General features: G+C 44.3%; 1 long non-coding RNA gene across 1 annotated transcript; it reads left to right on the top strand.

Moving 5' to 3' along the window:
- Positions 1-24,683: 24,683 nt before the first annotated feature.
- Positions 24,684-96,028, top strand: LOC146797876 (uncharacterized). Its single transcript, XR_014969067.1, has 3 exons — positions 24,684-24,769; positions 78,745-78,834; positions 95,524-96,028. It is a non-coding gene; the product is annotated as an uncharacterized LOC146797876 (long non-coding RNA).
- Positions 96,029-144,179: the final 48,151 nt, after the last annotated feature.

Genomic DNA, 144,179 nt, shown 5'->3' with positions numbered 1-144,179 from the left:
AGATCCCCTTCAAGGGAATCTATCCACTCCCATGTCTCTAATAGCTCCAATGCCTCTTCTCACAGGGGAATGACTTCTCCACAGAGAAAAGAGCATCAGGCCAGAATGAGGGAAGTCAATCTGAGGATTGAAAGGGAAGAACTTGCCCTTGCCAAAGAGAAGCTTGCTCTAGCCAGAGAGCAGAAGTTAAGTGGGTTAGATCCCACTGGTGGCAGCAATATCCCTAAGGATAGAGACAGGACCTATGACAATAGAACCCTGTGCAAGATTGTCCCTCCCTACAAGTGTGGGGATGACATCCACAAATGGATAACTGCTTTGGAGAGAGCCTGCAAAGTACAGCAGGTACCCCAAAGTCAGTGGGCAGCTATCTTGTGGCTCTCCTTCTCTGAGAAAGGTAGAGGCAAGCTCCTCACAGTTAGTGATGAGGATGCTGACAATTACACTGTCCTGAAGTGTGCTCTGATTGATGGGTTTGGCCTAACCACTGAACAGTACAGGTTGTTGTTCAGGGATACCCAGAAGACACAGACTCAGGACTGGACTGACTTTGTAGATTGTGCCACTAAGGCTTTGGAAGGCTGGTTATTGGGTAGTAAGGTTAAGGACTATACAGGATGGTATAATTTGATCATGAGAGAACAAATCCTTAATAACTGTCAAAACCAGCTGCTGCATCAACACTTGATTGACTCTGACCTAACTTCTCACCAGGAATTGGGAAAGAAGGCAGATAGGTGGGTCAGGACTAGAGTTAAGCAGAAAAACCAGAACCAGGGCGGTGATCAGAAAAAGGCAGACCAGAAGGGTAATGATCAGAAACAAAAAGACCAGAAGTCTTCACCAGGCCCCCAAAAGGCTCAAGGGGAGGGTGGTCCTAAAAAGGATAAAAAGAAAGATGGCCAAAAGAAACCCTGGTGCAACTATTGTAAGTCAAACTCACATTGGTTTAGTGAGTGCACCAAAAAGGATAAGCCCCCAGCCACCATTGCCCCTAAGGCAACTGTACCCCCTAGTCCAGCTGTAAGTGGTGGTTCCCAGCAAAAGGGTGTAGTAGGGTTAACCCTGGGAACTGAGGAGGATTCTGGCCTAGTCAGGATACCAACTCAGGCAGTTCTGATCTGTGATGGGGACATAGCTTTGTCCTCTACTGTGGGCCCCAGTAACCTGGGCAAGTACAGACAGACTCCTTTTATCAATCATAGAATGGCTCAGGCCTACAGGGACACTGGGGCCAGTGTCACCATGGTGACACCTGCCTTTGTGGACCCTGGATAGATCATGCTAGGTGAGAATTACCTAGTGACCAACGCTAGCAATGCCACTACTTCCCATAGTGTGGCAATTGTTAACTTCTCCTGGGGAGGGGCAACTGGCCTCAAGAAAGTTGTGGTAAGTTCAGACCTTCCTGTAGAGTGTCTGTTGGGAAATGACCTTGAAACTTCAGTTTGGTCTGAAGTGGAGTATAGGACCCATGCAGAAATGCTGGGGATAGATGCACATGTCCTTGCTGTGACCAGGTCACAGGCCAAAAAGTGTAACACTGAACAAGTGCTGGATCCTGGGACAATGGACCAGACACAACCCAAGAGAAAGAGCAGTAGGGTAAAGGCTGTGCCTTCCCCCCTGCCTCAAGTGGTGGATCAGCCCTCACAGGAGGATGATTCTGAGAGCCCTGAAGGAACTGTCCTAGAAGAACTGGAACCTGATCAGGTTGAGTTTCTTGGGACAAGGGGACCTTCAAGGGCAGATCTGAGGCAGGCACAATTAAACTGTCCTTCTCTTGAACCCCTCAGACAGCAAGCTGCTGCTGAGGCTGCAGAGAATGCTCAAGGTACCCATAGAGTGTATTGGGATGAAGGGCTACTGTACTCAGAGGCTAGAGACTCCAAGCCTGGTGCATCCAGGAGGTTGGTCATACTATTGAGTTTCAGAGTCTTCCTTCTTACCTTGGCCCATGATATTCCCCTTGCAGGACACTTAGGCCAGAATAAGACCTGGGACAGACTTGTCCCTCACTTTCACTGGCCTCACATGTCAGAAGATACCAAGGAGTTTTGTCGCTCCTGTGTCACCTGCCAAGCCAGTGGCAAATCAGGTGGCACCACAAAGGCCCCCCTCATACCACTACCTGTGGTGCGGGGTCCCTTTGAGAGAGTGGGGATAGACATTGTAGGACCAATGGACCCCCAAACAGCATCTGGGCACAGATTCATACTGGTGATAGTGGACCATGCCACCAGGTATCCAGAAGCTATACCCCTAAGGACCACAACAGCTCCTGTTGTGGCAAGAGCCTTACTTGGAGTATTCTCCAGAGTGGGCTTTCCAAAGGAGGTTATTTCTGACAGAGGTGCCAACTTCATGTCAGGATATTTGACTGCAATGTGGAAGGAGTGTGGTGTTAACTACAAATTCACTACACCCTATCACCCACAGTGCAATGGACTTGTGGAAAGATTCAACAAGACCCTAAAAGGGATGACAAAAGGTTTACCAGACAAGCTTAGGCGAAGATGGGACATCCTTTTACCCTGCCTTCTGTTTGCTTACAGAGAGGTCCCACAAAAGGGGCTTGGCTACAGCCCTTTTGAGCTTTTGTTTGGGCATCCTGTAAGGGGACCCCTGTGTCTAGTAAGGGAAGGATGGGAGAGACCTCTCAGACAACCCAAACTGGACATAGTGGATTATGTACTTGGCCTCCGCTCCAGGATGGCAGAGTATATGAAGAAGGCTTCTAAAATCTTGAGGCAAGCCAAGAACTTCAAAAAGCTTTGCATGACCAAAAGGCTGTGCTGACTGTGTACCAGCCAGGGCAGAAAGTGTGGGTGTTGGAGCCAGTGGCCCCAGCAGCACTCCAAGACAAATGGTCTGGACCCCACACTATTGTTGAGAAAAAGGGAGAAGTCACCTACTTGGGGGACCTTGGGACTCCCAGAAGCCCCCACAGGGTGCTTCATGTCAACAGATTGAAGGCATATGTTGACAGGGCAGACATGGGCTTACTCATGGCTACAGATGAGGGGCAGGAGAAAGAGAGTGACCCTCTCCCAGACCTGTTGACTCAGAACCTTGATGATGGCTCAGTTGATGGTGTGGTCTTTTCTGACAGCCTCACTGATCATCAGCAACAGGACTGCAGACAAGTTCGGCAGTCCTACAGAGATATGTTCTCTCTGACCCCAAGTCAGACAAACTGGTGCACCCATGAGGTGGACACTGGTGACAGTCTGCCTGTGAAGAGTAAAATCTACAGGCAACCTGACCATGTCAGGGACTGCATGAAAGTTGAGGTACAAAAGATGTTGGAGCTGGGAGTCATTGAACCTTCAGAGAGCCCTTGGGCTAGTCCTGTAGTCCTTGTGCCAAAACCTCACACCCAAGATGGTAAGAGAGAGATGAGGTTTTGCGTGGATTACAGAGGTCTCAATGCTGTCACTAGGACAGATGCCCACCCAATACCTAGGGCAGATGAGCTCATTGACAGATTGACAGCTGCCAAGTTTTTGAGTACATTTGACCTGAGAGCAGGCTACTGGCAAATCAGACTAGCTGAGAATGCAAAGGCCAAAACTGCTTTCTCGACCCCAGGAGGACATTATCAATGCACCTGCCACTTTCCAAAGGTTGGTGAATCAAGTCCTTACAGGTCTGGATGACTACTGTGCAGCTTATCTTGATGATATAGCTGTCTTTAGCTCCACCTGGGAGGATCACCTGGTCCACCTGAGGAATGTTTTAGAGGCCCTGCAAAAGGCAGGCCTCACTATCAAGGCCACTAAGTGCCAGATAGGGCAGAGCAAGGTTGTATACCTGGGCCACCTAGTTGGTGGGGGTCAGGTTCAACCACTGGAGAGCAAGATCAAGACCATAAATGACTGGACTCCTCCAACTACCCAGACTCAGGTCAGAGCTTTCTTGGGCCTGACTGGGTACTACAGAAAGTTTGTTAAGAACTATGGGTCCATTGTGACACCACTTAATGACCTGACCTCTAAGAAGATGCCAAAGAAAGTTCAGTGGACAGTAAGCTGTCAAAAAGCATTTGATGACCTGAAGCAGGCCATGTGCAGTGCACCTATTCTGAAAAGTCCAGACTACTCCAAAGAGTTCATAGTCCAGACAGATGCTTCTGAGTTGGGTGTGGGAGCTGTTCTTTCACAACTGAAGGTAGATGGTCAAGACCAGCCCATTGCTTTTTTTAGTAGAAGGCTGAACCCCAGAGAGAAACGTTGGTCAGCTATTGAGAGGGAGGCCTTTGCTGTGGTATGGGCCCTGAAGAAGCTGAGGCCATACTTGTTTGGCACTCACTTCAAGATTCAGACAGACCATAAGCCCCTCTTGTGGCTAAATCAGATGACGGGTGAAAATCCCAAACTTCTTAGGTGGTCCATTTCCCCACAGGGGATGGACTTCACAGTGGAACATAGACCTGGGACTGACCATGCCAATGCAGATGGACTCTCCAGATATTTACACTTAGAACATGAAGACTCAACTGGTCAAGGTTAGTTTAATGTCCCTAAGTTTTGGGGGGGGGGGGGGTTGTGTAGGAGAGTAGGGTCTGCTTTCTATGTTCACACCCACTTTTTGCTTTTGCTTCACTGGTTTTCGACTTAGATGTGGCTGTGGGCCTGCCAATAAGACCCACAGCCCAGCTGTTCTCTCTCTCAATTCATACTTTGTACTTTAGGTGCATAACCCAATTGGTAAGGATCACCTTATTGGCCCCTGTATAGTGTACCTTAGGTACCCAGGGCATAGGTGTACCCTAGGCCTGCCCGGGGCTGCAGCATGTATTATGCCACCCCTGGTCTGGCCTTCCATTATGACATAACTGGCTGATCACTCAGCTGGGGCAAGGTCGTGTAATCACCCCTTGCTTAGGTGTAGTATTCCTATACCTACCTTATATATAGACACATGTGTACCTATCAGCCACTCCTATGGCAGGCCTTAACAATCCTGGAGGCAGAGTGCTTGGTAACATGTGAGATGGTGCTCTAACATGAGCTGGGCCTGTCTGCAGCTTTCGGAACCATGTCCTTATAGCTGTTCTATGATATAGCCAAGTATAACAAGATTAGGGAGTGTAGAGGTAAGCGCTAAGGTGGATACATCCTCCACTTAGGTATCAGTTTATAAACAAAAGGATCCACCTTATAAAAGGAGGTACTCAAAAGACCAGATAACAGGGGTAATGGTGAATGAGTGTCCCAAAACGTGGTTGGGCACACCCAATGTTGTTTAAATACCCCTCACACACCAAGAATGGCCCATGGTGTCATGCTTCATCATTGGGGTCTTCCCGCCCCGCTGCGGGACGGGGCGTGCTACGACCTACGACTACGTGGGAGCACTTTCGATGAAGTACTATGTGTGATGTAAAGGGAGGGTCTATTGTAGTTGTGAGAATGTGTATGTTAAAAAGCAACTGGCCCAGGGAGACAGAAAAAACTTTAATTTGTCCCAAGAGGGCTGGTGCTAGTAAAAACAAAAGTGCGGAGTTTGCCTACGTAATGTGTGGTTACTCCTTGTGGTTCAACATGTTTCGATGCTGGGCATCTTCATCAGGACAGAGAAAAGATCCCTCCCAACTTAGAAGCATGTGCTTAGTAAATACGTAAAAGTGAAAAAAATGCAGTAAATAATGCACGTGTATACAATACCTAATAGTATGTATGAAGATTTATATGTATATGAGGAAAATGCCTCATGAACCTAGAACGGGTAGGATCGTAATGGAGCTTTAGTTGTGCCCTGGCTGACAATCTCAGCTACGAGTCTGTCTCTTTCACTTTTACGTATTTACTAAGCACATGCTTCTAAGTTGGGAGGGATCTTTTCTCTGTCCTGATGAAGATGCCCAGCATCGAAACATGTTGACCCAAAAGGAGTAACCACACATTACGTAGGCAAACTCCGCACTTTTGTTTTTACTAGCACCAGCCCTCTTGGGACAAATTAAAGTTTTTTCTGTCTCCCTGGGCCAGTTGCTTTTTAACATACACATTCTCACAACTACAATAGACCCTCCCTTTACATCACACATAGTACTTCATCGAAAGTGCTCCCACGTAGTCGTAGGTCGTAGCACGCCCCGTCCCGCAGCGGGGCGGGAAGACCCCAATGATGAAGCATGACACCATGGGCCATTCTTGGTGTGTGAGGGGTATTTAAACAACATTGGGTGTGCCCAACCACGTTTTGGGACACTCATTCACCATTACCCCTGTTATCTGGTCTTTTGAGTACCTCCTTTTATAAGGTGGATCCTTTTGTTTATAAACTGTTCTATGATATAGCCTACCATATACTCTTAAAGTACCTTATAATCTTAAACGGTTATGGTAACTATGGTTTGGCTTTATCAAAATATGTCGTGTAAGGTGTCTAACACTTTGGAATAATACCCCCATACCATGAAACCTACTTACCCGGTTAAAGTTAACCAGAGCCCCAGCATCACAAAATGGATGCTGCTGCCACAGACACAAGTCTGACCTCCTGCTCCTGGGAGTCCTTCCAGCGAGGGAGGCTTGGACAATAGGTTTCCTGCCTTGGGAGGTGCGAGCACCACCCCAGACAGGACCTAGTGTATTGGGGCAGGGAGGGATGAAAGAAACTAGACACTGCCTGGGGCACACAAGGTGTCCCATGCATAGTCCAGTTCCAACCGGCGCTGGGGCACTGCAGCCCCAGCTCTGGCGCGAAACTGGACAAAGGAAAGGGGGTGTAACCACTCCCCTTCCTAGTCCCACCCATAGGAGGGACCTTGCAGGTAGCCCAGCCCACTAGCCCAGTATATCAGTAGGTAGCTGAGCCCTGCAGACATAGATTATCCTGAATCTGCAACTTGAACAGAAACTCTGGACCTTCGACATTCGACCTCAGGAAGAAGACTGAAGAATCTCTCTTGTGGCCAAGGAGTGACCACCCTGGGCAACCAGGCACCATCCAGCAACCGCTGCTTGCTTTGCGACTGATCCTACGAGGGACAACTGCAGAGACTGACCAGCGCCAAGACTTCCAGACACCTCTGAACCAGAACCACCTCTACAGCAAAGCAGAGACCCGTGGAGGCGACGAGGGACGTGAGACCGGCGACTTGGGAAAAGTGGCTAGTAACTGACTAGCCCAACTTCTGAGGCTTCCTCGAGGCTGTGCTTGGGGAATTGAGAAGCCCCCATCCCGAGCACCATCTGCAAAGAAGATCAGCTCCCCACACTTCACGTGTTCTGCGTGGGGCCCTTCTGCACCTGAGTTGCTCGACGTGTTGTCCGGTTGCTGGCCCGTTGGCTAGTGACCTCTGCGACGATGAACCTTTGATTTCACCTTGCTGGTCTGGCTCCTTCAGACTGGCACTCGCTCCTCTGTGAAAGAGAAGCACCCCAGACCTTCCTGGCCTGCACCAGAAGCAAGTCCTCCATTCTGCGTGGGTTCCGCTTGCCAAGGCTTGTTGGGTCCTAACTCGACCACGACGCCGCCGACAGCAATAGCCTTCGTGGGACAGCTCGCCTCCTGGTCCTGGTCGTCCTCGACATCTCCTGGTACCCGTGGCTGCTGCGACAAGCTTCACCTCTTCACCTGCATCTGCACGACATCGCCTGGTTCCTTCCTGGTTCCTTCCCGGCTCCTGGCTGGTGACCTTGACTCTGTCCCTTCCGCTTGCAGGTATCCTTCCTTCTTTATTCCATCCTTGGGATCCACCGGACACTCTTCACTGACTGCCTGTCAGCAACTTTCCTTCAGGCATCCATAGGAGTCAACGACAAAACCCGACGCAAGTTCACACCTGTGCACCCGCAGCCCGTGGGCTAGGTAACTTGAGTACTTCGGTGCTCACAAGGGTATTGACTATCCTAGGGTCTAGTTTCCAAGTCTCGAACTCCTAGCTATTCCAGAAGTGTCCTAAAACTGTTATTTTCTAATAACTACTATTTCTATTGACTTTTACGCATTACGCGTGAGTGTTTCCACTCTGCACCTAACCTTTGGTAGTATAGTGTAGCCCCAGCGATTCCCTAGGCCTAGGCCTATCCTGTGTTCGTGACAGTGGTTCTTATACCACTTACTTAGTATATGGTTTGCGTGGCCCCTAGGGCCTAACTCAAATCTCATAAAGAGTGCTGAGGGTATTTTGACTAGAATAAATACATTCTATTTTTATATATATCTGTTGTGGTGTCCTTTCATTTGGTATTCAAGGGATTACAAATGGTATAACAGCTGGCTTCACATGCCATACAGAGTTTAGCCTAAGACTGCTCTTGTCCATGCTACCACTAGGATAGCTGGTCTATAAGGTTGACTTTACAACCAATCACCATAAGGGTTGTTTGGACTGATACAGGGTGTACACTAGAATTAGTGACATCATATATCAGGCCAACTTCTCACAATATTGACTTTGCCTATGTCTTTAAGCTGTGCTGTACAGAAGTCTCCAGCATGCTGGAAAAGTTATGATAAAGAAGTGTCAGAAGCATTTTTGTTACCTTATATATGACCAAGAAAGCATTATGTACAACTGAACGACCATGCAGTGGTTCGGTTTAAAGAGAGATTATGTTTTACAAGCTCGGAATAGCTTACACTTTGAGCTTGTAAGCTACTTAGTTTGGCACTCTGTCAATGACTGAATCAGATTCAAATTAGTATACTGAATATTTAAACTCCAACACTGAGTAAAAGCAGAGGGTATTGCCTTGCACACCTGGTCATGCCCTACGTACATAAACAAAAGGATCCACCCACAGGTACAGTAAATCAAGAGTCTCCCGTTTATACAATATGTATCCCACGGTCGTGGAGAATACACATCAGTTGTTAAAATACCCCTCACACACCAAAAGGGCCCTTGGTGTCATGCTTCATCATAGGGGTCTTCCCGCCCCTCTACGGGACGGGGCGTGCTACAACCTACGTATGCGTGGGAGCACTGTTCTTAATGAGACTACTATGTGTAGTGCAGGGGTGTGCAAGGAAGGGTCAGGAGTGGATGGAGAGTGATTTAAAAAATACCTGGCTCTCTGGTCTAGGAAAATTTATTCTGCCGTCTAAGCTGGTATTAGTAAAAAGGTGGGGGGAGGAGGGTGTATGCCTCAATGAGCTAGGCCTCCTACTGGTGTCGACATGTTTCGGAGCTTCCCCAAGCTTCTTCGTCAGGACCTTAAAGATCCCTTCCAACGACGTACTGTGATGTGTTAAAAATCAAAATAGTGAGTGAAAAAAATCAGAGTGGAAGTAAATAGCCTCCAAAAGTCGGTAATGCCCCAATGGGTCTTAGATACTCCTATTAACCTAAAAGGAAAAAAGGTATAAAAGAGAGATACACAAGACATTTAATCACGTTGGTAGAAGTTCATTCCGTCGTGTTAGAACAGTGATATGAAAAAGGAGGTGAACGATGGTCGTCTCTTAACGCTATCCATAACATTATCACGTGATCTGTGATGAAAATACTGTGTGACACACTACATAAAGACATAACACAACAGAAAACACACACTCTACTCAGAAAGGAACAAAGTTCCTGCAAGGCAGATATATCAGTGGTTATTTACATGCCAAGCCCAACAAAGCAATAGTAAAACATACTTGCTGCAAAAAGAACAGTTTCCTCATGAGCTCAAATACCGAGTGGTAGGAGTGCCAAATAGGCTGCCTGAATGAAGGGAGAGAGGAGACTGTAGTCCAATCATCAATAATAAAAACTAACAGGATACATCCTCGACCTGCCGGCTATGCCATACTTACGCCTCCAAGGATCATTGTCCTGCACAAATAACCACCCCGGTCGGCTCCGTCGATGGAGCTAGACTGGAGGAATCGGAGTTTAAATACCTGCACCAATCAGGGATTACGCGCCAGTGAGCCACGCCTGAAAGGCCAATGGAAAGAGACCCGCTGGCATTCCTTACCGGGACCCGCCGGCACTGCTTAACGGGACCCGGAACCGGAAGGTGGAACGGTCGGGTCACCGTGGTTGAATGGCGAAGGACCCCCAGAGAAAAAGAGGTGTCTATGTTAGATGCCTGTATTGAAATATGACGAAGTTAAAAATGAAAAATGAAAGACTGGTAGGTGGTATGTCCGAACCTGCGTGACAGACAGGTTTACTAAAGGGTAGGCACAGTCACCTGGATTGAGGGGGGGGGGGTGTATGATAAAAACCAGCTAGGAAAGGACTCCTCAACCTGATACAATACAAATACACCGGCAGGGCAATGTCTCTAAGTACATGATGACAACCAGCTGGTACACGGCTTAACCAACCAAGAATACATACACACCAGATAGGCAATGCCTACACGAATGAAAAAGCCACTAAAAGGGGGGTCCTCTGCTGTGGTCTAGGTAGGGTATTCCTAGGTGCATGAAAGAGTAAGAAGGAGAAATAACCACACAATTGTAACGGGGTGTTGCTACACTGGTTCAGGACAGGTCCTGGGGGCATATAAAGTAGAAGGAATCACCTCACTAGGTTGGATGCCCATGGCAAAAAGACAGATAGCTGAACAATACTCAGTCAGGTATTATGTTATCAAACATGGAACTGATTCCATGGTATATCCTCGTTTAATCCATGGATATGAGTCTTTAGACGGAAAACCCATCGTTGTTCTTTTTCGAGGAGGCCATGTTCGTTACCCAATTGTTCTATCACTGTCCATTGTAAATCGTCTATGCCATGTCTATTGGAGATATAGTGATTGGACATTTTGGTAGTGCTCCTACCGCATCTGACATTGCTGCGATGTTCGCCAATACGTACCTTGATTGGTCTGGATCTCATCCCCACATACTCAAGGCCGCAAGGACAGGTGATTAAATAGACAACATTTTTGCTATTACAGTTGGTGAAACCCCTCTGGTCCCACTCATCGCCATTCCGGAATGTAATGTGTTTACTTTTTTTCGTCAGATGACAGGTGCTACAGTTACCACAGGGGTGATGCCCCTGTACTGGGGGTAGTAAACCAACGGGTCTGGGTCGGGACGTGTTCTTGGGTCTCGTATGAACAAGCATGTCTCTCAGGTTACGACCCCTCTTGTGAGCAAACATAGGTTTAGTTATATTCAAGCCACAGCAATTAAGAAGACGCCAGTGTTTATTCACTATCTTAGTGATCTGGTTAGAATGTGTATTGTAAGTGGTTACACAAATAGGTCTCTCATCGATCTGGTTAACCACTTTATCTTCCAAAAGGGCCTCTCTGTTATTATTTCTCGCTCTCTTCAGGGCCTTATCAACGACTTTCTCAGGATAATTCAGTTTGATCAGTTTAGTACGTAGTTCAGACGCTTGTTGTTTAAAATCACTTAATTCAGTGCAGTTTCTTCGGAGACGGAGGAACTGACCGTACGGTAAGTTTTCCCTCAGGTGACGGGGGTGGAAACTGTCAAACAAAAGTAAACAATTCTTTGCTGTTGCCTTAAAGTGTGTGGTGGTTTTGAGTTTCCCCTGTTCAGGGTAGATATTAAGGTCCAAGAATACCAGGTTTTATGCTGATACACTATGTGTAAATTTCAGAAATGCGTTCTGTTGATTGAGCCACAGCATGAAAGCCTCAGTTGATTCGATGTCGCCTTCCCATACGACCAGGACATCGTCAATATACCTTTTCCAAACTTTGATGTGGGCAAGGTATGGGTTCATCGTATGTAGGATCCTGTTAGGTTCCAGATGGTGTACATACAAACCTGCTAGACTAGGAGCGAAGGTACTCCCCATGCTGGTACCGTGACGTTGCTCATATATATCTTCAGCATACATGAAGAAATTATGGGTGAGTGCCAGTGAAACACATTCCATCACTAGATTACGAGGTGTCTGATATTCCCAGGGGGTAGAGAACAATACCTCCTCAATGATTAACAATGTTTCGTCGTGGGGGAGACTGGTATAAAGCCTCTCCACATCTAGTCCCATGAGCAGGTTTTTAGTGGGGTCAAAATCAATACCCTGCAGAATTTGCAGGACGTTCTTGGTATCACGCAAGTAAGTGCTAGTACTTTGAACCAATGGTCGAAGGAACGCATCCGCGAACCTAGACAGAGGTTCCAAAATAGAGTTCACACCAGAGACGATGGGTCTGCCTGGGGGGGAAGCCAAGTTCTTGTGGATTTTTGGTATGGTGTAGAAATAGGGGATCCTGGGACTGGTATTAACCAGAAATTCAGCCTCCTTCTTGGAGATCCAGTCGTTTGCTAAGGCTTCCTCTACCATTGTAACAATACTGACCCTGATCGACTCAGTAGGATCTACCTGTAGGATGCCATAGTTTCTGCGATCATCCAGAAGTTTTCTACATTCAATGTCATAGTTTACAGAGGTTTGCAAAACAATGGCTCCCCCTTATCTGCAGGTTTGATGGTAATGTCCTGGTTCATAGATAATTCGTGTATAGCCTCCTTTTCCTCCCTTGATGTATTGTGAAAGGTGTTACCAATTACTGTCGGGATACCTTGTATTTCCCCCATCACAGCTTTTTCAAATGCAAGGATCTCCACCGGTAGTGTGGAATTGGGGGGTACAAAAGTGGATTTGTTGCGGAGGCCTGTATCCTGTCTCACCATCTCAGTGGTAGATGGGTTGTTGTTAAAAAACACTTTCAATTTCAATTTCCGGATGAACTCAGTGATCTCAGTGAGGATCTTAAATTTATCCAACCGATTGGTGGGTACAAAGCCCAGTCCTCTCTCAAGGACCCTGCTTTGTGTCGGTGTGAGGACCACATCGGTGAGATTGACCACCAGGTTTACTTCCGGCTCGTTGATGGTTGGGGAGGTATGTTGTTGGTCATACTCCTGGTTGACATTCGAGGGGTCTCGGTCTCTGGTACAGACCAATGGACGTTGTACCCTCCTCTGTTTCGGGCCCTCCGTGGGCCCTGGCGTGCCCCTAAAAAAGGTTGTGGGGTATAGTTGTATTCATATTCTTGAGGGGGAGGTATCCACTGTGGAAAGGGTCCCATCATGGGTGGACCATAAGCATATGGGGAATACATTGGGGGTCCTTGATAGCCATCCCATCTCCCACCCCTCTGATACGAAGGGCGCTGGTTGTAATTACCTCTACCTCTATAGAAACATTTGCCACTGCCCCTGCTGGAATTCGAATTATCTGAACCAGTGTCAGAGGAGTCTCCCTCATCACTCTGGTCTTGATTCTTAGGGACATAGTCATCTCGTGTATAGGGGTACACTCGTTCATGACTGAACCGTGTAGTGTCCTTCTTGAGTTTGTTATATTTACTTTGTTTTAATGTCATTTCAAACTCGGTCATTTCCTGATTGAGTTCCTCCAAACGTTTCTTGAGGACACTGGGGGATATGTAGGCCTTCAAACGGACTTCTAGATTAACAATCTCGACTTTAAGTTCTTGTGTAAGCCTGGTGGCTGTTTTTATAATCAGGACCAGCCAGTCCCGAGTGCAATGCCACGAGATCAGTGACCAGTCACGTTTGAAAGTCTTATCTTGTTGAAAGATAAAGGGTTCATTACGGACGATCAAACCTTGGGGGGCTGCATTTGCCCGTAGGTATTCTGTCATCAATAGACCATGTAGAGCAGTTCTGATCTGATTTCTCCTCAGATTAGCTAGCTCATCCCAGTCAGCATTATTGGGACCTGGATCGGTATTGCTTAATCCTTCAAAGGGGTTAATAGCCGCCAGGATCCTTTCCACTTCGTCGTCTGCGAAGGTCAATCCCATGTTGTCCGCCATCTTGATATTACGGAGATGTATGTGTAGTAATACTGAATAGAGAAGGTGTGTCAGTCTAGGAATGTCATGTATCTAATGTTAGTGATATAGTAGTCTACAAAAAACGTATGTGTAACAGAGTTAAATAGCCTCTGGTCTCAAATAAAGGAAGGTCGCAGTGCTATCATTTACAGCACCGGTACCAGAACACCTAGAATTAGGAGAAACAAAACTCCCACAGCTGTACGCTGTCTATCATAGAAAGAAAAACAAAGAGGGGAGTAGAGAGGTACCACTCAACGAGTGGTGGAGGTGGATACTTCCTCCCAGTAAAGCGTACATAAACAAAAGGATCCACCCACAGGTACAGTAAATCAAGAGTCTCCCGTTTATACAATATGTATCCCACGGTCGTGGAGAATACACATCAGTTGTTAAAATACCCCTCACACACCAAAAGGGCCCTTGGTGTCATGCTTCATCATAGGGGTCTTCCCGCCCCTCTACGGGACGGGGCGTGCTACAACCTACATATGCGTGGGAGCACTGTTCTTAATGAGACTACTATGTGTAGTGCAGGGGTGTGCAAGGAAGGGTCAGGAGTGGATGGAGAGTGATTTAAAAAATACCTGGCTCTCTGGTCTAGGAAAATTTATTCTGCCGTCTAAGCTGGTATTAGTAAAAAGGTGGGGGGGGGGAGGGTGTATGCCTCAATGAGCTAGGCCTCCTACTGGTGTCGACATGTTTCGAAGCTTCCCCATGCTTCTTCGTCAGGACCTTAAAGATCCCTTCCAACGACACACTGTGATGTGTTAAAAATCAAAATAGTGAGTGAAAAAAATCAGAGTGGAAGTAAATAGCCTCCAAAAGTCGGTAATGCCCCAATGGGTCTTAGATACTCCTATTAACCTAAAAGGAAAAAAGGTATAAAAGAGAGATACACAAGACATTTAATCACGTTGGTAGAAGTTCATTCCGTCGTGTTAGAACAGTGATCTGAAAAAGGAGGTGAACGATGGTCGTCTCTTAACGCTATCCATAACGTTATCACGTGATCTGTGATGAAAATACTGTGTGACACACTACATAAAGACATAACACAACAGAAAACACACACTCTACTTAGAAAGGAACAAAGTTCCTGCAAGGCAGATATATCAGTGGTTATTTACATGCCAAGCCCAACAAAGCAATAGTAAAACATACTTGCTGCAAAAAGAACAGTATCCTCATGAGCTCAAATACCGAGTGGTAGGAGTGCCAAATAGGCTGCCTGAATGAAGGGAGAGAGGAGACTGTAGTCCAATCATCAATAATAAAAACTAACAGGATACATCCTCGACCTGCCGGCTATGCCGTACTTACGCCTCCAAGGATCATTGTCCTGCACAAATAACCACCCCGGTCGGCTCCGTCGATGGAGCTAGACTGGAGGAATCGGAGTTTAAATACCTGCACCAATCAGGGATTACGCGCCAGTGAGCCACGCCTGATAGGCCAATGGAAAGAGACCCGCTGGCATTCCTTACCGGGACCCGCCGGCACTGCTTAACGGGACCCGGAACCGTTAGGTGGAACGGTCGGGTCACCGTGGTTGAATGGCGAAGGACCCCCAGAGAAAAAGAGGTGTCTATGTTAGATGCCTGTATTGAAATATGACGAAGTTAAAAATGAAAGACTGGTAGGTGGTATGTCCGAACCTGCGTGACAGACAGGTTTACTAAAGGGTAGGCACAGTCACCTGGATTGAGGGGGGGGGGGTGTATGATAAAAACCAGCTAGGAAAGGACTCCTCAACCTGATACAATACAAATACACCGGCAGGGCAATGTCTCTAAGTACATGATGACAACCAACTGGTACACGGCTTAACCAACCAAGAATACATACACACCAGATAGGCAATGCCTACACGAATGAAAAAGCCACTAAAAGGGGGGTCCTCTGCTGTGGTCTAGGTAGGGTATTCCTAGGTGCATGAAAGAGTAAGAAGGAGAAATAACCACACAATTGTAACGGGGTGTTGCTACACTGGTTCAGGACAGGATAGTATGTTTTACTATTTCTTTGTTGGGCTTGGCATGTAAATAACCACTGATATATCTGCCTTGCAGGAACTTTGTTCCTTTCTGAGTAGAGTGTGTGTTTTCTGTTGTTTTATGTCTTTATGTAGTGTGTCACACAGTATTTTCATCACAGATCACGTGATAACGTTATGGATAGCGTTAAGAGACGACCATCGTTCACCTCCTTTTTCAGATCACTGTTCTAACACGACGGAATGAACTTCTACCAACGTGATTAAATGTCTTGTGTATCTCTCTTTTATACCTTTTTTCCTTTTAGGTTAATAGGAGTATCTAAGACCCATTGGGGCATTACCGACTTTAGGAGGCTATTTACTTCCACTCTGATTTTTTTCACTCACTATTTTGATTTTTAACACATCACAGTGCGTCGTTGGAAGGGATCTTTAAGGTCCTGACGAAGAAGCATGGGGAAGCTTCGAAACATGTCGACACCAGTAGGAGGCCTAGCTCATTGAGGCATACACCCTCCTCCCCCCCACCTTTTTACTAATACCAGCTTAGACGGCAGAATAAATTTTCCTAGACCAGAGAGCCAGGTATTTTTTAAATCACTCTCCATCCACTCCTGACCCTTCCTTGCACACCCCTGCACTACACATAGTAGTCTCATTAAGAACAGTGCTCCCACGCATACGTAGGTTGTAGCACGCCCCGTCCCGTAGAGGGGCGGGAAGACCCCTATGATGAAGCATGACACCAAGGGCCCTTTTGGTGTGTGAGGGGTATTTTAACAACTGATGTGTATTCTCCACGACCGTGGGATACATATTGTATAAACGGGAGACTCTTGATTTACTGTACCTGTGGGTGGATCCTTTTGTTTATGTACTCTTTACTGGGAGGAAGTATCCACCTCCACCACTCGTTGAGTGGTACCTCTCTACTCCCCTCTTTGTTTTTCTTTCCATGCCCTACGTAGTCATGATTTAGCCGTTTATGCCTAGGTTTAAGTTTGAATACTCAGACAGAAAGATTTTTGTCACATGCCCCGTTTTATTAAATACCCTTCCTCTAAAATGTAGCCTTTTACCTTTGTTCACCAGGTTCTATTCAGACATAAAAAACTATTTTCTATGCTCTTGCGTAAGCACCAAGAGACTTTTTATAAGGTAGACTGAGCCCAATAGGTTATTCCTTCACTTGCTCAAAAAGCACATGCCTACTGATGCAAAGTGGAAACGGGACTGTCAAATGTTGGAGGGTGCATGTTTAGATGTGGCATAAAGGGGTCTGGACAAGGCGGCAGAAGTGCTTAAAGCCCAGTGCCTCACCTGAATATAAATCTAGACTTTGGATTAACATCTCTCTTAATAGAGACTTGCTACTAATGCTAGCCGAGAACACAATGTGGTACACTGTTAGCAGAGACCTCGCCGGAGCATCGGCAACACTGCACGTTGTAAATCGGATAATTTTGAACATTATAATAATGTATAATAAAGTCCATAATGTAAAATGTGCCGTATCAAACAAGATTCTGTTGAAGAAATATACCCGGACCACAAGCCAAGAGTAAAATGATGGGAAACTACCGGCCCAAGAAAACTACGAATTTAAATTAAGTCAACAGGTTTAAAAATGTTGTGTCCCCCTACCGAATTAGCTAATACCACTTGCATTTGTACCACTTATGTGAAGAAATGGGCACATGAAATGTGTTGATTTTATTTTTTTTCTCGTATCCTTCTACTGCTAATGTATGAAACTTCACCAGATTGGGTGCGGGAAGGGGGGAGGGGAGGGGAGGAGGTTGGGGAGCGGAGCCACGAGGTGAGACTACAAGAGTGATTAGACAATTCTGCCAATGCACCTATTGCCGCATATGCATGGTAAACAAAGTACTACTCACTTTCCAGTGTAGTAAATATTTGGTGTGAAAAGATCAACTGAGGGGGACGACGTTATAAAATGTATTTTAAACATAAAAGTAATAATCGCAACAAAATAAGACTCACTAAATAATGTCGGCTAATGAAAACAAAAAAGTGAAAGAATTGGGTAGCGTTTCTAAAACGGTAATCAATTGCATTTTAACACAATGGTCCCTGTGTGTCCGTGTGAGGTATAGAAAGACTCCAGGGTGTAACATATCTGCAGAATATCTCTACCACACGTTATGCCTCACCAACTGCACTGAGCATAACAGAATAAACAATGGCGAGAGCACAGCAACCAAACAAATACATTAAACAAGCATGGCCGTGAAACTGAAAGTGACTGCGCTGTTTTTAATTAGTAACATGAGCCACAATAAGGGAGGAATGCAGCTGTCACCGTGCGTGCCACTGCTCGCTCCCGAGACCCCTAGGCCATGGGAGTGAAAGTTTAGAGGAAAGGCGGGACATGCACCCATCCTTTCATTATTGAAAGCCACATGCAAAGGCCAATGGAATGTGTAGGAGGAGGCCGACCCACACGGAGAAGTCTCTTTCAAGTCTGGAGTGATTCCAACAGGCCCTCTCGCTGCACTAGGTTCGACCTAAAAATGGCAAAATAATGAAGTAATACTATCACATAATGTGCCACATAGTGCCACATAATTTGACTTTTCTTGACAAATAATTTACTCAACTCTGCTGCACATTTTGACCCTTCCCTGCCACATAATTCAGTGGCCTTGATTATATCGATCAACACCTTAATATCAACTACCAAGATATTGTCAAGGTTATTGTATGTGAAATTAAGAAAATCAAATCGATACTTCTTTGTATATGCTTACTGTGACAGTATGTGAGTAGCTGATACTGTGGAGTTAATATAATTTGTGTAGGTTGAAATTCTAGCCCTCAATACGGTATTATTTAACGATGAAAGAGCAGCTCAACCCCATGCATTGTCTTGGGCAGCAAAAAGGGAAAGGGGTTGAAACAAGCATTATTTTTAAGTAGAAAGTTAACAAAAAACACAACTCAGGCTAAAAGCATGTAACTTTTTTTGTTCTGTGGTTATTCAAACAGTTCTTGAGATCTGTCAGGCAAAATATTTTGAGGGAAAACCAGATGTGATGCAGGGCATTTTGTGCAAAATGAGAAAAACCTGTACATGATTGTAAGGTCAACACACAATCATTGGTGTATAACGATCTACTATAGACTTTTAGAAAGCTGAGTGAGAGGCAACGACTCCCCTAATCTTCCGGCAAAGCATCCTGAAGACCTCATCTTCTAATAGAATATTGTTATAGAAATTAGATTACTCCCAAGCATGCTGAAATTATATTTTCCTTCATGCCACAGTATTGTTTTAGTAAAGTATACAGAGCATTGGATAAACGAAGAACAAGTAAGCAAGCTAAAGGACATACAATTCTTCTCTGTCTTTGAGGTATGGCAAGTGGTCAGGTTATCACTGGGGCCATGTAGTGAAGGGCTATAGTGTACGGTGCAGTGTGAGACCTCTGGGCCAGGGATTCTAGGAATTGCCTCAAATAGTAGCATAATCAAATTCTTTGGTGTGCTTAGGCAGCCCCTGGTGTGTGTGGCCCCTCACCACAGTTCAATCTAGAGGGTAAAGAAAGAGTGGGGGGTGCTAGCATTTTTTAAGAAAAACATTTTGTTGCTTAACGTCAAAATGTTACAAACATTCATAATAATCCACAATAATTCTGTAGTGGCAAAAGATGATGAATGGGCTGTAGGTTCATGGTTGTGTTCTTATATTTCGATCTTGTGTTTGCAGTACATAGAGGTCACAGCTAATATGTGTTTCGCCCCTTGTGGTGCACAGGCCTGGGGTTTTTCAGGGCTTTCACAATGGGTGGAGGTTTGGTAATTGTGTCTATTGCAGGAGTATTGTGTTTGTGCTTAAGTCACTGCATTTCACAAAGGAATATGTATGGCTTCAATGCCAGGTCACGAGTCGTATCTTGGAGGAGCCAAGGGACAAAAAGGGCTTCTCGTTTCAAATGTTTTCCTTACCCTCTATGTAGTGGAGGGCTGATTGTATCTTTTTCATGAACGTTTGTGCCTCAAAGAGCTTCTAAATGTACAACTTTGTACAATAAAGTTTACAAACTCTCTTGGTGAATGACTGCCCAAATCTCTTGCTGAACAAGTGCCTCTAGTTCCCCTGTGAAGGTTACAAAGACATGTCATATTTTGGCAGGTAAGCATTTGCACTGTTGGTTAGTTCTGAGTGTGGCATTGGGAGATTTTATCACCTAGGTAAATACCACTCTTGTCCTTGCTCCAGAGCTCACCTGCAATAGCTGTGCATATCCCCTGCTCCTGCTGCTCTTATGTTCCGAAGCTCCAAGATGTTCCATAACTGAATTCCAAAGCTCTCAAGTGGTCGCCAGACAAAGACCGTGCTTTCTCCCTCTCTTCTCCATTACCCCCTTCTTTCGAATTAGGGTAACCTCATAGTCCTTGTTGGACTTTGCCCTCTCTGCAAAGTCTTCTCTTTTTCCCTTAATGGCTCCTGTTTTCTGAACCCATTTTTGTTGGATTTTAGGGCTCCATACAATTTACCACTGGTAACTAGTGCAAAGTGTTTGTGCTCACTCCTTAAACCATGGTAAAATTGGCCTACACTTGATTGGCACATTTAGTTTACTTATGTGTCCCTACTTAAGTGGTACTAAATGTACCCGGGGCCTGTAAATTGAATGTTACTAGTGAGTCTGCAGTACTTATTGTGCCACCCACTTCAGTAGCCATTTAAAACCTGTCTCAAGCCTGCCATGGCAGCCTGAGTGCAGTATTAAAAACTAACAGTTCCACCAGGAAAAATAAACCTTGCGCCATGTCTTTTTAAAACATATGCATCCCTAAGGTAAGCCCTAAACAGCCCATAGGACAGGGTGCATTTTGTTTGAAAGGTAGAACATTTGTTTTTAAGTTTTACATGTCTGGTAGTGAAAAACTCCCAAATTTGTTTGTCACAACTGTGAGGTCTTCCTCTCCCATAACATAAGGTTGCCTTATTACATTGTCTTACCGGAGGAGCCGTCACTGGGTGTTACCTTATCTGGAGAGAGTGGGATGACAGTCCATTGCTACTCCTACCCTAGAGTTCGTTTTTATTTCCCGGCAATGGTTGTTTTGCCTCACGGCCAATGTTAAGTGCACACATAAGCACCCCATTTCTTTCTCTAGAGAATTAGAGTGACCATTGGTGTTTGGGCATCTAGGACTTGATTGAGAGGTTGGCAGATGGGAACTCCATCACAAACGTGTCGAATACTCTGTCCGCCTTATTACAAGTGCTATATGATATAATGCACTTGTAATAAGATGTAATAATATCCATCACGTTAGTAATGGAGTAGTCTTTCTGTCAAACTCTAAATCAGACCCTTACACTTGCTCATGAGGTTTGTGTGTGGTTGAGTAAGCTACCTCTGATAACTGTGGGGGAAGTCATATTCAACATTGTGGTGGGTACAAGTATCATGATAAAGGGCGATAGCAAGATTTCTTACTGTGGGGATGTGGGTTGCTCCTCTTGGACCAGGCGATCATCAATCTCTGGTGCATCCTATTCCCACAGGTGTCTGACAGTACATTCGCCTGTGTGGCTTGGAGTCTTGATTTTTGGCCATAGTTCCGAATTCCTGCTCACCTGCTATGCTCTTTCTCACTGGAAGGGTCTGCTGCCCATTAGTGCTTCCTTAGCCAAACAATTTGACAATTGTGTTTATGAGTGAAATTTAGAACTTCGCTGTTCGTTTCTGTATGGCCCATAGGTTTTTTTGTTGTTGCAGTTTTATATAACTTGACTCGAAGGTATCAAAGCGCTTTTAATGAGCACCAGTAGCATTACAGACACATACATTTTTAGGCACAGGGAGATTAAGTGATTTGCCCAGAATCACAGGATGCTTGAGACTCCTGCAAGACTCGAACCTGGTTCCCCAGCTTCAAAGTCGCCGCTCTAGCCGTTAAGCCACATCCTCCCCAACTTTCGCCCTCGGGGAAGAGGGAAACTAGTCATCAGACTGGGCAGGGTAGTTAGAAAATTACTGGCACTTTGGGTTGAGGGAGTTTAGAGTCTGACATAGATTTCTTTGATGTCTACTTCTTGTATTTTCCACTGCCTAATTTGTTTTGGGTTTTTTGTAAAACAGAAAGGTTGGATTTTTTAGGCTACCCTGAACACCCCACCCCTGAAAACTACCTGAACCCCCCCCACCCTTTAAAACTACCCCAAAACCCCACCATCCCTTAAACCTAACCTGAACCCCCACCACCCAATAAAACTATCTTCAACCCCCACCTCCCCATAAAACTATCTCAAACACCCACCACCCCACAAACCCCCTCAGACCCGTCCCCAGCCCCACTTATCTGTCCGTGTCTGCTTCCCGATGCTCCTCTTTTCCCGCCATTCTGAACACTAGACCGTATTTGCCTTAACCACGCATGTGCGCGGTTAAGATTAAGTTGTTGTTCGGGCAAGCGTGGTTATGCTTGCGGACTTCCGGAACTCGTGGGTCTGGCATCGTTGTTCCGGATGTTTTCCCTCGGGCCCCGCCCAACACGCATGTCAGCCAGTCACAGAAAAATTAAATGATATTGTCTTATTATCATTTTATTTTTCTGTGACTGACTCTGACGAGTGTGGCAACTCTCCTCCGCCATTACAGAGGAGCTGCCCCTGAGCAGTTAGTTTTGTAAGCTTGCTGGTGCAGCTTTTTTTGCTGGGTGGCAACACATTACATTGGACTGTCTTACATAACTGTGTTCCCACCCACTTTTGCCACCCCTTTTTTATGGCGATTTATTATTAACTAAACCAGAGCAAGATGGGCATATAACATTGGGAAACAGGCCAGTGTGGTTATGTTTTGGATGGGGGTACTCATAGCTCTCAAGTAGCCCACTTCTGAGTGGATGGATTCAGTTGTCCATGCAACCACGGGGGAGAAGGCCTAAGGGATCACGCCCTAGTCTGATGCACTGCAGCAATGAGCTACCCATTCAAAGAAGTGGCAACTTCATCCAGCACTTCAGTGAGATACAAGGAGGAAATTACCTGCTGGAGTAGAGATTGACCCCATTTTAGTTACCCTAGTTCACAAGCCAGCAGTTTGTACCTGGTAAGTGTACCGCAAAGGGGGCCATGATCTTAGCAGTCGAGATTCTCATGAGACTTGAGTAAGGAAGAGAGAACATTCAAAACGTGCTTTGTGACAAATATTTTGAGTCTCTAATGAATGATCTGCCAAGAGACACAGGGGCATATTTACAAGGCCTTAACGCCACAGGAACGTCAGTTTTTGTAACATTCCTGTTGCTTTAAATCCTTCGCCTTATTTACAAGGCGGCATTAAGCCACGAGACGTGGCTTTACGCCACCTTATAAATCAGGCCCCCTTTCACGCTACACTTAGCATGAAAGGGGTGGGCAATGGGTGCTGCGGTGGGCGTTTCACTGCAACACCCATTGATTTTGATGCTGCCCCCTATTTACAAGGATGGCGTAAATAGGAGGAAGCGCCAAAATTAAGATCAGGGAAAACCTGGTCTTAACATGGCGAAACAAGAAATTATGAATTTCTCCTTGTTTTTGCTGTTTCTATGTGTGCTGTATTTTGCAGCACACATAGAAACAGCAAAACGCCATGAATGATTGTGTGTGTGCAGGAAGGTGTCCCTTCCAGAACATAAACAATCATTAAAAAAATTATGATTTACAACTTCCATGCAGCACACATAGGAGTTACAAATCACCATTAGTGATTGTTTGTGTGCAGGGAGGCACACCTTCCTGCACACAAACATTCATTTTCTCAATGCAAGCACCCTTGCACTATGGGGTGTCTGCGTTGGCGCTAGACAGCTGAGTTTAGCACCAGCGTTAGGGAAAAAGCATGGACGCACTGTATTGTTGTAAATACGGCTCATCTCTGCTTTTTCAGAATGGCGGAGCGTGGCGTTAGCAATTTTTGCTTAACGCCGTGCTTCGCCATTCCCTTGTACATATGCCCCCAAGTTCCACTCACCCATTGACAACAGATAAAATTGTACTACATATCAGAAAGGACACCGCTGCATCAAAGCAGTAGTTGACTCCTACGTTTTCTGAATGAGAAATACATAAAAATGGAATCCAACAATGTTTCTCATCAGCCTACTAAGAGCAACAAAGGATGTACGTCGTTCTAGATCTCTAAGGGATCTATTTTATACTCATACGAATTCCTTTTGCCCATCCTTCCTAACAAGTTGCCCTTAATGCTGGAGTTGGAAGAAGGTCTTGTTTCAAATGCAAAGTAAAGGGAGCCCGTCCCCAGGGGCACGTGGCCACTGGTTCCCATGGTCTGCCTGCCGGCCTCGCGCCACCCATGCTGTGCAGTCGATGCCACGCGCTTGTGCCGTTCACGCTTCAAATCCTGCTGGAAATATGGCTCCTCCATGGCAGCATGAGCACAGCTAAATCAATAGCTGGAAGCCGTATATCATCTCCCTGTAGGACCCAGGTCACAGAACGCCACGGTCCACTCTGTTTTTTCAAATCCTACAATAATCCCAAATGACCCGTAACATAACCAGGGATCATTAGTGTGACGCGCCCATCACACCATGTCTCTGTGGTCGAACACAACCGTCCTGGGAACATTGGAGAAAGATTAATGAAATGATCCCCAAGAGGGGTGGCGGCGGCTGGCATCCGAGTGGGTGCAGTCAGGGTAGGGACCAGACGATTCCAAACCGGAGAAGTGAGGGGGGGAGGCAGGGTATGCATGGGATATCCGAATCGGGGGAAATTCTGCTATTTGTTTGCAGGACAACTAGAGCTGACATTTGTTTCATATGGGAATTGGACCCAAGAGGGCTCGTCAGTAGCATAGCATGGATGAGGAACTGTGTCATCACACATGCATGTATTACCCTTGATGGGAGGGATGTGGAACGGGCCCCTTGAACGACCTTGCCCATCTGTGGGAGTGCAATGTGCACTGCGCCCCCTGCGAGTATGATAGGAGGCTTCCCCCTGTGTCTCGGATCCCCGCTCTCTGAGGTAGGGAGACTGATAGGTGGTGTGGGAGATGTGTTTGCCTTCTGGATGCTGCAGTATCTGGCGACATGCTTGGGTGGGTGGTTGGGAGGGGGGGGACGATGTTGGTGGTGTTTTGGGTACGGGGGAGGGAGGGAATCAGGAGTTCTTCTAGCTGCTTCGCCTCATTGGACTGGGTCAAACATGCTGATGGACTGAGCTGCATCACGTGTACTGGGTAGGGGCTGAGCATGACTTTGTGCCCTGCTTGTCATGTTAGCTATAGTACTGTATGTTGATTTGCTCACTTGTGCACCCTGAAGACCACAGATTTGACTGTATGTTTACTAAACCTCAATAAAAATCTGTTTAAAAAAAAATCACACATGCATGTCTAATTGTCACTTGAAACGATACCCTTGAGACGTTTTTTGCTACAGATTATCGCCCTAGTCTCTTTAGGGTTTATGGGCTACCTCCTGTAGTCTGTTACTGCAGGACAACTAGAGCTGACATTTGTTTCATATGGGAATTGGACCGAAGAGGGCTCGTCAGTAGCATAGCATGGATGCCACGGGACCCAGTGCAAGCAAGGAAAATGGCCAGTTTGAATGCTGTTGGGGTAGTAAAGTCCAGTATTGCCAGAGTTCAATAGGTCTCACAGGCCTCTGGGCCCGGTGGCTCTGCACCTGCTGCACCAATGGAAGCTACACTCTTGGGGCACAGACACATTCCCTCTGAATTCACGCTCGATCGTAAGGGGAACAACATAAGATCAGTGTGAAAAACTGGTTTATTATTTTTTTATTTGTTGTAGTTTTTACATGAGCACCAGTTGCGTTACAGAGGGACACATTCATTTTTGTTACGCACGGGGCGTTTAAGTGATTTGCCCAGAATCACAGGATGTTGAGCGTCCTTGCCGAGAGTCGAACCTGGTGCCCCAGCTTCGAGGTCGACCACCCTAACTGTTAGGCATTTCTTTCTTTCTTTCTTTCTTTCTTTCTTTCTTTCTTTCTTTCTTTCTTTCTTTCTTTCTTTCTTTCTTTCTTTCTTTCTTTCTTTCTTTCTTTCTTTCTTTCTTTCTTTCTCTTCCGTTATTTATGACTTTTAAAGTGTACTACATGTTATCTTTCAGTTACTTCAGAAACAGATGGAGATAGTTGTAGGAGAGTAGGATCTGCTTCTTATAGTTACCCCCACTTTTTGCTGATGTTTCACTGTTTTTCGACTTTAGTCTGGCTGGGACCCTGCTATATCCAGCCTAGCTGCTTCCTCTCTCAATTGATTGCATGTACTTTAGGGGCACTCCAGATTGGATTCTGGGGTACCCATATGAGTCCCTAGTATATGGTATACTATGTACCCAGGGAATAGGTACCACAGAGGCCTACCAGGGGCTGCAGCATGTATTCTACCACCCCTGGGAAGCCTTTTAAAATGACACAACAGGTCTGCTACAGCACCCTGTGTAAGGTGGTGTATGCACCCCTTACTGAGATATAGGTTCCCTATATCTCTCCATATCACTGCACATATAAATCTATCAGTCACCCCTATGGCAGGCCTTAACAATCCTGAATGCAGGGTGCTGGGTTTTGTGTGAGAGGGTGCAGCTGCATGAGCAGAGACCCTCTGCAGCCTTCGGAACCTTTATTCCGGGGTTGTTTGTGATGCAGCCAACCATATACTCTTAAGTGCATTATAAATGCTAACTTTAAAACGGCATACCAGAACCCTGGCATCACAAAATAGATGCTGCCAGCCACAGACACGAGTCTGCCTTCCTGCTGCTGGCCGAAACTCCGGCAGGGGAAGGTTTGACAATAGGTTTCCTGTCACAGGGAGGTGTGACCACCTCCCAGACAGGCTTTAGTGTATTGGAGCTGGTTGGGCGCACTCCAAGAGTGCTTTGAAGTCTGCACTGGGGGCACATTTGGTGTCCCTGTGCATAGTCCAGCTCTAACCAGTTGCAGGGACTGCCAGCCCCTGCTCTGGCGCGAAACTGGACAAAGGATATAGGTTTAGCCACCCCTCTGTCCTGACCCTCCCATAGGTGGGTCCCCAGAGTTTGTCCCACCCCTTCCTTGGGTATAAAGTAGGAACCCCTGACTACAGGACTTTAGATTTACCTGGACGAAACTCTGCTGCAGAATCCCAGAACTTCTACTGTCTATACGACATTGGATGACCGAAGAATCTCCCTTGGAGTAAAGGAGTTACTCCCCTGCTTGGCAGGCATCAAAGACGCAGCTCCTGAGGACTCCGAAGAATATTGCAACACAGGAGGTGGGTTCCTGTGCGCTCAGCAACTCTGAGGCCTGCATCCCTCGTGGAGACCGTGCAACCTGAACCCCTGGACACCGCAGCCATTTGCAGAAGCATCAGCTTTGAGGCGTTCTCTGAGGCTGAGCTTTTGGTTACTTGTAGCCCTGACCCCGAGCAGCAATTCCACTAAAGATTGCTGGCCTACACTCCACGAGTATTCCGTGAGCTGGCCCTTTGTGTTTTCTCTCGAGGTCCCTTTGCGATCACTTGTCCGTCGACTTGTGGGTCCATGAGAAGGGTACTGTTACTTTCAGTGGGCTTACCTGGTTGCTCCAGACGTGCCCTGACTCTCCATCGCTTGGGGAGTCCACAGGACCTTGCTGGTCCACACCGAATCCTTTTTACTCTTACTGCTTGGGTTGCCGTTGCCAAGGCTTGTTGGTCTCCAATCCAGACACTGACCCCCCCAGCACTCAACATCCTTTGTGGGACAGCTCGCCTGTGGACTGTGGTTGTCGTCGACACCTCCTGGTCCCTGTGGCAGTGGAGTCAAGCTTCACCTCATCGCACTTGAAACACCTGACATCGGTGGGTATTTGTCTATCGTGCCCCTGGTCACTGGCAAGTGACCCAGACTCTGTCCCCTCTGCTTTCAGGTTCTTCACATCTTTGATCCAGGCTTGGATCACAATGGACACTTCTCCTCTTCCTGGCAGCAGCACTTTGCAGCACATCGCAATTGAAAACGATGACGATTCCTGACACCATTTGACACCTTTGCACCCGGCTCCCCTGGGTGAGGTAACACGAGTACTCGGGTGCTCCCGTGGGTGCTGGCCCTAGAACCCTCTAAGCCTGAAAGGGTTTGCTCAAAATCCTCTCCTAAGTGTCCTTAATATTTAAAATTCCAATCGTGACTTTCCCATAGAATCATACGGAGCTTGCGGCTGTGTTCTCACACTGCACACGTCCCCCGTGAGTCCCCTGTGCCACTACCTTGGTTGGTTCCTAGGGGTTCCAACGATTCTACGTGCTCTAGGCACTGTGTCTAGTCAAGTCGTAGTTCTTATACCACTTGTTTAATATATGGTTTGGTCTCCCCCTGGGGCCCTTTGTATAGTGTGCTATTTATTGTTGTTTTAGAACTGTAATATTGTGTGCCTTGCTCTCTAATCTCACAAAGAGGTTAGTAGAGAGTGTTTAGTATTAAATACATATATTTTATATATATATACCTGTGTGGTTCTCCTTTCATTTTGTCATTCAAGAGGTTATAATCTGGTAAACCAAGCTGCTTTACATTCCTTCGAGACTTAGTCTGAAGGCTGCTCGCCATAGCTACCACTAGGATAGCTTTCAATAAAGGTTGTCTTAAACCTAATCATACATAAGGGTTGTTTGGACTGGTGTAAGGTGCCCACTAGAACTAGTGGACAGCATATACCAGGCCAACTTCTCACATTGGTGGCAGCGGTGGGATTCAAGCTTGCTATTGCTCTACCAGATAATCTCATTTGAGTGACTAACTGAACACCACTATAGGTACATAGGTACATATAAATCAAGTCTAGAATACAGTAAGTCTACTGAACTTACAGTTGTGTGTCAAGGGCTTAGCAAACCATTTCTACAACTCAAGAGAGTTTAGTAGCTCCTACTAGAGTAGGTAGGTGCACACACCACACCACTCTAGTATGTCTTCAAGGGCAGAAGCCAGTGGGCCTCTCCCAACTAGATATGACTATCTCTCATTCCAAGAATTGAGAAACATGTGTACCTCTAGGAAGGTGAAGACAGGGAGAAACCCAGACACTCAACGCCTCATAGAGGCTTTGCTTTTAGATGACCTCAGATAGAACCCAGGGTCTGATGAGGTGGGCAAGTTGGGTGGAGCAGCAGAGGAGGAAAGGCCAGGTAGTGAACACTACTATGACCCAGACTCTGATGCTCGTCAAGAGGATCAAAATGATTCTAACCTGGACAATGCAGCTTTTCCTCAAGGTGAGGGAGAAGGCCTCAGTGGCCCTCTCTTTACCCCACCTGGAAGAGTTGACAGAGTGCCAAGAAGATCAAGATTTCCATCACTGGAATCTAACCATTCTGGTACATCTGTAGGGACCTCTATCTCTTATAGAAGATCTACTTCCCAAAAAAGGAAGTCCTATTATAAGAGAAAATGCAGACTGCTTAGGATCAAGAGAGAGCAGTTGGCATTAGATATGGAATCCCTGGAGCCGCAGAGAGCTTCCAAAAGAATGGGGCTAGAGCCCCATGGTGGCAGCAACAGTGTCCCTAGAGGTAGAGAACATACTCATGACCATAGGAACCTGAACACGGTTGTCCCTCCCTACCAGAGTGGGGATGACATCCACAAAAGGATACCTATACTTGAGAGGGCCTGTAAGGAACAGAGGGTCCCTCAGGAGCAGTGGGCAGCAATCTTGTGGCTCTCCTTTGCAGACAAAGGTAGAGACAAGCTCCTCACTGTTAGAGAAGAGGATGCCGACAATTACAAAGTCTTGAAGAGTGCTCTGCTTGATGGATTTGGCTTAAACACTGAGCAGTACAGGTTAAAGTTCAGAGATACCAAAAAGGCACAGACTCAAGACTGGGTTGACTTTGTAGATTCTACCACTAAGGCTCTGAAGGGCTGGTTACTTGGCAGTAAGGTGTGTGATTTTAAAGGATTGTACAACTTAATTATGAGGGAGCAGATCCGTAATAATTGTCAAAATCAGCTGTTGCATCAGTACCTGGTGGACTCTGATCTGACCTCTCCCCAAGAATTGGGTCATAAGGCAGTCAAATGGGTCAGAACCAAGGTGGTGACTCCAATAAGCAGGATTCCAAAAACTCTGATAAGGGTGGGGACAAGGGTAAAGACCAGAAGTATTCTCAAGGGCCCTAAAAATCTGCATCTGGTGGGGAGTCCCAATCCAACAAGGGAAAAGGCCAACAGAAACCATGGTGTACAATCTGTAAACAGAAGACCCGTTGGACCATGATTGTACCAAGTCCAAGGACTCAACTCCAGCCACCATTGCCCCTAAGGCAACTGTTCCCCCTAGTTCAGCTCCAAGTGGTGGTACTCAGAATAAGGGTATAGTAGGGTTAGCCCTGGGTTCTGAGGTGGACTCTAGCCTAGTCAGAGTTCCAACTCAGGCTGTACTGATCTGTGATGGAGGCATGGACATGTCCTCATTTATCAGTCCCAGTAATCTGGGCAAATACAGACAACAGCCTTTGATAAATGGAAAAGAGGCCTTGGCATTCAGGGACACAGTGGTGACAAAAGATCTTGTGGCTCCTGAGCAAATCATACTTGGTGAGATGTACCAAGTGACCAATGCTAGCAATGTCAGGACAGACCATTTCTTGGCAGTTGTTAATTTCACCTGGGGAGGAGTAACTGGCCCTAAGAAGGTTGTGGTAAGTGCACACCTCCCTATTGAATGCTTGCTTGGCAATGATTTAGAAACTTCAGCTTGGGCTGAAGTGGAGCTCAGGACACATGCAGAAATGTTGGGAATCCCTGCAGATGTGTTTGCTATGACCAGGTCACAAGCAAAAATGTCTAACACTGAACAGGCCCTGGATCCTGGAAGGATGGACCAGGCGCCTTCCAAGAAAAGGAACAGAAGGGGTAAGGCAGTGTCTTCCTAATGCAGCGGAGTTTACCAGCTCTACACATTCATACACACAACACTCATTTGGGCCCACATACATTCATACACACAATGAGCTGGCAAATATCCACTGGTCAGCAATTTTTTATTTACCCTAGAAAACCTTTACACCAGTATTCTTACCATTCCTGTCTCCTGAGTAAATGAACATTCACTAAGATCTAGTAGTAGATTAGAATAGGGAGGAAAGACAATAATGCATTTAACTTTAATTTAAAGAACCAAAGTCTCAGGGAAAGTTTTAAATGTTTATCTGAATTAATGATTTTTGTGAGTCAAATCAATATACACATGAATAAACCAGAAATCTCCATCAGGAAAATAGTACAGTTAGCTTATAATCAGTTTGCATTAATAACTCTTTGCAATGACAGCACCTGAGGAGAGAAAGGACAGAAAGCAAGTACGGAGCATTTACCCTACAATTATATTTACCTAGAATGGTGTGAGGACCTCGATATCAGAGTGTCAGAGTTTCGGGACAGGAAAGTGACCTCCTCTAATGTAACGCCAGCGTTACACCCCTCTCTGGTGCTACTCTGTCCGGATCAGGCGCGTCCGGACCCTTCCCTGGATGTGCCTCCTCGGTTGTTCCGCTACTTTCCCTAGTGTAGGATTCTTCAGTCAGGTTGCAGCAAAATCGGGCAGCATCTCAGCACAGCATCAGCATCTCCGCATCAAGTGGTGGCTAACTAACTAGAACTTACCTCTGTTATACAAAATTCAAGTGTATGATCCACCCCCAAATGTTTCAATTCCATGTTCCCCCGCAATTTGATTGGGCCAAGTAGTGGGGTGAGGACGTCACACCACGTGATGTGGTAGACGCATGCGCAGAAGATTTCCCGCGTTTAAGCAGCCATTTTAATGCACTCGGGTTATTCATTAAGAGAAGCACATAGGAAAGCATCCCCTAGATACATTAATATTGAATCTGATGCGATTTTAGTACTCACGGACAGGTTGGTAATAGTATTACAAGTTATTTGAGAGGATTGCATACGAGCAAGTTTCTTTAGATGTGAAACCTTGCTCCATCAATCCCCTCTCTGATGGCATTTTATGCCATCACTAAATTCTATTTAAATCAGATGCCAACTTTAGCATTCTACCATTTCAATGTCTTCAAGTCTTTTATTCTTTCCCTTATCTTTCTTAAATTGTGATCCTTTCATTCTTTTGTAGACATTTCCCATCAATTCTTCAAGTCTTATTTCTTCTAACTTTCTTTTCCTACCCTTCTCATTCACTTCGTACTTCTTTCTTTTCCCACTGCATTTGCGACAACACATTATCATCAGAACTAGCAATATTATGCCCATGATTGGCAATAATATTTGATCTAAAATACTTTTACCTATATTAGCAAACCAACTACTTATAGTGGAAAAACTATTTGTTATTTTCTTCCATACACTGTCAACCTCCACTGGTTTCAGTTCTTCTTCCAAATGTGTAATATTTTTTTTTTTTAAACGAAACCTTTATTGGACTTCAAGGGGTTACAAACATGGCCCTACAACCCTTTGGGCCGGCCGCTAAGTAGCATGAGACGTATCATTCACTGTTATACAGATTGGTCAGTCCGGGGAGCCCGTCAGTCCAGCATCGCACCCAATGAAGGCATAAGCAACAGTTGAGTGACAATATTAGATACGGTTTCGATTTTCAATTTAAAATTAAGAAGCATTACACACAAACAAGGCAATAGACATTGTGAATAGCAGGACATGTCCCCCGGTGTAGAGAACCAATGATCAGCGGCAGAGAAGGGATAGGGGCACGGGAGCAGAGGAAAAAGCAAACTGTAACACACTCGTAACTCAACAGACGAAGAATGCTCGGCTAGGGGGACGAAGAGGCATCCAGTACAACAGCCAGGGGAGGGGCACAAATGTCACCGCGATAAGCGTTCCACGGACCCCACACCCCAGTCCATTTCCGCGGCTTGCCTCTCGCTACATACACCGTCTTTTCTCTAAACATGCACCAATCCATATTTTCCTTCCACACCGAGACCGTGGGCGGCCTCTGGGAACCCCATAACTGAGCAATGTTACGTTTGGCCACCATATTTCCCAAGGTCGCCCACCGCGTCTGTGCCACGTTATAATCGTTTGGCTCCCACACGTTCAGCAGGCATCTCCTAGCCTCTGGAAGCAGCGCAACGTGAGTGACTTCCTCCATTACCGCATGCACCCGACGCCAAAAGAGCGCCACCTCAGGGCATTCCCACAGTACGTGAAGGAAAGTACCCAGCGAACCACAGCCACGCTTACACATCCCATCCATGGAGAGACCCATGCGCATCAGGCGGGGACCCCAAATGTGTAATATTTTTAATATATCTTCCAATTTCTACACTTTTGTCAGGTATATATGTGCAACAATGTTGTGCTGTCAACATTTTACAGACTTTTGCTAATAAGATATCAAGGGCAAGTCGATTTTGCAAAACCATAGAACTCACCACAACTAATTCTGTATTGATCAGTAGAAATCCTCCAGCAGTGTCAGTAGATAACCGATCTACTACTGTTGACAAATGACAAATTTTATGAGAATTTAACAGAACTCCCACTGAAGGTATCAATGCACCAAATATATCACCTACTATTTCAGAAAAACTAGCTCTTTTATATCTTGTTAGTCCCCTTTTGTCGTTATTGCTTCCAGTGATTCTTTTGACATGATAAATTTTAGGGAATACTATTCCGAAATAGCAACTCCCATACCAATGATCAGGCAACCTAAAATAGTCTTTGTTTCCACAAATATAATAAATTCCAGGAAATACTGGATCAGTTCCTCCTTTTAGTCCCCAACCCCCAACTACTAAGACTGGTGTTCACATTCACTGGAACCAATAAATACGTTGTTACATTCTGTTTTAAGTCTATGGAGACAGATTTTCCCTTTCTTTTCAAAGTCCAGAGACATAGCAGCACAAGTCTTGCTAGGTACTAAAAGGTCTTCCCTTTCAGCCCATTTAGGTATCTGGGGTTTCGGTTCAGAGGCTCTTCTTTGGAAATCCTGTCTCCTGTTTTCTACTAAATTCAAAAATATCTTTTCTTCTTCGTGCAATTTACAGGTTAAGTTGTGTTTATGTGCATCAGCTATATCTATTGCCTTCATTGTTAGGAAATATTCACCCATAAATTGTGAGTCTCTAGTACTAAGAACAGGGTTCATGCTATTTCACCTGGGAATGTCTGAAAATATTACATCTACATTTGAATCATAATACTGCAGCTTTCCAGTTCTATTGACTAAACTAGCTAGTACACTACATGAAATACCATAGGTCAATGGTAAATGATGATAAGTTACTCCTTCAGCTACTGAGCTTGGCAATTTCATGCAAACATAGCAATCACTAACTTCCATAGTTTCTACATAATGTACTGAGAGATTTGCAAAATACATTTAAATCAGTTTCGTTCTTATCTACAGTGTGGTGTAAATCTAGCTCATCTGGTGTTTCTAAATCTACTCTATCGCCTTTAATGTTTGCAACTTCTGTATGTGTGTTAGTACTATTCTGTTTGTCAGTAACCATCAGATAGGGAATAGCTATTGCTAATATCACCCATATTATGAGGACTAATATTAAACTACATATACAGATCCTGCAACACTTCTTTATACAGCTTTGTTTTGGTTTTCCGGCAACATTATTCTCAGACATCTTTGGCAAGAAGATTATATCTTCTTTAATTCAGAAACTGGTAAGAGATAACACCTTAAGCGTCTGCTCCCTTTCAAGTTGGTCTCACTTCTTCCTCGATTTGCTCAACATTCAGCTCTTCATCACTTTCTTAATTTAAATCAAGGTTTTCAAAGTCTTCAAGAATGACATATGTCCATTCAGGTCCCTTGAACTTGTTATTCAATGTCTTCAATCTTTGACTCCTCCTCTTTGGTATTACTTTGGAAGGTCCTGTTTGACTAGTTACTTCATTTACTTGATCAGGTTCTTCATTGATTGTCTTAAGTCGATATCTCAGTCTCTTGATAATTCTTGGCCAATTATCACCTTTTCGACTTTTCTTAAACTTCACTGCACTGCCAGGTTCTTCAAGACTCCTCTTATTTTCTTTAGACTTTGGCACAACTTGATCAGCTTCGTCTTTTGATTTCCTTTCTATCTTACCTTGTCCAGGGCTTATTATTTGGATGGGTTCATCTACCTCAATCTAACCCTGTTCAGGATTAGTGATGTCTGGTTTTTCTTCTGTATCCTGAACTTGCGTTTCTATGCCTATCTGGCCCTGTTCAGGTCTTTTTACCTCTTTACCTTCTTCTGCCTGAACGGTTTCTCTAATTCCTGACTGTCCCTCCTCAGACTCTGGAACAGTGCTTCGGGTTTCTTCTGTCTGAGTATATTGTTCTCTCCTTATCTGTTCCTGCTAAGGCTACCCTAACAATTGAATCCCTACTTTCCTGAGCGACTTCTTCTATACCTGTCTGGTCCTTACTCTTTTCCTGCCTATCTAACTGTGTTTGACTTCTAGCTCTTATAAGTACTTCAGGTATGTCCACCACTGGGATCCAGTCGTCCTGATAAGTGCTCGGTTGATCTTGGGCAGCTACCTCAGGATCTTCTATTGGAAGTTCTTCAGCTGCATAACCTTCAGCACCACCGATTTCTTTTTTCAATTGTATTTCTTCTTCAGGAGCTGGCACCCTTTTGGTATGGCTTGCATGAATCCAATTAGGCAACCCTGCACACTTTACAGCTGTTGAGGTAGTCAGAATAACTTGATGCGGTCTATCCCACCTTGGTGCTAGGCACGATTCTCAAGTGTGATTCTTCACATCTACCCAATCACCGGGATTCACATCATGTGAGTGGCTCAGCTGTCTGTTGAAAGCGTCTTTCCCAACCTGATGAGAAATAGAACACACTCTGTCAGCCAACTCTTCGCAATACTCCAAAACCAAATCATCAGTTATATTCAACAGCTTGTGTCCTGGTACACATGCTTGTCTCATTGCTCTTCCAATGAGTATTTCATGGAGACTCAGTCCAGTGTTTCTGTCTGGAATACTTCTGAGTCCCATCAGAACAAGAGGTAAAGCATCAGGCCATTCCAGTGGGGTGGATGCACACACCTTTCCGAGTCTTGACTTCATTGTGCCATTCAATTGTTCTACCACTCCAGAAGCCTCTGGACGGTAAGTGCAGTGCAATTTCTGTTCGACTTTGAATGCTTCACAGATTATTCGAATTATTTCATTATTAAAATGAGACCCTTTATCTGATTCAATCGTTACTGGAAAACCAAATCTTGGGATGAGTTCTCTTGCTAAAAGTTTGGCCACTGTCAAACTGTCATTTCTTTGGGTCGGGTATGCCTCCACCCACTTTGAAAATAAACAAACTATGACAAGCACACATTTCAGCCCTCTACAAGCAGGCAATTGAATGAAATCTAACTGTATTCTCACAAAAGGACCTTCCGCCTTTCCAATCTTTCCCATGCAGACCACAGTTTTCCTACCAGGGTTCATTTGTTGACTTTTGAATAGTCCCACAGTTGGGATGACTCTTTCGTTGATGCCACACAAAGCACAAAATGCGAAATATTTGCGTTTTAGTTTCCGTGCATAACAAAACAGTGCACCAGAATGGACTAAAAAGTCAAAACCATTCTTCATTAACTCTGAAGATTGTAAAGATGCTTTCAGCATACCATTGAACAAGTGACAAGGATCTCTTACAGGGAAGCACTTCAGCTCAGGGATCGATTTTGAGAGGTCATCATACAACCTTTTCATATACGTAGCTGAATCACTGCAAATACAAACAAAATCACTCCAATCTTTGTTGAACTTGGTAAGAACGTTTTGCAGCAACATTCCAAGTGACACTGTGTTCCATGTTTTCCAGAATTCTGGTGTCATGTTTTCACCAGTATCCCAGATGCTTTGTGACTGCACTCTTTTCACATATGCCTGTCACTATTCCTTGCATTGAATGTTTAAAGCCTGGGGTGTTTGGCGATTCACTTACTATCAATACTGATTCACTAGAAAAGGAGGCTGATGTATCAAGGGTGTTTACCCATTCTCTGTGGGTAAATGTGATGGTACATATTGGGAAAGATAGCCAAAACATCAAATATGATTTTGATTTTTCCTGATTCTCTACAGTTTATAAAATAAATAAACAACACTTAAAACATGCTTCTAACCCCTGTATCTTTAGACTAAAGACCACGAAGCTGAAAAAAGGAAGAAGAAACAATATTTTAGTGACGTCCCTAAACAACAAAACTCAAGCAGAATAATGTTAGCCCACTCTTTCCTACGTCTACCTTATATAACAAAGTTACATTGTATTGGCCCCTTCAGGAAGAAATAAAAATGACTCTTTCACTCTCCTTTTCCTTTCTTTTAATGGCATTTAGTTTGTGGTTGTGCAGGGTTTTTTCCAGTGTTTATAAGTTTACGATGATGAGGGCTATTTCCCTTCCAGTGGGGTTTTATCAGTTATTATAGGTTTAAACCTAAAACCGGACAGCCTAAATATAATTCATTAACTTCTGTTCCCTGTTTAGCTAACATGAACTTGTAAACTCCATCTCCATCTGGGGTTTGTATTGCAACACCATCCGGTGTGCAAAATATAGTGCAATTCATTTTGCACAACAGGTCCCTTCCAAGCAAGTTTACAGGGCTTGAATCGCAGACTACGAACTTATGCATTTCTTTAAATTTGCCAATGCGCACCTCCATGGGTTCTGTGATTGGAGTGCTAATCCGTTTGTTTGAAACACCTACTACTTGAATTTCTTAGGAATGTCTGCTGTTCTCACAGTGGACCTGGTAGCGCCAGTATCTAACAAGAAGGTAATATCACTTCCCTTTACTTAACCCTCTATGTAAGGCCCTGACTGATCTACTGGTAGGGATGCGCCAAGTATGCACTCCCCTTCCTCCCCCCTTGGGCACCGTCATTCTTGATCATAATCAATCAGTGGGTTCTGCAAAAGAAACGGAGATGTTACACAAAATTTCTTACCACTTCCTTCTGGAAACCCGGCGTCCACACTGGACTTGGCTTGACTCACAAAATTTGATTTAGGGGCAGGTGGCAATTTATTCTGGAGATCTATACCCTGTTGCTGATGACTCATTAACACCTCATTCTGCGTCTGTGGATTTAAATTTTGATTCGTGGCGTTATTAACTTGTATGGCTTTACACTCATTCTTCCAATGCTCCAACTTCCCGCACCCGTGACAAGGGAACTTTTTCTTTGCCTCTTCCCTATTTAATCTCCCCCATGGCTTTCCCCCATTATTATCATTTTGACCTTGTGCTCCTACCTGATTTTCTGATTGTTTACTTAATTGGAGCTCTTGCTGTTAGGCTAATTTTACTTGAGCCCACATTACTTTTTCTTCTAATGCTTTTCGTTTGCTATCAATTTCATCCCCACAATATTTTGCATATTTTAAAATTTCATCAATGGGCTTTGACTGCCAGCACAGCATGTGCTGCTTAATCATTTGAGATATATCCAATCTCAGCTCAGACACAAACCGATACACAAAATGAGTCATGTTTTTATTTTCTAAACTTTCAAACCCACTATACTGTTTGAACACCTGTAAAAGACGTTCATAGTAGGCATGTACAGACTCATCCTTTTCTTGAGTTGTTCTGTCAATCTTTACCCAATCAGTTTCTTTGGGGGGAATTTTACTTTTCAGAAAAGTGATTACCTGATGATATTTTTTCATTACATCTTCTGATGGGGCTCCTGTTTTAGCATTGTCACGTGCCCACAGACCAGACGAGGCAGAGGTTTGCTGTGTACAAGTATTTATTGGGGTTTATGGACTAGGGATGGTGGGTACAGTGAGCAAAGGACTGTCTTTGGACCGAAGTTCCGGCTGAGGTCTGGTCTTGTCGGCTAGGGTAGTCTCCGCCGCTTTCTTCTCCCTCTGGCTGTCCGGCCGGTCGTCCCCTCGGTTTAATAAAAGACAGGAGACGGTCAGTGCCCTGTTCCCCTTTCTCAATGAACTGTCCTGCGCGTGTGTATTTTCACTATGATTCCCCCTTTCCCACTGGAGGTAGGTTTGGGTTTTTCTGTCTTTTTGTTTTCACCCGACATTCCTGTCCCTTTAAACGTATCTCCTACTCCTTGCGCAGCGCTCCCTTACAGGTCAGAAAAGCTTGAATACGTGTGCCACCACCCCACCAAGGTGCGCCCGGTCTTCCCTACAACTTGCCTGAAGCTGGGACCCGATGACAGGGTCACGGCCGTCTCGTCCGGAGCGCCTTCCTCTGGGCACGTCCCGGCTTCCCTCTGTGTCCTCCCGTCTTCGTCTCGGATTCCTCGTGGGTCCGTCTCCTCAATCCCGCCTTCCGTGGATCTCCCGTCCTCCTCGGTTCATGGTCCTCCGCTCTGCTCCTTGCTTCCTCGGCCTTCCACACAGTCAGTGTGTGCTTTCAGTCCTGCCAAGTGCCGCCCTTCCGCTGCCGTTAGAGTCAGCACAAGTCGCTCCGGCTCAGTGCCCCCGGGGTACTCCTGTTGGTCGTCCTGGGGTGTCCCGTCACAAGCATCTCTTGGATATTCCTCACTAGGCCAATCCACAGTAATTTTACATTCTGTCCACAAATCTGCAGGTACTACTATGTCAAACAAACCATCCAGATCCTTTTAATCAAACTTTCGATACTTTCACAAACCTCTCAACTTGACTGTACCATTCCACTGGTTTCTCTCTTAATTTTGGAAAATAATTCCTAAAAGACAAAATATCCTGTCTAGTCCATGGCACATGTACGTAACCCCCTCCGGTTACCTCTCTCATAGGATACAACCTCTCAGATTTTTCTGTTTCTCTCATGACATAATCAGATGTCGTTCGATTTACATGTGCTTCTTCCTTTTTCTTTGCCCATCTAATTCTCCATTTTTCAAGATCTCCCCATTTTTGTAACAAAAATAACAACTCTCTAACCTGCAACTTTCTTCCCGACACATTCATGTTTTCCAAATCCTTATCAGAGAATTCTGCTCTATATCGTTTTTGCAACACCTTTGATTTCCCTATGTCAATTCCCATTTCCGATGCCAAATTTGTCAGCTTTTCATGGAATGCCTTTGTATTTTGTGTGATACTTCTACAAATAAACAGTAATTCTGCTTCATTATATGTGTTTCGCCTATCCAGACCCACATTTCCAGCAACCATTTCTTCCAATTCTACTCTCAATTTAAATATATCCAATATTTTGGGCTGTGACTTTTGCTTCTCTATTTCTTGAGACCATCTCTCTATATCTCCTGGGGTTACTATTGTGGCACTTCTAGTTCCTGATGATGTTTCTAATCTAACTACCTTTGAACAATTGGGCAAATTCCTTTTCGGGGTTTCCATTATTGGCTCTCTTATAGGCAAATCCATCAATGATATTACTGATTCATATTCACTGGCTTGATCATCTATTATTACCTTTTCTTTTCTAGGTTCTATGCTTGGAGTAGGCATTACAGGAACTTTAGGACAGTTTGATTTTTCTCCATATAATGTAACTACCGGACCTATAGTCACAGGTATGGTCAAGGCATCAGGATGTATATTCATCTGAGTTATTTTCTGTATCAGTTCATCTTTATTTTTTTTTATTGCTTCCCTTTCCTTTTCTTGAAGCACCCTGTCTGCGGTGTCATGTACTATCTGTGGAACCAAAGGTGTTCCTAACATCGGGGCACTAGCGGTCATTCTATTAAATCCTTCATTATAAGGTTGGGGACTTTTCATCAATACATCCTCTAAACACCCTTCTTCTGTTTCTCCACTATCTATCATCGTTCAATGCTTGGTCTTCTCTGTACATTTACTTCCCATCTGCCCTTCTGATGTTAACACAGGATATAAACCTTCTGCCACCATCGCCTGTCTCCATTGTTTCATTTGACTATCTCTAGTCTCTCGGGGAAATTTCGGGTATTATTTGCTTAAATGGCTGTTACTTCGGGGCTTGTCACGTTCAAATGCTTCCATTTCCCATTCTTCTAGAGCCTCATATTGAGTCAATCTAGGTCTTAGTCAGGGTTAAATTGTATAGTATTCTTCCATTAAAGCTTCCGTACTCAGGAAATGCTAGTATTCCATCATCTTTTGTATATTCTATCCAATTTTCTAACCACACACAAGTATGATAGCCTCTTTCCACCATCATGTATGATGCAGGCGTATTTGGAGGAGGAATGAGAATCCCCTCTCTACTCTTAATGGGTTTGTCCTTTTTTGAAATAATTCTTCACCCTTTGCATGAAAGTAATTTTTCTCTTTTCTCTGTACTTTGCGTGCTTGTGCTGGTTAAGTTACTGCTCGTAAGCAAACCCTACAAATCTTCTATCTGGTCGAGTCCCTGTTAAGGTTGGATCATACATGCAATCTCCACTGTCGATTATTATTCTCGAGATATCTATTTTGATTGTCCAACTAAACGCTTCCTTCGACTCCGATAATTCTTCAATACTAACCCGTTTTCTATTCTGAGGACCAATCAACCTTTACTCTGCTCGCTCGCTCAGCCAATGCTTGCACGGCTTTTCTGTGACGTCAGTATCGCTCCTTACAACTGACCCCTCCTTTACAATTTTCGCATCAACAATACGCCCGCTGTTTCAACCAATCCCAGCGCGGCACTCAGTAACGTCAGTGCAGCACCCGCAACTGACCCCTCCTTCACAAGGTAATGCGAAACTTATTTTCTCACAAACCTTTCACCCAATTTTTCGTTAATTAACAACGTATAAACATTCGCTATTGTGTCTGACCCACTCATTCAAAGAATAGTAAGATTTCTTTCACTGCGAGTAAAACCCTTCCGCTTACTCTTCACACACTACGAGTCAAACCTTTCTGCTTACTCTTCACACAAGCATCAGAGAACCTGCTACTTCTTCGGTATTACCCTTTCTAGGTGATATAATACCAAGATTTCACCAGCGAACTCCTCGCTACCAATTATTCTCCCTAACACACAAGAAATGTTCCCTAACTTAGTGCTTCCAGTCCTGCGTAACTTTCAGCACTTTCTCGATCCAGACCAATAACCTCCCTGCAGTGTGGCTTCCATTCACCACCCGCTATTAAATATTCCTGGGAATTTCCAGACAACATGAAACAATACATAACGGGTTTTGGTTAAAACATAAAACAATAATTCAAATTTTAAACACAATCCTCACCTAACTAACTATACTAACCATGCCTCTGCTACCAAGTAAAACTGATGCAGCTGAGTTTACCGGCTCTACACATTCATACACACAACACTCATTTGGGCCCACATACATTCATACACACAATGAGCTGGCAAATATCCACTGGTCAGCAATTTTTTATTTACCCTAGGAAACCTTTACACCAGTATTCTTACCATTCCTGTCTCCTGAGTAAATGAACATTCACTAAGATCTAGTAGTAGATTAGAATAGGGAGGAAAGACAATAATGCATTTAACTTTAATTTAAAGAACCACAGACTCAGGGAAAGTTTTAAATGTTTATCTGAATTAATAATTTTTGTGAGTCAAATCAATATACACATGAATAAACCAGAAATTTCCATCAGGAAAATAGCACAGTTAGCTTATAATCAGTTTGCATTAATAACTCTTTGCAATGACAGCAGCTGAGGAGAGAAAGAACCGAAAACAAGTACGGAGCATTTACCCTACAATTATATTTACCTAGAATGGTGTGAGGACCTCGACATTAGAGTATCAGAGTTTCGGGACAGGAAAGTGACCTCCTCTAATATAACGCCAGTGTTACACCCCTCTCTGGTGCAACTCTGTCCGGTTCAGGTGCGTCCGTACCCTTCCCTGGATGCGCCTCCTCGGTTGTTCAGAGCTTTCCCTAGTGTAGGATTCTTCAGTCAGGTTGCAGCAAAATCGGGCAGCATCTCAGCACAGCATCAGCATCTCTGCATCAAGTGGTGGCTAACTAACTAGAACTTACCTCTGTTATACCAAATTCAAGGGTATGATCCACCCCCAAATGTTTCAATTCCATGTTCGCCCGCAATTTGATTGGGCCAAGTAGTGGGGTGAGGACATCACACCATACCAGGTGTAATAATTTCCTTAAGTCTATTGTCTAATTCCCCGCCCTTTAATTTTAATACCCACAAGCTTTATTCCCACAAGCATTTCGTATTATGATCGATAATTTTAAGGTACAATGTTGCTGGGCCTTCCTCTTGTAGGGTCAGGAGTTTACTTTCTCATGTCCTTGCTGGGCTTGGGTTTTGGCAGTCCGTCAAATAACTTAATTGACTTGAGAGCAGAGACGTAGGGCGCATGCGTGGTTGCCACAAAGGATGAGGACATCAGTCACCCTCCAAGGCCCAAATGTGATCTATTAATAAAGTCAAAGAAGAACATGTTAGAATACAAAATTAAATGAATTCACTGTATACCACTTACTTCTACTCTAACCCTATTTACTTAATAAATCTTTTGCATTAATAGCTTAGTAGAACTTGCAGAGGTTAGTTTTAGCTCGGCATGCGCATTAGTATGTTACTTTGAAGTGGCCATATTAGAAGTTATTGCGCAGCTGCAAAGTTTCCCCCCAAGCGACAGAAGAACGTCACACCACGTGAGCATGCGCAGAAGATTTCCCACGTTTAAGCGACCTTTATAATGCACTCGGGTTATTCATTAAGAGAAGCACATAGGAAAGCGTCCCCTAGATACAATAACATTGAATGTGATGCGATTTTAGTACTCACGGACAGGTTGGTTATAGTATTTCAGGTTATTCGAGAAGATTGCATACAAGCAAGTTTCTTTAGATATGAGACCTTGCTCCATCATTCCCCCCTGACTCAGAATGCAGATCAGTCTCTTGAGGGAGCTGATCTTAGTCCTGAAGAAGGAACTGTCCCAAATGAGCTTAAACCTGATCAGGTTGAGTTCTTGGGGACAGGGGGCCCTTCCAGGGCAGATCTGAGCCAGGAGCAGCTGAGCTGCACTTCTCTTGAACCCCTCAGACAGCAAGCTGCTGCTGAGGATGCTGGGAATGCTAGTGGAACCCATAGGATCTATTGGGATGATGGACTCCTATACTCTGAGTGTAGAGACCCCAAGCCTGGAGCTACCAGGAGGTTTGTTATACCTCTGAAGTTTAGGGGCTTCCTATTAACACTAGCCCATGATATTCCCTTAGCAGGTCACCTAGGTCAAAACAAGACTTGGGACAGAATTGTCCTTCACTTTCATTGGCCTCATATGTCTGAAGACACCAGGTAGTTTTGTCGCTCCTGTGTCACCTGTCAAGCCAGTGGTAAGGCAGGTGGTACTACAAAGGCCCCCCTGATACCACTACTTGTGGTGGGGGTTTTCTTTGAGAGGGTTGGGATTGATATAGTTGGTCCCATGAATCCTCAGACAACATCTGGGCACAGATTTATCCTGGTGGTGGTGGACCATGCCACTAGGTACCCATAAGCAATTCCCCTTAGGACCACCACACCACCTGTGGTGGCAAGGGCCCTCCTAGGAATCTTTACAGGGTGGGTGTTCCTAAGGGGGTGGTATTAGACAGGGATGCAAACTTTATGTCTAGTTACTTGACTGCTATGTGGAAGGAGTGTGGAGTAAATTACAAATGTACCACCCCTTATCACTCACAAGGCAATGGGTTAGTTGAAAGGTTCAATAAAACCCTCAAGGGCATGATCAAAGGTCTCCCAGAAAAGCTTAGGCGCAGATGGGACATACGTTTGCCCTGCCTTCTCTTTGCCTAAAGAGAGGTTCCATAGAAGGGTGTTGGTTACAGCCCATTTGAGCTTCCGTTTGGACATCCAGTTAGGGGTCCATTGTGTCTAGTGGAGGAGGGATGGGGGTTACCTCTCAAACCCCATAACCAGGATATTGTGGACTATGTACTTGGTCTCCGCTCCAGGACGGCTGAATACATGAAGAAGGCAACTAAAAACCTTGAGGCTAGCCAGGAATTACAAAAGGCCTGGCATGACCAAAAGGCTGTGCTGACTGTTTACCAACCAGGGCAGAAAGTATGGGTGTTGGAGCCTGTGGCCCCAGCAGCCCTCCAAGGCAAGTGGAGTTGCCCCCATACCATAATTGAGCAGAAGGGAGAGGTCACCTACCTGGTGGACCTTGGAACTCCCAGGAGCCCCCATAGGGTGCTCCATGTCAACCGGCTCAAACCATATGTTGACAGGGCAGACATGGACTTGCTCATGGCTACTGATGAGGGACAGGAGGAAGAGAGTGATCCACTCCCTGACCTGCTCTCACGGAACGCTGATGATGGTTCAGTAGATGGTGTAGCCTTGGCAGGCAGCCTCACAGTCCAGCAGCAAGCTGATTGCAGACACAGTCTCAATAAGTTTAGGCATATGTTTTCACTGACTCCAAGCCAGACTACCTGGTGCACTCATGAAGTGAACACTGGGGACAGTCTGCCTGTTAAAAATAAGATTTACAGGCAACCTGACCATGTCAGGGACTGCATCAGGGCTGAAGTCCAGAAGATGTTGGAATTGGGAGTTATTGAACCCTCAGATAGCCCTTTGGCTAGTTCAGTAGTCTTAGTGCCTAAACCTCACGCCAAAGATGGCAAGAGAGAGATGAGGTTTTGTGTAGACTACAGAGGTCTCAATGCAGTCACTAGGACTGATGCCCATCCAATCCCTAGGGCAGATGAGCTTATAGACACTTTGGCCTCAGCCACGTTTCTGAGCACATTTGACCTAGCGGCTGGCTACCTGCAGATCAGACTAGCTGATGATGCAAAGCCAAAGACAGCATTTTCTACTACTAGTGGGCACTACCAAATTTGTGGTGATGCCCTTTGGTTTGAAGAATGCACCTGCCACTTTTCAAAGTTTGGTGAATAAAGTCCTTACAGGCCTGGAAGCCTATAGTGCAGCATATCTAGATGACCTTGCTGTCTTTAGCTGCACCTGGGAGGATCACCTGGTCCACCTGAGAAATGTTTTGGAGGCCCTGCAGAAAGCAGGCCTAACTATCAAGGCCACCAAGTGCCAGATAGGGCAGAGTCAGGTTGTGTACCTGGGCCACCTTGTGGGTGGAGGCCAGGTTCAACCATTGCAGAGCAAAATCCAGACCATCATGGACTGGGTTGCTCCAACCACCCAGACTCAGGTCAGAGCTTTCTTGGGCCTGACTGGGTACTATAGAAGATTTGTAAAAGGTTATGGATCCATAGTGACCCCTTTGAATGACTTGACTTCTAAGAAAATGCCCAAGAAAGTTCAGTGGACAGTCAGCTGTCAAAAGGCATTTGATGACCTGAAGCAGGCCAGGTGCACTGCTCCCATTCTGCAGAGTCCTGACTACTCCAAACTATTCATTGTCTGAACTGATTTATCTGAGTTGGGGGTAGGGGCTGTGTTATCACAATTGAATGATGAGGGTCAGGATCAACCAGTAGCTTTTATTAGCAGAAGGCTGACCCAAAGAGAGAAACGTTGGTCAGCTATTGAGAGGGAGGCCTTTGCTGTGGTTTGGGTTCTGAAGAAGCTGAGGCCATACTTGTTTGGCACTCACTTCATTGTTCAGACAGACCACAAACCCCTCTTATGGCTAAAACAGATGAAGGGTGAAAACCCCAAACCTTTGAGGTGGACCATACAGTGGAACATAGACCTAGGAGTAACCATGCCAATGCAGATGGACTCTCCAGATATTTCCACTTAGAACATGAAGACTCAACTGGTCAAGGTTAGTTTAATGTCCCTGCGTTTGGGGGAGGGGGTTGTGTAGGAGAGTAGGATCTGCTTCTTATAGTTACCCCCACTTTTTGCTGATGTTTCACTGTTTTTCGACTTTAGTCTGGCTGGGACCCTGCTATCCAGGGCCCCAGCCTAGCTGCTTCCACTCTATATTGATGGCATGTACTTTAGGTACACTCCAGATTGGATTCTGGGGTACCCTTATGAGTCCCTAGTATATGGTATACTATGTACCCCCGGGCATAGGTACCCCAGAGGCCTACCATGGGTTGCAGCATATATTGTGCCACCCCTGGGAAGCCTTTTAAAATTACACAACAGGTCTGCTACAGCAGCATGTGTAAGGTGGTGTATGCACCCCTTACTGAGATATAGGTTCCCAATATCTCTCCATATCACTGCACATATAAACCTATCAGTCACCCCTATGGCAGGCCTTAACAATCCTGAAGGCAGGGTGCTGGGTTTTGTGTGAGAGGGTGCAACTGCATGAGCAGAGCCCCTCTGCAGCCTTCGGAACCTTTATTCCGGGGTTGTTTGTGATGCATCCAACCATATACTCTTAAGTGCATTATAACCTTGCGGGTAAATGTTAAATTTAAAACGGCTGCATGGAAACATGTCAGGTTTGGTGTCAAACACCTTCGAATCATACCTCCACACCAGTAACACGAGCGGTCGTAATTTTCAATAATTTTATGTCACGAAAATAACACAAAATGACTCCAATTACTCTGGTGTATTTAAAATTTCGCTCAGGCATAGAAAAGATATGCTGGGGCATAGTTACAAGAAAGTGACACAGTGCAGCACCGCGCTGCATCACTTTCAAAGCACAGGGATGCGTCATATTTACAACAATATGTTGCATCCCTGTGCTTCCTCTGTGCTGACGCACAGTTGCCTGCCATGCACTAATGCAGGCACCCTTGCGCCATGGTGTCTGCGTTTTAGGGGAGATTGTTCTTGTGCAGGAAAGGACACTTTCCTGCACAAAAACAATCACGTGGGGTGTTTTCCTCTTTCTATGTGTGCTGCAGAATGCAGCACGCATAGAAAAAGGAAAAAATAAAGAGAAATATAAGTTTTTCTAATCGTTGCCCCTCCTTATGCCTCCACCGGGGAGATGCAGGATTCTCACGCATTACCAGGTTTACGAAATGCTGTAAATCTGGGAATACGGCAGAATCCATGGGTGTCACGTGCAAGAACCATGGCATGCCCCTTTCATTCAAAGTGCTGCGTGAAAAGGGGCTGCATTTACAAGGCCACAAAAAGCCATGCAGGGTGGCTTTACATGACCTTGTAAATATGGAGCAGCACACTGCGCCGCTGGCGCGTCAAAAAAAGTGACGCACCGGTGGTGCAAGGGGCTTGTAAATATGCCCGCCTGTTTTTAAACTACACCCATGTGGCTTTAGAAGATTTGCCTCTGAGCTCTTTTCATAGTAGCTATAGGTTCTCTCCAAACAGCTTTACAGAGATGAACATTTTATACATCTTTTATATCTACAGTAGTGGGAAATCCTATAACTGTTTCATTTGTATCTAAACTGTTTTGAAATTACTCTCCCAAATAAATCTACCCAAAAAGTCCCCACTTCAGTCACAATTCTGAACTTTCAGAGTCTCCAAAGAGAGTGAAATTGAGTGGTTTTGGAGGGTGAGTCTATTGGACACAATGGACATTAAATTGGCCGGTGAGGAAGGTTTTGTGGGCAGGTGATCAATTAAAGTTGATGGGAGGTGTTTTGCTTGCTAAGAGAGTGAAGCTAGCTGAGTCCAAGGGAGACTTCACCATCAAAATGAGGGTGAGTTGAGAGATATGCTTAGGTGACCAAAATACTTGCTTAAAAAGTGGGATTTCACATTGACTATTCAAGCACAAATTATCCTTTCAAATCCAAATGTGCTGTCTCTTCTCGGCTGTCGAATATGGTCTTACACTGTTTTTATGTTTTTTGCAGAGTTAGTTATGGTTCAAACCGAGAATACAGCAGTATGATTTTGGACATAATTTAGGTCCAGCACTGGGCCAAGTTATTCCACTCATAAATCCGTAATATTTGCCATAGGGCGCTCCTTTGTTGACTGTAGTATTTTATAGTAGGTTTTAGGCAGTCCTGTGTTCCATCTCCATCTCGACTGTAGAGCGCTCTTTGTTTATACTTAGAGGATTAGTAATGGGAAAAAATTGAATTCCTTGAAATTGGAAAAAATAACACATCTGACAGAGATGTGTGGTTACGATAATGAGTAAACTGTGCTCACTATAGGGAGTATCTCACAACGGCGAACACACTTAGGTTTATAAAGTCTGAAGCGGTCACTTTGATTGAAATAAATGCGTTAATTGATATGAACATGCAGTATTTTAACCAACTGCAGTGTCCAATTGTAATTAAAGCCCCCTTTTCGCTTTCTTTATAATTTTCCTTCCCTTATTTGTCATAACCTTGAATGTGCATGAGAAATATACCAAATTCTAACAAAGAGACTGTATTCCATCATTTTTTTGTGGATAATATTTCTTATGATTTCATCTATGGGGATATTGTTGAGGTGGTCCCTGCCTAAAGCACTGAATTGGGAATTTGAAGACGTGAATGGTTCATTCCTTTTTCGTTCTAGCCTACTAGACAGGGCAGCTGTCTGGTTGTGACAGGCATATTGTTCGCTTACCTAAAACAAAGTGCGGCTTGCAGCTCGCCCACTGCTTGCCATTGGTTCGCTTAACTGTCACTCTCATTTTCTTGCTTCTTATTCATTGGCTTGCCTTGTTCATCTTCTACCTGTTCCTCCTCTGGAATGTTCCAATTTGTGTGTCCCCCAATTTACGTGTGTTTTTCCAGTACTCACTTTTACGGCACTACTTTTTTCTTTTGACTTAAGAACACCACAAGAGTGCATGGTTTTCCAGTTGTCTTCCTTATGTGCTTCCCTCCACCGTTCATACTCTGTGTTGCTCTCTTGCACCCATGTGCTTCTCCTTGCCACCTTCCGTGATGCGTTTGCCTTCAAGTGCTTCTCCACCCCACAACGCTTTTTTGTCCATATGCTGCTCACCCCCAGCTACATGTTTCTCTCTCGAGCCTGTTTGCTTTTCTCCTTGCATGTTGCTCTGTCTCTGTCTCTCACCCATTTTCTCCTCCCCCCACTCATGCCCTCTGTGTTGCTTCCCCCACACATGCCCTCAGTGTGGCTTTCCCCACCCATGTCCTCCCAAGTTGCTTTTACCACCCCATCCCTTGGGTTGCATCGGTCCCCCATTGCTTCACATGTGTAGCATCCTACCCCAGCCCTGGTACAGGCATAGGATCACACCACACCAGGAGCTTGGTGTTACATGTCTTTATTCACCAGCATGTAACCGTTAACTGAACATTCTACTTTAAGATTCTATCACCCACGTTTCCCTTCATCTCTAAGTCACAAGACACTAATCCCCCCCTTTGTTAAATAAAAAGTAGCAATCATAGATACATACTTTACAGCTCTTCAGTAATTCATTTTGGTGCTGGAATCAATCGCCCAGATCTGGTCATGTGAGGTTGCAGAGTTACAGGAGAAGTGTCCGTGACTGGCACTGGGAACAGAGACACTGGTACAGTCATTGGGCTTTCCAGACACTCATGTGGACAAATCTCACTTTTGACATCGGGAGCTGGTGAAGGTCGAGGCAGGTGCTTGAAATGCGAAGAATCTTGCATAATGGACTTTCTAGGATGGTGAGCAGCCACCATGTCCCTTAGTTGTCACAACCCTCAGTGGCTCAGCATCAAAAGGAGCATAAGACCGGCATTTCCATTTCAGCATGAAGAAAACTTGGTCTCCTCTGTTGAACACAGTTGTCCAAGCACTGCGGTGGCAGGGCTTTCACCTGTGGTAGAATGCAGAGTTGACCTGTATGCCTGAAGCGTAGGCTGAAGAACTGATTTGAGTTCAAGCTTTTCCAGCGCAGCCGCTGAACTGTCTTCTTGAGGGTGCTCATAAATCTCTCGATTACACCATTCGTCTGTGTTCAGAGAAGTGTGCTTTTCTGATGTTTGATATTTAGATGAGTGAGAACATCATTAAGTTTTTAACAGTTGAAAGGCGGACCACTGTCAGATTTCAAAATCGAAGGAACACCCCAGGTTGAAAAGATACTTTCCGATCTATCAATGACTCTGTCATGAGTAGTTGACAACAGATCTTCCACAAGGGGAAAACGGGAATATTCATCAACAATTACTAGTAGATAATGTCCATTGTCAGGGGGTCCAAAGAGATCATAGAAATTAATTGCAATTTTCTCCCATGCATGCTTAGCAAGATCAGACAAGTTTAACGGATGTAGGGTTGTCTTAGATGACAAACAGCTGCAAATGACATGCCTTTAATTCCTTTTCAACTCTCATCAAGACGAGGGAAGCACACTCGGTCCTGTAGAGCTCGTTTTGTAGCAACAACTCCACGGTGTCCCTCATGAGCCAGTTCAATATCTTGTTGTCTCAGACTCTCGGGTATGACAAGTCTTGACCCTCATAAGATGATGCCCTCTACAGTAACTGAAAGTTCTTCCTGCACATTTTTGAATTTCTGGTATTCAAGGTCATCATGAAAAGGTTGATTATGTTTTTGCCCCAATTGGTGTGTAATAATGTCTTTAAGTATCAGCAAATCCCTCTCAACCCTCGTAGCAGCAATGACTTGTTCTACTGATATGGCAGCAGGAGTTCAGGAATTCACAATATAATTAACATAAGCATCAGCTGCGCAAGAAGTAGTGCCATGACACTGGTTTGGCACAAATGAGAAGCAATCAGCAGGGCTTTGATATTTTCCTGGACGATGCACAATCGTATAACCATCCTCCTGCAGTCGCAACCCCAACCTCTCAATGAGAGGGGACATCTTGACTTTAGAATTGCCAAAAATGGTGAGCAATGCCTGATGATCGGTGACAACTGTGAAATGCTTTCCATACAGGAATACATGAAAATGCTCAAAAGCCCACACTTTCTTTTTCAGGAAGTGAATAGGCACATTCTGCCGATGACAAACCTGAGCTAGCATAAGCCACAAAGTGCCGTGGGGCAATGGGATGTTCAGTTTACTGGGCAAGGATGGCACTCAACCCTACAGGGCTTGCATCAACAACAACCTCTGTCTGACGTTTTGGGTCAAAGTATGCTATTTCAGTGGCATTCTCAATTGCAAGCTTGATTTTCTTGAAGCTTTGCTCACATTTACTTGACCATCAAAATTGGACTTTTCATTTTGTTAAGTCTATCAATGGGGCACTTACAGTGGCAAAGACAAGTATGTACATTGAACAGTAACTGATCATACCAAGGAAGGATCACAGCATAGTTACATCTTGTGGAGGAGAAGTGAATGACAAGGCTTGTACTTTATTTAGATCCGGAGTCATTCCCCCATCAGAAAAGATATGACCAAAGCATTTGAGTTTCTTTTGAAGAAACACACTTTGCTGCATTTAAAGTGAGACCTGCATAAGCAAGTATCCAAATCACTTGTGCAAAAGTTTAATGATTTTCCTTTTGTGTGGCTCCAAGAACTAGTATGTCGTCACTGTAGTTGAAAATATTTGTGACTGGCTGCATTATGCGACGAATGACATCCTGAAAGAATTCTGTAGTAGATGACACTCCAAAACGTAGCCTTTTGTATCTAAATAAAACAACATGAGTCGAAAAAGTAGTAATGTACCTGCAATTCTCTTCCATTTCGAGCTGATGATATCCTTTGTTCAACTCAAGGCAGGAAAAGACCTTGCCTCCATTCAGCTGCGTAATCATGTCAGCAATGTGCAAACCTGGATGTAGTTCTCTTTCAATCGCCTTGTGAGCTTGGTGCATATCAACGCAGAAGCCCGCTGCTCCTCCACTATCCTTTTTTGGCATTACCACTATGGGTGATGCACATGACGTCAAACAAGTGGGTCGCTCAATGATGTTGGGCTTTAATAATGCATCAAGTTCTTTTGCAACAGCCTCTTGTAAACAAAGAGCAATTCGACTATCTCTTTGAACAGCATGATGGATGTTCTCATTTATGTGAAGTTGCACTTTCATAGTTTTAAATCTTCCTAGTCCATGAAACAAAGATGGAAACTGATTCAGTATCTCATGTTTGCCATTGACATTGAAGTTTACAGAAATCAGAAATAAAGCAACTGAGTAAACATGCGCTCGATGAAGTGCCTGGCAAGACATGAATTTGCACTTGTACTTTCATATTTTTGTGGTTCACATTTAATGTGAATGAGTCTTAACTTTGCAGTTGGGTTGAAGCAGCCCACTTATACACTTTGGTTTTTGACAGAGTTAAACAGGACACTGGAGACAGTTCATTGTATTTTTCTACTGGCATAATGTTTATCGACGTACCACTGTCTAAGTCAGTGCAAACTTAAAACAGTGTCCAAATGAATTTAGCAATTTTGCTTGTCGACCTAGCTTCGACCAGAATTCTTCCTTGCACTAAGCTAATCCTACATGTGCACATCGGCCAGCAGTCAACATTGGTATCACACACCTATATTCCTCACTGTCACTCAACAATGACGGTGACAAACGTTTAGACAAAGAATTTGGCGACAATCAACATCGTTCAGTTTCTATTTGCTGCAACTGATGTTGTCACTTGGCCTTGTGGGCATGTGTATAATGTTGCAACTGGAACTTTCTGTCATCCATTTTGTTTTCTTGGTGTGACGCACTTGGTCTTGACTCCATTTTTTTTTCTCGACATGACGCTCTTGACCTTTCCCTCGCTTTGCAGGTTGTATTCCTGTCCTATGGCGGGACATTTGCCTTCATGTGGAAAGGAAAATCTATAGAAAAAACATAACTTATTTTTCTTTGGAGACATCATTTTATGGCCTTCTACTTGTATTTCAACTTACTTTTCACACTCATCGCTGCTTCATTTTGGGATGTTCCTGCCTCCACGTTAGCTGCTTGTTTGTCAGCTCTTTCTTCTGCTCTGGCAGCCATGAGTACTCGCTCCAAGCTGAGTATCTCTTTCAGAATTCATTGTCTGAAGGAAATGGTGAGGCAACCATCTATCACCCTGAGATGCATGGCCTCTTCCTCATTGAACTCAATGAATTTGCAATGCTTTATTAGTGAATCAGTTCTTTCTACAGACCGATCCATTGTTTCACTGTTTCTCTGCTTTTCCTGACTGAAGATGTACCTTTTGAAGTCGACATTCGCCATTGGCTTGAACTTGGTGTTTAGCAACTCTTTGATTTGATGGCATGTCACTTCAGCACGATTTGGTATTTTCTTTAACACTTCTATTACTCCTTCACCTGCTAAATTCTTTAGATATTTATTCATCTTTTTGTCATTTACTTCTTCTAGCCCATCAATTAAATAATTGAAGGCTTCGATCCAGACAGTTCATCTGTCACCAATATTTTGCATTTTGGTGGTATCGAAGGTAGGTGGTGGTTTTAAGAAAACAGCAGCATTATGACCAGTTATGGCCCTACTAATGAGAGTATGTGCTGTTCACCTAGACTTGCACCAATCATACCATCTGTAAATCCTTGCGACATGCTGGCTCAAGTATTGTTATGGCCTATGTGGACTTGTGTGGCTTCTTTCAGTGTTACCATTAGAGCTGTTCACTTTCTGAAGTACTTGTGAGTTGTGCGGAACCCACCCAACAACATCTGTGGTGTCCACTTCAGGGATCACCGGCTCCATTATCACAACCCCTGAGTAAAAGGCTGTGGTATGATGACTATCTTTAGTCAAGTTCTGGTAAGCGTGAATGTATTATTTTTATGTTTGGTTGTTGCCAATTCTAATGTTCCTCTTCATTTATCTGGTTTTACTCACAGCGTTCTCTTGCATCTGGCTGTCACTGCTCGTCGCACCTTCCATAGCTGGTCGTTACTGCCTGTAGCATTTCTTTGTGTCAGCAAAGTTTGGCTTTTAGAGCCTTCTTGCACTCGGCTATCACTGTCTGTAGTGCTTGTCGTACTGTATGAATGACAGCTCTGTTTCACGTTGTGGTGCAGTACATCTTGTCTCGACTTTTTCAGCAATTTTTTAGTCGACGAGAAACAAACTTTACGCAAGGCCTTCACTTTCTCCACAGGCCTTGCACTGGCTGGAGTGGCGCTTTGACTCCACATACGTCAACAGTAGATTTTCACTTCGGCTGAGGCACATGTGGCACAAACGAGCAATCCGCTGGACCACGGCAAACTCTCCTTGGGAGAACACTCATGGTACTTCGGGTCGCGGGGTTATGTAATCTCCTATCTCGTCTCCAGTTGTAGCATCCTACCCCAGCCCAGGTACATGAAAGAATCATGCCACACACGAGATTGGTATTACGTGTCTTTATTCATCAATGTGTGACCGTTAACTGAACATTCATAGTCATAGCCACACAGCTTTATTCGATCTTTTAAAACGGATCATAAAAGCACAAATCATCTAAAAAAAATTTACGCCAATATATAAACATGTATACCGGATTAAAATAAGAATTAAACAGGTTTGCTATGATCCAAATAAGTTCATATGAAGTAAAAAAAAAAAAGATACAGTTAAAAAATTTAAATTAATCACTACTACTAATATGTCATCCCACCTTTTTCCTCTTCCTGAGACAGGCCCACAAAAATGAGGCAACACAGCAACATACGAATGGATCCAGTAGGGCCTTTAAAAAGTACATAACCACCCGACACTGCCTGAAATTGTGGCACCTCAGAATTGAGTATAAATGATTTCCTTTCCTCTGTATAGTTTTTACAAAATAATACGATGTATAGGTCTGACTGCACGGCATGGTTATTGCAGGGACAGGGTGAGAGATCTGCTAGTTTGTATTCTTTTTGAGGGTATCCCAGGAGTATCGGTATCATATTCATACGAAAACTCAGGAGAATAAATCTATGCTGCGCATTATTTATGTGAGAGAGAAAAAGGAAACCGTCCCCTGGTCTTGATGGAACCAGATCATAAGAAATAGAGGAATGATGGAAACTTTTCTTTTCTCTTCGGGCATAATTTGATCTCTGGATGAATAAGTCCGTTATCCTTTTCCTTGTGACCCTTTTACAGGACTCAGGGTCCTGAAATAATTCTCCCATCCCTAAAGCTTTCAATTGGACCTCTATGTAATTTAGCCACCCGATCCTTTTATAGTAATCTAATTTGCAGCAATCCCTAATGATGGTTTGGGTCAAGTCCACCGTAGACCTCCGCCATATTGAGAGCCACAGCAAGACTGGTGCCAATCTTATGCTATCGCTCAGGTAGGGGAGCCCCAATTCAAGATGTAAGATATAGTTTGGGGCTGATTGCGGTAAGGACACACGATTTTTGAAGAAGGAGTCTTCTATTTGTTGTAACGGGGCAGCGTTAACCATACCCCAGACTCCTGCCCCATATGTTGCAGTAGACTTTGTTTTGGCTGAATATATATTTTTGATTACATCAAGTGTGCTTCCTCCCAACTTCCTTGCAAATCTTTTAACAGCGTTGACGCTCCTTTGCATACCCTGGGCTCTTGACGCTACTAAATTAGACCATGAGTGATCTTTATCAAAAAGCACTCCAAGATATGAAAAGGAGTCAACCACCTTGATTTTCTTTCCTGACAACTGGAAATGGGGATGTTTTTCGCCTCTTGCGGCTCCAGCCACTATTATAAATGATTTAGATTAATTTACTTTTAGATCAAGGGAGGCCATGAAGGCGGAGTAGGCTGTGATTAGCGTTTGTATTGCTAAACCCGATCTGGCCATCAATACAGCAACGTCGGCGTATGCCAAAATGGGAAGGGGGGTATGATCATATTTGGGCATATCCACCAATAGAGCAGACAGGGAGGACTCTACCCCGTTCGTGTAGATGGGAAAAAGGAACGGGGCAAGAACACACCCCTGTCTTACTTCCTTTTTTATTTTAAAGAGGCAGGTGCACTCCCCCTTCCTGCAATACCTTACACAGACAGTGGCATTGGCGTACAGCTGACAAATAAATCCAATTATTGGCGGATCGATACCCATCATGGACCACAGCCTCGAGTGTGACACACAATCGAAGGCTAAGGTTAGGTCCATGAAGGCCATATAGAGCTTCCCGCTTTTTGCCTTAGTATATTTCCCTACGGTTAGGTAGAGGTTTAAGCACTGGTCGACCGTCCCCATGTTTCTATGGAACCCAAATTGCGCCTTCATAATAATATTATGGGACCCGGCCCAATCCTCCAATCTGGCCAAGAGAACCCGACCCATACGTTTGGCAGCGGTAACGAGGAGAGGTATGGGGCGATAATTCTTTGGAGACCCCCTCTCCCCTTTTTTATAAATAGGCACAATTACACTCTGGTTCCAAGAGAGAGGCAGGCCTACTTCCTGAATACTATTAAAAATATTTGTAAGTAAAGGGACCCACATATCGTAATTCTGCTGAAAAATGGCAATTGGAACTCAATCTGGCCCGGCGCATTTCCGGGGGTACAGGATTCCAACGCCATTCTAATCTCTGATATGGAGAAAGTTAGCCCTCCCTGAGGTAAAGGCTCTGGACAAAGTGATAGTGGGTTTGGGGAGATTGCTAGACCAAATATTGCTTCAAACTGTCTCACGTCTGTCTCTTCATCTACATGAACGTCTAATGTAGGATCACTGGTGTCTTTAAAATGTGGGGCATTCACAATTTTCCACAAGTCTCTGCTACTACCTGAGATAGCTGCTTGGTCGAGGTCTTGCCATGCCTGCGCCTTAAGATCTTTCTTTATCGTCCCCCTTGCTAGTTTATAATCTTTGCGTAACACAGATCAAAGAGGAGTCTCTGGGATGGATTTTTAGGGCGTTTACAAGGGCTTTTTTTGCTGTGGCAGAGGCTGTATCTTTAACTCACAAGGCAGTACACCATGTTGCTCCCCCACACCTGAGTTTGAAAAATCGCTTTTGTTCATTTCTTTTTTTGCTATGCATTTGATGACCAACTTGGATCAGTAAATATTTTGAAAAATAAATTGCTCACGTCATTTTGTAGACACGCACATGTGTGGTGGGTGCGCCTAAAAAATAACAATGGTGGCTGTGTCATAGGCTTATTTTTATTCTTCTGTCGTGATTCTGTACAGCACTGTGGATGTTGTACAGCATGGCTAAAAACCATTTGTACAGCCAATAGGTCCCAAGAGCAAGACCTCTTGGCTTTGCCATGCTTATTCAATCAGCCCAGACCTGGAATGATCAATATCTATCATCTGGACTTCCAGCACGAGATTCTGGAATTTCTGCGTCCGACTGCCACAAATCAGTGGGCTCAAATTCTTGTCCTTCATACAGAATGGTTCTCTTCTGATTTTTTATTGTGCATTTTCACAAATATCTGGCAGTACTGTACTTAAAGCAATCCGGGTGTGCACTATGTATATTTCTAATCCACGAGGTGATGTCTCGAGCTATAAGGTTTCATAGTGCAAATTTCAATGCAAACTTCATTTCTTGGGATATCTTCCTGCAAAATGTTGCAGGAAAGTCCACTGGCTAAATGTAGATCTCTCTGGAGATGTTTGACTATTTCGGCCACCACTTGTTTACACCACATACGGCAAATAAATGGGCATTTTTCTATGTTGGAGCTTCGCACGGTTTTTTCCCCATATCTCAGTTTTGTGTTGTCCAGTGGTGATTGTTTTAGTTCCACTGCCTGTATCATAAACGCTACCACCACCCTCCTGCATCCCCTTCTCTGTTTCTATTTATTCTCCACTGCCCTCCTCTGGGCTTTGCCAAGTAGTCTTTCATGGAAACGTAGTGCACACACTTACCAATCACACAGCATCTCTGCCTAACCTCCCCAGGCACACCACAAATTCCTATGCCTCAGAAACTGCTTCACTATACCGGAACTGCAGGATCCGTGCTTTTCACCCGTTTAAAGCCACCACAATGCAAATAGACAAATTATCGACCCCACTCCCTGGAATGACAAACATATTTTTCACAATTATTGTTTACAATTGTCAGATTTAAACATAAGAGCTCAAAAATTGCCTCCCCCTGGAATGACAAACATATTTTTTACAATTATTGTTTACAATTGTGAGATTTAAACATAAGAGCTCAAAAATTGCCGTCATGCTAAATTATCCCTTGGAAAAATGCAATGAAGTACATTATTACTTACAATGTATGAGTTGCACAAATGCAGAGGCACAAAAAGAAGTCCAATACAGTGCAGCTGGCTATTAGCCACTGAAGTAGATAAGAAGTCCATAAAACAGTCTTGATTTTTCTTATGTATCCTTTATTCCAAATCAAGTACGATTTTCATATCATCCGAAACAGGCAGCCGACACGTGTTTCCTCCGAAAGGACTTTCTCAATCGGTTGGAGGTCTTGATAAACCTGAAAAAGTAGGCAGTCTCGTCGCGCGTGGTCCTGAAGTAAACGACAAACTTACAATATATGGTACAGCTTGTGCTCCCTAAAGTGGAAAGTATTCACAGAGACATCCTTATAAGAAATGGGATATAGGGGCTTTGAGAGTTATTTAGAGCCCCCCACCTCCTTCGATACTGACCCCCAGCCAGGACATGAGTCAGGACAAAAACATGTTATGATGCCTCGCTACAGCCCAGATGACTTCCACTGTCTTTTTACACTAAAAACACAGCATTCTTTTAAGCAGGATGCTCCCCTTGGCCAGTGCCTGCCCCCACTATGATCAATTCAGTCCCCTTACCACAGGCAGGAAGACCTCTGTGTCTGTCTGTCTTAGGCTCGAAGGACACCGCCAGCAGCAGGTCCAGCAATGAAGCTAAGCTCCACACTTGATGCCCCATTCCAGTAGAGACCCCCAAATCACAGACTGAGCAGTGGGGATAGTCCTTAGGACAGGCACAGCTTTTCTTAAAGAAGAAACAAAGTTGAATCCTGCATTTCTTCTCTGCTTCTGTAAGACTCACAGTGAATCAGGATTTTTCTGTGAAATTTCTCAGCAGCAGACATGCCTGGTTCCAGCTATGCTGCCATGTGTGCCTACCAGGTGTCAATTAACTGTAAACCTCAGCAGGTAGCCGATTTCTAGATAGGGGAAAGAAGCAGACTGCAACAGCTGCCAAACAGGGCAGTTCATTTTGTACAGCAAAGGACAATGGAATGCAATGGAATTGCCCTGTAGAAATATGAATTATTTATATGAAGATTTGAAACAAAGATATGTAGTTGTAGAACAACACCAACCATGTGGCTCCCATTTAGGATAAAATGATAAATATTCAGGGGCTCATCTACAAGAAAATAATGCAGCACGGCGCCCCAAGCCATGTAGCTGTGCCGTGCTGCATCATTTTCAAAGCACAGGGATGTGTCATATTAACAACAATACAACGCATCCCTGTGCTTTTCCCTGCGTTGGCGCACAATTGGCTGCCATACACAAGCGCAGGGACCCTTGCGCCATTTTGCAAGGGGGCTTGCGCTGTGGGGATGATTGTTTGTGTGCAGGAAGGGACACCTTCCGACACAAAAACAATAATTCCTTTTCCTCTTTCAATGCGTGCTGCAGAAACGAGGAGAAATAAAAGAATTTCTCCTCGTTGCACCATTCCTACGCCTCCCCTGGGGATGTGTAGGACTCTGATGCATTCCCTGTTTTCAAAAATGTAAATCTGGGAATGCATCTAGTTCCATGGATGTTGCATGGATACACCACCAGCAACACCCATGGAATGCCCCTTTCACGCATAGTAATACATGAAAGGGGCCTGTATTTACAATGTCATAAAAAGTGACGCAAGGTGACTTAACATGGCCTTGTAAATATGGGCAAGCCCATTGTGCCGCCAGCGCGGCAAAAAAAAGTGACGCAATGGTGGAGCAATGGACTTGTAAATAAGCCCCGGAGTCACTACCCTGTAACAGAAGAGAAGTGTTCATACAACACATCTGAATGGACTATGGAAAATGTAGCCTGATCAGTTGGATGAGGCATTTGACAGGCCTAGACAGAACTACCCAATTGCTTCATTTATAACGTCCTCCAAAATAGGTTTGTCAACAAGTCAAAAGGCAAACCAATTGAGGGAGTTCATTATCCAGGACAATTATCACACTCACTCGCTTGCTCTTCAGCTCCCTTTCACTGATACACAACTCATCTAGTGGCTCCCACACTTTCATATCGAACAATATTCAAGAATTGTTAGACACCCTTTTGAAGGACCCTTTTAATTTCCTCCTAACCATTCAGGCCTCAACTCCTTCATCAACAGAATCCTATCGCACTCAGCCATAACAGATCCCCTTTCTCATTTCCCATCTTGCTGTACCACTTAGCCCAATGCCCACCCATCTTCTTCTCTACATCTGCCCAACTTTCGCTTAGTGTCTGGCTGCAGCAGTAGCCACCAATGATTCAAAAATGCAAGCATGAAAATTATTTAGGTTCAAACGTGGCTGAATTAAGGCATTTTCAGTCTTGTGGTCAATCAACAGAATTTAGAGATTATTGATCAAAATTCCCACAGAAATAGAAAAGTCCAATTACACTGACATTTGCTGCACACATCTTATACCTTGCTTTGAGATACCATACCTTTTTTGGCACACATATGTGGCACAAGTTGCAGAATTATGAGATATTGTCATGCCACAAAAAATTGAATATTATGGCCACTGTTCCAATGAACAAGGAGTAGGTTATTCTGATTGATGGTTCAAAAGAAATCATTTTAGCTCAGTGAGAGAAATTAGGTTGTTGGTTGCAGGAGTGGAACGATACTCAAGCAACAGTCACAATCCCTATCGGGGTGAACCACAAAAAGTCACTAAATTAACTTGTGCTTAAGACTCTGACAGCTTGGCACAATAGCAGTCAGGCGTAATTTAGAGGCAATGCATAAAGTATTTATGCAGCACTTAAACAGTAATAACATGAAAACACATCACAAGAAACATCCTACACAAATTTAGAAAAAATAGAGTACATTTTAATGAATTATTTGGCATCAAAATGAAAAAAATTCAATCCGGACAACCAGAGTTAAGAATTTTTAAAGTTTAAAGTGTAAAATAGCGCATAAAAGGTCAAAGCATCAACTGCGGACATCTTGTCAGACAGAACCAGGGCAAGGTTAAAAGTTATGGCTGACCGTTATGGAGTGCGGGTCAGATACACGAAGTGGATTGGGCTTGAGTTCCGCTTACCTGCAGACTTCTAACACTTTTTCAAGAAAAATGTCTAAGATGTTAAAGTTCAGCAGGGTAAGGCAGCCGGCAGTGTCCGCGGAGGAGGCATCATGGTTGGGAAGCTGCTGGACGAAGTCGCAGTGACAATTTCTACGTTAGACTTAGGCATTTTTATGGAAGTAGAAAATCTCCATCTAAATGAAGCTGCAGGCTGGAGTCGACCAGGGCTCCACAAGGCCATATACCCCTTCCGCAAGGAGTCCCTGAACATGATTTGCTGCTGTGGGGAACATAGTGGGAGCTGCTGCAAAGCCAAGCCAACTGACAATGCACCATGGATGGATTGGAGAGCAGGTAGGTCCCAGTCTCCTCTTAGATTTCAGGGCACTTTTTGGCATAACATTTTCTAAAATTATATGGCTTGAATTTGGTATTATTGGCACCTTTAGCACCACTTCCAAGGTTCCAGAACTGGACATGCACCACTTGGAGGGTCAGGACTCACTCAGGCTGGTTGCAGGCATGGGTTTACGATAGTTGGAGCTTTTTCTGCTCCTGAGGTTCTTATCAGATTCCAGCAAACTAGCCCTTGGAATCACTCTGGAAGTCTTCAAATCGAGCAGAAGTGCAGGTCTCAAGCGGCAGGGCAGTCATCTTAGGGCACAGGTTAGGATTCAGGCAGCATTACCAGTACTCTGGGAGCAGCAGGGCAGTCTTCTAAAGTACACAGCAGGCTAAAGTCTCTGCAGGTCCAGACGTGAACTGAAGAGTGAGCCTGAGAGCTCTATTTTTATATCTGGTGCTCACTTTGAAGTGGAAGAAATTTCTGGAGCTGTCCCCGGACAGAAGTGTCTGGAATTTCCTGCCTCCTTGCCCTAGTCCCAGTCTGTCTGCAGTCACAATAACCTAGTATGAAATCCCTTGTATGTGAGCTGAGGCAGTGTCTTTGAAGTGCAAGTAGGGCTGTGAGGAGCTGAGCTCCCCTCCCCATCCTGCCTTGGGTGGCCCATAATGCCAGCATCCAGTCCCTCTATTGTGTGGTTGTCTAGGAGGAATACACAAAGGTCAGCTGCCAATTACACCTAGTCATGTAACCTAGGAAACAGGCTGCAAGCAACAAATGAATAGGACAAGAAAATGCCAACTTTCTAAAAGTGGCATAGTCAGAATTGACTTTAACATTAAAGAGTTTTTTTGAATTAATTCCTTAGACAACAAACTTCACATTTCTACCTGCTCCCAACAAAAGTTATCACTTATTAAATGTGTTGAATTAACCCAATGTTATACTGTTGGAGAAGTAGGCCTCGCATTACTGAGAAACAAGTGTGTGTTTTTTTCACCTCCAGAACATGCAACACTCACAAGCACATGTCCACATTTGAAAAATAATGCATCCTGCCCGATGGGAAGATTAGGGCCTATCCTAGGGGTGACTTATATGTCTTCAAAAGTGAGTTTAAGGGTTGGCAAAGGGGTTATGTTGACAAATCGCATTGGCAGTTTAAAACTGCACAAAGGCTGCAATGGCAGGCCTGAGACATGGTTAAAAAGGCTGGGTTGAGAAAATAAGATAAGGTTGCCCTGCCCTGCAAAGAGGAAGTTGACAGGGTGGGACAACCGTCACTGTATGCTGATGGCTCAGTGGTGGGCCAGCTGAGAATCCACGGGTGAAAACCAAGTGTTTCCCATGATGCTAAAATCACTGTGGTACTCCCACTCCACCAAACTTTAAATGATCCATGAAGTCCCTCTAGTAAAATCTCTTAGATCTACTGCTGTCTAGCATGTAGGGAAATAGAAGGAAGGAATGCTGTCACAGACAGGGAGCAGCATGTTTAACGGCTCCTTGTCTGTGAGATTAATGCTGGCTCTCTCCTGAGGCAGAACGCCAGCTGGGACCGTGGGGGCCTTGAGTCTTACCCCATGGTCCCGGGGAGTTGGGCTCAGATTTCACTAATGCAACACCAGTGAAATTCAGCAGTTATAGTTCCCTGAGTTAACTATAACGTATGCCCCCACAATGCACTGCTTATGACCTCACATATTACATCACTTGTGACATGGCCATTGACCCCCACACACACCCTCATACAACCTCTCATACACCCAGTCCTACTCCCACACAACCCCTCACACACCCATTCACACACTCATTCAAGTATTCATATAACTGATCACTCCTCCATAGAGCCACTCACACAGCTGCTCACATACCCACTAACTCACCTATACAGCTACTCATGCATTCATTCACTTATCACAACAGTCACTCACACATCCATATATACAGATACTTACACACCCACTCACACCCTTACAGCCACTCACACACCCACTTAATCACCCATACAAAAACGGACACAGCTACTTCCTCACCCATACAGGTACTCACACAACCACACACTCAGCCATACAGCCACTGTCACTCACTCACCAAAACAGCTACTTGCCCCATTCACTAATACAGTTATTGACACAGCCACTCACTCACTCACTCACCCATACAACCACTCACACACTGACAGAGCCAGTTACATACCCATTCACACATCCATACAACCACTCACACACCCACTCCCTCACTCTTACAGCCACTTACACTGACATTCACTCTCCAACACAGCAACTCACATCCACTCACTTTCCTATACACACACTCAAATACATACTCACTTACCCATATAGCCAAGTGCACCCTTACTCCCTCACCCATACAGTCACCCACACAGCTACTTAGGCACCCACACAGTCACTCACACACTCACTCACTCTCAAATACAGCTACTCACATAGCCACTCACTCATACAGGTACTCACATATCCACAAACACATCCTTACAGCCACTCAGACACCCACTCACACACCCATACAGCCACTCAGACATCCATTCGCACACTGACACAGACAGTCACACAGCCACTCAGATGAGATATGTTAGAAATAGTATGACTAAGAATAGTAATTTAACTTAAGCTGTAGCTTAGTATATAATTGTAAGTCTTGCAAACATTTACAAAACACATACACTCTCGGGATGATGATGACTGCGCCACTGGATTCGAACTAGCCCGGCTGATGAGGTCTGATACCCCTAAACTGGCCCAAAAATGCATGTTTCCAATCCAGGGAGGACCTGACGTGGCAGTTCGAGCTGGACTGTTCCCATGGGAGGCAGGGTCAAGGCTGATCTGCATATGGCTGGGTCCAAACTAGAGTGACATGAGGAGCATAATAACAATGGATTAAACCCAGTTCTGTGACTGGCGGTAAATGTTTGAAAAGTTTCAATACTACGCCCATTATTTTATTTTGTGATGTTGCTATGTGCGCCACAAGGTGCTAAGGGTATAATCAGAATGGGTCCCTTGCTCGCTGCGCACCTGGATTTAAGCTAGCCTGGCTGATGAGAGGTGATACCCCAAAATCGGTTCTAGGCTGTTTGTTTCTGGTCCACGGAGGATGTGGTTTGGCAGTTCGGCTGGACTGTTCCCATGGGGAGTAGGGTCCAGACTTATTTGCATATGGCTAAGTCCAAATTGGGGTGACATGGCAAGCAAAATAACAGATTAAACCCAGATCTGTGATTGTGGGTGAGTGTTTGAAACGTTTCAACACTCCGTCCATCAATTTATTTTGGTAGGTCAGGCATGTTTTGTATAAAATATAATAGGGGGACACATATGCCCCCCGTCAAGGGCATTTTTATGTCTCAGGGACTACCCCCTCCCTGGGGCTACATATACATATGGGGGAGTCATGCAAACCACTGGGCCCCAGGGACACCCACGCACTTTACTATTACTAAATGCCTTCTGTGAATACCAAACGTAATAAGTTTAGGATTTTATCTCACATTAGTTCTGTGAATCGGCCCCAAAGAGATGATGGACGGAGCGCTGAAACTTTTCAGACACTCACCCCCAGTCACAGATCTGGGTTGAATCCACCATCATTTTTTAGCTCACTTTGCCACCTCAGTTCAGACCCAGCAATATGCAAATCAGTCTTGACACTGTGCCTCATGGGAACAGTCCAGCCCAAACTGCCAAGCCAAGTCTTCCCTGAACCGGAAACAAACATCCTGGGATCGGTTACTGGGTGACACCCTTCATCAGCCAGGCTAGCTTGAATCCAGTGGCAAAGTGAGCAAGGGACCCACATCTGGGCATTCCCTGCCAACTTAGGGTGAACAAAGCAAGCACAAAGAGATGATGGACAGAGGGCTGAAACTTTTCAGACACTCACCCCCAGTCACAGATCTGGGTTGAATCCACCATCATTCTTTAGCTCACTTTGCCAGCTCAGTTCACACCCAGCTATATGCAAATCAGTCTTGACCCTGTGCCTCATGGGAACAGTCCAGCCCGAACTGCCAAGCTAGGTCTTCCCTGAACCGGAAACATGTATCCTGGGACCGGTTTCTGGATAACACCCTTCATCAGCCAGGCTAGCTTGAATCCAGCGGCAAAGTGAGCAAGGGACCCAAGTCTGGGCATTCCCTGCCAACTTAGGGCGAACAAAGCAAACTCCTTGGGTTTGCACGATTCCCTCAATCAATCTCAGAAAGTCCTGAGTGGCTCTAACATAAGAGCTGAGATCCCTCACCCAAGGAGCAAAAAAAGAGTCTACATAATAGAAGTGTTCTCCAAAAGACTTTTCAGGGAGGACACAATAAGTCTCCCCGGGGGGGGGGGGGGGGTCCAATAAGTCCTTATGCACTTTTGGAAGATGATAAAAAAGTGGGAAGAACAGGGTGTTCACAAAGTAGAAAGTTGTATTCATCCTGGTCGAGCATGCCTTCGTCCCTCCAATTCCTCAAATGGGTGTGATAAGTTCTTACACAGTTGGCATATTCCATTCTTTGAATAGGAAGATAACATTGCTCATTACTCAGTTGCCTCATAGCTTCTTTGAGGTATTGATCCTTGTTAAATAGCACAATGTTCCCTCCCTTGTCCGAGGGTTATATCACCAGGGAGTCATCATTTTAAAGCGACTGTATAGCCTTTCATTGTTTAAAATGGATGTTGTATTGTCTAGGGTCGTTGGAACTCCTTTTAAAAGATTTTATAGATTTTAAATCCGCAATAATTGCTCCGTTAAACACGTCAATAGCATCATGTGGTGTCTGTGGGATCACCCTTGACTTCCTTTTCAGTTCGCTCCTCCCACTGTATTGAGTTATGCCGGCTTATGCAAGACAGATGTCCGTGGAGTTAGTGCTACCGGGGACCCTAGTTTTGAATGTGGCTTCCAGGGTTTGCAATGTCATAAATGTTTCTAGGTCGTTTCCAATTAGAAGGTCCATCTCATCCAAGGTATTGCTTGCTCCCTGAGGTACTTTTTTGGGGTGCAACAGATGAATCTTTTGTAAATGTAATTTTCTTATGCACTTGAAAAGATCGATACATGTCTGTGCATAGTCGAATTCTGCAGGGGGCAAAAGATTAGGCCTAATTTCAGGACCTGCGTCTCATCAATGTTCAATATTCTGTCCGATAAGTTAATGATGGTTTTCTCCTCTACAGCTTTTGCCATTTGCCTCATTGGCCCCTGCTGCGTGTCACCCTGGGAGTAGAAGGTTCTCCCCCATCCTTTCTTGCCCCTTCTTGTTTTGCGTTTGTGCCTTCTGGAGGATGGGTTCTCTGGGCTGGTCTTTGTCTGCATTCCCTGATCAGTTTGTACTCCCGAAAATAAGGAGTTTCACAGGTTCTTCCAGTGTCTTCGGTAGGGGTGTTGTCTGTTCCCCTTCTGATGTTTCTACCTTGGATTCTGATGTCTCTATATTAACAATAGTGCCCCCTCCTTTCTGTTGGTTCAATTGTTTACTGGGGCAGTCAAATTTTCGGGCGAACGTCAGGATCCGACCCGTTTCATAATCTTTTTCATCCCGGTGGAATTTTGTTTGTTTGCGACGTCTGTTAATGCCTTCATAATCCTTGAGTCAATTTTTCATAACCGTTTTTAATTCTTCACTTTGTTTGGTATCCTTATCCTTAACGATCAATTCTTCCAGTTTTTTAATCTCCTCCAGAAATTTTGCTTGCTAGCTCCACGCATATTTGATCAGAATCCTGGCCATGCCTTTGGCAGACTCTGTAGTATGTTCAGGCCAATCTTTTAGTAACTCTGGGTGCGGGTTTTCAAAAGCTGGGACTGTGTATATGCGCAAGCCTCTGGGGATGCCTTCCACTCTTTGGTTTAAAATGGCACCAAGACAGGAAACAAACTGACATTGAAAAAGGCGCTGTGCTGAAACATGTCTTTCAGTGCTTGGAGGCTTGCACATTAAAGTATTTTTGTTATAATTTACCTGTGAGTACATTTGTTCTTGACTTGACGACAACTGTTCGCCTTTATTTATTTATTTATAAAGTTTTATATAGAGTGAACAAGATCCCGAAAGATATCAGAGCGCTTTACATAAGGATGGAAGGAAGGACATAAATGCAATATTGACATCAAGTAGGAGTTGAAAAACGGGTATGATCACAGAATACAGGACAATTGAACCATGGAGGGTAGTGCAATAAACAGGTATAAGTGGGCAACGAAGGGGGTCACAGTATGCGGTAAAGAAGAGCAGTATCAAATGATGGTACAATGATAGTAGGAGCAATGTCTTCGAGCAGGTGAGCCTAGCCCACTTACGGTAAGAATTTATTCATTAGGAATCTTTTGACTTCCAATTTGAATGCCGTCGTTGAGGCGATTCTGCGTACTTCCAGTGGAAGAGAGTTCCATATCTTTGGGGCAGTGCCAGAGAAGGCTCGGTGACAAGTTTTCTTTTTGCTAAGGATGAGTGGTTTCAAGAGGAAAGTATTGGCACTTCTTGAGGCTCTCACCCCACAGGCTAGTTCAAGTTGTTCCGCAAGGTACATGCGAGTTTTGAAGTGCCTTTGTGGATATATATATATATATATATATATATATATATATATATATATATATATATATATATATATATATATATATATATATATTCCAAATGTACTTGCCCCGCAAATGAAGACACCCACACAACGTAAGCTTAATTCTTGTTTATTCGGGAGGCAGCAGCGGACTCAGGGAGCATCCTACAGCGTAGTGTAGCGCCTTTTGCCTACGCGTTTCGAGAGCTTGTCCCTTCTTCATGGCATGGCGTTGATGGGGAAGACGAAAGCGTGCACAATGTTTTCACAGGTGATATAGTTTATCTTGATCCCGCCTTAGTGGGCGTGTTTTTGCAAAGCACCCTGGTTCGTGTAGTCCTGGGCAATTACAAGAGTCCATGGTGGGTGCTGCTTCCCTTAATCCCTCTGTGATTCTTGCCCAGTGGGTCACTGGCGATCCTCTTCTGCTGGCCATTACACAAACGCATACTGCCTGATCATCGGCATCTACCATGGTATACAATGAAGTTACAATGGTAGAATATATAACTAAGTAGTTTAACACCTATAACTTTAATACCACCTACACTATTTACAACTACTACCTAAAATTACCATTCACACCTCATAATCTATATTTCTGCCACATTACACATACATACTTTCACCCACTTTCATGCTACCTATGTTTTAAGTACCACACTCCACTCTATGCCACTCGACTCTATGCCACCCCACTGTACACTAATACATTCTACACCACTTCACTCTACAACACTCCACTATACACCACTCCACTCTGCGCTAATCCATTGTATGCCACTCCACTCTACCCCACTCCACTCCACTCTATGCCACTCCACTCAACACCACTCCATTCTATGACACTCCAGTCCACTTGACTCCGCTGTACGCCCCTTCACTCTATGTGACCCCACTCTAAGACACTCCAATCTAGGTCACTCCACTGTATGATATATATATATATGATCAAGGCTGCATGTCTGGCGGCCGAAACGCGTCATTTGGACACTTGATGCTTGAATAAATCATCATTTAACTCTCAACTTTGCCTTTGGAGTCTGTTTCCTGGTGTTGCGCCTTTCTTTGGATGGTGGCAACAATAGGGGTTCTGGCTCCAACGCAGTAAGGCTGCGCCAATACAAGAGTCAACAAAAAAATGCCAGTACTGCACTTCAATTCAATAGTTTCTGCTAATTGAGTAACAATCCTCAATTCGGAAAGACCAATCTTTTAGTCTGGTTTCTTATGAACATTTCTTTGTATTTTGGATTTTATTCCTAAAGTTTTTTTCTATTTTTTTGTTGGACCTTCTTTAAACAAAAATTATTTCACAACAAATAGAGACTTGAAAGGTATATACAAAAACATCCAATATATACAAAGACATCAAAAAATGTCACAACTCACATATAATGTATATCACTTTGCAAAATATTTAGTGGACACATTAAACATTCAAAGGACAACATTAAGTGCACTTAGAGACATGAACATACAAGACTGGACAAATTGACGAAACATTAACAAATATAGCCTGTTCAGAAACAAGTGTAAACGCCCTGTGTTAAATAAAGTTTTTTGAGAACAGGTGCGGATACTAATGATTAGTACAAGATTTGTTTGTTCATATTTTCATATAATAGACCATCAAATAATTCAATTTTTAAGTTGTAATCCTGGGGAGATTGGTCTATTTGAGAGAACGGAGGTAAAGAGAACAGGGGTCGACGCGTTTCGAATCCCTTATGTAGCAGGGATTCTCATCAGGACCGTGAAGATTCAATCTACAGAAAAAATAATAAAAACATTCTGTCAGTCATACTCACAACACTCGACTTCAATCAATCACGCACACTCTCAGATCATACCTGTATTTATGATTCAGTGGTCGGTCTCCCAACAAAGTGTCTAATCGTGTAGCTGTAATGTTAAGAATTCAATGGGCATAATTAGTGTTGGTTAGCCAGTAAAAGGGAAACAATGATGAAGTTCGTTAATCTGGGTACTTACATAGAGATGCGGTATGACCGCGTGGTCAGTTACTTGTTGTCAGTTTCTTCAAACAATTCTGTAATGAAGAAAAGAAGAAATGTCCTATTTACTTTGGCGAAAAAAGGCACGCAGATGCTCATATTTAAAATGACCGGCTTAGTGGGGCGGGTGTAATCGAGCTCTTAAGTTTGTTAGCACGCAGCAAGCCTGATTTATATAGAGCGAACAAGATCCCGAAAGATATCAGAGCGCTTTACATAAGGATGGAAGGAAGGACATAAATGCAATATTGACATCAAGTAGGAGTTGAAAAACGGGTATGATCACAGAATACAGGACAATTGAACCATGGAGGGTAGTGCAATAAACAGGTATAAGTGGGCAACGAAGGGGGTCACAGTATGCGGTAAAGAAGAGCAGTATCAAATGATGGTACAATGATAGTAGGAGCAATGTCTTCGAGCAGGTGAGCCTAGCCCACTTACGGTAAGAATTTATTAATTAGGAATCTTTTGACTTCCAATTTGAATGCCGTCGTTGAGGCGATTCTGCGTACTTCCAGTGGAAGAGAGTTCCATATCTTTGGGGCAGTGCCAGAGAAGGCTCGGTGACAAGTTTTCTTTTTGCTAAGGATGAGTGGTTTCAAGAGGAAAGTATTGACGCTTCTTGAGGCTCTCACCCCACAGGCTAGTTCAAGTTGTTCCGCAAGGTACATGCGAGTTTTGAAGTGCCTTTGTGGATATATATATATATATATATATAATATATATATATATATATATATATATATATATATATATTCCAAATGTACTTGCCCCGCTATATATATATATATATATATATATATATATATATATATATATATATATATATATATATATATATATATATATATATATATATATATATATATATATATATATATATTCCAAATGTACTTGCCCCGCAAATGAAGACACCCACACAACGTAAGCTTAATTCTTGTTTATTCGGGAGGCAGCAGCGGACTCAGGGAGCATCCTACAGCGTAGTGTAGCGCCTTTTGCCTACGCGTTTCGAGAGCTTGTCCCTTCTTCATGGCATGGCGTTGATGGGGAAGACGAAAGCGTGCACAATGTTTTCACAGGTGATATAGTTTATCTTGATCCCGCCTTAGTGGGCGTGTTTTTGCAAAGCACCCTGGTTCGTGTAGTCCTGGGCAATTACAAGAGTCCATGGTGGGTGCTGCTTCCCTTAATCCCTCTGTGATTCTTGCCCAGTGGGTCACTGGCGATCCTCTTCTGCTGGCCATTACACAAACGCATACTGCCTGATCATCGGCATCTACCATGGTATACAATGAAGTTACAATGGTAGAATATATAACTAAGTAGTTTAACACCTATAACTTTAATACCACCTACACTATTTACAACTACTACCTAAAATTACCATTCACACCTCATAATCTATATTTCTGCCACATTACACATACATACTTTCACCCACTTTCATGCTACCTATGTTTTAAGTACCACACTCCACTCTATGCCACTCGACTCTATGCCACCCCACTGTACACTAATACATTCTACACCACTTCACTCTACAACACTCCACTATACACCACTCCACTCTGCGCTAATCCATTGTATGCCACTCCACTCTACCCCACTCCACTCCACTCTATGCCACTCCACTCAACACCACTCCATTCTATGACACTCCAGTCCACTTGACTCCGCTGTACGCCCCTTCACTCTATGTGACCCCACTCTAAGACACTCCAATCTAGGTCACTCCACTGTATGATATATATATATATGATCAAGGCTGCATGTCTGGCGGCCGAAACGCGTCATTTGGACACTTGATGCTTGAATAAATCATCATTTAACTCTCAACTTTGCCTTTGGAGTCTGTTTCCTGGTGTTGCGCCTTTCTTTGGATGGTGGCACCCCTGGGATCCTGCTGTGGAATATATAACATTTTTTTTTTACACACACATACATGCTTTTGCAGCACTAAATTTGCCAGATGGCCAGAGAGGCAATTTACCACTTTACAGAGTATCACTCCATAATATATAATAGTAAAGAAGTGTAAGCGTTGCAGACACATGCTGACAGTGGGCGCTTTGCATTACAGTATTCGCCATTTTCGGCATGTTTCCAGTAAGAAGCAATTGCACAAGAACGTTTCACAATCATCCCCGGTGCACATTAACACTAACTGCTGCGCTCGAGTTTCAAAGTGCGGGAGATGCCGGAGGCCCAGACCTAAATTGTCGCTAATCAATGCCATCTTGGCAGTGGCGCGCGCCAGGGTTGCACGGAGATGACCTCTCCTTTGATGTGTTGCTCGCTGTGATGGACACATGCGTGTAGGATACTGTCTCTCCCTGCGTGGCATTTCTCCTACTACAGAATTACATCCCGGTGAAACAGGAGAGTTTGCAATGCTGCTAAAGCTGCGTCATATCCTTTTCAGCAGACTGTATCTACTGCTTGGACAGAGTCAGCCAAAATACGTGCATCACAAAAACAAAATAAACACGTGCAGTACCATCTACAAATTACAAGAACCAAAGGCATAACCGAGGCTTCGCATCCAGGATGAATCAAACATTGATCATCTGTGCCCAGTGTCAGAGTGGGACAGAAAAACAGGCCAGGGCACCAGAAAGAATTGGGGCCAATATTCACAACCGTGATTGGAGGCTTTTAAAGGAGCATTCTTGAATCACGCTTGGGCGACTACTTTCTGGCAAATATTTCACAGGAGCAGTGCTTAACTTGTAGTAAAATAAGTGCCAGGGTTCTCGTCAAGAGGCCACTGCAGCTTGCACCACACATTGCCTCTGCCATGCTGCCAATGATAGTAACAACACAACTACTAACCATCACACACAAGTGTGACTAATTCGGACTATTTCAGGCCCCCAAAGTAATAAGAATGGGCTGAGTGACAGGGAATAGTCATTTTAATGTATATTGGATTCAGGGCCGGACTGGCCGTAGCAGGCACCGGGCAATCCCCTCTCTGCACGTGTGGTGGCCGGTTTTGGGCCCCTGCGGCCCGTTTTTGTTACAGGGCCGTTTTTGCAGCATAGCTGCAAAATCGGCCCTGTAACAAAATCGGCTGAAAACCGGCCCTGGCAAAGAGCTCGGCCGCACCCCCAACCCCCATGGGGGGGCCGGCCGAGCACTTTGTCAGGGCCGGTTTTGGTTCCCAGCCCGGCCCTGATTGGATTAGAAATTAACTGTTGTTCTGGTCATCTTTAAAATAGCCAGACAGCACCACCTTATGGGCAGACTGTCACAAGCACCTGTGTTGACAATTAAGTGCCGGTGCTGAGCATCAGAAACCAGTGGATCAAATTAAGCACTGCACAGGAGGTGCATTTTAGAACAGTTGTTGAACTTATCTGATTGTGAAAAGGGATAGGATTTGTATGTATTTTCACAAGGGTTATTGTGATTATCCTCTTTTGTTTCTGGTACATTTTCAGCACCTAGTGCATTCCACAGCACACCACTAAGAACAGAGTCCATGGAGGAGAAGTGATGAGGCGTTCTATGTGTATCTACTGCCCCCAAAAAGGATCTGCTCACCTGCTTCACTTCTCACAGTAGTAAAGCGCAAAGGCCCTGATTATAAGCATACGTGCTATTTAGCGCACCTGATAACGATAAGACGGGTTATATTATTCATAGTGTGTGATATATAGCATCTATTACAAGTCTGTGGGGAATAACATTGATTCTGGTGTCTAACGCACCAAAATCTGCTTGATACTGTAAATATTTTTTGCTTTTTCCCTGTTAAATTTCAGCAGGTTTGGCCTGCCGAAATTTAACGATCTTGAGTTATTTAATGCATAGGATAATTAGTGCTTGCCTTAAATAAAACCAAAACTCGTAATTCCGACCCGTGCGTAAACAGGAATTTATGCATTGGTCAGAATATACCAACCAAATTGTAATCATGTCCTATGGCCTTACAGCCTGCTGCTGAGGGCAATACCGGTTTTTAAAGGCCCTGAACCTGAGTTATGACAAGTGAGAAGGCCTTTAACAACCTGTATTAACTGAGACAGAATGGCAATAAGGCTATTGGAACATTCCACTCACTGAGGGTAGAATGTTCTGAATTAAAAAGGGAGAAAGGCAAAAATTGGAATGTTGGAGCAGAAGGCTTTTACCAGCCATTATTAGCCTTGAGCCATTTCATTGTCTTCTATGGAGCTCCTGTTGCAATGTTCTAATAATCATTAAGAAACAAGCACACCTTAGCCATAAACCCAGACTATGTTTGCACAAAAATGAGCTGCAAACAGGACACCGGCCAGCCATTAGCTAACCCACATAAAGCTTTTGAAAATTGAAAAAGGGCATCTAGGCACTGTTTACGAAAATGCTGGAGTTCTGCAGTTTTTGTGCAATGCAGATTTTTAACACCATGTTTGATCAAGGGAAGTTGCGGGGGGATTTATACCTTAGTCCTCTTTCTTGCTGAAGGGAAGAGGGAGATGTTTGCCTCAATGTCTTGTTCATGAATAGGAATATTTGTTGGGACTTCTGTCTTAGCCATGGTGGGAAGAACGTTTAAATCCTGCACGTTGCCTAAGTAAGTAAGTGAAGATATTATAAAGCGTGCGAATGCCAAACGGTGTCTAGGCACTAGCATCCCAGAAGAAGCCATAGGATCGAATCTTACTTACAAAGAGATGTGAAGAGCCAGGTTTTTAAAATTTTCCTGAAATGTGTCAGGTTAGATTGGGTTCTTAAGTAGTGGGGCATGGTATTCCATAGTTTACAGGCAGAATAAGAAAAACTTCTAGCCACTAATTTGTCTGAGCTGGACCTAAGATCAATGCTGGGCACATGTCAAAAGAAGATTGTTTGAAAGTATAGAGGGCCGGTCTTGTGAAGCACCTTGTGAATCAGGCAGAGGGTCTTAAATTTGACTTGCTCGCAGACAAGCAGCAAATGAATGCCAAAAATGCTCTGAGAGACAGGACTGATTTTTGGGGGTTTCAAAAGCAGCCATGCTGCAGTATTTTTCAGAGATGGGAACTTCAGCAGCAGGAGCTTCTGTATGTCCATATACAGAGTGTTGCAATATTCAGTTTTAGAATGGGCATGACCATTTTCTGCAGATCTAAAGGAATATAGGGAAAATCTTTTTCCAAAATCCTGAGCAAGTAGAAACATGAGTATGTAACGAGATTAAGCAAATCCTCCTATCAAACAACACTGCTAAGTTCTTTCTATCCAGGTGTTGGAAGAGAGCCAAGGTTGGAAGGTCACCAGGAGATATCCAAAATGCAGTATTATTTCCGAAAATGAGCACCTCGGTCTTCTCAGAGTTCAATTTGAGACAGTTCTCCTGCATCCATGTTACAATATGTGCAAGGTAGTTGTTAAACTTGTTGGCAACCCCATCAACGTAAGATGAAACTGACACAACTATTTGAGTGTCGTCGGCGTAGGCAACAACCGAGAAGCCATAGCACCAAATGAGTTTGACTAGAGGGATAACATAGATGTTGAAAAGCGTGGGGCTTAAAGATGAGCCCTGGGGCACCCCACACAGGAGGGAGAAGGGGGTCTAGGTGAAATCCCCAAAAGTAACCACATGCTCTCTGTGAGATAAAAAGGAGCAAAGGATGGTGAGAGCTGTGCCTCTAATGCTGATTCTCCCAAGCTGGTTGATAAGCAGAGAATGGCTAACCGTATCAAACACAGCTTAGAGATCGAGAAGAATCAGTGAGCCCTCCCCTATCTACCAGCATTCTAATCTCCTCTGTTGCAGCTATTAATGTTAGCTCAGTGCAATGGTGTGGTCTAAAATCATATTGTGATGGATCCAGGAGATCATTGTCATCAAGAAAGGACATCATGTCCTCATCTATAGCCTTTTCAAGAAACTTAGCAGGCAGTGGAAGGCAGGAAATAGGCGATGGTTCTTAGTATCACCTGGCTCAAGGTAAAGTGTTTTTTTAAAGAAGGAGCATCAAAGCCCTTTTCCAGGCTCCTGGGAAGTGGTCATAGGTCAGTATATTGTTCGGTAACCATGTAAGATGAACTGAGACGGTGAGAGAGATCTTCTGCAATACACAAAGCGGACATGGATCAAATGGAGAGCCTGACTTGATTGTCTGAGTAAAGGTCCCTACTCTTTCTTCTGTAAAGGGAGTGAAATTATTTAGAACATTAATATTCAAATCAGTGTTATCAAGTGAGGGGTGGGCGGCTTTTGCTTCCCCATCCACTGCCTTGCATCTAAGGGGTAAGGTTTTCTTTTTATATCCTCTGCTTTCCACACTGTATGCGTAAATTTCATGCCCTTCATGATTTGGACTTCACACCTCCTATAACTAGAGTTGCTATGAGTAAAACTTATTTTCTGAGGACAAGTTGAATCTGTACATGAACAGAAAAAAAAATGTGCCAGTAGCTTGAAACACAGGGACACTGCACATTACTTGAAAAATGCAAAAGAACATGGTTATTTGAAGACAAGGGAAGTAATGTGCCAATCAAAATAGAAGAGAGAGTAAAAATGGTTTTAGTCCAACGGGGCAGATTTACAAGCCCCTTGCGTCATTTTTACGCTGCTGTTGCGTCACTTTTCGTGATGCAGCAGCAGCAGCGTAAAAATGCGGCCCATTTACAACGTGATGCATCTAGGGAGATGCGTCACGTTGTAAAGCCCTGCGTCACATTATACCTGCGTCAGGTATAATGTATGCAGGGTGGGCGTTCCAACGCAAAAAAGTCTCGTAGAAGTCACGCAGTGAAAACGACATGATTTTACTGCGCCACTTCTAGGACGCCACTGCGTCAAATTCTTACGCCTGCTTGAAGCAGGCGTAAGGAGTGACGCAGCACAATGAGGATAGGCTGTTTTAATGGAGACATTACCTTTGCCTACCAGTCATCAATATATATTACGGAAATGGTAATGCCAATGAAAAAATACACAAATTTGAAAATGCAGACATTGTTAAATTTTCTCAGAAGTGGAGCTTTTCTTGTCTAAATTGCTGTAATTGTTCAAATAGAAAATGTGTACCATTGTTCAATCTATACCTTGAACAGAAGCCTTGCAAGCATATAACCACAGTCCAGATACAATGCGTATGGCTTCACATTAGTTAAACCAATCAGTAACAACACTTTGAAGGATAATGTCATTAAATAACACACACTGAAATCAATATGTAATGCTACATTCATAAACATCTCTTTTATAGTGTTAATGATCATGTGGTTTGTAATCTCATTTCTAAGATTATTTCTGATACCTCTGATTCCACTTGTTACATTATGAGTGAGGTCATGAGCCTTGTATAGACTAATACTTTTAATTGTTGCGTGCTCAGTGGCGTCGCACCCAGCCCAAACAGCACGTGTGAAACCAAACAACAACAACTTTGGGACACCTTTCTGCCCCTGGCCACTGGCACATCGAAGTTCTAGCAGCAAGTTTATTTTTGGTGTCAGAAAAACGCGAATATTACAGCAATTAAACATTGGACAAATCACATGCTTTAGAGATTGCCAGAGTTTTTAAACGTTTAGAGTTGCATTAACATGCTTAATAATTTAGCATTCGTTTATGTCTAAATGCATCATGGGAATTGTATTGTTCTCAGAGAAGCCCGGGAGTTTTTTAAGTGACACAGGTGCTAATCGTGTGGAGATGAGGGGGAGGGCTTCTTGTGAGGAGGGGCTAAAGTGTTGTTTAAAGCTAGGAGGGTGAAAGGGAGAGGAGAAATTTTATTCGAGATGGAGTAAGGAGGACGATTGCTTCCTAGCAGGTAGGAGAAAAGTACGAGGAGGGAAACATGAGATATGCTGTTTTAGACAAGGAAAGTATGTTTATATTGGAAGGCTGGGTGTAAGGGGAAGCATGATGAGGGAAGGAGATGAGAGACTCGGGAGAGTCACATTTAGATGATTGGAAATAAGGTGAAGGAGCAGATGGAGGGTGCAAGAAGTCGGGGTTAAAGTATGGTAATCAGCTACTGAGTGACAGGTAGCCCCTTATGATAATTTCAAATAAGCGGGGTTCGAACATGTTAAAGAATGCATTTTAGTTGAATTAATTATTGAGACTAAGAAAAGAGGGCAACTTTAAGCATGAGATGTTGTTGTATTTGTTTGTTTACATTTTCTGATGGTATATTAAAGCATGTGTAATTGTTACTTTCAGTTTTCCCTGACGAAGGGCCCTTGAGGCCCGAAATGCATTGGATTTTAATAACCTGCTACGGACGAATTCGGCGTAAGTCGTGTTCTTGAGGTGAGGTTCGGATGGCCCGGCAGGAGCATTAGAAATATGGATAATTGCCTTTTCTTGCATGAAGACCTAAATTATTTCAAAGGGAACACATGGATTATCTATGAAAAAATAACGTTTTGAAGAATGGATAAGAGGAATATGAGAAGAAAAATACATTGCAAATGCAGTTTTGGCTGTGCCAGTGGCCAGGGGCAGAAAGGTGTCCCAAAGTTGGTGTTGTTTGGTTTCACACGTGCTGTTTGGGCTGGGCGCGACGCCACTGAGCACGCAACGGTTAAAAGTAGTAGTCTATAAAACTCGGAGAAACTTGTCGCAATACAAGGAGTGCAAGTCGTTCAAATATGATGTGGTTCTTTAGTCACATATTTCAATAACTCACAAGAACCTGTACTGATTTTGTGTGTTGATGCATTTAAGCATCTTTAATAAATTATATTACCAGGCCTAGTGAAATAGTAGGTATAAATTCAATATTGAGTATTGTTCTATTGTTAAATATTTATACTGCTCTCACTTTAGCATTCATGTGGCCTGGCCAAAAACATTATGTAACATTAAACTGGAGAATAACATCATCTATTTAGGTCGTCATTGGCTCATGCATTTCAGTGTCTTTAAGTACAAGAAATTTGTATAAACAGTGATGATTTTAAAAGGCATTTGAATATCATCCAAGTATTGTCTGCAATTACTCAAGTCTTTCACAAGTGATGTAATTGCACTCAGCAGAATATATATTGCCTAGAGCAGGGTTCTCTAATGTCGGCCCTAGAGGGTCAGATTCATGCCAGATTTTTAGCATATCCACATTTAGCTAAATGTAGTTATTTTAAAAATCTGGCATGGATCCGGCACTCCAGGACCGACATTGGAGAACCCTGGCCTAGAATGAAATTTCACCTTATGCATTTGATAACTGTTTTGCTCCTCTGACTGTTCTGCTCCATTCAGTATATTAGGAGCACCGGATTCAAGGTAGAATTTGTGGGGGCAGTCCTTTATTTATAGACGTAAAAAAGAAATAGGACAACCAAATAACTCCTTTGTGAACTTAAGTTCGTAGTAAAGTGTAGTTAAACATACAACAAGGGGATCATTTACAATTAAATTTATAATTTCTTAAATATAATTGATGTCGGAAAACAGTGACATATATATTCAATCACATGGAGCCAATCAATAGAATTACATCAATCATCAGAATGAACTAGAACATATCTGGCGATTAAACCAATGAAAAGACCAGGTGTACACAATGAAAGTATTTATTGTCAACGCATTCTTATAATAAGAGTCGAAATTATAACAAAATATGGGGTTCATGATCAGCAAAACTTTCATGCATTAATCGGGAAGAGATGAATTCAAAATCCTGTTTGAAAGATAGACCAACAAATGAACTGTCTAGTCTTTTCTATGGCATTCGTCGAGTATGTACAGCAAAGGATTCATGGACGTTGGATCCAAAAATTACTTTACAAAGATGAAGTGGATGTGCCCCAACGTTTCGGTCTCTATTGTCAGCAGTATACAAGGCCATCCTCAGGACTGTTTTAGCTACAAGAGAATTGTATTGAGCCCTAATTGGAATTAACAGACTCAACCTGGTGAGCTGGTTCAAGGGTTATTTTATATATGAGCTGACCTAGGTCACTGACAAATTGTACTTCCGCTTGGCAATTTGAAAACATTGGAGCGCAGCAAAAAATATTTCACACTGAGTTTTAAAAATTTCAGACCTACAAGAAATCTTATGAAAATATTTTGGCAATATAACAAAATACTTGAGATGTTTTTAATTTTTAGTTAAATAGCCTAACATTTCACATGTTTTTTGTTTTCTGAAAACAAATCTAAAATGTGCTGGTGTACATTGTTTCACTGCAATTTCACATTCAAAACCCCCCAAAAATTAAAGAACGCTAAGAGAGAGGAAAGAGCAGTAAAACGACAGGTGGTACCAAAGCGAAAATGGCAGAAACAGAGGGCACAGGCAAAGGATAATGGAGCACAGAAAAGGGCACAAAAAATCCAAAAAAGAAAACAAGACGTCCAGAAAACAGGGTTGAAAAACAGAACAAAACAAGGGTCAAAACAGAGAGGAGAGAGAGAGAGAAAGAAAGAGAGACTGAGACAGAGGGCCAAGGAGAAGAGGAAGGCTGGAACCTGAAGGCACTGGAGTTGTGTCCAAAGGACCTTGCCTGGATGGAGGTTCAAGTACAGATCGTTCTTTGGGGCTAGGAATGCTCTTGTTTAATGGCTGGTCCTCTTTGCGGCCACCATAATGTACCTTCTGGGAGGGTGGAGGAGTACAGAGGTTGGAGGGTATGCCTGTGAGGGGCGTAGGAAGCAAGAGAGCGGGGGAAAGGTGATGAAAGCTGGGGGGAGGGGGAAGAGCGGGAAAACAATGGGTAGTGCCAAAGCGGTACAAAAGGGGGTGGTGATGGACGGAGCATCAGAACCAATCAAACACTCACACCCAGTCAACAGATCTGGGTTTGATCCATCACCGTTCTTTAGCCCACTCTGCCACCCCAGTTCAGACATGGCCATATGCAAATCAGTCTGACCCTGTGCCTCATAGGAACAGTCCAGCCCGAACTGCCAAGCCATGTTATGTTAAATTTAACTTATAAAGCACACGTACGCCCGTAGGCTTCATGGCGCTGTAGGAGGTTTTCAGAGCATAACACAACAACAGGAGGACAACTTAGAACGTCTAAGGATAAGCTTCTCTAAAAAGCCAGGTCTTAAAGGCTAGTCTAAAGGCTAGAATATCCTCGTGTGACCTTAAAGAAGCTGGCAAGGAGTTCCAGAGGGAGGCAGCAAGAAAATGAAAAGAGCTGCCGCCCTGACGTTGTTTCCTAACAACCGGCACCATGAGCAAGTTTTTGTGACCAGAGCGGAGGTTGCGGGAGGGGGTGTATCTGGCAAGCAGATTGATGATAAATTTGGGGCCTTTACTTTGTAATGCCCTAAAGATAATGCAGCCGGTTTTAAAAGCCGCCCTCTGGGCTACCGGCAGCCAGTGCAGGTCTGCCAGGCCTGGCCTGATGGACTGCCATTTAGGAAGCCCACAGATCAGCCTGGCCGCCTGATTTTGAACCAGCTGCAGCCTCTTGAGCTGCCCGGCTGGAAGGCCCAAATATAAACTATTTGAGTAGTCCAGCCTAGACAGCACAAGGGCGATGGTCACCTGTATCAGGGCAGAATGGGTTAGGAAATGGGCAATCTTTCTAATCTTGCACAGCTGAAAGAAGCAAGCGGAAACAACTGACCCTACCTGACTTTTCAGGGAGAGGTCTTCACTAAAGGTGACTCCAAGGCTCTTAACTGTGCGGGAATTGGAGGGGGGGTTTCCCATCTCCAGAGGCCAAAATTGAGGTCCCCAGCTGAGTTCGCTCTTCCCAGGCAAGATCAATTCAGTCTTGCCTGGGTTAAGTTTTAGGTGGTTAAGGCCCATCCAACTCTGGATATGAGCCATGACCTCCCTAAACTCAGTGACAGCATCCGGCGACCCCAGGGGGAAAACCAATTGCAGATCATCTGCGTAATTAAAGATCCACACTTTGAATTTCCTCAAGGAGTACAAAAGGGGACGCAAGTATAAATTAAATAAAAGGGGGGACAGGGATGAGCCTTGAGGGACCCCGCAATCGTTCTTATGCCATGCCATGCCCTCCCTGGACCGGAAACAAGCTTCCTAGGACCGGTTTCTGGCATTTCAGCCATCTTCAGTCAGGCTTGCTTGAATCCAGTGGCTAAGTGAGCAAGGGACTCATGTCTGAGCATACCCTGCCAACTTATGGCGAACAAAGCGGTACAAAAGGGGGTGGTGATGGACGGAGCATCAGAACCAATCAAACACTCACACCTAGTCAACAGATCTGGTGAAACCCCGAAACGGGTCCTAGGATGCTTGTTTCCAGTCCAGGGAGGACCTGGCTTGGCAGTTCGGGCTGGACTGTTCCATGAAGCACAGGGTCAAGGCTGATTTGCATATGGCTGGGTTTAAACTGGAATGGCATGGTCAGCAAAAAAACGATGGATTTAGGCCCAGATCTCTGTACTGGGGTGAATGTATGACATTGTTCTGCATTCTGTCCATCAATTGTTGTTTTTGCATTTGTCACCCCGAGTGGGACGGGTATGCTCAGACGTGAGTCCCGTGCTCTCCATGCCACTGGAATCAAGCTATCCTGGCTGAAGAGGGGTAAAACCCCGAAACCGGCCCTAGGATGCTTGTTTCCAGTCCAGGGAGGACCTGTCTTGGCAGTTCGGGCTGGACTGTTCCATGAGGCACAGGGTCAAGACTGATTTGCATATGGCTGGGTTTAAACTGGAATGGCATGGTCAGCAAAAAAACTATGGATTTAGGCCCAGATCTCTGTACTGGGGTGAATGTATGACATTGTTCTGCATTCTGTCCATCAATTGTTGTTTTTGCATTTGTCACCCCGAGTGGGACGGGTATGCTCAGACGTGAATCCCGTGCTCTCCATGCCACTGGAATCAAGCTATCCTGGCTGAAGAGGGGTGAAACCCCGAAACCGGTCCTAGGATGCTTGTTTCCAGTCCAGGGAGGACTTGGCTTGGCAGTTCGGGCTGGACTGTTCCATGAGGCACAGGGTCAAGACTGATTTGCATATGGCTGGGTTTAAACTGGAATGGCATGGTCAGCAAAAAAACGATGGATTTAGGCCCAGATCTCTGTATTGGGGTGAATGTATGACATTGTTCTGCATTCTGTCCATCAATTGTTGTTTTTGCAGTGCCAAAGATAAACTGACACTTATAGAAGGAAAACGGCAATGCGACAGAAAAAAAAACAAGGTTCAGGCAGAGCAAAGTGCAAAGAGGCACAAAAGCATGGGTTAAAATAGGGCAATGAGGCACAAATGCAAGGGTTAAAATAGAGGAAAGAGCAAAAGAGGGAAAGTCAAAACAAAGCAAGTAGCACACAAAAGAGGAACAGAGCAAGGTCAATGTTGAGAGAAGGCACATAATGGAGTGAAGAGAGATAGGAGAGATGACAAAAATGCCAAAGCTGGAATAACATGAGACGAAGTAAGAAAGATTGAGAGAGAAAGAGAGAGAGAGAGAGAGAGAGCAACCAGGAGAGGAGCAAGACAGGAGCCTCAAGGCGCTGAAGCCAGCTTTGAAAGGTTCTTGCCTAGAAGAAGGTCCAAGCACAGGTAAGTCATAGGGGGCTAGGAATGGTAACTGCTTAATTAGTATATGTTTGGTACTTAATACTGCATGGAACGTTGTACAGTGAATATTTCAGTGAACATTTCAGTGTTGCATGTACATTTTTAACATGAAGACCTGGAACGAACTTTGGGGCGTATCATCAAGGGCAATATCGCTGCTTTAGCGGCACTTTTTGCCGCTAAAGCGGCGATATGTTCATCGCCCTATCTGCAAGCTATCGCTAACAGCTGTTAGCGACGGCTTGCTGGCAATAGCGTCCGTGTCAATGCCGCTTTGCATGTCAGCGATAATAATCACTAATGACATGCAAAGTAGGCGTTCCCTAGGCGTTCTCTCTGAAAACAACCCAGGAAAAGTCGCTAACCGCACATCACGGTATCATCAAGCCGGACCCTGATTCCCATAGCGACATACAAAATGGTGCTAACTGCGCTTATGGCCATCAGCTGACGTCTGCTTAATGTCAGACTTAGCTATATTTATAATGGGAGGTGGATTCTAAGCCTAAGTCCACATCTCTCAATTAACAGGGATTCCCATAGCGCTGCAGTTGTATCGCTAGATTTCCAGCGATGTTCCCTCATAACGCCGCCATCGCCGGAATTTTTATCGCCGTGGAGATAAGCGTTGATAATAAAGCATTATCGCGGCGATTAATTCCAGTGATAGCCGGCGTTATGCAAATTTGCGCTATGTGCGCTCTGCAATGTTTATCGCAGTTTGTTGGTGATATGCCTCAAAATAAACTGTACGTAAACTTCACAGAAGCTTTGATGTGGGGTGAATATAGTATCAACATTTTCCAGCTCACTAGGATTTTTTTCTTTAAAAAAAATACGCATGTTATGATCTTATTAAGTATGATTACTACTTTAGGAGTAGAAACGTACATAGATTTGCCAAAAATGTTGTGGTAAATTGTTGAAACCTTGATTAAAACCAAGTGCTCCATACTTTATACATTTCTCGAGCACATCTTCTCTCTATATGTTTGTGTCCTAGTTAAGGTTAATCAACTGCAAACTAGGTATCACCAGGCATATTTATGAGAGCTGTGCATCATGCCTCCACCACACAACGTGGCATATGCATGACGCACACCTCTAAGTCATACATTTTAAGCCACTTTGTGCGGCTTCAAAAATACGGAGTAAGGCAAAGCAATGCAAATCGCTGTGTTGCATTACTTTGCGCAAGGGAGCCGTTCCATGTAAGTTGCAATGGATGTTCCCACACAACTCCCATGGTTTTTGACACATCCCCAAATTTACCAAACCTGGTTAACCTGGGAATGCACCAAAAAGATACACCTCCACAGGTGAGGCGTAACGAGGTGAAATATCTTTATTTCTCCTAGTTTTTTCCTCATTCTATATGCGCTGCATTCTGCAGCACACAGGGAAAGTGGAAAAAGCCTCTCAGGATTGTTTTTGCGTGGGAAGGTGTCCCTTCCTGCACAAAAACAATTCTGCCTACAACACAGGCACCCTTGTACCAAGGGTGCATGCATTGGAACGATGGCTATCATATCAGCACCAGCGTAACGGGAAAAGACGGAAATTCTGCCCTATTGAATAAATACAGCTCATTCCTGCCCTTTCCCAGTGACGCAGGGCAGCGCAGCTGCGTTGCCCTGCGCCACGTATCTCATAAATATGCCTCTACATTTCTAAACTGCGTATTTGCTTCCAACGAGCTTTCATCCCCCAAATATTTTCCTTGACTGCTATTCTCATCACTAACAAGCCTTTTCTCCACAGCAGCAGAGTGACGCAAGTCTATGATCTCTCCCCATCCAACTTTTACAGCCATTACTGACTCATTTTTCTTCTCTCGCCTTTCCTGTTCTCACTGAAATCTACTTTTGAAAAGTGGGTTTTCCAAAATCATGAAATGTTATTACTGTTACGTTTGTCCCATTACTCCCACATCATCATATGCAGCTCACCATTTAGGCGAATACAATGCATTAGAACGCATAAAAAATTTATACTGGCTGATTTATTTGTTCCACATATATATATATTCTTAGAAATGCTCGAAGAATAAGTGTTTCTAATAATGTTAAGTGTTTTTCCAAAGAAAACCTATTAAATGAAACTCAGACTAAAAGGACATGCCCTTCTTTTTTCATTTTTAAGAAGTAATATTGTTTTGTTGTGAGTAGCAATTGAAGAATGTCAAGATCCCTTTTAAGAAGAAAGGCATGAGAAGTGTCATACTGACCCTGTATGGCAAACAGAGGTCAAATAGAGGACAGAAATAGCAAAACACAAGAAACTAAAGTGACAGTCATTTAAGACCAGATAAAAAGCTTCTGTTCAGCTGGTTCACCATAGGGAAATCCTCCAAAGCTGGACACTGTCCATGTTTTTCTTATCGTGATGTAATACTAACCCTGGTTTATGGCCTCACCTATATTGGCGCCCAAGTGAAAACCAAAGCCAAAATACAAAATGGCAAATAAAAGTCATTAGTTGAGCGGCAGTGAGCGTTAAAGGGTGGCTGGAAGGTCCAATTCAAAACCCTAACACTCAATGGTATAAATGGGAACAGCATATCAATGCTCTGTTGTCAGAAAACAAATGCAATACCAATTAGGATACAAAGGATACTTGTCTGAATGAAAGTTGGAGTCCATTTCCCAAATCTTTTGCAAACGTTTTAGCAAAATGTATCATTCGTCCATTGTTTTAGTCCAGCATAATTTCATATCCTTATTTTCATGTTGTTAAATTATGAAATGTGATAAATTGCTTTCTCTGTGTTGTTAGGTCTGGCATTAGTCGAGACCAGTTTACAAAAATTATCTGTATAATACGCTTATGAGCTTTTAGCTGGACCTTCTCATCCATTGGTCTGTTATTTTGTCATTCACGTTATTTCCCAGCCACTACTGCAAACGGTACAGGCCAAAAGGGGCAGCACAGACCACATACTTGCTTTTTGTGTGAAAAAGGCAGCTTTATTGAAGACAGGCACACGTCACATCAAACAACAACCCTAGGCCTTAGCCTCAGAAAACTAAACCTCACTATACACTACTTCACCTAATTCCCCCTACCCTCAACCCATAAGTCTCCTGCACCCCACCCAACCCCCCCTTAACATCTTTATCTTTCAACTGTAACTCCTACCCTAGCATTGAACTGTTAAACTTTACATCCATAAACACTTTAACCTACCTCTATTAACATCTATCTAATGATCCTAGCTCATAACTTTTCATTTGTTTCCTCCAGGTTTAACTTTATTACTACCCCCCATTGTCCTGCTTCCCCTATGTTCACAACATTAATTTTAATGCATAACATAGCCTAGCCAATAACTAGCCCAAAGAAGCCCAAATGTAGCCTGGACTGTCTCTTGGCGTAAAAAGGCAGCACAGATCACATACTCGCATCTTGTGTGTAAAGGCCACTTTATTGAAGTTAGATGCACATCACATCAAGCATCAACCCTAGGCCTTAGCCTCACAAAACAAGACTTCACTATAGAGTACTTCACCTAATTTCCATTACCCGCAATCCCTAAGTCTCCCGCCCCCCTTAACATATTTATCTTATAACTGTAACTCCTGCCCTGGCATTGAACTGCTGACCTTTACATCCATAAACACTTTAACCTATATCTATTAGCATCTAACTATCTAAGTATCCTAACTGTTCATTTGCTTCTTATAGGTTTAACTTCATTAACACCACCCCATTGTCTCGTTCCCCTAAATTCACAACCATCATCTTAATGTATAACCATGGCAATGAAAACTGCCCACTGCCACTCAGAAAAGGCCTACCCCTCCTTTTCTGACCCTTTCCCTGGGAACCTCCTCCCCCTCTGCTCCTCTTCAAGGCCCTCTTGAGAGCCTCTTTTATCTGCAGCAAATATAGCTTTGTCCCGTACTTCAACAAATGCACACCATCCCCTCTGAAAACCTTTGGTGCATCGTACCTCAACTCTGGATGTTCTACCTGCCCAAACCTTTCCTCCCCACAAAAAACCTGCATGTCCCTATTTATCTTTCACCTAGCCTTGTCAATGGCAGTGGGCTTTGCGCCCCTCTCCAGAGTTGCGGTGAAATGAATTTCGGCCAGATTATGAATGTCCCTGACCCTTGCCTCATAATCTCAGCATGTCCCTCTTCATCTCTTTTAACAAGGCCAGCCCTTTGCAAACCACCAAATAATTTTTACCTAGGTACAAAATAATAATATCAGAACATCTGCATCTCCTCAGTAACATATTTAAGCATTGTAAGAGTTCCCACCATCTCATACCACCTTTCCCATTCCAAGCCACTGTAAAAAGCTGTCCACCAATGCCCAATGTTAATGCCTTGTCCCTTCTAGAGTTTGTGGCTTCCCACCCACTAACTAGATGAATGTCCTACGAACCATATTGACAATTCAATCACTTCCCGTCCAGCTACTGCACCTGCAAAGAACACAAATGTGAGGTATAACCAAATTTACACTACTCATTAACCCCCTTATTGTCCATACGCACATATCGCTGGAAGCACTCCGGCGACCAACACCCCAACTTCATAATCCTATCCGTCCCCAGCCCCTCTGAGCTGACTCTGTGGCCACAACAATGCTAAAGGAATGTGTTCCGAAATCCCCCGGGGGTTTCCCAATGCTCTCCAATGCCTTCCGCCTTACCCATTGCAGCTGATGCAGTCACCCAAGCCCCGTCCTTGTGGCGTAAAACCTCCCTTTGTGCTGCCCCGCTACCTGCCTGCCACTTTGCTCCCCACCATACTGGACACACGTCCTTGGCTGGGAAAACTTGAAGCAGCGCTTTCTTCCCCAGTAACCTCTGATGTGTCTTAGATTGCCGAATGCACAATTCAATCTCACCCTTCTTACCTGCCATGTCTGCCCACTCCAACCCTGGAACCTCATTTCTACACAGTAACTCAGAAACCCTGAAAGCCCTGAAAAGCATCCATGACATAAGAGTTGAAAACAGAACACACTCCTCGCTTTCCCTGCATAATGCTGGCCGCCGCCCCATCACTTGACCTAGCAAATGCCTCGATAGAGGCCTTCTCAGCTTTTGGCCGGTGACTCCTTTCCCTTGCCCATCCCTCTAACATCCTTTTTCCCAGCTCCACGGGCGAAGGAGTGTAGCCCCACAAGAGCTTGCCCATGAAGGTAATTCCGGCCATCTGTCCTGCTACCATAACCCTCAACAGACCTTTTTCAGTCAGTGTCAGGATGTACTGTACTACGCCTTCTTTCCTACTCCACTGCTCCGGCCTCCACCTTGCCCCCTGCTATAAACTCCTTCCAAACCTGTGCATACGATTTCCTGGTGGATTTCGCCAACAACCCTACCACCAACTGAAGCATCCTCTCTCTCATATGCTCCACATGTCCGACGCCACCGGTATCCTGTCCTTGTCTGCCATCGCGGCCAGCCCATGGAACCTCTCACACTGTCAACGAAGCAAAGCATCTGTAATATCATTGCCTACCCCAGGCATATGCTTCACCCTGAAGGCAACATCATGCTTCAAACAACCCATCACGAAGACTCGCAGCAGCTTAAGGACTTGTTCATCTCTCGCCGACTGCCTCTTCACTACATGTACCAATGACATATTGACTACTCTGAGTAACACCTTTTTGTGAGCCAGCTTCTGAACCCAAAGAGTCACTGTCATCACTAAGGGAAAGAATTCAAGAAAAGAAATGCTCCTGCCCCATGCCTCCACACCGCCGGCCACTCCTTTGTGCACCTCCTGCCCTGCCAATATAGCCCAAAACCAATCCCCCCCAGAAGCTTCCGAATATATCTGCACATCCCATTCATACTTCTTGAATTGATCATTGGAATGCCATTGAAATCCTCCAAGAACCTATGCCACATACAGATATGATGAGGCAATGACAGTCCTGCTAAGGACATGCCCAAATGCCTACAGAAATTCCGACTTGTCCTGACTACTCTACACGCAAAATTCAAATGACCTAGCAAGACTTGCACCTCCTGGACTGCCACTTTGGGGTTTTCCAACATTGCGCATAATAAAAGCTGCATTTTAACCTTCTTGTCAACAGGGAAGCGCACCCCCTTGGATATGGAATTCAGTTTGATGCCCAAGAAAGTGAGCACCATTGCCAACCCATTGTTTTTTTTCATAGCCAGCGGCACCCTGATGTCACCCATGAACTCTTGAAAACTTGCCAACTGCTGTAGATAGTCCTCAGACCCAGGCATCCCCACAAAAATGAAGCCCTCGAGATAGTGGATCACAATTCTCTTCCCCGTGTGCAACATGAAAACCCACTGTAGGAAGGAGCTGAAATGTTCAAACAGCACACAAGATATAGCACAGCCCTCTGGTAAAGCCTTGTCAATGTCCCATTGGCCTTCAAATTGTATGCCGGGCAACTGAAAATGCTCTGGATGTATTGGCACCAGCCGGAAGGCTGATTTAACGTTGCACTTCACCATGAGTGTGCCCCTTCCGATCTGTTCCAGCAATGCCATAGGCACATCCATTGAGGAATATGATACCAAAGTAACTTCTCCTGGGATAAATTCATTAACAGAGCTCCCTTCTGGCCATGACAAGTGTTATATTGGTCCCTTTCCTTTTTTGGCACTACCCCAATAGGCGGCACAATCAAACTGGGCATCGGCCAGTGCCCGAATGGCCCGCCATTCTGCCCACCTGAACTTCCTCCAACAGCTTTTCCTGTACCACTTATTTATGTGCCACAGTGGATTTCAAGTTCTCTGTCCATCTTGTAATTCTGGGGCTTTTGTACCCCAGGTGAAATCCCTCCCGTAAACCGTCACTCAACAACTTTGCATCTCATCTGTCATGGTAACGTGTCAACAAACCGTCAAGCCACTTGCCATCAATTGGCGTATGAGGCTTTGCTGATATTCTCATGTGCCCTGCGTCCTCCTCTGTTTCCTGTGGCTTGATTACCCTGCTTTCTGCTGTAGGCCCCTTGGTGTTAATTCCACTATCCTGCCTGTGTACCCTGTCCACTACCATTGCACTGCATGAGAGGGTGTCTATACGAGAGGGTGTCTGACACTTGGAATACTGTTTCCGGAATTTACAGTAGTCTCTTGTACACAAGCCTTTATTAAAGTCCCAACATGTCCCAATTGTTCCTCCCTGTGTGTTGGCCACTGTCCCCAACCCTTCTCGGGTGTATGCCCTTTTGCCCCTGTGTCTGGCACCTTCATCTCCTGTTCTTGCCCCCCTCCAAGTGTACTTGGCCTACCCCCGACTTAGTTTTGTCAGCATGCAATTCTGTACTTACTACAGCATCTTCTACATACTGTCCTCTTTGCAAACGTGTGTCCCCGCTCTCCTTACGCATTCACCCCCACGGACACCTTGCGTTTGTGTACTGTTTTGTTCCCAGCCCCTCCAGCACCCTTAGCTGGCATCAAGGTCGGCCTCCACCCTGGGTTCCGTCGCCCAAACAGTTGTAAAGGAGCTCCACCTGCCGATTAATTCTGATGTGTTCCCTGGCCGCCTTGATGCTCCTGCAACAAAGTAGGAATACCTACCTTATGTGGACCTCCAACGCTGCTAGCCCACCACCTGTTTTCTTCCTCTTGTACCTCATCATCCACCACCTCACCTTCTTCTAGACTCATTTCCTACTGTTTCTGCTCATCACCTATATCTCAACTCCCTTTGGGCACCACGCCTTGCGTATCCAACCTGTCACCGCCAATCGATATCCAGACCTACATTGTTACCTGAGGGAGGCCAGGGTGCTGTTTTATGCCCTCCTGTCTAATTCCCCCATCTGCTGCTGCTTGACGCTGGTGCTCACCATCGGAGGGGCCGCATTGACCCATCCCGGTTGGTGCACTACCGAGGCCACCCCAGACCTTCGTGTGGCAGTGTCGTAGTCATCCCACGTCTCTATCTGGCCGGCCACAGACAGAACCTGCCATCTCTTCCCCTCTGGGTTTATGAGCCGCATAAAACTCTCCCGAATCCGCATGTCCACCTTGGCGCTGATCCTAAAAAATAAATGGGAGGTCCGGCAAGCTATTGTCAGTGTTCCTAACTCCTTGCTTTTCGCCCCGGTCTGGCACCCAACTCCCCCCCACATAGTTCATCCCAACTACCCTTTGCCCCTTTTGAGCTGTCTCACACCACCGAGGCCTGAAAAACGCCTATGCCCCCAATCCCCTTCTGCCGAGAGACCCCCTTTTTCCTCACTGGTGCCGCCTTATTTCCTATATTTTGCCACGTGTAAATGTGGGCTGTGGCCTCACCCCAAATCTCTGCCCCTTCTCCAGCCCCCCTCTCCGTCCTTTTTCCCCAGTCCATCCTCGTCACTCCACTCCAGTGCTGCCACTACCAATGCCAAAGCTGGGCCCTTCACATATTGCTGAACTCCTCCCACATCTGTCTCTGTAGCCCCTTCTCCCTGTTGCATACTAGACCCTGTTGGGTTTTGATGCATCCACCTCCCTCCTCATCCCAGAAGTATTTTAAAGCTCTGGCGGCCCTCTCTAACCACCCTCCTGTTGATAATGCTACCGGGGCCCACTTTACTGCCTCCCTGTCCTTATCTTCCCCCATTTCCTCCCCCTCCACTTTTCTCCTGTGTTCTCACACCCCCTCTTTTTGCTGGAAGGGGGAATCATACTGCTGCCGGGCTCTACGCCCACCTCGCCTCTCTACTACTCTTTGGCAGACAGCTCATGTTGCTTTACCTTCTCCCCTCCCTCGTGCCAGTAAACCCCTTTTGCCCCCTCCCACTCCACCCACTTCCATCTGCTACTCGCAAGCAGGGCCGGACTGGCCGTAGCGGCACCGGGCAATCCCCCGGTGCGCCGCACGGGTGGGGGCCGGTTTTGGGCCTCTGGGGGCCGTTTTTGTTACAGGGCCGTTTTTGCAGCATTGCTGCAATATCAGCCCTGTAACAAAATCGGCCAAAAACCGGCCCTGGCAAACAACTCGGCGGCAACCCCAACCCCCCAGGGGGGCCTGCTGAGCACTTTGCCAGGGCCGGTTTTGGTTCCCAGTCTGGTCCTGCTCGCAGGAGCCAGACGCTGCCTCCTGAGCTGCCACAGCAGCTTCCCCCAGCACGGCCTTCTCTAGGTTTGTCAGCCATACCTTGGCCCCACCCCCATCTCCAAATTCCAGCACGGGCCACCATGCTGGGCCTTTCCCAGCGCGCGAGCCTCGTGCACCTCTCGGGCCGTTCTCCTGCCTACAGAGAAGCTGCTTACGCTTACCTGCTGCCTCCCCTCATAACTCTGGCCATGTCGCGGAGGCGAGCAGGTGAGATTTGCCACCGCCACACCGCTCGCTGCACGCCTTTCTGGGAGCACCACAACATGAGCGCCCGGAATGAGCAAATCTATGCATACTGCCTCCTCGAGCAGCCGCTTGGCCTCTTGTACCCTGATGTCTTCGATCAATTCTATACTCCTACTGCATCTCTTCACAACCACAAACCTAATGAAATGCTTACAGTCACAAGCGGGGAAAATGAACTGAAAATTCACTAGTTGGTGCCGACGGTCACCGTGTCCACTACCAAAATGGTGATTGGTCATATAAAATGGCTACATATGTATAGGACATGAAGCCCAACTAGCCCAAAGAAGCCCAAATGTAGCCAGGGCTGTCCCATTGTCAGAAACTCCCCCGGAAGGCACACCTACCTTTGGTCGGCTGTCCCCCAAAGCTCACTCCCAATTCCGCCACTGGATTACTTCTGTTTTTAGGTCTCGCCTGACCCAGCGCATGCGCTGGTCTGGCGAGACTTATTGAGAGGGCTCCAAAAAGTGCTACCAGGCCAGCCTAGAACTACAGTGCATGTGCGTGGGCGCGCGCACCGCGCTTTACCGCGATTACTTTCACTTCCGCGGCCCCACGGCCACTTTGTTGTTTGATCGTGATCGCGATCGGGATCACTTTCACTTTCGCGGCCCCACGCCGCTTTGCATAGCCAATAGGTCTCGCTTTTGGGACCTTATAAGTATTTAGTTATGCAACTGTTGCTTGATTCGCATGGAGGACATCTCCACACTAAGAATTTTCCTTAAGTGCCTGGAATTACTATGTCCAATTTTTTCTTCAGATAACGTCCATTCAACTACTGAATATCCAAGTTAAACTCCAGCCAATCACATATTCTGCTGTCAAGCCTTTCCCCTACTACACCCTTCTCGCATTTAGATGAAGCACATTCAGAAAGTTTGTTTCTGGGGAACCATGAAAAAGAAGTGTTTCCACTTCCTTTAACTAGATGATAAATGTATAAACTTCTGGCAAAGGGTTTTGGTGCATTCGTCCTTCTGCAGGAGCTTCTCCTCTGCAGCGACACTGAAAGCAAACAATTTCTGGTTTGACTCACAATACCACACATACAACACAGCTCGTAGTGCTAAAGCCAAGAACAAGAATTCCTAATATATTTGACATGGAGATGCAATTGAACCTAATTGTGAGTGCAAGATGCATTCGTCTGGCAACAGTGAATCATGCAAGCCACTGGACTAGTCTTAAATTAAAGAAAGGTACCTGAATCTTCGGAGACCCTTTACATATTAGATGGCTCAGACAGTGTATCACACGCAAGCCATACGCCCATGCGCATACTTTGATAAACAGACATTACTGTGTTAGCAGTGGTGTAATGTAAAATGATGGGTCCCCCTGCAGAATGTGAAGAGGAGCCCCAGGGTCGCAAGGGGCATGCCAGGGGTCACAGGTGCGACCCCTAAATGATGTCCATGGCTACAGCTATTTAGGAAAATGTTGGCAGCTAGGGTAGTTTGTCTACTTTGCTGATGTACATGTAGTTGGATATATTTTTAAAGAGGGTGGGAATTATTTGAGCGCCATTAGACAAATGGATTTTTCCAAAAGAAATAGTGTAGAACTCATAATGTACCTAATATACTTATAGAGTATTTGTATTTTTCTGTAAAATGTGATTTATCAGGATGTTAATATGTTTATTGAATGAATTTTTGTGGTACACTTCAAATAAGAATGCAAATAAAGAGATTGTTTGTCATGGTTTGTTATGGAGCTATTGGGGGTTTGAAAAAGCTGGTTTGAGAAAGCATAGGTTGGTTTGAATCAATTTCTTTGGTCTGGTAAATCTTTTTGATCCAAAAATAGCCATGCCTATTGAGATGAAGCATCTGTGTCCTTTAGGTCACTTTGATGGGAAGGCTGCCAGTGCTGGCATCACTATAAACAGGAATGAAGGGTTTGCGTAGATTTTCCATGTGCTTCCTAGATTACATGTGTATGTGCAATTGGATGTCTGGTTGCCAAATACTAAGGTTGCGTAGTCTTCATGGCATTAGTCCTTTCATCCACCACCAGACACTCCCTGCACATTTACCTCACTTTTTCAAGTTATTTTTCATCCTTGCTTTCTTCTTTGTCATGTTTTTCCGTCTTTTTCTTCCTCCTTCTTTCCCCTATTTGATTTTTTCTCTCTCTTGCTCCAGATGAAAACCTGATGAAGAAAAATATGTGCCAGTCCCCACAAATAAGCGTCAGTGGGCCCCACATGCAACCACCGACTCAAATCAAGCACTGAGTGAGAGGGATCAGCAGTTTCTATGGTGTGAGCTCAGGACAACTTGTGGGGAGCCAGCATATAAAAAACGACGCGATTTCTACTACAAGAAAAAAAACAAAAAAAACAACTGCTTTAGAGCTGCAATAATCCATGAGTAATTTCTGTGCCTTGCAACTGAGAAAGATATTTTTACAAAATTATGTTGTGAACAAGTGCAAAATGTTTTAACATATTGATGTATGTTCAGCTGGTTTTCTAATGTCATTTGATTTTACAGTGTAAGAAAGAAAGCGAAGGCACAGAGTTTAACAAGAAGTAGAAACCAGCGTTTATAAGTAAAAACATCTTGACAAGGGAAAAAAACTGGTAAATCTACAAGGCCATCAAGAGCGGAGAAACATGTTGAACTTAGGGAAAAAAGATAAACACATGCCGGGTAATGTTTTTAATTTGTGCCGAGGAACTCACTATAATTAAATCACCATTGTCATATCTCGTATAAAATGTTTTCTTAATTTTGCACACTATTGTTAAATAACTGAAAACTCATAGGTCATACACACTTCACACTAACAAGGACAAGGGGTAGAACGCTGTATAGTTTTTAGGTCTCGCTTGGTGTTAGCAGCGTGCATGCGCTGCCCTCGCCATGCGAGCGCCTTTTGGAATCGATACGATTTCAGAAGGGGGCTTTAAGCCACGCCCTTCTTTTCGATTGGCTTGCATCAGCGTTTATGTTAAACGCTGGCGCGTAATTGGCAATTGGGCTTTTTTGTGTCCGCCTTGTCCACTTTTAGGACACCCATTTGGACAGCCCGACGCCATCTTTGTTTCCTTTAATGAGCGCACGCGTGCTCTCGCTTCTGATAACGATCTCGGTTTCCTTTAATGAGCGTGACCAACAAAAACAGTTGATAAGAGGACTTCGGCACGTAAATGAAAGGGCAGGGCCGGGGCTAGTTGTTTTGTGTGTGCTGCCATGCACGTCCCTCCTCACTGCTGCTCTGACCGCCCAGGCCAATAAAGCACGCTGTTAGCATTGTACCGCCTCCCAACAGCAGCCGCCTGCTTCTGCAGCCTATCCGGGCCACAGTCTACTTCCAGCTCCAAAGAGAAAGCGGGCACCCTCACCCGCTGAGCCCAACGCGCCCTGCCTCAGTGGGCAGCAACACGGAGCCGGGCGGCTGCGGCAGTCCCGGCAACAGCCCTCCAATCCTTGGCGCAAAAAGCGTCAGTCCCACCGGCTCAGAGCTTTCCTTGTTTTACTGCCCCCTTCTTGACTCTCTTACAGCCCATGTTTCTATCGGAGTGTTGGTTTCCTTGTTTTTTGGGTGGTGCGTTCAGTTTTGGGTTGCGTTTAATTATTAATGTGTTTTATTACTTTTTCATCATGATCTCCTTACGGACCTATCGCTCAACACCAGAGCGGTCTCCTGCTCCCTCATACCCCAAACCTGTCACTCAGTACCGGAGCTGTCTCCAGCATCTTCGCACATACACACTGTCTCCTGATCCGTACACCACCTCTCCTTTCTCGGGGTCCCCTCGCAAACTGAGCCTGCTCTTCAGACACGAAGCTGCCCTACCATGCTCCCTCGTGCACAGACCTCTCTTTTGCTTTTTTTTTTAACCACCAAGAGAGCCCGTCTCCACCACCCTCACACATAGCGCATGTCCCTTCACACGGACACATCTCCTGTCTCCAACAAGCTGCGCCTGCCTGCCTTTGGCTCACACACAGAGTGCTCCCCTCTGGGCAGGCTTTAGGGCAGTCATACGGGACTCTGCTCCATAAACCTGTCCCTGCCGCACACTCTGCCCCGAATCTGCCCAAGACGTGCATCCTCCTAGGATCTGCAGTCTGCGGCTAACGCAAACCGCGCACCACCCTTGCGCCTTGCAATTATTACTGTCCCATTCATGCGCTCTGTCCCATCCTTCACCAACTCCAACCCTGCGATATGCCATTCATTCAACCGCAGTCCAGCATCACTCTGTCCTAGTACCTAACTCTCCCAATCATTTACTGTCGCAGCCTTGCCTAGTACCACCACAGCCTTCTTCCCAAGACCTGCACTCCACCCCAGTCTTTCCTGCCCAGCTTCCCATCCTGCACTCTACCCCCTGCCTGGGATCTGTCCCACTTCCCCCACATTGCCCAGTGTCTTCGCCCGCCTCTACTCTAGCCTTGCTATGTGCTCCTACTCATTGACTCTGTCCCATCATTCACAATTCCCCAGTCTCAGTCTGTCCACAGTGCTGCCCCAGCCCTGCCCTCTGACGTCAGCCCTTTACTCTGCCCCTAAGCAAGCCGCCCCTCCCTTTCATCTTTGGCTCTGACCACAGTCCTGGACAGCCCTTCACGCTGCTCCGAACACGCCCCTGCCGTTACGCCTTCACTCTCTCTTGCCCACTCTCTGGCAATAAATCTGGCCACAGACCTGCCCAAGCCCTGCCCCCTGACATCAGCCCTACACTCTGCCCCCAACACACCCCTACCGATACCCCTTCATTCGCCTTTGTCAGTGCTTTCCTCTGCCCACAGTTGGTACTTGGCGACGGTCCGTTTTGGCCCCTGTCCTGCCCAAGAATATTTATTGCATTTTGGGTTGGTGCAGATATTACCAAAGGTCCCCGGAATTTGAAGACTGGATTATCTAAAGGCAGAACTAACCGGCTGTGTTTTTTCGCACTTCAGGTATCACTATTACCACTAAATATCTCGGCCCTGGGTCACCGCTGGGTGAAACATGTGCTGAATTTTTGGGTGGAATTTAAGAACTGGATTTTGCAATAGGTGGGATATACAGCTTTCGCCAGCTGGGCATTTCCTGGAAGTGTTCCCAAGGTGACCACCCACTGACCCCCGTGTCCCCCTCACCCACACGCAAGTTGCCGTTTTCCTGAAAAAAGACCTCTTTAGACCTGAGATTATTTTATGCCAAAACACTTCAATCTGCGCAGTTTTGATTTCAAAGTGGGTTGGTGAATGGCCTCCTTGTGGGAGAGGCGCTGCGCTGAGGCGTTTTTCGTGTTTTCTCTTTGCCTTTGAGAGCGGAATAAAGGTCTGGTAAACGCATTGGAGTGTTTGGCAAAAGCACATATTACATTACACAAGGTCAGATCCAGCGTATATTTTGTATGTATGTATTTATTTATTTACTTATGCTGGAAAGTGCGTTGATAAACACTTATAAAGTCCCAAAGGCCACTGCAAATCAAAACACATAGGTAACAAATAAAATTCTAACAACATAAAATCACAATATATCACATACATACACTCAATAATACATAGCTATAATGCAATACCATTAGCAAAGCAAATGGCTTTAACTTAAACAAAGGCGAGACCTATTGCATTTCCAATGCCTGTTATACGATGGTGCCATACCCAGGACATTTCACAAGCAGGGCAAGACGTAGGAGCTAGCAGAGGAGAGAGCAGAACTCACTACCATCTTACATGCAACCAAGTGAAGTGTACCAAAGATGAGAAGAGGAGGGATCCATTTATGTAATCCTGCCTACCCATTCAATGATGTGTGAAATGTCCTCAACCAGCCAAAAACAAAACAAAAAAACAACCAAACGAAAAAAATCCCCAAAATGTTTCTATACACATCCCACATTCAGCAAACAGGAGCATCTAATATTTAACCTATAATGTGGACCAACATCCTGACGGGTTACACACATGCGGTAATCCCACTATTAAAATAATTAACGTTTTTCAAAAATACCCAGGCCCTCATTTACGGGATTTTGGTGTAGGGCAGCGCAGCAAGCGACCTTACTGCGCTGTCCTACATCAAAGTAAAAGGGCAGGAAAGCACCATATTTGTGCAGTACGGTGCATTCCTGTCCTTTCACCCTTTCTTCCTGCGCCGGCGCTGTTTCAGCAGCCTAGAACCAACATAGGTACCCTTGCAGCATGGTGCAAGAGTTTCCTCCGTTGCATGCAGGATTGTTTTTGTGAAGGAAGGGGCACCTTCCAGCACCAAAACAATCCTAAGAGGCAGAATGCAGCACACAGAGTAAGATGAAAAATCAAGGAGAAATAAAGATATTTCTCCTCGTTACGCCTCACCTTAGCAGGCATAGAAATTTGGTGTTTCCCCATGTTTACATGATCATGTAAATCTGGGGCTGCATCAAAATCCATTGGTGTTCCACAGAAACACCCACTGCAACTCCCATGGAAGTCTTCCTGAGCAAAATGTCAGGAGATGCTAGATTTATGAAGCCACTCAAAGCCCCCAGGGTGGCTTTGCATTGCTCCATAAATCTGATTCAGAGCCCTGCGTCATGCATATTCCGCTTTATGTGTTGCAAAAGTGACGTAAGGTTCTCATATTTAATCCTCTCAGGGGCCCATTAACTGTTCAATACTATAGTATAGATAATGGCAAATCTCTCATGCTCCTTCCTCATTCTTTAGAAAAGATAAAAAAAAGACCTCTCCCAATGTTCTCTGTGTTTCCACCCTCATGATTCCTCGAACCTGAGGGTTTTCAAATGGGAGTTCCTCAGGCTTGTTGCTGCTTTAGTGTATGGTCTCAGTGCTCAGAACTTACCCATTTTACTACTGTATGATTCACGACTGCTAGGCACACTCATCCAAACAACCTGTTTAACCCTTAAGTAGTATCTGTTTCTTGTTGTGGACATGAATATTTTTGAAGGTATCTGTTAGAAGGGTAAATTTATAGGAAGGTAAATGGCAAGCATAAATCACCCTGAAAGAAGAAATTCACTCTACTACATGTTAGGAATGTTGTTGTACTTCCTATAAGAAAGATAGTATGCTTTTAAATAAGATGTGTTTATTTATCTACCACTGCATTGGTTTTCCTGAGGACGGACAGGTCTTGTTCAACTGCTGAAAATCAGTTTCCATTCTAACATCCTGTATTTGGCAAATATGCAAATGACTCCCAGAGGGCCCGATTCACAGAACTAACTTAAGACAAAATCCTAAACTTACTACGATTTTGGTATTCACAGAAGGCACTTACTCATTTCGGTATTCACAGAAGTTAGGAGTCCTAACTTTACTACTCCTAAACTGAGAAAAATCATAACTTTAAGACTTTTGGTATTCACAGAAGGCATTTAGGAGTCCTAAAGTTAGGAGTCCTAACTTTACTACTCCTAAACTGAGAAAAATCCTAACTTTAAGACTTTCGGTATTCACAGAAGGCATTTAGGAGTCCTAAAGTTAGGACTCCTAACTTCTGTGAATACCAAAATGAGTAAGTGCCTTCTGTGAATACCAAAATGAGTAAGTGCCTTCTGTGAATACCAAAATGGTACTAAGTTTAGGATTTTGTCTTAAGTTAGTTCTGTGAATCGGGCCCTCAGTCTCTATAGCTGATAGCACAGTGTAAACATAGAAGACCTCTACAGTTCAAAACTCGATGACTGTCTTGTGCCCTAATCACATGGACGATGAATAACCATCTGAAGCTCAATACCGCAAAGACAGAGATTATGACATGCAGACAATGGCAAAACTGCCAACCTACTGCCATATGGCCTAAGAAAGATGAAGCCCCTCTGACAACATGCAGAGAAGTTAGAAACCTAGACGTAGTCATGGATTCAGACCTTTCCTTGACGCTTAATGTTTACAACGTCGCAAAGAGTACCTTCTACACAATCAAAACACTATGTTGCATCTTTCCATACCTTGAATGCCAACATAAACTGCAAACTATTCTCTCGCCCGTAATTTCCAAGCTTTGCTATGTCAACAGCCTATTCCTTGATGCACCCACATTCATTATACGTAAAACACAACTCATCCAAAAATACTGCTGCAAGGCAGCTTCTCCTCTTTCAGCCAATTGTTCTGCAGTCGCTCCACTGGCTCCCTATAGCTAGAAGAACAATGTTGAAGACACTCTGCCTTGCTCACAGAGCCTCCCAAGGAAAAGGACTGCTACACTTACTAGTTAAATCTGAGTAATACAAACCAAATAGAACACTGCACTCCAGGCTTGCACCACGTATCGACATGCCATCTTACCATAACAATTCTGTAGGAGGCGCTGCATTCTCAGTACAAGCCGCCAAATTCGGGCTGCCGCTACCAGCCAGCACCCAGGAGCATGTACACTTCTGAAGGTTGTTGAAAACTTGGCTATCTCCTAGATAACTGCACCACCTGCATCCCAACAACATAGAGCAGAAAATAGTCACATACTCATGCGCAATCCTCAGCTTACAACCCACAAATTGCAAACAACTCAACCAGCAAACTGCTTTCTTTTTACGGGTAAGCAAAAAAGGCCTGACCGATGGTATGCCCTGGCATTATATAGTCATTTACTTCCATAAATAATTGTTATGACCCACAATAATACAAAAAGCATAACACACAGCGGTCAGCAACAAATTGTATACCTTTTAAATTCACATTATACATATCTGCTATGAGGGTTGGCCATCACCAGCTTTGCAAACCATAAAAACAAACATCACCAAATGAACAGGCATGGAATAATTGACGAGATCTGGTACACATTACAGAACAATTTCGGAGGACTTTAATATAGTCCATTCACTACAGGTGCCAAATAGCTATACAATCTGACTTCTTGTTTAGTTCTCACATAAGATAATGGTTGATAATAAAAAGGCCCATTCCAATAGATCTCTCTCTCTCTCTCTCTCTCTCTCTCTCTCTCTCTCTCTCTCTCTCTCTCTTTTACTCTCTCTCTCCAACGATGCCAGCTCAGGACCACAACTGTACACAAAATCTTAGATTGGCAACCCAGTGCAGTAACTAGCTAAGCAGACTATGTCATATGGAATACCAAAAAAGAAGCCGCAGAGCTGTTTTAAATCTAACAGCATAATGAAACCCTAAAACTGAGTGTCTGTCTCTCCCACTTCATCATCCAACGTGCCGCGTCTCATAACGCGATATACGTACCACGGTGGTCATCACACTTCCAACGTAGGATCAAAACAGAAACAAAATCCTTCTAACAGCACAACCTACATGGTATAGAATAATACTTATGTAGGCAAGAGCTTCAATGCCCCACATAAGGGGTAAGGGCTATGTAAATCGTGCATTTACGTACAGTACAGACAATCTGGATGAAACCATATATTGAGCACATTCATAGCAATAATTTGTGGTCTTTTTGAAGAAAAGTATGCTCTCTCCATCAAAACGCCAACTACAATTCTTCAGCAAAAAAATGAGACATATTAAAGTAGCTCATACTAAGACAGATCTGAATCTTGGATGGATTGAAGCAAATCTCATAATTAAAAACTTAGATATATAATTACTGAGAGATGACTCACTTCCAATACCTATAAGTAGCTATAATTTACAACATTAAGCAAGTAAGCAGACTTGGATATTTTGCTTTGTCGGCTGACTATTAACTCATCTTAACACCTTCATAAAAATGTATAAGCACTATTAAACTATGATTTAACTGAATGGCAAGAATTACACTTGGGTACATCTTTTGATCTTATGTGATGATGTCACTGGATGTGATTACCAGACAGTGGATTGTCGAGGAAAATGAACATTACTCTTCTAGCAGCATAAATATCGAATATTCAACATACGACATATATATCGATTTATACACAGAAACTTAAATGTGCACCTTGCGCACGTAGAGAAAATGACACAGAAATGAGAAACAGCGCCGTAAAAGCGTGCTTGAAAAACATAGAAAAAAGACAGATACAAATAGATTTTAAGGTTTACTAATAAGGTTCAATAATGGGTTACTTATAAAAGAAATGATTTATAATGCCTTTAATGACAAAACAATGCAATTCTAAAGATGTGAATTAGCATTTCTATTACCTTTCATTGTAATGCATCATAAAAAAGAATGTGGTGCAAAATGTTAGGAGGACTACCTACACAGTTGATATTTTCAGTGGTGATTATAGACATCATAAAGATTATACAAAAGCTCAAACAATTTCAGTAAAATGAATTCTGAGAATAATTTACAGATATGAATGTTGACATTTTTGGTAACAGGCCATAGTTAACCTTAGTCATTTTCATGTTATAATACACTGACAATTGTACAACTATTTCTTACATGAATTGCTTGATACATTTCGTTACCAAACATCCGGTGACGGTTTGAGGAGGAAGCACGGACCTTTGACGCTCCAGAATCTATTATTGTTCCCTTATCAAGGAGGCATTCATGTCAAATGAAATGAAATAATATGGAATTGCTACGTTAGCAGTATTGGCTCCTCTTGAGACCGACTCACAACAATACAGACAGTTGCCCCACTGTGGAGTTAATATCTATTCTCATGCATGGTATGTGTTTCTATGGCTTTTTGTTGTCTACATCTTTCTTTTGATCTTTGTGGGAGTAGTCTTACCTGTGCTACCCATACCGCCACCGCCAAGAGTCAAGGGGGCCTCGTGAGCAGTTCCTTCATTGCGGTCCTGACCTGCATGCAACGCCGCCACTGCCAGTCCATTCCAGCAGCACCTCACAGCGTCGCCACCCCGGGACTACAATTCCCGGCTGTCCCAGCGGCGGCACGGTCCATTGACGCAGCGCAAGCGCCAGGAGGCGCGCACAAGAGCCGCTGAGACCCGCTTCGCGGACGAAGCCCGGGCAAAGGGCGGGCCCTCTGTGGCCCTCAGTGGTCACCAGCGGTCGGGCGGGCCATCCCTCTTTCGACAACAGGCTGCGAAGGTAACTAAACATACTATGGGGAAACGCACTAACACGATCGTACCTGTAGCTCCTGCTCTTCCCATTGAGTTGCCTATATCGTTTGATACACTGTTGACCAACGCCCTCACTATGGTTACCAATGAGATAGCAGACACCGAAAGAAGGATGTCTATTGGACAATCTACTATTACTCCCCCATGTTCTCAATCTTTAAAGGCTACTTCTAATCATGGCCTTCCACTCTCCCCTGCTGTAGTTGTCACCAAACCAACTGTTCAAGTTGACATATTAGCCCCCATTCCTGGAGCTACCAGTTTGGCGAGTGCTCCTGTCACTGTTATTTCATTGGAACCTGAAACAGATACAACGCCATCTACTAACAAAACAGCAGGGGAAAAACGTAAGAGAGGCCCTGCCAAAAATGCTGTAAATAAAAGGAAACAACCAAGCCGCTCCAGAAATCAACCCACCCCACAGAGTATGTGGCACAAAGATAAAGATTGTGAAATAGTAACACCAATTGACACTGATGATTTACTGCCTCCACTATCATTATTGGACAAAGGCCCTGAGAGACTCCCTGTTTCTGCATGCAGACTACAGCCTCCAGTTTCGGACAAAGGCAATTGTGGGGATTACATGTTGCCGTTTGAGGGAATTGACAACTTTGTCTGTACGCAGACTGAGTTCTCCGACCGAAATACTCAATCTAAACCCAATGGCAACTTGATTGAAACTATTGTAGATACCGTTTTAAAAAAAGTTGAAATTCAAATAGCTAAACAATTTAATACTATTTTTAAGAGACTAGATAAAATCGAAAACCAGGTCAAAAAAGAGGAAACTAAAAGGAAAGGTATTATCAGTTTAGATGCTCTTCGGGGCGAGAAATTTATGAAGGAGTTAGAATTACTATGTAATGGTATGAGGGAGGGGGGTTCGGCCGTTATTGCTGACCTTGGGTCTAGTAACATCAAAGGCCCAACCATTTCTAAAAATGCTTCCTCTAACTGTAGCATAGTTAATACCCCACCCGTACGGAACATTGGTGTAACTTATGACCCCTCTGAAGTAGCAGGTACTGCAATAGCCAAAACTGTAAGTTCAAATGTAAGTTCAAATGTCAAGGCTATTACTATTCCATCAGTCACCTCACTAGCCAGGACAGGCATCACCATGGATGGTGCAAGTAACAGTGGAGGTGTACCTGTAAAAAATAGACCCACTAATAATCAAGGGCCACCACTTCACTTACCCCCAGAAGCCAGCCCATATGTTTTAGTTTTAGCAGGTGTCCCTGCCCTTAAAGAAGGTCAAAATGAGTCATGGGCTCAATTACACAACAAATGTATCGATTGGTTGACCAAACATAAAGGGGCAAGATGGGACATCTCAAATGAAATTATATCAACCCGTCGGGTGTGTTGGGTGGGTCCACAGTACAAAAATATTAGTGGGGACTGTATAGTGATTAATTTTAGACACCCAAACTCAGTTAGATTTTTTATGGATAATCATAACACTCACGTCAGTTTCGCCACTGCAATAACTCTCCTTCCACTGGGTTATTTCTATAAGCCTCCCCATAGACCACTTCAAACGGCCCCTACTATTTTCCCTTTATTTAATAGATTTTCCGCCCTATCTGATTTAGGAAGCCTAGATTGACTACCACTAACATCCTCTAGCATATCCAATGAGGTTACTAGTACGGTCCCTCTGGAAGAACCAAATCTCACATGCATCGATAAGATACGCCCAGGTAGATTAGTACCTCCTCATGTAGTATGCCCCGATCTTCCCATTGCCCTTCCTTCTTCGCCCATTATTTTACCAATTGATACCTTGAGTATCATTAGTTGGAACATCGCTGGGCTCCCAGGAAAGATGGAAATTAAAGAATGGGTTACTTGGATAAGTAATTTTGATGTGGTAATGTTGCAAGAAACTTGGTGCACTTGTGCTCAATTATTGGAGGGCTTTTTCTGTCATAACCTTATTGTACCATCTCCTGCTATGGGGCGACCCAGTGGCGGTCTATCTATCTGGGCAAAAATTTCCAAGGATGTGAAGATTGAACAATTAAATGTGGTCAGTAAACACTTGATAGCCGTGAAATATGCTGCAAGGTTAAAGATTTGTTTTATACATTTTTATAACAATGATTTCGTTAACCATCCCAATCCTATTTTTTTAGAACTGTTTAATTTCATTGATGAAATTGCTAATGGTGAAAAGTATGGCAAATTTGATGGTATTTGTGTAGGTGGAGATTTCAATGCTCACATCCATTCTGTATCCCCGCCTTGTAGACGAGGATCCGAACTATTGGACTTATTATATAGCAGGGATTTAGATGATGTAATGGGCTACGGTGGAATTGCTGAGGAAAAAGCACCGGCTCCCACTTACATTGGCCGAGGAAGTTCAACAACTATTGACTATATATTTACTTCCTCCCTCCTCAGTAGTGTGTTACTCAAATCTGAGGTTGTCAGCAGTTCATATAGTGATCATCTGCCAATAGTAATTTACCTTAAATCCATTAAAAAACCTATAGGCCCACATGAGATTGGGGCCTCAAACATTACTACATCTACAGATAGATTAAGGATTGTATGGAGAGGGATTGATAACCAAGGGATTTTAGCTAATGTGATTAAGAATCACCCTCTATTGATTGCTAACTGTTTAACATTTGGCGGCACTGTTATAATCAAGTCCTTTTGCGATTTATGTGCAGTTATAAAAAGGGCAATCTCCAAACCCATAAAAGAGAACAACATAAACAACCATAGATGGTTTGACACCAATTGTTCGAGGGCTAATAGAGAGCTCAGAAGGGCCTTGGAAGCTAATCCCCGAGATGTGTTCCTCGTCAGATCATTACGTCTTAAATATAAACATACACTAAAAGCTAGATCTGAGGAGTTGTTAATAAGCCACTGGGACAATCTAACTAAAACTGCTGTTCTAAAAGACTCAACAGGGTTTTGGAGTGAAGTAAAGGATTTGAGAGCCCTGGGTAGTAATATTACCCCGATAAACTGCAATATCACAGGTGATTCATGGGTTAACCATTTTTCTAAGCTTTATGCCGCGGTTGGAGATCCAACCGAGGACACCTTCCCAGATAGTACCATAGTTATAACATTAGAGGAGGTGGAGGAAGCCATCAACAATAGTGCCGGCAATAAGGCTCCTGGCCCTGATGGCTTGTCCATTGACCAAATAAAATCTAACATCTGTTTCTGGGCCCCCTTACTCTGTAATCTTTTTAATAACTTGAGTAAGAAATCCATCCCCTCGACATGGTCCAACAGTACCATCGTACCCATTTTTAAAAAAGGAAATAGGATGGACCCGGGGTGTTATCGACCAATATCTTTGATTGATAACACCCTGAAGGTCCTTGGAAGGGTTCTATTTAATAAAATTAGTACTTGGGCCGATGAGAACTCCATTATCCATCGCTGCCAGTTGGGCTTTAGGAGTAAACTTGGTACGGTGGAAGAATGCCTGAACCTCAATCTCCTAATGGCCAAATATACAAGAGCCAAACAATCCCCCTTATATTTTGGCTTTATGGATTTAAGTTCAGCTTTTGATTTTGTAAACCGTTCTCGCTTATGGTCTATTCTTTTAAATTATGGTTTAGATGAACCTCTAGTCCACTTTTTGGCCAACCTCCATCGTAATTTGAAAGCTAGAGTACGAATAAATAATGAAGGTGAGGTTTCAAATGATATTTTAATTGGCAAGGGGGTGAGACAAGGCTGCGTCTTGGCCCCATTGCTTTTTATACTATACATCAATGAATTAACTAACTCCTTATGTAACCTGACAAAGGATGTCCCTATCATTAATCAGAGACCCATCCCGGCGTTACTTTACGCAGATGATGCGGTCCTCATGGGCCGCACCCCGAATGCTCTGCGCATTTTAATATCGGGATTTGTTAACTACATGTCTGATCTAGGTTTGTGCACTAATTTTAGCAAATCTTTTATAATGACCTGCGGCCCTAAAAATTATAAAATCTCAAAGATTACAATAGGTCAAAACACTTTAAAAAGCACTTGCACTTTCCCTTATTTGGATCTGCTATTCTCTAATAGCGGTTCATGGCAACCACATGTTGCAATGGGGAGGAACAAACTTTCTAAATCTATCAATTCTGTTACCTCACTTCGTCAACCACGTCGGGCAGATGTGGTTTCCAGTCTATTACAAATCTACCGGACTCAATGTCTCCCAACTGGAACGTATGGAGCAGAAGTCTGGGGGTTCTCGAACTGCTCAGAATCACAAAGAGAAGAGAATAGATTCTGTCGGAAGATCCTGGGGGGGGTTATCAGTGTACCGACCTTCGTATGTCATAAAGAACTAAAATTACATTACATCGAGGACTTTATAAGGGCCAGACCTGCATTATTTTGGTTAAGGATTTGGCAAAACCCAGCAGCTTCCCTTTCCCGTGAGATCATTATGGATTGCTTGAAAAGTGAGAACTCGAGTTTAATCCCCTGGATAAATGCGGTGGAAAGGAGCCTTGTGAGTGTTAACTATGGTCACCTTTTCACAGATCCCGAACAGATTGACCGCTCCCATAAAAACCTGGTGAGAAGGGCACTCTATCAATACTTTTATAATGAGAGGGAAAGAGTGGACTCACTGAAACTATCCACAATAAATTATTTAATGATCCGGGAGCCACATATTGTACCTCCGACGCTACCCCAGCCCTATTTACGTAAAAAATTGGGCAGGTGGAACAGGAGTTTACTATTTAGATTTAGAGACAGGAGCATTGTAAACCTTATCTGTTTTCCACTGGGTTACACTAAAAATTTGGAAAAATTACATCGTCCTTGCGATCTTGGTGGAACCCAGAGTATGCTCCATTTTATTTTTGGCTGTGGTTTTTATAGGAAATATACAAAACATTACCTAATCCCCTACTGCAGGAAACATGATTTGATTGACCACAATCATGCTTATAGCCAATTTTTAACGCTTGGATCGGACGAACTAATTTTTAGAGTTAGTGGCTTTCTCAAAGCAATTGTATGTTCACGCAGGTCTCTGAAAATTGAGTGATTTTGTTTCCATATGTATTTTGTACTTTGAAGCCTATTTTTCACAAACTTAATGTCAGTTTACATATGCATTTTGCACTTTAAAGCCAATTTGCACGAACTCAATGTTAGTTTACATATGCATCACGCACTTTAAAGCCAATTTGTACAAATTGAATGCATTGTATTTGCCCTATCTCTACAAAGTTAGTGGTTACATTTTTGTATATTTTTATATATTGCACGTATGATGGCTTAATGTACAGTTTAGCAAGACTGTATAATTGTATTTTAATTGTTGGTTTTTTAAGTTATATTTTATGTGCTATTTTAATTTGCGGTTTAAAATTGTAGTGATAAACTGTGTTTTTTAAATTTTGGTTTTGTGCTTTTATGGATGGTTTTTTGAAATCCGAATAAAGTCTATTTGAATTTGAATTGAATTGAATTTCGTTATATTTGATTCTCATTAAGAGTTCACATTAATGCAAATGAAATATTGGTTTAAATGCCTTTTTCCATGTTTCTTGCTAAACTGCATTAATTCATAGCCCAATAAAATGAACATTCTTCTCAAGTTTTTTCAAATTGCTTTATCTGTTCTACATATGCAACATTTAGTACAGCTGAGGACATTCTTCTAGTGTTCACTGAATAGTAAACTGGTGGAAATCTGAACTCTATGCAGACCTCATGGTCTGCAACGATGTAACATTTTCTTTGCCGACTAACCTGTGAGGTCAGAAAGAGGAATTGGTTCCCATGAAATGTATGGGAAAACCATGCTGGAGTATCATGTACTTTACAACTAAAGGACCAATCACATGATGATCTGACCATTATGGTGTGATGACTGACCATATGAAACATCATGCTTATAAAAGGAGAGACCCAAGGAGGGACAACCTAATTTTGGCAGCAGATTTATTTATGGAGACACATGCTCGATTTTTCCCTATGTAATGGGAAAAATTACATTACATAATTGTAATGCTTTCAAAAATCATTTGTTTGCTTTTGGATTAATTTGCTTCTGCTGCTTCCTTTAGCAGATTATTTTAAATTCTTCTTTTTCGAACAAGCCTGATTTTTCTATGCCCATATTTTGTCTTTCCAATTACTTGGTCTGCTGAACTTTCTTGGACTTTCTTTGGTGAGCAACCAGATTTGCCTTTCCCCTTTAGCTCATGCTTATGGATTCCCACCAGAGGGCTTTAAACTTGATCCTTTTGCCCTTTGTGTTAAACCATTTTGAATTCTGTTAAGAGTACAAACCATCCTTCTGCCTTTGATGGTGGTTGGAACCTGTAACCTTTATTTGATGTGAATTTTAAAACCATCCTCTGCCCTTTATGGTGGGAGGAGTCTGTAATTTCTGTTTTCTGTGAGTTTATTCTGTGAAGAAACCACCCTCTGCCTTTTAATGGTGGTAGGAATTGGTAACCTTCTGAACCATCCTCTTCTGGTTTAGAACCTTTGACTAAATGTGTGGTTTTCATACTGCATGCTGTAAGATTCTTGACTGAAATGCTTAAAATGATACTTATATGGATTGATCATCACTACAATAACCAATTTCTCTCAAATTGCCTGAGTCTATTGTTGTGTTCTGATGTTCTTTCTTTAAACTGTGCTCTTTAAGTCTTAATTCTAAATGTGTAATAGAGAGAGTCATAGATTATTTTCAGGACATTGGCTACCAATTAATGGTCCTCATTGGGTAGCCAACGTGGAAACAAATACCCTAATTCTCACGCCTCCTATTGGCAGAGAAAGATCCATCAGAGGACCATTGCATCTGTGGTAAGGTGCGGTAATGAGGATTTGACTAATCGTAAAGGGCCGAGTATGGTTAAAGTAGTGAGTAAAATAAGAAAACCCTTTCGCTGGATCAGTGGTGTGCAACCTTTTATAGAGAAACTGCCACCACATTACAATAAAGCACAATATGCTCTATACTTGTGCTCCTGATGCAAAATGCGATGCCTCACAGCAGTGTGCCCTGAGGCATAACAGAGATTTGTTATTACAGTCTCAAAGTGGAATGTCAATTCCTTATCAATTCCTTATCAGGAAATATGCAGTACATGAGTGAAGTGTGCTCCAATGTTGTTTTTATCGCAGCGTCCCTCTGTTCAGACAGTAGACATTGAAACGTAGGTTGCAGACATTACAGTATTGTTTGGGACAAGAGAATATATCCATATGGCATGATGCTGCCACCTTAAGGTGACCAGCAATGCATCTCTACAGATGAGCAATCTGAGATGACTTATTTCCAAATCTCTGGCACTGATAGCTCCTTCCTTCCACATTCTTTCCATATGAAGCCACTACTCAATACCCAAGAACCATGAGACTGCAGCTGAGCCACCAAAGCCAAGATGCAATCCTGAAAGAACAGGATCTCATTGTCACCACAGATGAAATGTGTGGGTAGACACTAGAACCTGTTAAGAATATCTTTGCTCAGGAGTCCAGTCCATCACTAGCACTATGTTGGCGGGGGTAGTCGCAATCTGTCATAAACAGAAGTGTGATTAACCTCAAACCTGATTCTGAAATAGAATTTTGGCATGTGGGCTCATTGGAAACACTACAATAAAGGTGTTCCATTTAATCTGTTCTTGTAGTCTGCCGGATTGATATTGGTCGTAAATCAATCTATCAGAAGCTTCATGCTATGAAAATGGATGGACCCTAGCATTTTCACTAACCTTAACCTTACCACTAACCTTAATCTCATGATAATAAATGAAAATACTTCTTTTTAGAGAAGGAGGTAATAAGGATTGTCCAGGCTTCCTATAATGGATGTAATGTTACCTCACCTGGATGGCGGCCAGTGTGTGTCCATGATAGCAGCAGATTAAGAATCTCTGGTGGATCTGACTGACAAAAAGGGGAGAACTGATGGTACAATTATTATCCAGTGACTTCTTTTCCTCAAAGTGATCTAGAATCCCTAACACTTGGGTGCCAGATATACATTTCCCAGTATTTAAATTAGAATTAAAGCATTAAATCAATTTGACTTAATTTAAAGAAGGCAAGTTAGGCTGTTCCAGTAAATATGTGTAATTTTATTTTACAATCTTTCAATCTAGAGTAACCCACAGCCACATCTTTTAGATACTTTATCAAACTGTGCCAGAGAAAAATATCTTCCTTTTGAAATCCTCAATTCAAAAGCAAAGAGCTAGATGCACATAGGTTTGGCTTTGCGATTCCCAAATAGTAAATTTTTGCAATTCGTTATTTGGGAATCGCAAACACCCAAATACTTATGTGTCTTTGACACATTTTGCAATTCCCAATGGGTCACAAATAGACCTAAGTCATTAATATTTGTAAGGTAGGTTGCAATTTGCCCCCATTGGAAATAGCGAAAATCACAGGGATTGTGGCCCTGCTGGGGTCAGCAGTCCACCATGTCTATGATTGCTTTGAAATAAAGCAATGTTTTTAAAAAAAAATACAGGCCGTTTTCCTTAAAGGAAAGTGGGATGCATTTTTTTAAAAAAAGTGGAGAGTTTTCTTTTCATTTGTACAAGAGTAGGCAGTGGTCTGTAAGACCACTGCCTGCTCTTAAAAATGTTGTTATAACCATTCACAAAGAGGAAGGAGTCCCTTAGGGAACCCTTCCCATTTGTGAATGGGTTACCACCTTCTTGAAGTAGGTGCTAAATTGCAAATTTTCGCAACTGCATATCTGGTCGCATAAAATGCACACATATCACTGCGAGTCACTATTAGGAAGGGACGCCCTTAACACGCCCCTTCCTATTACCGAATCGCAAATGCATTTTGCGATTCGGTGATAAGTCACCGAATCGTAAAATAGGGCTTTGTACATAGAAAAAAGATTTTTTTCGGGTTGCAAACTGATCTAGCCCAAATTGTTTTATTTGTTCTACCTATCTAACTCCAGCTTTGCTGCAATTGCTGTGGAACAGGTGTCTCCAGCATTTTCTGGAATAAGAGCTACTCATGTTCAATGAAAATTATCCCAAACCACTAATATTAGTGTTGTAATAGTGACCACATCAGATAAGAGTACAATAATGGCTCTCATATGCAAGATTGTCAGTAGTAATTGCCTAACTGCCCGCAGTGATATAAAAAAGGCTTTGTCAATGTAAATTTCCTCTACGTGGGTAATACATAAAAGCCACAGCTGCAATGCTCTTTTCATCAAGGACATTTGATTAATAACAAGTCTCCCCAGTTCTGAATGATTATTCACTCAAATATCCGCTTTTATATATTTTGCAAATATAACAAATTTTCTCCAACCGTGCTTTTCAATTTTGGTATACATATATTAATTCAACCAATCAAAAATGTCTAATGTAGTAGGCCAGACTGCACACAGGAGAGCTACTTCTAAGTAGCTGGAAAGCTACCAGTAACTCATGAGCTACTGTTAGAGAAGCTTGCTGTAGAATGTGTTTACATATAAAAGAAGAATGGATTCATTCACTTTGTGTATGCCCGGCTTTTTATTACAGGAACTTCAGCACTTGTTGCACCCATCCCTGAGGGCTCTGGTCATGTGCATCACATGCATTTCTGTTGACTTTGGTGGTACAAGTCTTATATTTCTTGATAGGATTGTTATATTTTATGGTGATCTATTGTTCCATTTAAAAAACTGTGCTGATCATTGTGCATATAACATAAAATGATTCTTCAATTAACTGTATTAATGAATTAGCATGGGGCCATGCTTAACGATCTAGATTTTATGTTCATTGTAAGCTTTTAATCTCCTCTATTTAGCTTACACATAATGATACCTGCAGAGGTAATTGTATACTTTTGTGCGTTTTGTATTTCTAATACATATATTGTAAACGTTTTTATTAAATTGGCGGTACAAAAGGGGTGGTGATGGACGGAGCATCAGAACCAATCAAACACTCACACCCAGTCAACAAATCTGGGTTTGATCCATCACCGTTCTTTAGCCCACTCTGCCACCCCAGTTCAGACATGGCCATATGCAAATCAGTCTGACCCTGTGCCTCATGGGAACAGTCCAGCCCGAACTGCCAAGCCATGCCTTCCCTGGACCGGAAACAAGCTTCCTAGGACCGGTTTCTGGCATTTCAGCCGTCTTCAGCCAGGCTTGCTTGAATCCAGTGGCAAAGTGAGCAAGGGACTCACGTCTGAGCATACCCTGCCAACTTATGGCGAACAAAGCGGTACAAAAGGGGTGGTGATGGACGGAGCATCAGAACCAATCAAACACTCACACCCAGTCAACAAATCTGGGTTTGATCCATCACCGTTCTTTAGCCCACTCTGCCACCCCAGTTCAGACATGGCCATATGCAAATCAGTCTGACCCTGTGCCTCATGGGAACAGTCCAGCCCGAACTGCCAAGCCATGCCTTCCCTGGACCGGAAACAAGCTTCCTAGGACCGGTTTCTGGCATTTCAGCCATCTTCAGCCAGGCTTGCTTGAATCCAGTGGCAAAGTGAGCAAGGGACTCACGTCTGAGCATACCCTGCCAACTTATGGCGAACAAAGCGGTACAAAAGGGGTGGTGATGGACGGAGCATCAGAACCAATCAAACACTCACACCCAGTCAACAAATCTGGGTTTGATCCATCACCGTTCTTTAGCCCACTCTGCCACCCCAGTTCAGACATGGCCATATGCAAATCAGTCTGACCCTGTGCCTCATGGGAACAGTCCAGCCCGAACTGCCAAGCCATGCCTTCCCTGGACCGGAAACAAGCTTCCTAGGACTGGGGTGGCGTAGTGGGCAAAAGAACGATGGATTTAACCCAGATCTCTTGACTGGGGGAGAATGTCTGCATTGTCAGCATTCCGTCCATCATTTGTTTGTTGTAACGCTTTTCGCCCTTAAGTGGGATGGGTATTCCCAGACGTGGGACCCGTGCTCACTACGCCACTGGAGTCAAGATATCCTGGCTGATGACGGCTGATAGCCAGAAACCGGTCCTAGGATGCTTGATTCCGGTCCAGGGAAGACATGGCTTGGCAGTTCGGGCTGGACTGTTCCCATGAGGCACAGGGTCAAGACTGATTTGCATATGGCCATGTCAAAACTGGGGTGGCGTAGTGGGCAAAAGAACGATGGATTTAACCCAGATCTCTTGACTGGGGGAGAATGTCTGCATTGTCAGCATTCCGTCCATCATTTGTTTGTTGTAACGCTTTTCGCCCTTAAGTGGGATGGGTATTCCCAGACGTGGGACCCGTGCTCACTACGCCACTGGAGTCAAGATATCCTGGCTGATGACGGCTGATAGCCAGAAACCGGTCCTAGGATGCTTGATTCCGGTCCAGGGAAGACATGGCTTGGCAGTTCGGGCTGGACTGTTCCCATGAGGCACAGGGTCAAGACTGATTTGCATATGGCCATGTCTAAACTGGGGTGGCGTAGTGGGCAAAAGAACGATGGATTTAACCCAGATCTCTTGACTGGGGGAGAATGTCTGCATTGTCAGCATTCCGTCCATCATTTGTTTGTTGTAACGCTTTTCGCCCTTAAGTGGGATGGGTATTCCCAGACGTGGGACCCGTGCTCACTACGCCACTGGAGTCAAGATATCCTGGCTGATGACGGCTGATAGCCAGAAACCGGTCCTAGGATGCTTGATTCCGGACCAGGGAAGACATGGCTTGGCAGTTCGGGCTGGACTGTTCCCATGAGGCACAGGGTCAAGACTGATTTGCATATGGCCATGTCTAAACTGGGGTGGCGTAGTGGGCAAAAGAACGATGGATTTAACCCAGATCTCTTGACTGGGGGAGAATGTCTGCATTGTCAGCATTCCGTCCATCATTTGTTTGTTGTAACGCTTTATTAAATTGGCAACAAAATATTTGATTGATTAATTGACTGATTTATTGAGTGGAGTATGTTCACAGAATAGCATACTGATGGCAATATGGCCATCAGGTTAGCATATTTGAAACCAACGTCCAACAGTGAATAGGGTTTAGAGATTGCAGTGGTATAGGAAAGGACAGGATGTTTTGAACTACTGAAAACAATTGAGTTTAAGATGGATCTGCCTGGAAGCGTGGTATTCAATTTGATACTGCTTCTGTTTTATCCAGAGAAGTGGTAGAAAGAGGCAGGCGGTATATGTTAATGGAATACAGAAGGAAAAATATATTGGATAAGTTTTGAAATTTACCTTTGGCAGTGGTCCATGGAGGGGAATGGGTCTTATAAGCTTTCACATAACCTGTGCAGATGTGATCAATGCGGCCTGTCATTATACCCTCTGCCTGTGTTCTTGACTTTCCCTGTTCCACTTACTGGAGTAGTCAGTGAATGGCGGATACTTCTCAGTTGAATGACAATGATTTATCACTGGGACTCTAGGACCTTAGATACTATTGCACTGCTCAAGAGGTCCAAGTGGTTTATTTAGCTCTTGACTCTTTTGAGGTAGTGAGATCCAAACATTGAAACATAATCTAGGATGTGATTGCAAGTTCGGAGCACAAATACAATTCATTTGAAACAATCCTCAATAAAAGTCAGGGCTACAGTTTAGCAAATAGGTGTGTCTTTATTTCCAGTACATGTTAGAAGAACAATAATAATGATGATCAAAAAAATGGACTAGATGCTTTTTGGGTCCAGGCTGTAAACTTAAATATTATTATAGTGTAGCCATATCTGTGCTACTGAGGCAGTAATGGTGAAAACCCATGACTCACATTAACAAGGAAATGTTAATTATCAGCAAGGTTCTTGAGATAATGGCCGAGTCAAGAGGAGCTACACCTCTGTTTTACTTAAATGGTTTCTAACTAGCTGCAGTTCACTTGTTCACCAAGTTGATACGCTTACTTGTAACACAGACAAAGTTTCTTGGTAGGGTTTCAATTAAATTGCTACTTCCTTCATGGCTGCTAAGTGTCAGGTACCTGTATTATCCTCAGAAATAATTAAACGTAAATATTTAAGGCAACATATATAAAACAATCATATTACAATCAATATAATGCAACTGACAAATGGAGAGAAGAAAGAACCAACATATCTATGTTTCTTAGAAAATTACCAAAATTATTTTATTAGGAATATTTTGACAAAAAGTAAAATGGAATAACTCAATCACACTGGTCCATTCATGTCCACATTCATCCAGTCTCATACACTCTAAGCACTTTTTAAAACAACATTGTCCATGATCATTGATGTACAGTTGTGATTTTCATAGACAAAAAAGTGTGTGGCACAAATTATATTTGACAGTGGTCTTCTATGTGTGTTTCGGCACAGGAAAAGTGCCTTCGTCAGGAAAAGAGGGCCACAAAGCTTCAACAATGATATTCGGTTTATTTCCAATGTATCTATGCTGAATCAGCTAATTTTGCAGCACCGTATTTTGTATTGGGTATACCTGGGAGCATTAGTATGGTGAGACTGATTGAATCTTGACTTGTGCCTCAGGGGTGGCAATGCTATATATTGCTGGCAATATATTCTTTAATTAAAACGTCCATGACTTAGAGCTCATGATGTTGGGCTCAATGCGGGATAACAATGATATTTTCTGCCTGATGCTCATTTCCGGATATGGGATTCTGTCACACGCCGCTACTGTGTGTGAGGTCTCTCCAGAAATAGTCAGCAACTTGTGGCAATTAGTGACTGCTCCAAATGCCCTCGTCACTCTCAAACACGCAGGGATTACTTAAGTAATTGGGATACAGAGTAAAGGTGAATGGGAAAGAGAAATACTAAAAGAGCCTCTTCAGACCTTCTCCACATTCTTTCAAGCTGTTGCTTTTCTTCTGGTGTTCTTACTTCAACTTTTGACCAATTTTGTTTCCTTTAAAAAGAAAATTATACTTGTAACTACTGAATTGCTAATATTGATTTTCGATACTAATAACTTCTCTGTCTCTCTGAATTATTCTTACTCTATTACCTAATAGCCCCTTGAGAGAAGTATTCTTCTTGTGATCCTAAGTAGTTGACTGAGATATTTCTCGTTGTTACTATCTGACACTAATGCTATTTCACTCTAGTGTACAGTTCCATTTAATTAATGGCTCTTACCGAAATTTTCAAATTTTTCTAGGTGATTTTTTTAAAGAGAAAAAGGCTCAATAAACGTTCAGCTAAATTTTTGAGCTAAAACTCAAATATATTCCTATTGAGATTAACTCCTCTTAAATCCAAATTAAATATTAATTGCCTTGTTTGGTTGTTGTTTCAACTGTGAGTTTTTTTGCTATTTTTTACCTCTGCTCCATTTGCTCACCGAACTAGCACATTTGAAGCAGTCTTGCACAATACTACTCCTACTGCCGGTGGAGTACTATATAAAATATAAAATATCACAAAGAGATCCGAGGTTCTCCAAAGATTTTCTAAAATCCACAAAGATCACTGAAGGAATTCTGTAAGCTGAACTACTGTTTCGAGGTAATTCTTCGTAAATCCTACCTCTAAGCCTCTAAATCACAATGAGCTATGATTTCCCAGGAGAATTACTGGATCTTAAACACTAAAACATCATACAAATATTGAGAGTCTATGATTTCAAGCCCTACTCAGGTAACTAGCATTTGAAGTTCAACGTTTCAACTTAAAATTCTATTCATGTGACTATAAAAAACAAGAACTCGCCGACCCATCATGCCCATGTTCTAAACCAACAACCCAATGCGAGGGTCCAGTGCTCTCTGACATCATTAGAGCTAACCATTGACTTACATTTACTAACACTAACGGGCTCCAGGGATTTGGGACCAAGGAACTCTCAAATGAAACGTTAGGACAAACAATTGTTTTTTTCCAATGTTCAGATACATTTGTGCCTGTATCTGAAAGTGGGGTGACCACAATTAAGGTATTTGGACCTTGGACCACCCAGTTTTATTCCCCCAGCCACTGTGCTACTGTGAATTGAAAGGGGAGCTGGAGTTTGTTTGTACAATATATTGGGTAGCGTTGGCAATAAAGAGATTAAAACAATGGTCACGGGGGAGGAGCCTAGCGCTTGACCAAGATGGCCGCGTGAGCCTTGAGCTCCCGCTACCCTCGCGCCCTCCGGCAATCATCCTGTCCTAAATCCTGCTTTTCATGCACGGAATCCTGCAGATGAGTCACAGCTGGGGCGATTGACGTTGTCCGGGCCGAGATCGCCCACCGGGGACCGAAGTTGTGCACGGCGGAAGATTGCGGCCTACCTCCGAGGGATGCCAGGGGCTTGCGTTGGCAGGATGCCCAGCCACTAATTGAACAACAGCGGCCTTGGGAGGTGTGAACTGACGGACGGAGGTCGCTGCACTTTCACTTTCGCTTTCTCGCCCTTTGTTTGCTCCGGGTTGGGAGTGCGTCATACAGATCCTCTGTTGTCTGGAAGACCTCCACCCGGTCCTGACTGGCTGTTGAAGAACTAGTCGTCCCTGTCTCCTCTACCTGAGTGAGGGACGTCCTCTTGCGATTGACCGTCCTGCTGTCCGAGATGTCGACCAAATCGGAGGCAGACAGGTCGAAGTCTAAGACTACCAGGCGGGGAGCCTATATCCAATCCAACAATATGGATCGTTATGCCCAGCAGAAGGGGTCGCCTGGTGGATCGGGACAGTCGCTGGAAGCACAGAAGGCCGATTCATCCCCAGCCTCGGAGTTATCCTTGCAGGATATCAAGGGGGCGATAGATGGGATGCAATCTTCGATTGGGCGACAGTTCGAGACCCTGGCGCACAAGGTGGACATGATTTTGGTCGATGTCAACTTGATTCGCGCGGACCTGGGGAAAACCAATGAGTGGGTCAAGTCCCTGGACCTCAAGACTACTGGCCTCGCGGACGATGTCTCGGAACTCCAGGCTGAGGTCCGCAAGCTACGAACCGCGAATGACCTCTCCGCCCGCCGGCTCGAGGACTTTGAAGGTCGGGCCCGGCGCAATAATGTGCGCATTATTGGGGTCCCGGAGACTTCGGAGGAGCTCTCCGTGGACCTCCTCGTTGAGGATTTGGTGGTGAATCATCTTGCACCAAAGGGCCTCGGCAAGTTTTTCGCGGTGGAGCGGGCTCACCGAGTGCCTGGCGGACGGCCTAAGGTGGGAGCCCCCCCGCGGCCGATTGTCGCCCGGATCTTCCACTTTCGAGATCGGGACGCTATCCTGCAAGCATCGAGGGTGAGAGGCCCGGTGCCTTTTCAAAATGCCTCTGTGAGCTTTTACCCTGATTTCACCCAGATGGTGCGGAAACAGAGGCAAAGTTTCCTGGGGGTGAAGCGGCGGCTTAGGGATTTGGACCTGAAGTATGCCATGCTTTTCCCCGCTAAGCTGCGTGTGGTATATGAGGATCGGACTTTCTTCTTCGAATCGCCGGACATGGCAGGGGACTGGTTGGATGCACTCCCTCGGCGGCAGCCCGGCCGGGACAGCGTGGATGGGGTGGAAGGTGACCGGGATGGACAGAAGTGATACCTTCGGTGCTGGCCTGCTTCGATTCAGCCCTGGACAGTGACTCGCACCTTATTGCAGTAATGGGAGGGCGGCGGGGGGAAGATAGGGGCTCTTTCCTCCCTTGGGGTGCTTTTTGTAGATTTGTTTCTGGTAGGGCGACAGGCACACTGCAAGTTGGGGGGGCTTTGTAAGCTGACGCAGGGGTGCAGGGCGGGGGGGGGGTTTCAGGATGTTGGGGTTGTTGTTTGGGGTTGTTGTTTTTTCTTGCAAGGCGTAGCAATGACTGTCAGAATTGTCCGATTGTGGTTCTCTGGGGGGGGGGAGGTCTCTTTGTGTTCAGGGATGGGGGATAGGGGCTTAAACGTACTCAGCTGGAATGTTAATGGCTTAGGGGACCGTATAAAACGGGGTATAGTCCTGCAATTTTTGAAACGGACCTTGCCAGATGTGGTCCTCTTGCAGGAGACCCACCTTATAGGGAATATGTGTTATGCACTTAACAGAAAGGGCTACAAATTCATTGCTCACTCGGGGTTTTCCTCGGGATCCAGGGGTGCGGGCATACTTTTCAGAGCTTCCCTACCATTTGAGGTCGACTCCACCATTGCTGATGATAGGGGGCGCTTTGTGGCCGTGTCGGGGAGGTGGGAGGGCAGAACGTTGGTTTTGGTTTCTGTTTATGTCCCTCCTGCCTTGCAGGCCTCCACGTTTGCTGATCTGGGCAAGGCCTTGTTGGAACTCCCCGAAGGGATGCTAGTGGTGGGAGGAGCCTTCAATGCGGTTGGTTCTGGAATGCTAGATAGGTACCCGCCCAGAGACACCGGGGGGGCTCAGAAGTGGCTTCCCGACTTTATTGATACTTTTGGCCTGGCAGATTGCTGGAGGCTGCGGCACCCCACTCAGCGGCAATACACCTTCCATTCCGGGGCCCACGGGAGTCTCTCCCGGATTGATTATCTGCTCACTCTGGCGGCACACGCCTCTTTGGTAACTGAGGTTAGGCACATGGCACGGGGCATATCAGATCATTCACCGGTGTGGGCACGTCTGGACATAGGCCGGGTGGCGGGGGGCAGGGTGGCTCCCATTAACCCCTGGTACTTTCGGGACCCCAAGCTGCGCAGCGCGTTGCTGAAGACAGTTGACCACTATTTTCGCGAAAATCAGGGTTCAGTTGACTCCGCGGTGTCCTTGTGGGAAGCTTCTAAGGCTGTACTGAGAGGAGAAGCCTTGTCCTTGGTAGTGGCCGCCAAGCGGCGGAGAGACGCCGAGGTGATACAAGTGGAGGACGAGATAGCGGCTTTAGAGTTGGCCTTGGAGGGGGATATTGAGACGTCCACGCTGCACAATTTGAGCCTGAAGCAATTGGAGTATAGGGACCTGGTGACTAGTGCCGCCAAGACCCTCCACAGGGAGCAGCAGGGGCGGTTGTATGATGTTGGTGATAAGGCCGGGAAGTTGCTGGCATGGCTGGACAAAAAGGAGCGTGTTAATCGTGTGGTGCCGGAGTTGTTGATGGATGGGGGAGAGGTTGTCACTGATCCCGACGGTATAGTCCGGTGTTTCTTGGACTACTTTCGTACGGTATACGCCTCGGTCTCGGATAGACCGACTGAGGACTCGTGTGATCTTCTGCGTGACATCGCTCTGCCCTGCCTTTCCGCCATAGATAGGGAGGACCTCGATGGTGATATCACTGTAGACGAAGTGGCAGGTGCTATCCGTGCGTTGCGCTCCGGCAAGGCTTCGGGCCCAAATGGTCTGCCGATAAAGCTGTACAAGCTTTGTCCGGATAAGTTGGCTCCTCACTTGACCGCCATGTTCGTGGAGGCGCGGGAGAACGGGTTTCTTCCGCTCGATCAACGGCTGGCGACGATTGTGGTAATACATAAAGACGGAAAGCCCCGGGATAGGTGTGGTTCCTATCGGCCGATCTCGCTCCTCAACGCCGAGCCGAAAATCCTTGCCAAGATTCTCGCGAACCGCCTGGTCCGGGTACTTGGCGACTTGATCCACCCGGATCAGTCGGGCTTTATCCCGCACCGAAACACTGCACTAAACCTTAGACGCCTCCATGGAGTGATTGCCAGGACGGGTACGATGCGAGAGCCGGCTATTGTGGCGTCCCTCGACGCCACGATGGCCTTTGACACGGTAGAGTGGGCATACTTGTGGGCGGTTCTGGCCAAATTCGGCTTCGGGCCTGGATTCGTGGGATGGGTGAGGCTGCTCTATGAGGGGCCTCTTGCAAGCGTCGTGGTGAACGGGCGGGCGTCGGCACCGTTCGAGCTCGGGAGAGGCACCCGGCAGGGTTGCCCCCTGTCGCCGTTGCTGTTTGCCCTTGCTCTTGAGCCGTAGGCGGCGTGGATACGGTGGCACCCGGATATACGTGGGATTCGCTGGTCGCCTGACCACGAAGACCGTATTTCACTCTACGCCGACGACATTCTGTTATATCTTGCCTCGCCTAAGAAATCTCTGATAGTGGTTTGTGACGTCTTGACATCTTTCGGTAGAAACTCGGGCCTAGTCATTAATTGGGGGAAGTCACACTTGTATGTCCTGTGTGGGGATGTCCCGCCTGTCCCGCGTAACTGTTCGATCCAGATAGCCCAGCAGGGCTTTTTGTATTTGGGGATCTATATTTCCGCCGACCCCATCTTGCGCTACGAGAAGAACTTGCTCCCTCCCTTGGCGCGCCTGCGGCGGGATGTGGCGGGCTGGCGGCGATTGCCGCTCTCCCTCCTTGGCCGCGCTGCACTGTTTAAAATGATGTCCCTTCCCCGTTTCCTCTACGCCCTGCAGAATACTCTTGACCTGGTCCCGGCCAGCTATTTCCGTGAGATCGAAAGCCACCAGCGCGCGCTCTTATGGGACGGGCGTCCGCGTATCGCAGTCGCTAAGTTGACGCTTCCGTGGTACGACGGTGGTATCGCGCTTCCAGACATTCGACGTTATTACTGGGCCACCCAGTTGAGCGCGATTAACCATGGTGTCTATGGTCCGGCGCTGAGCCCTGGCTTCGCCATGGACCGCTGGTTGCTCCGTGGGGGTAATTACCACAGAGCGTTGTATTCGAAATCGTCGGACCTCACCCTCACGGGGCCCACCAGAGTGGCCGTCCATGTGTGGAAGGTTGCGACGGACTCGCTGGGCTGGAGGGGTAAGCTTACCCTTGCCACCCCTCTGTTTGACTCCGAGATTCTGGGGAAGCTTTGGCGCACAAAAGGGTTCGAGAAATGGGATTTGATCGGCATATCCAGGGTTGGAGACCTTTTGGTTAAGGGTAAGATAAAGTCGTTCGAGGAGCTGCAGAAGGAATACGAGCTGGGGAGCACCGAGTTCTTCCGTTATGCTCAAGTGCGCCACGCCTTGCGGTCAGTCCTTGTGGAGGGGGAGAAGGTGCCCGAGTCCTCTCCGTTGGAGGATCGGATCCTGGATGGTCACATGCCAGAGAGCATGATTTCGCTCATTTATAAGAAACTTATAAATGTTCGGGCGGATCTTCTCCTAGGGTTGCGCGCTCAATGGACCAGGGACGGCCTTGAACTAGATGATGAGGATTGGCAGTACGCAGTTTCTTCTCCCAAAGAGGTCGCTATCCCTGCGCGCCTGCGGCTGGTGCAGCTTAAAATACTCCATAGGGTCTATGTGACGGGGCCCAGGTTGGTCCACATGGGTTTCTCTGAGGAGGGCTTATGTAAGAGAGGTTGTGGTATGGTGGGTACCTTCCTCCATATTATTTGGGAATGCGGTGCGATTATGGAGTTCTGGAGGCAAGTCCACGAGGTGATGGGGGAGGTGACAGGAATTGTTATGCAGCCTGAGGCGCGATGTTGTCTCCTGAATGTCTGGAGTCCTACTGACCACAACGCGGCACAGACTCAGTGGGTGACCCTGGGGAATATGGTAGCCAAGCGCGACATCGCTCGGCTGTGGGGCTCCAATAGGCCGCCCACATTGACAGCGTGGATGGAAAACATGGACTGGAGCATGTTTAGGGAGAAGACAGTGTATTGTGCTCGAGGGCGCCCTCGGAAATGGCACGCTGTGTGGGGGCCATGGAACCAGTACAGAGGGGACATATGCCTCCCCCCCGACCCGGATCCGCCTGAGGAGCAACTTTCCCCTTAGTCTTTTTCCGGCTTTGGCTTTCCCGCTGATATGTGATTGTTTCTAGAGTCTCTGCCTTTCCCTCCTTTCCCTTACTATAGACCTGTCCCTGTTGGACGTGATGGGGCTCGTCCCCCCTGATGGGAACCTCTCTTGGTGTTTACAGTACCTTTCGCCTTGCTTGTGTTTAGGGTTGTATTTATGTTTATGCAAAATAGAACCTTTGGCTCTCCTGTCATTGATATGTGGACGCAAGCATGTGTTGAATCTCTAAAGCTGCCGTACCTCCGGGTTGTCGGCTGAATAGCTGTGTCACTGGTTTAAAATAAAGGTTTTTAAAAACAAAAAAAACAAAAAAAAACAATGGTCACAACAAACAACACAATTGAGTCCACACAATGGTCAGCTCCCCAATCTCACGTAGCATGCCAGTCTCAGACTGACAACTTTTGCAATTCACTTTTTTTCCATTAGATTCACAAGGTATCATCTTCGGCTGCCCCAAGAGGACACCATGAAGTGGAGTAGAAAGAGTGAGGAAAGAAAGCATCTAATGATCAGGAGTGTTTATTAGGTCCAATGATGCATTCTAGGAGGAGAAAAGGCAGAATAGCAATCATGCATCTCAATAGTACTACCTTTCTGGTTCACCACCTTCATGCACCACATAACGCTCAGACGAAAAAGTGTCTCTGTTATGAATGGCTTATTATATTTAATGTTTCTCAGTAGGCTCCTAACCCTGGGTTGAGAGGAAGCAGCCACCACCAATTCACTCAATTAACAGCTGCCACCAACAACTGATAACCCCACAGCCTGGTGACGCAGAAGTATCCATCCTGAACAATGCGTGAGGGTGCACTTTAGGACTGCGCTAGATGTGGTGAACGTTTTAACACATTGATCACCACTCATTGGGTTTAATATTTGTGTTGGCTAGGCTTACAAGATACCAGGTTAGACACAATTCACAAGATAGAGGCACCATGCATGCACAATGAAGGATTTTAAAACTCAATGATTGGTGTCCAAAATCTCTATTGGTGAGCAATCTTGTGGACGGTGTTCAAAATGTTTTTAAGTCATGAAAAGAGATGAGTAAAAAATACTGATACAGGAAGGGCTCTTCTTTACAGAACAGAGATTCCTGTCAGTTTCTTTGTAGAAATTAGTGCACACTAGGTGTCTGTGGTTCCTCCCAGCGAATGTTAATGTGGGCGAGGGGCTTGCTGTGTGTCTGTTCTTGGGGTCTGTATGCATGGAGGGGAACTCCTGTGAAAGATTCACCTTTAGCCTAGGATCAGATGGGAGAGTAGCTGACCTTGGTCACCAGGCCCTCTTAGTGTACCTTTGTCAGTGTTGGTAGAGGGGTCAGGTCCGTTTGGAAGTTGTTGGAATAAAACAATGTGTCACACAGCAGTGGAATAGTTAATATGGCAACAGTGTCTGTACTGCTAAATATTTTTTAAGAAAAAAGAAATCTGTACTTACTTACCAAAGCAAGCCCATTTTAAAACTGGGGTGAAGAAAATCAGGCTGAAAAAACCCAACATAACTCCAAATGTGTTTGCCTAAATAAATGAAAAATAGTAGTTTGGAAGAACTTTGGTACCAACGAAGTTTTTTCATGTTGGCACCAGAAAATGTTAGCACATCTGTAATGCAGTGACAGAACTGTCAGCTTTCAAATAGAGAAAGTGGGGAAAGATAGAGACCATACCTCACAGAAGACTCACTTTGGGGCATATCAGAAAGGGCCGGCGATAATTATCGCTCAGCGCGCTTAGCGCGAGGATAATTATCGACGGCTAACGCTGAATTTTATCTCTGAGATAGCGTGTTATCAGCAACGCTTATCTCAACAGCGATAAAATTCCAAGCGCAAGCTGCCAAATGTGCGATTATCTCTGGAAATCCAGCGATAATCGCACAACGTTAGGCGATAGCTCACTGATAGGGCAGGGCAGACTCAGCCATGATATCCACCTTCCATTGGATATCATGGCTAAGTCAGACTGAGAGCAGGCGTAAGGAAAGTAGCGATAACCGCGGTTAGCGCTACTTTTCTTATCGTTCTGCATGTTAGCGTGCAGCTTGATAATTGGAGAAATGTCGGTTTGCGACATTTCTCCAGTTATTTTGGGGAGAAACGCCCACTTTGCATCTCATTAGAGATGCAAAGCTGGGCCTTAAGGGAAAGGGCGTTGAGGCATGGAAACACGCGTTAGCGTGTCCATGCTGATAGGGCGATAAAATTATCGCCGCTTTTCATCCGAAAACGGACGCTAAAGCGGCGATAGTTTTATCGCCGGCCCTTGCTGATATGCCCCTTCTTGCTTATGAATTTCAATGCCTTTCAGTTGGAGAGCAACATCTAGGTCCACAGACTTTCTTTTGCTGAGAAAGCTGTAAAATAACATTTCATCCACCTCAAATTCCACGAAATCAGGTTCATCCAACAATCCTTACCTAGAGTGAGAAATAAGAACTTTGGCAATCTCTTTGTTTTCCTCTCTTTTTAAAGCAATCCGTTCCATCGATCAAACCAGAAAACATTTGGAATCTATGAAACAATTTGTTTGTTAAAAAGTGTTCAGTCCTATGAAGCAGTACATTTTAGGTCAATATTCCAGATGTCTATTATGTCTAAAATGAACGATAAATTAACAGGTCTGATTCCGGTTGCCGGAGGTTCCTGAGCCAGTGCTGCTCACAGTATTCTACAGACTCCATGCAATTGAAGATTAAGTTACTGCCCATACTGGAAGTGAGCTCTTGCTGGTGTTCATTACTAAAGATCGCTGCCTATTCTTAATTCCTGACTCTTGCGCATTGTCAACCTGTGGTTATCCCTGCAACCTATTAAACTGGCAGAAAATAGCTTCCATGTTTGTTTAAATGCAGAGCTTTGTGCATTTGAACTGCATACACAGGGGTATGTGACACACCACCTTCTTGCACATATGCACACCAATTCTGTTTCTACCAAACGTTGGGGATCAATACCTGCTTCTCTTCCAATGTGAGGCTAAGCTCTCTCGCCACACTGGTCCCGACTAGACCAGGCACCTCACACTCTGCTCACTTGGATCCTCTGACCAGGATCCCTGCTAGAGCTTGCACCCTTCCGGCCCTCTCCTCCTTCTGCTCCTCCTCCTCACAGGATCCACTGGTCTTGGCAGGCAGACGTCTAAGGGCTCTCCTCATCCTCACAGAGGCTACTGGTCTTGGCAGGCAAGCAGCAGGCTGGTACACAGGGAAAGTTTTTTTGTTTCCTGGTTTATAGCCCCTCGCCAAGATGGGAGACTGGCAGACCTTGGTCCCCAGTCTTGGTTCCAGCAGCAATGAAGTTTGGGAGATCTTCCCTCCCCTGATCAGACGGTAGTGTTCAACAAAGTATGGGGCACATGCTCTCACTTTTATAGTCCAAATCCACACACATATGCGATTTAGTGTGTGGCCTTGGCATTCATGTTGAGGGTGTCAACTCCTTGGAAGTACTCTCTCTTGTGTAATGCCCTTTGTCAAAGGGACAGTCTGACACAGCAGGAATGGCTCCAATTCTGATTGTCCCACAACGCAAGCCAAGGGAGTAACCATGGAACACACCTGGATGTCTGGCTCCACTGAAATATGCCTCATAAAAGTTCAAAGGTTTAAGCCTTCCTATATATCCGATTCCCAGGTAGTATCACTTTTATCAGTAACAATGACCCCAGGCCCACATGACCAGTAAGTCTTCCTGTAAGCAAAAAACCCTTTGGTATGCACAAAGTATGCTCTGCTCCTCTCTGTTCAGAGTGTGTGTCCGATTTGAGCCCTAAGGAATGTCAGCAATGGACATCTCCTGTGTCAGGGTGCAGTCCTTACCTATTCAGCCTCTCCAGGCCCGAAACATTTAAAATGGAACCCACAGGCCTCCATGTTATGTACTAAACACAGACACACACATGCAACCCAACCAGCACACAGAAGTATCACGCTATGTCCAGCTCTACACACACTACATTGCTGCCGAATGGTGAGTTAAGTACACAGCCACAAACATTACTTGAGGGGGTCAATAGGACCCACTCCTGTGACACAGATAAAAAAGCTTGCTCACATTACTGTTTCTCCAGAACACAAAAACAGGTATGCTGCCACCACTGCACTCATATCACTTAGAACCAGATAAGGGCATGAGTGTAACGCTTGGTGCGGCCCTCCATTTCTAAGCAGACTGCTTTAAGGTGAAACCGGCCGAGGTCATGGCATACACACATGATCAACAATCATTACAAGGGGTCCAGATATTATTGCAGGTGGGGCACACAGGTCTGTCACCATGCCAGGGACTTTTCAATCTCATCAATCCCTAAATATACTAATATGTTGTTATGGTGGCTACTGATGCATTATGAAAACTGCTCATTCTTTGGACCACGCAACAATAATGCAATGAAAGTAAAATTTAACAAGCAGTGAATGTGCACCACGCACACGTTTAATGAAAAAAACAATGAATTGAGAAAAAATATCATAAAGGCACCGTAAAAGCGTGATTAGGTTGTAGAGTTAGTGAAAAAGCATATATCATGTGTTTAATCCATTTAACAAATCATTTTTGTATAGGATTTTAATTATCCACAGAATTAAGAAATTAATAAGAATTTACATATGAAAGTCAAATATGTGATGTATTATTAAGTTATAAGTACACACTCAAATGGTTTATTGACAAAATACTAATGTGCTTTAGTTACAAAACCAATATTTTCTTCAATTGATATGCATTATTGAGAGATGAAAATTTGGTGCAAGCATGAGTTTTTAAAGTTAGAGAGTTGAAACTTCCCTAGTGTGTTTTTTACAAGTAAAGGTCTCAGATTTCCTAAAACGAAAGAAATCGGACGAAGTATGCATATATATTACATGTATGTAGTTTGTATTATAGTAATAGGCTATATCTACAAGTGAACATTTCTATTGGGCACTTTAACCCCTCCCATGCTTGTGACGGAGCGGTTCCGTCATGCGCGTCGGTCGCGCTGTGCAGATGACGGAACCGCTCCGTCACGGCCCCGCCCGCGCACGAACCCTTCAGCACAGCGCGGTAATCCGCGCCGCGCTGTAGGGGTTAATAACATGGATTGTTTGATGAATGCATAAATTAAATGACAAATGCACATGCTTTATAAATATTCGATATTTCTTACGATATATACTTTAAATGCATTTAACTTGACCTTAATTTCTAAGCCTGACTCTCATGACATCTACTTAACGGAATTTCTTTGCAGCTTGTTTGTAGCAGACTTTCCCATGAGAATCTAAGAGAAGTTGAAACATATTGTATCCAACATTGATTCTTACACGAGGACTGAATTGAGGCAATTGCTACTATAGAAAGTTTCAGAAATAAATAGCCTTTTGTGGAATAATCTGTGTGACTTGCAATCGATGCCCATTCCCATGATCTACGTGGGAAAATATCTTCATGTTACTATTGTATACCTTGTGAGTGGAAGGTTACCTCACCAAGATCGAACGTTGATGATGAGATGATGGTACGATGATGGTGTGACAATGATGGTGTGACACAGTGGGAGTTACACCCGGACTAATGAACTATATTACTGAAATGTCTCTCGGAAAGGGGAGAGCACGCTTTGGTGGACATACGGACTACCTGAGACACTGAGAGGATCTTTGAAGACCTTTCCCCTGCTTTGGTAATAGCAGGAACCCTTTGCTTAATTAACTCTTCTTGGGCTCTTTGGCTGAACCACAGCTCAATGATACCCTGTTGAGATTTCCCTTTGGAGTTTATGCTCACAAACATTTCCCTTTAGTGCCCTATTCTATGGACTTGACAAAATATTACTTCTTAGACTCTGTTGTGTGGTTTTACACTGTACTTGAAACTTATTGAATTGGATTTACTACATTATTAAAATGTTAATTAATGTTTTGTTAGTATTACGACAAATTATAAATCTAAACTTCTAAACTCCTTTGATGTCTGAGTCCCTTGATTTGTATGACTGTTCTTTCCACAGGGACTGTGTTTGGGATCCTTAGATTATTAATGCATAATAGAGATAATCATAGATTGTTGACTGAACACCAAGTCTTAGTGTTATTATTTTGCATTGCGGTAGCAGAGTTATTAGTCTGTGTAATCTTGACCTGACTGAATTTCTTCAGTAGGTTAGGACTTCCTCTGGCTATTTTACACTTATATAGTATGGTCCTGAGAATTATGTATCCAAATCTGATTAGTAACTTGTAAATTAGTTACCAATTCCTGTTCCTTATTGGGTAACCAAAGATCAACCACCGTAAAAGTCTTCACCCCTCAATGAGATGAGGAAGATTCATCGGAGGACCAATTTAATAATAGTAAATTCCTGAGTAACAACACCCTAAACAGATTATGGGCCTGGTAAACGCTGGATCACTACCTTTGGCGTACTCTCAATTCCCCTCTGCGGGTCTCTGTAGGATGCAGAAAGAATGAATGACCAGTACACATTCAGACAAAACAGAACCATTCAGACTTGAATCTGCAGAAATCTTTTTCATATTTTTCTCTTCTGACCTTACGGCATATTGTCCTTTGCACTCTGTTAATTGTTCGTATTTTGTGCATACTGTCCTCTGGATCCTGTAAAAAATATAATCCGAATGTACTTAATTTTGGCCCAGTCGCTGCAAATAGCAACCAATCTAACAATCAATGAGCAATAAACACACCACTTGAATCAGATTTTATACATATAGCAGAAAACAAATTTCACAAAAAGTGTCATTGACATGATATATATGTTGTTCATTCATTGTAAATAACAAATCAAAACGCTACAAAGGAAAATATATTATTATTGAAATGAACATCACTTTTTTACTATAGAACATTATATTGATAACTTACAACTTCATCACTATAACTTTTTGTAGCTCGATCCCTCAGCCCAGTAAGAATTGCTTTACAGTTGTGTGCAAAGCTTTTTATTTATGATGGTTGACACTTGACATGACCTTTGTTAGACTATTTGGAAAGTATGGGCCAGATGTATCAAGTTATTTTGCGATCGCAAACGGTGAAATTCGTAGAATTTGTCCGTTTGCGATCGCAAAATCGCAGTGTGCAATGTATGAAACAAAACCCATTCACAAAATAAGAAATTGCAAAAATACCATTTCCAAAATTTGCGATTTCTAATTTTGCAAATCTGAACTTTGCGAAGTCAAAATTGCGACTCGCTATTTGCGATATCGCAATTAAGAGTTTGCAAAGAAGTTTATGAAAAATCGCAATTAGCGATTTCATCAAAAATCGCTATTTGCGACTCGCAAATTACCACCAAATCAAGGCAGGTGGTAACCAGGTGCACACTATTTAAACAGGCTCAGAGTGCCTCAGAATCTTTTACAATGGCAGCCCTGTATGTCATAGCGAGGAGGATGTGGATACAAGCAGCAGCACAGAGAAGGAGGAGGAGACAGGAACACATTTACAGAGTGCACATTATCCTGTTTCAGCAGACAGAAGAAGAAATACATGAGAAGTATAGGCTAGACTCAGCTACTATACTAGCCCTGATAGCTGACCTACATCAAATACTGGAGCATCAGACACGCAGGACCCAAGCCATTCCAACACATGTGCAGGTCCTGTGCTCACTGCACCTACAAAGTTGCCTGTCACGCTTTTTTAATTCTTTCCTGGATGCAATGTTTCATAGAATGCACCATTACATCAGGTTTCCCACTACGCAACTGGAATTGCAGAGGACAAAAATGGATTTCTACCAGATGGCACAATGCCCACATATCATTGGGTGCATTGATGGAACACATGTAGCAATCTGTTCCCTTTCAGCTAATGAGTATGTGTATAGGAACAGGAAATCATTTAATTCCATCAACATCCAGGTCAGATGTAATGCCTCACACATCATCACTGACATTGTGGCCAAATTTCCGGTAGTACGCATGACTCTTACATCTTCAGGCACAGTGGAATATATACATATATACACGTCTCACTGGAGGAGAAATTGGAGAAGGCTACCTGCTAGGTAAATGCATGTCACTCACTCTGATGGACTCCTTGGATCCGTTGAAATTGACCAGTGATTAATGTTTTTTCCTTTCTCATGTATGTGAAAGCGCATATGCAGTGCGTTCATTTATACTGACACCATATCTCAATCCAGCAACCCCAAGTGAAAGGAGATACAAATCTGCCAATAAGTCGAAGCGCAATGTGGTGGAGCGGACATTCAGACTGCTGAAGAGTAGGTTCCGCTCCCTACACAAAAGTGGAGGAGCACGGCAGTGCAGGGCAGAGTTATGTTGTAAAATCGTTGCTACCTGTGCCATGCTACACAATCTAGCAACAACAAAGGGCATCCCATTGGACACCACAGATTCTGACTCAGAGGAGGATGATGTCCCACGGCCACCTCGCAGAGCAGCAGGTGGTGTAGGTGCCGCAGATGGGAGACACAGATGTGATGAGATCACACACAACTATTTCTAGGTGAGTAATAAGACAAAGCAAATCATGACTGTTGCACAACTGTCTTTTATTGACCTTGACATCGGGTAATATGTGTGCACACAGCCTCCAAATCCTCACCACTGTGTGCCTTGAATTGCTCATCATGGTATATATACACTCCATGCACATTTACAACCCTTTTAATCTTATGTCATGCGTTACCTCACCCATTTGCATGCCTCAGCCACAGCACTAACTATTTCTTGAGCCCACGCGCAGCACTGGAACGGTCAATGTTCACACTGCCCTCCCTTGATGAGGTTTCTGATGCTGTCCCATGCCTTACACTCCGCCGTCTGGGCTCAGTTATCGGTGGAGTGATGCTGCTGCAGCTGGAGGCCTTCTTACTGTCCCCAGCACCCAGTATACCTGTGCCAGCTATGTTGGCTGTATGTAGCTGTTCAACAGCATTGGTGACCTGCACCAATCCCCTGGCAACATTCTGGCTGCAGTGGGCCATTTCCACCTGCATGGACACGGTGCGTCTGGTAAGGAAAGCTGTGGCATTGCACAGACAGTTGACTGCCTTTGTGTACCCATCCATACGGCTAAACAGGCGTTTCTCTTCACGGCTCCTAGAGCCATGTTCCCTCTGCATGGTGGTACATAGCTCTTTGATGGCTACAGGCATGTCCTTGATACTCTCTGCATTAGCCCTCTGACCCTCTGCAACAGTGTTGTTCAGCTCCCTGATGCCATCCTTGATGTCCGTCATGTTATTATTTAGGGATACCAGCTGCCTTTGCATTGATCTCATGCTTTTTAATTGCAGCCGCTGCACCTTTACCATGGTGCCCTCCAGCCCAGAGAAGACAGTGGATTCCCCCCCTGGTCAGCAACACATTGTGACCTCGCTCTGCGTCTGAGGCTACTGCTATTGCTACGCTGCACAGGAGACTGATGAGTTTGACGCTGCACTTGCTCTTTGGGCCTTGACAGTGGATCATCCTGGATGACTTCTACTCCTCCCTCCAACTCCTGTAGTAGTGCCACATTGTACCTGCGTGGTCTTGGTGCAGGTGTTGTTTGTGTTCTTGTGTCTGACTCTTCCTCACCTGCCTGTTGCTGTTCCTCAGGTGCCTCATCAATTTGTGTGTTTTCTGCCTGTGGCGCAGGTTTTCCTGGGAATACAAGAGAACCCTTTACTGTGTGTCCTGCTTTCTGTTATTTTCTATTCAATGTACATGAGTTGGTATACCAAAATACTGTGCTTAGCTTGCTCATTGACTGGTGTGAGTACACTGCAGATATGTTTCTCTGTGTCACTGTAATGCTATCTAATGTTTGGGACTGCATCTGCCATGATGCATTGCTTGGTGTTAACAAAATATGGACTGGAGTGGCAATCTTACTGGGTCATTGGGTCATTTAGGAGTGGGGAGTTTGGTGAGTGATGGCTCAGGGGGCATATAGCATGCATCTTACCTTGTCTGGTGTTGTCTGTGGCGGAGCTGTCAATATCTGCAATACCACTGATGCTTTCTGGCTGTAGGGTGAACTCCACCAAGTCCTCCAGGGGTGTGTCACTGGGTCTGTCGATTGTCGTCCACCAGTTTTCTTTGTGTCCTCAAGCCTTTTTTTCCACCTTCTCTTTTGCCCTTGAGCACAAGTGGTACCAGCGCTTGTGTAGGTCTTCAATGGTGCGCTGTGTGACCCCAATGGTATTTACTTTGGCTTGTATTGCCAGCCAGATTTTCCTCTTCTCAGACTCTGGTATGTGCAGTGATTTTTTGCCAAAGAGTTGTTCATGGCTCTTCACCATTTCCTCAATGAGGACCTCCAATTCCTTCTCACTGAATTTATGTTTTCTTTTCCGTCCTGCAGGCTCCTTTCCCTTCTCGGGTGTGGCCATGATGTGACTTTGTGCCTGTCTTAGCACTCCTGATGGGCTCCTGAGTGGTGTGCTCCTGCTCTCAGCCTCTGCCACAGACTCAGGCACTCTGAAACAGCACTAGAATTGCAGATTCGCTAATTTGCAAACTCGCAAATACAGAATCTCTAATTGCGATTCTGTATTTGGAATTGCGAATTTTACTGAATCCAAAATGTTACCGATTTTTTTCCTGCATAGCGTTTTGCGAATCTCAAATAGCGATTCGGTAAAAATCGCTGTTTGGGAATCGCAATTTGGGTTTTTGATAAATCTGGCTCTATATAGATTAGTCCGTTTTACTTTTTCCATGTGTGCATCACTGACTTAGTAGAGGCAGCACGAAACTGGGCAAGTTGTGTTTTTGATGTAAGTCATTGACGTCACAGAGCTGAGTGGCGTCACAGAAGTAGCTGTGGAACTGAAGGTTCTTTAACTAGTAGTCAGTGTGTCATCCTGCTGACTTGAGCAACATAATCACCTTTATCAGCATGCTGGTGATCCTCATCAGTTTGGTGAACATGAGTGGATATAATGTCATATTGAACACCGAATGGGAGGCTAACAAGTCACACATCTTTCTATGAAATTCCTCTGTAGGTGTTGGCAGTACATTTCGCTGCAAGAACCATCATAGAGAACTTTGAGAATTTTTCTGAGGGTTGGGCAAAGGAACTCATCTACACCAGGGAACATGTTATTACCGTTGTGAGGAAGGCTGCTGTCTCTCTGATAGAAATGGCCTGGGACCTGTTCTCCCATGGTAACGTCTTCACGGTCCACATGTCGCTTTATGCTATTCGCTGGTGTCCAGCTTGGCACATGGTGAAGTGCTCATTGTCAATGTTTTTGCAAAAACAATTAGTTACATATTTGTAGCAATCACAGTTCCTCTAAAATGTAAATTGTACACATTTTATGAAAAGCAATTAAATAAAAACAGATTGGTTGAAATGTCATGAGAATGTTGTCCTTCTTTATACCTGCGGGTCCACTAGTAGTAAAAATGTCAACCACAGGGGAGGATTTAGGACTCAATTAATAAGTGCTATTACAGTTGCAAAGGCTGAGAATCGCAAATCAAAGGCTTTCTGACCACAAAATCACTAGTCGTAATATACTAAATTTAATTCTGACTGATGAAATATCATTTGTTACTGACTCATTTCAAATCAAAATTAGAAGTGGGCGTGAAAATAATATCCATGGCTTCACAGTGACTCGCATCGGTATGTATCAACACCTTGCAACCACAATTGCAGGCTACTGACGCCCGAAATGAAGCCTGATTACGAATTGGCCGGAATTCATGATTGGGCTGAAAACACTGTTGGCGCAAATTACATGGGCCATGAAAAACACCATGGATCTGTAATATTGCCACTGGAGACTTCAGCTGCTAACAACAGCTCAAATCTGTAGCCAGTGGAAAATGTAGGAGAAAAATGAAGAATTAATGGGCAACCAGACTTGCAGATAAACAATACCCCTGAAAATTCCTAAATACTCATGGGATTTTCAACCCATAACCTCAGTACCTCAGGTCATTCCTTGGTGGGGTTCCCAAAGGATACATTTCCACCAATGCTATGCGACCTTCTCTCAGTAGAGAAACATCATGGTACTAAGCCACAGGAACATTGGTCCATCAGTAACTTTTTGCATTTCACAAATTAAATCCGAGGAATATACCAAGATCATAAATTAGTACAAATAAATGACAGTTTATTTCCCTAGAATGACCCTGCAGCTGAGTAAACATGACATGATGCTGTCAGTCAAGCAAGGGAAAGTTATCTGTCTTTGAGGAGGACTTTACAGCGGAAATTTAAGAACATGTGTCACTATAATATTAAACCTAGATCTTAAAAACCATCCATTTGGAAAACAAAAAAATGCAAGAACCTGCTTATGCCCATTAAGTTAAAAATACAATAACTGATTGTTGAAGACATCTAGGCTGATTAATATTTCCCCCATAGACCAGTGGTTCTTACATTTTTACTTTTGTGGCCATCTAATGAATTTTTACTTGAAGCAGAGTATCCCTGCCTAAGCAATTTCTATGACCTGATCCTCAAAACAATATACAAAAATACAGAAACAAACATACATCAAACAAATATACAAAATATGAAATATTACCCAGTGGTGGTAGCCCCTGGGCACTAATAATTATGAACACACCAGACACAAACGCGCCCTTATTACTCAAGCCCTAATTTTGGACGTAAAACACCCTATCGTGTAGGAATTCCCTCAGTACGGGCGTGTATTAACTAACTGGCAACACCACTCATCCAGTTCTAGGGATGTTTTTGTTACAAATTATATGAACATTTGGGAAAGGAGTGTCCAATAGAAATCCCGACCGGCTACCATCCATACCTTTCTGGTCTATATTATTTGTTGGAAGAGGGATAATTAAAAACAGAGAGGGACAATGGAAGCCCTGTAATGTTGCTTGCAGGGAAATATCACAGGGTCATATAGGGCCCAATCCAGTTCTGAAGAAAGCCCCGGACCCTGCTGGGGGCCTGTGAAGGGCTGAAACATGTCGACCTGATCATAAGGGGACACAAGCACCATTACAGGGCTTCCATTGTCCCTCTCTGTTTTTAATTAAACCTCTCCCACCAAATAATAAAGACCAGAATGGTATGGATGGTAGGCGGTAGGAATTTTTATTGGACACTCCTTTCCCTTGGTTCCCTCCTATGATTCACCCATAGCCCTGAATGATGGGCTCGCTCGCCATTATAGGATGCTTTGGCGAACGCTGGTTCCAATGACGAAGCATGACACCCGGGGGGGAGGGGTATGAGGCCATCCCGACAAACTTTCATATAACTTGTCCATAGAACTGGATGAGTGGTGTTGTCAGTTAGTTAATACACACCCGTACTGAGGGAATTCCTAGATGACTGGGTATTTCATTACAAAATTAGGGCTTGAGTAATAAGGGCACGTTTCTGGTGTGTTTGTATCCTAAATGGGAGAGCACAAACGGTCTGTCTGAAAAACTTCTGCTATTCCCCCGGCCCCAGCATTTGGGGGGCTTATCGTGGTAAACAATACTTATAATTATGAGCACGTTTCCATTTTAAATGGTTTTTTGGGTTTGCTAACAACTTTGGCGCCATTTGATTAATCATTATGAAACGTTCCACAAAAAAGATGAACCCAACTCAGCTCCTTCCTGGACAGTGATACTCCTGAACAGCTGAACGGAATTTCACCAAATTTGGCAGGAAGCTCGCCTTCATCCAGAAAGTGAGCTTTTAGTAATTCGGTGTAAATCCGATCAGTTTTTCAGATATTAAAGTTCAAAATAAATGTATGTATAGCAATGCAATACTTTCACAGTGGATTTGCCGAACTGCAAGGCCAAAATAGGCAATCTGATTGGCTGGCTGCAATTTGGGGAAAATGTTGCAGTTGCCATCTTGGTACTCGGGGATTCGGTCCCTGTGCCTCAGAATTAATTAAAAAACAACAAATAAGGAGGTTGGGCAGGGATACCCATGACCCTGGACCTTGCCATAGCCCCAGAGGGACCCCCCGGGGCTAAAATAAAAGGTTGTTCGCTGCCCGGGGGGGGGGTTATGTGGCCAAACCGTGCACCCAACCCGAGGCTTCTACAGTGCACGGCAGAGGACTGGGGGCCCATAGGGTGTTGGGTGTAGTGCCTGGCTGCAGGTCAGACCCTGTGGTTAACCCAACACAGCTTGGAGCACAGGGTTGGGCACTCTGCGGATCGACACACGGCCTAGCCACAGGCTAGGCCCTGCACCCAATCCCACACTGTGCAGGACCAACCCCATGCTTAGTGCGGTGGGGGTTTGGGCACATGCATGAGCTGGGCCCAGGGCCTGACCACAGGCAAAGCTCTGTCCCCAACACCGCACTGCACATGGCCAATGACCTTATGCAGTGGGGGTTCGGCAATTGTGGGGGTGAGCAAAGGGCATAGCCACAAAGCCAGGCCCCACACCACACTGCACAAGGCCAAAGGCCATGCATGGCGGGGGTGGGGGGCCCAATCCTACACTGCGCCCACTTACCATGCTCTGCTTATGCCCTCACATAGTACATTACTCATGACATGATCAGTGACTGCATTGATAGCATTCCTAATGGCATCTGACATTACATCATGTATGACAACACTGTGCATGGCAGGGGCACTATTAAGGGAACAAGTTATGGTTACTTCATATAACTGTAACTTGTGAATTTCAAAGCATTTTGAGGTTAAAATGAAATTTTTAAGTGACATATTCACCCAACTATAACATCACTTTACCCTTTGGTTTTTCAGTGAAATGTATTTATGTCACAAACAAAACAAATATGCAAAAAATGAGATTTTCATGGGAAGGTTGGACCTTTGTCAAATTAGATATATTTCTAAAACACGAAGTGATAAGGTAGAGTCTAGCATATCACTTTTTTTCCCTCTAATGCATGCTTTCTTTTTGTGAGCCCTTAATTGTGATGCTTCAGTTGAGGACAACAATCATCCATACCAGATTACATTTGCTGTACTTGCTTTGCTCCAACAATTCAAAATAAGCGTAACAACTATAATTGTGCAACCAATTTCAAATTCATGCACAATTCCAGATCTAATACGAGATCAAATACAAAGTTATAAATAGGACGCTAATTAAGAAGATACAATCAATAGTTTAGGCTCATCATTCACTGGGATACTCCATCCACAAAAGGAGGGGTAATCTTTACTCCAGTTCTCCTCAACCCAATAAAGTGAAAAAATCATAACAAAAGGGGAAATCAGACTATGTAGAAAATATATTTAGTCTACCCTGTGTAATAAAGTGCAAAGTTCTTTATATGGGGGTGTCCTACAGGGTTACACTAACTCCGGGGCACCCGATACCATAGATTGTAAGCCCGGAGTTTGCGTAATACGCCATATCGATAACAGGTACCGTGAGATGGCAAAAACTAGATATTGGCATCTGTCAGTTAGCAGTGATAGAGCACCACGTTATTCTGAAAAATGTTGGGGTGCACCATAATCACTGTTAGTCCGCACCCACGTATGTTAAATGATTCATAGTAATGTGTGGCTTAGAAATTTATTATTCAAATCTGCTCATAAAAGTGTGATTAGAAATGTAACCATGCCTTTCATAAAGAGCAATGTCGTAGTTCACTGCAAACGTATTTTAGTCAACGCATAATGATTGGGTTTCATGTAATGAAATGCATTAGATTTAAACATGCACCATATTAAAGTCTGCACGTGTAGTTTGCGTATTCATATGTGAAATGTAATGAAATCAATGCTTATAGAGTGATTATAAAAATGTGTGTTTAACTGGTGTAAGGGCCTGATCGCATATACATTTAAAGAGAAAGGCCTGTTCATTTCTTATGTTGGCTAAATATTGTAGGCCGAAAATGATTTCCCTTGGTAAGGCTTTGGGTTTTAGGACATTAGAAAATCTCAGAGAAGTGGAAAGTTTCTCGTTCCCATGTTTCTGTTGCAGGTGCAAGGACACTTAGCTCGTTAGAGAGACTAACCCTTTGTTCTAGGAGTTAGGATGGTACGAGAAGCCAATATGGGAGTATACTGGAATGTAGGGATGATGCTTTTGGCAGAGAAGGTGCCTGGGACCCAAGGACGAGTGAACCGTCGTTGGATGAGAGACAAGTTTCAGTGGAAAACTACTGGAAGAAGACCTGGCTGAAGAGGTGTGCCGGAGGGCGTGTTCTATGTTTTGGGGATTTTGAATTAGAGACAGTGCCCCATGGGTTGAGCAGTTGAGGTTTAGATGGGGAGCTAGAAGGAGCATCTTAGAGCGAGCTCTGATTAAGTGAGTGTACTTCTAAGGAAGTCTTCACTTGCCCCGGATAATGCTAAGTAGGGATGTCACCTTAGAGATAGAGTAGGGATAGGGATAGACTAACTGACTTTCTTTTAGGTAAATGACTTCTAATGTAGAGATTGGAGTGATCATCGCTTGTCTTATGTTATTGGAGCTGACAATTCTTCTTATTCTAAGTCGAATGAGACTCCTGCCTAGACTATTCTTTGTATTAGTGCCCATTTATTTCCTTAGCCTCGTGCTGAGGTGTCTGTATGTGCATTGTTTTTTGGCTTTGTAATAAATCCCTAAAATTTGAGATTCGGAGTCAGTTGTCCTTTGGAGTTAAGATTTGATTTTGTCGATTATGTACTAAAATTTAAGATTCCTCCCCTCTACACTCTTTAGCAGATAAAAAGACCCTGGCGACCAGAGAGAATTCTTGGTGATGGTAAGGTAGATAAGAATCCGGATTCATCAGTTGGTAGCAGAGGATGGTTATCTCTGATAGTGAGGGGAGATCTAGATCAAGATAAGAGATTTTAGAGGCCCATAGAATTCGAGTGATGGTGACCCATGGGACGGTGAGCGGTAGACGATGGCAGCTGATGGAGACTGACGGAGAGCAGCGGTGCGGCGGAAAGCAGCAGGTCATGATAGAGTGAGTATGAATAGGGTGATGTGCTTTGTAGATTGCAGTGTTGATTTGATCGTGTGAGGTCTTGCGGGGTTGGTATGAGAGTTGAGTGATTGTGAGATCAGGCTGTGAGCGCGCGCTGCCCGTGGATTCTTAGACTCGACGAGTAGTCTGAGAAGTTGTGGTGTAGAAGACAATCAATTTAGATTTTGTTGACCACTGAAAGGGAAACGTGAGACGTCATCGATTACCCAGACCGAGATAGGGGGAGCGAATGCGTGAGTAACCGACGCTGGTCGTGGGTTGTTGTATGTGGAACATTGAGCGTTTGAAGCCTATCAGTTGAGGCGATTGTCCGGTTGTTTCGCGGACAGAAAGTTGCGAGGTTTGAGGTCAACAATTTCGAGAGACTGTCGTAGGCAGTCAGAGAAGTGATTCTCCGGTTGTTTCGTGGACAGATAATTACTTCAGAGTGTGAATGGGACGAATGCAAGGGTGAGAAGCGGATTGTGAAGGAGGGGAACTGCTGCGAGCGGAGGAAGTGTGACGTCAGAAGGTGTTGCACTGCGATAGGTCGGTTGGTGTGAGACGCGCTGCTATTGGTGGATTGACATCAGGAAGCGAATGAAAACATTGTGCGTGATCAAAAATTTGTTCATCATGAAATGTTTTAAGGTTTTCCGAGAATTGTGTAGAGGTGACAAACATGTGGTTACTCGAGGGGAGAAGAAGCCCCTCCCGAGGATACTCCAGAGCATTATATGGCAAAGAATGTGGGATTGCATTCTATAATTTGGCTTGAAAATTGGCATAAAATGACTCATGGTGAGGAAGAACTGACTTTCCCACGATATGGTACTTTCAGGTTGGATGTGTTGTATCAGTTGAAATCTATGATGTCTTCTTTGCGACCTCTGCCTAGACCAACTCAGTTTGAGGCATTACATACATGAATCAGAGCAGCGTATGACAGGAAAAGGGACAGAAGTCAAGAAAGATTGAAGAAGTCAATCAGGGCATTCCAGGATGCGAGGTGGAATGCACTAGAAAAGAGGTGGAGAGTGGAAACGATTGAGGGGGATAGGTTGTACCCACTACTAGAGAAAACAGACAGTGCGAAGGCAAAGAGCGTAGATAAGGATGATAGTGATACGGATGACAGCTTGGTAGAGAGGTTGTTGTTTGAAAGACCACCTCCGTTTAATCCAGATTCCTATGAAGGAAAGTCAGCTCCAGCGGAAGGGACTGGTGGACTACGGACTCAGTCAGATGTGAGAGTAGTAGGGAAAATTTCGGCAGGTACGGAGGACATGAGAAGTCTGTAGCAAGTACTGAAGATGCGAGAGGTGTGAGGTTACCGGATGCTTTAAAAGTACCGATTATCATTGGACCCATTGTTTCAGTTTACGACCCAGACCAAGAGAGAGTTGGTAGTCTAGCACAGTTAGCTGCTGGATCAAGGAGTGTCGTTGAGGGAAACGGGACAGTGAGTGAGATGGAACAAGCTCCGAGACCTATATAATGGAGTACGCCATTGTCAGCCACCGTAGACTCCTCTAGGGGACAGTTGGATGTGAGACCGGTAAGACCAAGGTCTTTGGCCGAGTCAAGATCAGATTTGAGAATGTGGGTACCGCCTGCGAGGAATCAGCGTGAGAGACCCGCAGGGAATGATGAGCGAGATAATTCAGGAAACCGACCAGCCTCTAGGAACATGCCAGAAGAGAGTAGATCTCGAGATCAAAGCTGCGAGTACGATGAACGAAGTGGTGCAGCTTGTCGAGAAATATTGAAAGGCACCATAAAAGGGAGGATGTTAGATGTAGTGAGATTGAAAGCAGAAGTAGACAAAATAATACATGGAAATCTGCCTCTTGAAAGGATATACGTGTATGAACAAGATGGGTTACTTTTTGTAGCGAAGGATGTGACTTGCAAGGCAAGAACTGCACATGAGAAACTGACAGAGTTGGCCAAGAAGTATGAGGTGGATTTGTCTAAAACTAAGTCATTACAGGGAAACCATAGGTTGCAGTATGGTGACCAAGAACTGGAAGAGAAAAGGGTCATGGGGCTGAGAACCCATATCAGAGATTTGATTATAGCGATGCGTGCATGAATCATGCTTGATAAATGGGAGGAAAGATGGTCCAAGAAGAAGAGTTCCAAAAAGATAGTAGGAGAGACGCCACCTCCAGGTGGAGGGACGGTAGGCATAGGGAATTTCCCTTTACAAGAGGTACAAAATGGAGGGTACGTGCATGTGCCTTGGAGTAGGGGTGATTTGGCTGCATTTACGAGCCTGTAGAATGGTACAAGCAGCTTGATCGCTTTGTCAAGAACTCAAAAGTGTTGTGGATTGATCTGAACAC

This window comes from Triturus cristatus, chromosome 9, assembly GCF_964204655.1.
Source record: "Triturus cristatus chromosome 9, aTriCri1.1, whole genome shotgun sequence".
NCBI classification, from domain to species: domain Eukaryota; kingdom Metazoa; phylum Chordata; class Amphibia; order Caudata; family Salamandridae; genus Triturus; species Triturus cristatus.
The sequence above is the reverse complement of the archived record's forward strand: the minus strand, read 5'-3'. Positions and strand labels throughout refer to the sequence as shown.